This window comes from Haliotis rufescens, unplaced genomic scaffold (assembly GCF_023055435.1).
Source record: "Haliotis rufescens isolate VD_foot unplaced genomic scaffold, xgHalRufe1.0.p SCAF_7, whole genome shotgun sequence".
Lineage (NCBI taxonomy): Eukaryota > Metazoa > Mollusca > Gastropoda > Lepetellida > Haliotidae > Haliotis > Haliotis rufescens.
Genome location: NW_025964361.1, coordinates 33,900,312 through 34,044,490, shown reverse-complemented (window position 1 = coordinate 34,044,490; position 144,179 = coordinate 33,900,312). Strand labels below are relative to the sequence as shown.

General features: G+C 39.1%; 5 protein-coding genes and 1 long non-coding RNA gene across 7 annotated transcripts; 2 read left to right on the top strand and 4 right to left on the bottom strand.

Moving 5' to 3' along the window:
• Window positions 1-7,174: 7,174 nt before the first annotated feature.
• On the bottom strand, window positions 7,175-11,585 carry LOC125376079. The gene is made up of 3 exons (XR_007218987.1): window positions 11,492-11,585; window positions 10,588-10,731; window positions 7,175-7,247 (listed from the first exon to the last, which is right to left on the bottom strand). It is a non-coding gene; the product is annotated as an uncharacterized LOC125376079 (long non-coding RNA).
• A 35,641-nt stretch (window positions 11,586-47,226) lies between these two features.
• On the top strand, window positions 47,227-53,087 carry LOC124118276 (putative fungistatic metabolite). The gene is made up of 3 exons (XM_046480384.2): window positions 47,227-47,426; window positions 52,484-52,614; window positions 52,908-53,087. The coding sequence occupies exons 1-3, from the start codon at window positions 47,279-47,281 to the stop codon at window positions 53,013-53,015; spliced, it is 387 nt and encodes a 128-aa protein (XP_046336340.2). The 5' UTR covers window positions 47,227-47,278; the 3' UTR covers window positions 53,016-53,087.
• Window positions 53,088-53,200: 113 nt separating this feature from the next.
• LOC124118275 (WSC domain-containing protein 2-like) lies at window positions 53,201-75,264 on the bottom strand. 2 transcript variants are annotated; one of them, XM_046480382.2, is made up of 4 exons: window positions 75,059-75,264; window positions 71,055-71,185; window positions 70,661-70,757; window positions 53,201-53,452 (listed from the first exon to the last, which is right to left on the bottom strand). In XM_046480382.2, exons 1-4 carry the CDS (start codon window positions 75,204-75,206, stop codon window positions 53,346-53,348), a joined length of 483 nt encoding a protein of 160 aa, XP_046336338.1. In that variant the 5' UTR covers window positions 75,207-75,264; the 3' UTR covers window positions 53,201-53,345. The 2 variants fall into 2 exon arrangements, with proteins under 2 accessions (XP_046336338.1, XP_046336339.1); XM_046480383.2 differs by lacking the exon at window positions 53,201-53,452 and adding an exon at window positions 55,005-55,039 and having other exon boundaries at window positions 75,059-75,262.
• A 15,987-nt stretch (window positions 75,265-91,251) lies between these two features.
• Window positions 91,252-95,678, bottom strand: LOC124118280 (WSC domain-containing protein 2-like). The gene is made up of 3 exons (XM_046480388.2): window positions 95,501-95,678; window positions 91,778-91,908; window positions 91,252-91,431 (listed from the first exon to the last, which is right to left on the bottom strand). The coding sequence occupies exons 1-3, from the start codon at window positions 95,625-95,627 to the stop codon at window positions 91,285-91,287; spliced, it is 405 nt and encodes a 134-aa protein (XP_046336344.1). The 5' UTR covers window positions 95,628-95,678; the 3' UTR covers window positions 91,252-91,284.
• Window positions 95,679-112,847: 17,169 nt separating this feature from the next.
• On the top strand, window positions 112,848-119,153 carry LOC124118286. The gene is made up of 5 exons (XM_048387989.1): window positions 112,848-112,995; window positions 115,551-115,687; window positions 116,781-116,885; window positions 118,251-118,391; window positions 118,920-119,153. The coding sequence occupies exons 3-5, from the start codon at window positions 116,855-116,857 to the stop codon at window positions 119,138-119,140; spliced, it is 393 nt and encodes a 130-aa protein (XP_048243946.1). The 5' UTR covers window positions 112,848-112,995; window positions 115,551-115,687; window positions 116,781-116,854; the 3' UTR covers window positions 119,141-119,153.
• A 9,021-nt stretch (window positions 119,154-128,174) lies between these two features.
• Window positions 128,175-133,641, bottom strand: LOC124118285. Its single transcript, XM_048387410.1, has 6 exons — window positions 133,603-133,641; window positions 132,285-132,325; window positions 131,813-131,952; window positions 131,292-131,414; window positions 129,977-130,120; window positions 128,175-128,390 (listed from the first exon to the last, which is right to left on the bottom strand). The coding sequence occupies exons 2-6, from the start codon at window positions 132,285-132,287 to the stop codon at window positions 128,204-128,206; spliced, it is 597 nt and encodes a 198-aa protein (XP_048243367.1). The 5' UTR covers window positions 132,288-132,325; window positions 133,603-133,641; the 3' UTR covers window positions 128,175-128,203.
• Between the last annotated feature and the right edge of the window lie 10,538 nt (window positions 133,642-144,179).

The window sequence follows — 144,179 nt, the reverse complement described above, 5'->3', positions numbered from 1 at the left end:
GATATGTGTTGAGAGATATGTGTCGTGCATCATGTGATATGTCATACATGTGATATTTGTTATGTGGTATGTGCCGTGCGTCATGTGATATGTCATAAGTGTGATATGTGTTATGAGGTATGTGTCGTGCATCATGTGATATGTCATACATGTGATATTTGTTATGAGCTATGTGTCGTGCATCATGTGACATGTCATATATATGATATGTGTTATGAGGTATGTGCCATGTGTCATGTGATATGTCACAAATGTGATATGTGTTATGAGGTATGTGTCGTGCATCATGTGATATGTCATACATGTGATATGTGTTATGAGATATGTGTCGTGCATCGTGTGATATGTCATACATGTGATATGTGTTATGAGCTATGTTTCGTGCATCATGTGATATGTCATATATATGATATGTGTTATGAGGTATGTGCCATGTGTCATGTGATATGTCATACATGTGATATGTGTTGAGAGATATGTGTCGTGCATCATGTGATATGTCATACATGTGATATTTGTTATGTGGTATGTGCCGTGCGTCATGTGACATGTCATAAGTGTGATATGTGTTATGAGATATGTGTCGTGCATCGTGTGATATGTCATACATGTGATATGTGTTGAGAGATATGTGTCGTGCATCATGTGATATGTCATACATGTGATATTTGTTATGTGGTATGTGCCGTGCGTCATGTGATATGTCATAAGTGTGATATGTGTTATGAGGTATGTGTCGTGCATCATGTGATATGTCATACATGTGATATGTGTTATGAGCTATGTTTCGTGCATCATGTGATATGTCATATATATGATATGTGTTATGAGGTATGTGCCATGTGTCATGTGATATGTCATAAATGTGATATGTGTTATGAGGTATGTGTCGTGCATCATGTGATATGTGTCGTGCGTAGTGTGTCAGTTGATATGTTATATGTGATGTGTGATGTGATATGTGAGATATGTGTGATGTGTCATGTGATATGTGTGATATTCGGCATGTGGCAAGAGAGTAAAGTGACATGTTTTTTAAAGTATCATCTTAACATCTAATAAAAAAGTATACCAGATGAAATGCATTAAACCATTTAGCCGTTCCATACGGAACTATGAAATAGTATTTTGTATAAAATATAATCAAAGTAAAATTACGCTTAGGTAAAAATACATAAACAATGTTACTCAATAGGCTTACCCAGTATTCGCATGATAGAGTAACCCTGAAACATCGCTACAAACATTAAAGTTGCTATCCGTTTTATGTCCCCATGTTCCTACAACTTCTAAATGGCTAACAAAGACTACTTTACAATTAAAAAAGCATTAGACCGGTGTATACAAAGTAGTATCTTGATGTTTAAAAGAGGAATACTTGCTTGCCAGTCAACTCATCTTAGTCCATGTTATGCAACATCGAGTTATGTACGGGGTAGTGAGTGAAATGTGTCGACCATATCCGACACTACTCGCGAAAACACCAGAGATTATGTCATAGAGTTCACAGAGTAATAGTTCATTACTTCCTGTTCACGAGGTCACGGCAAGACCTTTTTGTCTCCAGCATTAAGACTTTAAATTACGTATAAATTACTCTGGCGTTAAAACTTTAAATTACGTACATACTTTGTTAATAAAGATTTTCAATAGGCGCTCATGACCATCTGTTTCGCTTTGTTATTTTGTCAGCGTTGTATGCTAATCGGTAAACACACGGAATTAACAGCTGTAAATTCGAAAACTATGCCATTTCATTTCAAAATAATGTTTAATGCAATTTAATTAGGTTTACACGTTTGAAGTAGTCGAACTTGAGAATGTAAAGCTTTGGAAGCACAAGAGTAAAGATGAATATCGTCAAAGATACATCTATGTGATATACTAGTCAGTATCAATGACTGTTGACAAACTGCAGCAATTACTTGTAAAAGAATTTACAGGGTTTTTGTCGCGAAATCGTAATATGACAGCTTCTTTTATCAGGAAACATTCAATATTTGTAGAGACATTGTATTTAGAAACTGCAGACATGTTACATTGCGGCGCATGCGCATGTTGTAAAGTTCATCTGGTGTTGCGCTTATGTCCGAACTCCCTACCCTTATTCTGGTAAAATGACACACCAAGCTATCACTAACAGGTGAGGTGACCCTTCGAACACAAGTATCCCACCCCTACCCTCATTGTTTTTACCAATCACCACATCTAACTAATCATAAATATCCAACGGTAGGTGTTGACAAGTGCGCAGGTTTTATCACACGGTTGTTTTACAACATGTATTTTTTTGTGAAATCACAGTGTCTATTATATTATATTTAATAAAAGCATAACTTACTTTTGATGATATTTGTATTTACACGGTTGTGTTTCTTCAAAACAAAGAAATTATTTTTGAGTGAAGGAACACGTGCACGCGCTGGTTCATGGGACAAATGTTTTCATGACGCTAAACATTGAATTATATTAGACATCGGTTGAGTTATATGTCTTGACTGCAAAAAATATCAGTCTTGTGCAAAGGAAAAGTGGTCACCACGTGGTTTTTCGACAACATATTGCTGCGCTTTTCATACCTTAGGATGTCTCCGTGGAAACAACACGATCATCTGTGTAAAACCGGCCACAATGCTTAGAGTTTCTGAACAACAGATTTTTTAAGAAGGAAAATTGGACGTGGTATAGATAAGGGTAGAAAAATCTTTACCTCGTTGTTTGTCCATTGAACTGTCTCCATGTGGGTCGGGCGAGGGTCGGGCTTGCAATTGCTGAGTGCTTGTTTTTTTCCAGTGTGTGGGAGGGGGTTTTGTTTGTAAAAAGTCATACAGGCAATATACACCAGACGCACATTTCTCAATCACCGACTTCCTGGAATGCTCTCTGTGAACACGTTTTGGTGGACGTCCATTTTGGGGGATCACGTCGACTATTCTTGTCTACTCTTCCTCTCTACTTTCCGTTTTCTTTATCATCAGTGTATGTTTCAAACAGTTCATTTTCAAAATAAATTCCATCACGTTGTCCAAGCCGTCTGTGTATTGCTTTGAAAATGTCAATGCGTGTATCCTCCACACTTTTGATATCGTAGGCCATCTTCCTTGCTGTGAGAACTGGTCAGTGCTTCAATGACCCTGCACGGGCTGCCCATTGTTTGTTGATTGCCTGGACGCTGGGTCAGTCAGCAGTGACAATACTTGTGTAAATTCGCCTTCACATTTGTTTTCATTTAGGACACTTGATTTTAAGCAAAACGCTAAATAATGTTCATGATTCACTCACATAAACCCATGCCGGGTTGCTTCAAGGTCACATTACATTTGCACAACATCATCTCATTATTAACGCGATTGTGACGGAGCATTCTTTTCAGCGACATGCTATTCAGGCGCATGCGCATCCTGCTATGATCTACACTAACACCCAATGTGAATACGTACCAATATACATGTTGCACTCAATGTGTTAAATCTGATTCATTTAGGCAATTTTTAAAATGTTTAAATATTTTAGTCATTTTACAAATTAAGTGACAAATCTGTTCATTGTCCATTGACACGCTGACTGATTTTACACATTGTCTGAAACATAATGTTCTGTGTTGACAACCGGGCTGTGCACATGTAGCACTTTATATAGCTACGATGTATACTGGCATCCTGGGTGTACATGTGCCACCGTATAAAGCTCCTTTGTATACTCATATCCTGGATGTACATGTAACACTTTACATAGCTATGATGTACACTGACCCCCAGGGTGTACATGTGTCACCATATATAGCTACGTTGTTTACTGACATCCTGGGTGTACATGTGTCACTATGTATAACTCTGTTGTATACTGACATCCTGGGTGTACATGTGTCACTATGTATAGCTACGTTGTATACTAACAACCTGGGTGTACATGTGTCACTATATATAGCTACATTGTATACTGACATCCTGGGTGTACATGTGTCACTATATATTACTCTGTTGTATACTGACATCCTGGGTGTAAATGTGTCACTATGTATAGCTACGTTGTATACTGATATCCTGGGTGTATATGTGTCACTATATATAGCTACGTTGTATACTGACATCCTGGGTGTATATGTGTCACTATATATAGCTACGTTGTATACTGACATCGTGGGTGTACATGTGTCACTATGTATAGCTACGTTCTCGACTGACATCCTGGGTGTACATGTGTCACTATGTATAGCTACGTTGTATACTGACATCCTGGGTGTATATGTGTCACTATATATAGCTACATTGTATACTGACATCCTGGGTGTACATGTGTCACTATATATAGCTACGTTGTATACTGACATCGTGGGTGTACATGTGTCACTATGTATAGCTACGTTCTCGACTCACATCTTGGGTGTACATGTGTCACTATGTATAGCTACGTTGTATACTGACATATTGTGTGTACAAGTGTCACGAAATATAGCTACGTTGTATACTGACATCCTGGGTGTACATGTGTCACTTTGTATAACTACGTTCTAAACTTACATCCTAGCTGTAAATGTTTCACTATATACCTACGCTGTACATCGACATCTTGTGTGTACATGTGTCACTTTATATAGATGCATTGTATACTGATATCCCGTGTGTACATGTACCACTATATATAGATACGTTGTATACTGACATCGTGTCATTATATATAGCTATGTTGTATACTTACATCCTGTGTGTACATGTGTCACTATATTTTCAGATTCTTTGTATACTGACATCCTGGGTGTACATGTCTCACTATATAGCTCCATTCTATAAAATGCTATTAAAATTATGTGTGTATAGTAAAATCCCCTGTGTATTTGTACCACTATATATAGCTATGTTATATACTGACATCTTGGGTACATGTGTCACTATGTATAACCACGTTGCAAACTGACAACATGTGTATACATATGTACATGTACTGACATCATGCGCGTACATGTGTCACTATATATAGCTACATTGTATACTGACATCCTGTGTATACATATATACATGTACTGACATCATGCGTGTACATGTGTCACTATATATAGGTACATGTACGTTGCATACTGACATCCTGTGTGTACATGTGTCAATTTTGATGGCTACGTTGCATACTGACACCTTGGGTGTACATGTGTCAGTATATATAACTACGTTGCATACTGACATCCTGGGAGTGCATGCGCCACTACATATAGCTACGCTGTATACGAACATCCTGTGTGTACATGTACGACTATATTGAGATCTGTTGCATCCTGACATTCTGGGTGTACATGTATCAATAAATATATGTACGTTGTATACTTACATCCTGTGTGTACATGTGTCACTATATATGGCTACATTGTATACTGACATCCTGTGTATACATGTGTCACTATATACAGCTTTGTTGTATACTGACATCATTGATGTACATGTGTCACTATATAAAGCTATGTTGTATACCGACATCCTTGGTGTAAACGTACCATAATATATAGGTGCACTGAATACTGACATACATGGGTTAGTATGTACCACTATATATAGCTACGTTGTATACTAACAACCTGGGTGTACATGTGTCACTACATATAGCTACATTGTATACTGACATCCTGGGTGTACATGTGTCACCATATATAGCTACGTTGTATACTAACAACCTGGGTGTGCATGTATCACTATGTATAGCTACGTTGTATACTGACATCCTGTGTGTACATGTGCCACTATATATAGCTACGTTGTATACTAATTACCTGGGTGTACATGTGCCACTTTATATAGCTACGGTGTATACTGACATCCTGGGTGAACATGTGTCACTATGTATAGCTACGTTGTATACTAATAACCTGCGTGAACATGTGTCACTATATATAGCTACGGTGTATACTGACATCCTGGGTGTACATGTGTCACTATGTATAGCTACGTTGTATACTAATAACTTGCGTGAACATGTGTCACTATATATAGCTACGGTGTATACTGACATCCTGGGTGTACATGTATCACTATGTATAGCTACGTTGTATACTTACATCTTCGATGTGCATGTATTACTATATATATCTACGTTGTATACTAACAACCTGGGTGTGCATGTTTCACTATGTATAGCTGCGTTGTATACTAACATCTTTGATGTGTATGTATCACTATATATAACTACGTTGTATCCCAACAACCTGGATGTACATGTGCCATTATATATAGCTACGTTGTATACTGACATCCTGCGTGTACATGTGTCACCATATATAGCTACGTTGTCTACTGACATCCTGGGTTTACATGTGTCACTATGCATATATATAGGTGCGTTGCATACTTACATATTTGATGTACATGTACCATTATATATAGCTACCTTCTATAGTAACATCCTGTGTGTACATGTGTCACTATGTATAGCTACGTTCTCGACTAACACCCTGTGTGTACATGTGTCTCTATATATCGCTACATTATATACTAACATCCTGTGTTTGCATGTGTCACTATTTATAGCTACGTTGTATACTAACAACCTGGGTGTGCATGTATCACTATACATAGCAACTTTGTATACTGACATCCTTGGTGTGCATATGTCACTATTTATAGCTACGTTGTATACTGACATTCTGTGTGTGCATGTATTACTATATATAACAACGTTGTATACTAACAACCTGGGTGTGCATATATCACAATGTATAGCTACATGTAGATCGCTGACTGTGCTGCCGATTAGATGCCTCGCAGGAGGTTCATATGAAAACGATGTAAAATGAATCTTTCTTTTCGGCTGTACAGCTAGTCGATTCAAACCAGTGTGTATTATGTATGCTGAAACACTTTAAAAACGTTTGTTCGATTTTGTACCATTTGGCAAAATAGCCACACAAATTAAATGAAGTTATTCTGCTTATTCAGGCATGTGATAATCAAACACAACACTGTCGTCGCACGGGTTGGAATCTCAGTCATGTGTTTGGAGATGGTCTTGAACAAACGAAAAAATCTTTTCTAATTTCGAATTAAAGCTGATTACACGTTTTTATTGTGTTTCAGTATACTTTATGAAATCTAGCCGAGGAAGTTGAGCTCCCGACATTCGCAGTCTTGTGGGAGCCACAACCAGCGCCAGTTTAGACCAAACTTGTAACACACCACGCCCACACCCACACCTACACCCACACCCGGATGTAGCGTGTTGGCACGCATCTTGTATTGGAACCCCAACACGGTTCGTTGCATTTGGACCTGAAGGTTAAATACGAAAAGTGTTAGGAAGTTTTGTAGTGTATTCGAGCGTAGGTCTTTACGCAGCAATAGTGCGTTTTGTTTTTATGAAAGCTTTTAACCTTTTATTTGTCTTCTCCTGATCATCAACTTTCAAAAGAAAACATCAAGGCATTTTGGGTATTTGTATTCTTATTTGTAATTTGATGCCAAGCAAATGGACGCGGCACATTCAACAGCATACAATCTGTATCACTGTTAACGACCTAACAGGACTAATTATATTCTAACCGAAATTAGCCCAAATTACTGATTTCATGTAAATAGAGCACGTTGTTATATATGTTCTAATAAAACAAATATTCAAGAAACAGTTGCTGTATGGCTGAAATAATGCCGATGCGACGTTAAATTTTAACTCGCTCACTTACTCAAGAAACATATTGTTTGAGTCAAAGTAAAAGCTAAACCAAGGTTCAGCTACAAATAGGCAAGTCCTGATTTTGATAACTACTTAAAGTATTGTGTGACTTCTCATGGTCACTGTTGCTTTATAAGCCTATAAATCTACATTTGCGACTTAAAAAATATTGATAATAATGTGACATAAAACAATAGAAATTAAATAGAAAAGTACGCAATATGTACATAGTTTCAGATTAAGTGGAAACTCTGCCCATTGTTTACTTGACGTGCTACTTAACAAACTTAAAAACAGTCACGAACGTACAACTGAGTGAGTGAGTGAGTTTAACGTCGCTTTGAACAGTATAGCGGTCATATCACGGCGTGTCAGCTTTGTATAGGAAAGAAAGCCCCAAGTGATCAAACCTTTACCACTTTGGTGAAACCCAGGAGCACGGGTATGGTGCTGACAAACCTAGAAACCTAATCGGGGTGAACCAGGATTCCGACCCACAATCACAGGTTTCTGGTGTGCCCAAGGGACGCAACTCTGCATAGCGACGAATGGGTCACCTGTGCCCCCGACCCGTCAAGATCGGGGGTAGAATATGTCTTCAGCAACCGGTGCTTGCCGTTAAAGGCGACTAGCGGGATCGGATGGTCAGGCTCGCTGACTTGGTTGATACATGTAATCGTATCCTCATGTATTGATCGATGCTCATGGTGTTGATCACTGGATTGTCTGGTCCAGACTCGATTATTTACAGACCGCCGTCATATAGCTGGAATATTGCTGAGCACGGCGTTAAACAACAAACAAACCTGTGCCCCTGCTGACAGTCAGCTGACAATCAAGCGGATCTGCATAATCCGTTCTTTGCTAGTGGGCCAATGAAAAGATTCAGCTCGCGAGTCTCGTCGACTTGTTCATTGACAACAAACACGTAGAGCATTCGCGAACTCCATGTTCACCGTGTCACAACTCCATCGTGATCCCCTGTTCAATTAATAAGGATTACTCCGTTGAACGCGGAACGCCTACTGTCCCCAAATGCTGTCTTTACATAGATTTTTCATAAGTTTGTTTGGCAGTAAGTCTGGTAAAATAATCAGCATACGCCGATAATAACATACTCAGCATCATTATTGAGGGGTCATCCAGATAATGAGAGATAAAAGTATTTTAATAACATCGTATTTTCAACTTCCAACAGTGCAGTTAACAATGTCATACCCTCATTGAATGCACGTGCATGGGCATACCCACTGGTTGCGTTCAGGCGAATGTTTTGGGTAGCTTTTCCACCAGCTTCAATCTTGCTCTTTGCATTGTTGGTAAGAGTATACGTAGTTGACCATTTCTCCAGTTTCATAAAAGCACCCAAGCGGTGTGACATACAGTGTATGTATAAACAACATGTTCTGCAACTGTTAATCACATTGTCAACATACTCAGGCCTGCTACTGCATGTTGGCAAATATTCATGTTTGACACCCGACACACCTCATCTTCCCGAGGAAAGAGAGTTAACTGACTTTAAAAGTCCAGTTTCCACCCTTGCCTAACTAGGCTGGAATTCCTGGCCTCGATCGTAGCGCCACCAGTGGCTATTACGAGTTATGTCCTTTCTATGCCTCTCCTATTGACCAATCAGATTCAACCTCTCGTATCACTTGCATTTGCTTCAAACAATACGGTGGCGCCCAGTCAAGACGATCTGATTGATATTCAAGATCTATATTGTGATAAAACGAGTCTTACATCGCGAAGTGCATCAAATCACGTGAGCACCTTGATTAAAAACATGAAAAGATTTAGAAAATATCTATTGACAACAAGTTATATTTTAGCGGTGCACATGCTTTGCAAATCCTGCAGTCGACCGAAATCTGCATGACACTTTACGAACCGGATTTCGGTTTCGATGCGCGATTTTGATTGGAGTATCCATAATACCAGCCTAGTTCGGCAAGAGTGGAAACTGGACTTTTATAGTCAGTTAACTCACTTGCCTCGGGAAGATGGACACACCTAGGTGACCCTTCAATAATGAAGCTGAGTATACTGATGTACAATGTAATTTTGTTCAGCAAATTTAACGAGGAATTCATGTCTGATAAGCGTCATACCAGGCCCCTTCTCGTATTATATTTAGAAAGTATCAATATTAACGCACAAAGCAACGATAAATACGTTGACTATTAGTTCGATATTCCGACGAACAAAGTTGATAAAATGGCCACACTACAGTCACGAGTCGCCACTCGCCTTGTCCCGGAAAGACGAGTGGTAACGAATGTGGCTAAATAGCCTATATGTTTTTTCTGTTTGTTTGTTAACGCCGCACTCAGCAATATTCCAGCAATATCTGTAAATATACAGCGGTCTGTAAATAATCGAGTCTGGGTCAGACAATTTAATGATTGACATCATGGGCATGAACGAAATTAAGATACGATAACATGCATCAACCAAGTCAGCGATTCTGACCACCTCATCCGCCTCTAACGAGAAGCAAAGTCGAGGATATTTTTTTAAAGAACCGTAAAATTAACTTCAATTTTTGGGTATTCGTTATAAGCGATTTCTGTCACAGTTTTCTGTTTGCTTTACAGCCGCTTTGAACAGTAACTGCATCACGCCGGGTCAGCTTGATATGGTAAAAAAGCCCGAAGTGATGCAGGTCTCAGAACGACCAAGTGATACACCCGGGCACAGATATGCTGGACACAGCAAACCTATAAATACAATCAGGGCCAATTTGATTTTTGAAACCACAATCATAGGTTTCAGGCACGTCTGGTGGGCGAATTGCGGCGTCTTATTCAACAGTGCTACCCATGGGACATCCATGACTGAAATTAAACACCTACGTCCACAATGACAGTGCTGTATTATGGCGAATGGCGAGTTTTCGGTAATTTTTCGAGACACGCGGCAGGTAAACATACTTACGGACACGTGACGTATCTGACCCACTGTCTGTAGGGGAAGATGACGTAACAACGCCGGTAGAAACGATACAGGTAGTGGACTCTGGGTGGACAGGGCTCACAGCTTCTCCCATAGATAGGCGCGATCCAAAGCGGCAGGGTATCCCTGCAAACCACAAAAGGCTTTCTACTGATATCAAATAGTCTCTTTTTCCATTTTCTGTTGATCGACACAGAATGGATGTCTCTCAAATGTCGATTTTTAAGTATCAAATCAATCTCTTTTTTTTAAATGTCAGAAAAATCTGGCCTTGACGAAGTATTATACTATTTGACATTTTATCGACGGGTGTTGATGTAAAGAACACGAGACGTATGGTGAAGAAATACGTTGTATGGGTTTGAATTCAAACCTCTCCCGCGTAATGGACACAGCAGAGATGCACATGGTTTAATATGTATTTTGAGGTTTCCTGGCAACTTCTACTTCTAATTCAAACGAAAATTGGTTGGGTTACCTTGCTGTTAACTTTGTGCAAACTGTAGAAAGTAGTCCCAAATTTAAGCTCCAGTTAATCAACCAATCACAACAGAATACTAGGCAGCTAATCTTAATTTAGAAATAATATTGAGGTATTAAAATATATCAAACCCTGTATATAATACAGGTCGCATAGTGATACCATGCATATCAAGCTCAATATATAGGTCTTTCTCTGGGACGAGCACAACAACATTATGACAAAAAACGCCTATATTTTTTTTGACGACAATTTCCTTAAAATCAAATGTTTATCAAGTTCTAGGTACGAGTTGACTAAGACTTAACCAGAAGCGACATTCCGAGGAGGAGTCACCAAATCCTGACGAGTATCGTATCGGATTGAAATATTTGCTTATTATTATAATAAATTTGAAGTTCGTACCGTGTGCTCCTGGCTACGGATCGATCGGAGAAGTCCGTGAGATTATCTGCTACAGGGCAGTTCTGCTCATCTGCAAATCCAGTTGAGATGGCTTGGTCGAGACTATTGAGAGTGCCTTCAGCAAGTGCACTGTAAATAAAGAATAGTTGATCATCTCTTGAGAAAACTATTACATTTATATCGCGACCACCACAAAGGTAAGATGTGGCTATGTATGGGTTTCAATGTCAGGTGTCGGATAGTGAACACATGAGGGAACACAGTTCTTTTCTGGCAGCACACGTATGTACGGGCGGGGATGGGGTATAACGATGTCTATAAGAATGGGGATAGGATGTGAATGTGGATGTGGATGTGGATGTGGATGTGGATCAGATGTGGCCATGGTTGTTGTTGTTGCTCTTGCTGTGGATGTGGGTGTGGATATAAATGTGGATAACGATGACTGTGAGGATGTGGATGTGAATGTGGACGAGATGTGGATGTGGGTGTAGATGTAGATGTGGAAGGGATGTGGATGTGGATTGGGATGGTGATAACGACGACCAAAAGAATGTAGATAGGATGTGGATTTGGAAGTTGATTTGGATGTAGATTTGGCTGTGGATGTAGATGTAGATGTGGAAGGGGATGTGGATGTGGATTGGGAATGATTAGATCTGATTGGTCAACCTGATCTTGATAGCATACAATGTATACCCCCTTGGAGTGAAATAAAAAGTCTCTGCGGTTGAATAAATCAGCTCATACCCCGCCACGAGCAAGTCAAACTGCACGTGGAATTCTGAGAAGCAGATTAAATCCTTTATACCCCGCTTCAAAGCAAAAAGTCTTACGCTTTTTTCCGAGTCAGTGAAGGTCACCTTTATTTTAATATATTTTAATTCATTGACAATGTCGTATTAAAACATATCGGTCAGATAAATTCGTTGTAGCACGATGATTCTGGATACATGAGGTTTTATGCGTCCCTCGTTGGGTTTTATACGACTCGCCTCCAGCTAATGGTATAAAACCTAACGCGAGACGCATACAACCCCATGCACCCCGATCTTGCTATAACTTAAAAATGTAAGTGCTCAATAAACAAAGTGCATCTGTATTCAGTAATGACAAGCAAGTAAAAACTAACATAATTTTGGATAGAAAGTTATTGCTTTTAGGATCGAATGCTGAAAAAAGATATGTAAAACTGTAAAACGATGTACAATTTGAACATAAAACGGCGAAATAGAAAGGTACGTGTATTAAGACTTAAATAAGTTCTTGCTAAAAAGTAATCAAAACATACTTCTTTCTCAAAATTAATAGCATAATAGTTTCATATTTCAAACCCTATATTGTCAACAATCTTATTTAAAATATGCATTATAAGTACAATAATACATTGACAAGGTTCAAAAATCGTTCATTCATTGAGGTTTTAAACAGTTAAGAACAAAGGATTTCGGTGTTCGCCTTCATAATTATTCTTGTGAGTATACCCACATTCCACTCCACTGTTCAGTCTGGTGAAGACACTGGTGATGACAATGGTACTATATAGTTTCCAAAAGGATGACCTTATGTTGAACTGTCATATTTTGATTTGCTGATCTATTTATTAAACTGATACGCATTTGTGACAGGTTTGTGTGAAATCAATCATGGAAAATAGGCCAAGATCGATAAGTCTCCGCAATACCCGCTCACGACATTATTCATAATATAAGGTAAATTTTAATTTAAAACGTTCTAAATGCAACGCAAAATATCAAGATAGATGTTAATGAACATTAACCATATCGTAGAGTGAAACCTGTTTAACTCCATCATCTCGAAAAATAGCGTTAAAGATAATCCTTAGTGACACTTAATATCTCTAGTACCTGAAACCCGTTTGTCACCTGTTCATATAACAACTTGAATTGTAAGCAAAGGGCTTAGGTTAGAACTCAAAAGCATCTTAACTGCTAATAAAAACTGTATATATTTATTCTGTTTTCCTTCTGCAAAAGGTTCTGTATAGAGAGGTCTAATTGATGCACAAAGATGCTATCACCATTTCTTTGGTTCGTCTCACATGTTGCAGCCTTATTGGCTTGCAAGGCCTTATTATGCATTTTAACAGAACTTCAGGGGTATTGTTTAAAGAACTCTTGCAGTAGGAAGGAAATCTCGCACCCGGAAGCGACATGAGCTAACCAGAAGTGGTAATACAAACTGTGCGTGAGCTAGATCCATGAGATCCATAAGATAGCGGAATATGGCAGTGAACGGTACCACTCTCGACCTTTTTTCCCAATACGTCACCATAGATAATGGCTTCACGGTACTGAAGCTCACCTGTTCATATAACAACTTCAATTGTAAGAAAAGGGCTTAGGTCAGAGATCAAAAGCATGTTAACTACTTATTATAGAAAAAATCAGCCAGATATCCACACAAGATCTTTCGCCGATTAACGGATCTTCAGGTGTAATGAAAACTTAAACTTACATTGTAGTCCTAGGCGACGCATAACAGTAGTATTTGTGGCGTCATACTGCCTATGATGTAATAGTGACAATAGAGGTTGCCAAATAATAATAAAGACAATAAAGAAGAGTTGCATTATATAATGCTTACAGTGCCAGACGCAAGATAGACATTTACAAAAAATGGCTAAGCAAGGACGAGCCAATACTCCCACGCAAATTTTAGATTAACAACATCCAAGAGGAACCGAGGGAAGAGACAGACATGCGTAAGGAGTTGGCCGTTAAGAGATTCCAAACTATTGGAGAAAGGACTGCCGAGATACGAATTAAAAATTTGAAACATGGACGACAGTATGGAATTTGCATTTCAGGAGGATACTTCACCTCAGGTTCAAGATTTTTTTTTCAAAATTATGGAAAGAAGATATTGATAAGGAAGAGTTGAAGTCCGTAGAAATATGGAGTAGGAAGGAGACATGGTTCCAGGCATATGCGGACAACTACTGCAGAGACAAGAAATGTATAAAGGAAAAAAGAAGCAGTAATACCCGCCCTAAATTTACAAAGAGCATAATCCAAACTGCAGCACACAACCCCGGCCGGAGTGTGTTTAAGTGTAACGTGCAGCAACCATTCCGCCAAGTTAGATCAGGACAAAATTACCAACAAAACACTCATGACGATCAAATGGATTTATACCCAAAGAGGCAACCACCTCGACGATACTCGGAGGATCGATACAAGGTATATTCACAAGAGGAAAGAGTAGGTTTCCATCCTCGAGGCGACGGACTCTAGGGACATGTGAACCACCGTGGCCAAGAACGTACATGGCAACAGAAAGAAATAGAAAACATCCTCAAATTATGAACACAAACTTAATTTTAAACTACTACCGCCATCAAAGAAAAGGATACAGGTAAAGACAGTATCACCAGATTCTGAGAAGCCTGAATTGATCCTAAAATAATAAATCTCTCAAACAGAAAATTAACAGATACAGAAATCAAATTATTAAAATGGGGCCTGAAATTCACGCCAACACTAAACCAGAACACCGAAGAGTTGAAAGTGGATATACATCATTTTTGCCTAGTACTACGTTTTACTTCTCCCTCTATTGCCACTATTACATCATAAGCATTATGACGCCACAAATACTACTGTTATGCGTCGCCTAGGACTACAATATAAGTTGAAGTTTTCATTACACCTGAAGATCCGTTGAACGGCGAAAGATCTCGTGCGGATAAAGGAGTTTTGACAAGCACGAATATCTGGATATTATGCTGAAATTGCTTTGTCCTCCTTTTCTTACTCTACTGCTTGAAATACTTCATACCCCATGGTGTGTCTGGAACAGTGCTAAAAGCGCTATGAATTAAAAACATAAACACCACTATATAACGTCAACGCCAGAGAATAATCAGCCTCGATTCACACCATTCTGACCAGCAAGAGTATTTTCACGTTTTCAATGCTCAACGATACACACCATTCAGACCAGTAAGAGTATTTTCAACGCATTTAAACTGGCTTTTGTATATTGAATTACAGATGAGGTGAAATGGGGTTAAATGTCACGTTCTAGATTATTGCACTTACACAGCGACGTACATGCACGTGTGTGTGTGTGTGTGTCTGTTTGTTAGCCCGGACTAATGTCGATTTTTTAATTTTTTTATAGCCTACTGAGATACCATGGCGCAGTTTAACATGCATACACCGCTCAGATACAGTATACTGACTCTGAGTCCACAAGTTTTAAGTTTTTAGCCCCTTTAATGTTGAGCGCTAGGCAGGGTAACAACAAGTACCATATTTTTCGAACCCCCGACTTTCCGCTCTCCGAGCAGACGCTCTATCCACAAGAGGCGGTCATATGAAATAACAGAGTGAATAAAATATTGTCCTTAAATATGATGCAACCAAGAATCCCGAATATATTTAGTCATTTCCACACACACATTTTCATTAATAAGTATATTATTTATTTTGATAACATAACAGTGGCTGCCGTTTTATATATATTTATAATATTAAACCTGCCACCGAACACAGACAGTACTTCCCAAAAGGATCGGATTTTTATCGGTTTGTTTGTTGTATGATGCCGCACTCAAGCAACATTCTAGCTACATGTATATGTCGGCTATTTGAAAATAATCGAATCTGAACGAGACAATCCAGTGATTAACGTCCTTAGCATCGATCTCCGCAATTGGGATACGATAAAATGCTGCAACCCAGTCAGGGATCCTGACCACCCGATCCCGTTGGACGCCTCTTACGACAAGCATGGGTTGCTGAGCCCAGTTCGAACCTGGATCTTCTCGGGACTATTTATTTAAACGGTATCAAACCACTTCGCCTAAGTTTTACCCATTTATCACATTAGGTTGTGTATGTATGAAAGAGCCCACTCATGAAGGACAATTAGCGATGTGGCAATACACCTTTTGAACATTGTTATAGTTTAACGATTGAATGGACATCAGATGTCGTGTGATTGGCTGACTAAAAAACATCCCGTAATTCCTATAGAATTGTTTTTTCTTGAAACTTATTTGGCTAAACATGAGCTTACACCGTTTTAACTGTTTTCAGGACATCGAGCCAATCCAGCGAGCATTTCGTTTGTTAAATTTAATTTAAACATAAACATCATTATATATATATATAGTATGCTATGCACTTTCTCTGGGTACAAAGTGTGAAGGCCATTTCTGGTGTCCCTCGCCGTGATATTGCTGGAATATTGCTAAAAGCGGCGTAAAACCATACTCACTAACTCACTCACTATGCACTTTCTCAGCATTCGCCTGATGAAGGAGCAAGAAGTAGCTCTGAAACGTCGTGTAAAGAATAAAAGAAGTTGCTGTCCATAAAAAAAGGATCATCTTTTCATGTTATCCCTATCAAAGACTTAATAATTGCGAGCGGTTTGTCGCAAGGAGCATTGAAGAACGAACCGTTGTGTATTTCACGATAAACGTTGTTCTATCATGACGTCATTTCTGGAGATTCGATTATGCGCTCGCTACGTTATTTTTTAGAGGTAGGTAGCCGAGTAAGTTGTTCCCCATAGATGTAGCTTGGATACCAGATAAACGCAGTTGCCGAACGATCGCATCCAAAAGTGAGAGAGATTTAACAATCGGTATTAGGAGAAAAGGTATAGATAATCGACGTGAGGATTGTGAGATTATCCGGGAAATACCAAACTTAAACCCCTTGTTCATAAAATGGTCTTATTCGATATTGCCTGATTGTATTCAGCCAGTCATCATTATTTAAAAATGGGTAAATATTTAAAAAGGTTGTGCATTTTTTAATTATCCTTAAATCGGTATTAGGAGAATTAGTACAGATAATCGACGTGAGGATGCGGGAAATGACACTTAACCCACCAGTTCGTAAAATAAACTTGTGCGACAATTCCTAGGTCTGATTCTATTCAGGGAGTCATCATTATCTAAATTTGGGTAAATGTTTTTAAAGCTTGAACATTTTATCAACATCCTGAAAGAGGCTGAACATAATGTTGATATCTTATGTAAGAAATAAACGACTCGTGGTCGTTGTTTCTCGTACAATAAAACACTCCGGGGAGAAGAAACTCGGGCTATGTTCCACGTGCTACAAGTTGGTGGTCTGAAGGATGAACCAGGTGCCAGCTGATCATGTCTTATTACAGCTCAGCTGGTACTATTGGACATTTACTAGTGGCAAATACACATCTACATTCTACAGTTCAAATAGAGGCTAATGCTGATTTTGCACCGCCCGTCACGAGTTCTGTTACAAATTAAGGCATATGGTGGAAATGTTTATACTCTATTATCAAACCAATCAGGTGGGTGTAACAGCATACTTCACACATTAACGCATACAAAGTTGAGTGTAAGTATGGTTTTACGCCGCATGTGGCAATATTCCAGCCATCAAATGATATTTGTCTGTATGTTTACATTATTTATTTCTACTTGTTGAAATTCTGCAATATCATTTCATACTCTCCAACAACAAACGGCATGAGCATACACCACTATTTAAATATATACTGATTGTTAAGTTTGTGTACAGGTCGCTCCGAAATTGATAACTACATGGTTTCAGTCAAATACATAATCGTCAAATGTAATACCTAAACATAAACGTTTACATTGTCCACCACATTGTACAGTAACACACCTATCTTAATAGCATGCCTACGTGGTCTGGAGCTTGTTGTTATTGTCTTTCTGTAGAAGTACATCAAGAAAGGGGGACCGCCTCCGTGGTCTAGTGGTAGAGCGTCCGCCCGGAGAGTGAAAGGTCCTGGGTTCGATCCCCGACCGCGTCATACCAAAAGACGTTAAAAGATGGTGCTTGTTGTTACCCTGTCTGGCGCTCGACATTAAGGAGTTAAAACAAGGACTAGTCGGCTCGGAGTCAGTATACTGTGTCTGAGTGGGATATTCATGTTAAACTGCGACATGGTATCTCAGTGACCTAGCACTATAAATCGGCATCAGTCCGGACTAGTACAAGCAGCCACACAAACACACACACGTACATGCACGTCGCTATATAAGTGCAATAATCTTGGACGCAACGTTAAACCCCATTTCACCTCACCTCACCTCACCTCACCATCAAGGAAGGGTAGTTGACAATTAGATTCTTCTTCAATGTTGAACTGCATGCGTTGGTTTTGTCAGTTGAGATGGCTGAGGTCATTGTTAGAATACAAGAACCAATGGGAACAGTGTACCATATTCCGTGTAATTATTGACATGCTTATATATTGGCAAAACGTCAAGGCCCCTCCATCCCGAATATGAGAGCTCAAAGCTCAGTTTCCAAAGTTGACTCGTGGTCAGTTTTTTATCAGTACAGTAGAACAAAATCAAAGCCCTTACAACCCAAGACGTCAAAATCAGAAAACCCCAAGAAGCGATCCTCATCAAAAGACTCCAATCATCAATGAACCATGATCAAGGCTATTACATACCTCGCGCTTACCATCAATTCATCAAAGACTCCAATCAGTCATAATATATATTTATATCCTCTGCATTCCAAAGCTCCATAAAAATCCGTACAAAGAGAGATATATTGCTGGGTCAAGCAAATGTACCGCCAAATTCACGTCTCAAAGACTAACATGATTAATCCTTAAGACAATCAAGAAAGGACTTTCCTTATATTCACATAAAGTTTTTGAGACAAGTGGAATTAATACCGATTGAATTCTCAAAACAAAGGATTTGCTTGACGTTTTGCAATCTCATAACAAAACTAAGTTCTATTCTCTTAAAACCTTTGATTTTTCAACTTTGTACACCACTATCCCACATGACAAACTTCAGGAAAAAACATTATTCTTTGCTCCATTGGGCTTTTGTCACAATACGCTGTAAACACATATACAGTGACGTATCTACATTCAGAGATTCAGGACAATTTGTGAAAAGTGAAAGCAAAATGTCATCTGATCATGAAGTTTACTGAGAAAACAACATGTGAAATGCTGGACTTCCTCATTGATAACATCTACGTAAAATGTGGGGGCAAGAAGCAGTGTTGCGACGTAAATTGTAATAAAAAGGTAAATTGTAATAATTGCAGCAAATTGTAATAATTTTGACGTAAATTGTAATAACAACGTAAATTGTAATAAAATTTGACGTAAATTGTTATACGCAAATTGTAATAAAAATTGACGTAAATTGTAATAATCTCAACTTTCGGTAAAATGTAATAACTTTTTACGTAAATTGTAATAACCTTATACGTTTAGTGTCAAAGGCGTTAAATGACTAGAACCTATCCTTGTCAGGGTTAGTCAGGGTTTATCTTACAATCGTCATTAAAGTATGGATGTGGGGAGGATTGAGGTCGTTATCGTACATTGTTGTATAATTATATGTATATATAAACGCATTGGAATTTCATTTCTATGGTTGTCCAGAAGAGAATTAATATTACAAGAATGAACATAGTTTTCTTATCTATTTGAGAAATACTGTGTGTTTTGTACTTAATTGTAATATATCCTATTGACGATTTTCATCATACTTGTTCATATTTAACCTAATGGAATCATATTTCAATTGGTAAAGTAGGTAGTAATATACACAATGGAATAATCATAACGTAACAAACTTACACAAATATATTGATGTGTAAATGTGGAAAGTCTGACTTTTACTGACTGAAGCAAATATATTTATTTTGCAACTGTATATTTGTACATATTTTATGCGGAGAGGGGTTTAATAAGTTGCAAGAACTTGTCCCCAATACAATTCTCATTTTGTTCTGTTAATCAAATATGTTTAAACTAAACTAAACTAGCAAATGGATGACATGTCATTCTGCAGTAGTCTCTGTGCAAGCTGATTTATACATGTTCATATATATAATATCAATTTATTATTATTCAAGTTTCAATTTTTTAACGTTGCTCGGAGGATTTAAAGCAAGTAATGACAATGTCCTGGGCGATGTACATGAAGGTATGTGAACCCGCAAGAACTACCTTTATCAATTATTTTACGTGCAGCTTGTGTCATGTCTGTATTGTTAGAATGATACTCTAGCAACTGTACACATCGAAATTTATGACTGAAAGACCCACCCTCGGGTTAAAAATAATGGATTACATTAGGTACGTCTATTCGACAAATAGGTTAATTGATTTATCATCCAATAGTAGCTTAGCTAGGAGTCCATTGCAATAACATTGAGTTACGAGTTACCGAAGAGAGCTCTGTGCAACCGGACCCTGAAATTATGTCGATTTGCATTGGAGGTTTACTTAGTTTGATAAGGAGCACATGGCCGTTTCCTTGAAACAAACGAGATAATTCAGTCGTATTTATACATTATATTTTGACGAAGAATTCAAATACAACAAATGAGTGACAGATCTCCTGTGCAATGTCAAAGGAAGAAAAACAGTCGTCAGCAAATGCAGCATAGATTTCCCATGCATGGGAAAGGAGATTACTTAAAACATAACATTATATGCAATGTTTTTTTATTAATATCAAAAGAGGGGCGTGGATATTCTTTACCTACATTGCATGTACTATTAGATATTGTGTATACTCGATCTCTGTGAACTTCTCACAGATAAAGAAATACTAAATTAATAAATGCAAACCATGTTAACTTATGCAATATTTGTAGCAGTGTATGATTAACATATGGATCATTAATTTAACATAAAAAATTTCCTTTCATAGGAAGAAGTATATTTAATGAAATAAATGAATAAATGTAACTGTCTTGATTACTTTCATATATCATGAAGAACTAACAACAACTTACTGACAACTTTTGCTGGGATAATAACTCCTTTCACCAACAACAAAAACAGAATCCATCATGATAACGGCACGAAATCATAATTCAAAGCTTACACAAATAATATCCGTTATCTTCGGGCATGTCTTGTTGAGTTTCAAAGAGCATCAGAATGTATAATAAATTTGTTTTATATCTGTTTTGATCAAAATTGAAAGGATGGAAAATCTATAATGAAAAGGGTTTGTCACTAACGTAAATATGCTCTTTGACCTTATACGAAGAGTATTCTAAGATCATTAAACTCGGCAATCGTTGGTGGGTTGCGCCAAGCAATCTTAATACCAAATTAAGTACCTCATGTATAATGCGGTACATGATTTTCGAAACAGATAATTACGTTTTTCATAAGTTATCACTAATTTGTGACATATATACGGACAAAAAATAGCTCAGAGGATAATTTTCTCTGGGGGTTTAATAGGATTAAAGTAATTTAATTCTAACAAACAACAAGCACTGTAATGAAATTACAACATACTTTGTTAAAATTCTGATAAAAAGACTAGTAAGTATCTAAGAAACCAAATCAAACTGTTGCTGCGATACTTTGGCCTCATCAGCATAGACACACAAACACAAATATACACAAACATACACAAACACACACACACATACACACACACGCACACGCACACGCACATACACACACATACATTCACACATACACACGCAAACACACACAGATACAGACACAAACACGTGTTGCACACACTACATACCCATACAAAAACACCTCCCCACAAACACTCTGTGTGTGTGTGTGTGTGTGTGTGTGTGTGTGTGTGTGTGTGTGTGTGTGTGTGTGTGTGTGTGTGTGTGTGTGTGAGAGTGTGAGTGTGTGAGAGTGTGTTTGTGTGAGTGTGTGTGTGTATGTAATGACAGCAAATGTGAGCTCTCTGTCATTGGTATCACATATATGACTGCATTTCTACATACTCTAGATGACAGTATCATGTACGTAGATGAAAGTATGTAAGTGGACAATAGTATCTAGATGGCACACTATCATCTTCGTAGAAGATACTATCATATACGTAGATGAAAGTATCTTCTACGTAGATGATAGTATTTTCTACGCAGATGGTAGTATCCTCTACGTAGATGATAGCATGCCACAAACATCACATCACTTCCAATAAATGTCTTTCACTATGTACCAGCCAAAACCACTGTACTCAAGGTACAACCAGGCATTGGTCCACTTCTGATGGCAAATAACTTTCTTCAGCTCTAATGCAAGTCCACTTCCTTTTCCATACGTCATTATTAGCCTTTGGACACTGATAACAGTCGGTAAATTTTCTAACGGACAATATATTCGGATTTGGTTATGGTTCTAAAGGAACTTGAAACTCTCATAACTCTCATGGAAATAAATGTTTTACTGTACTCCGAACAGTTGTATTTACAGTTGTATACACAATGTATTTATATATAAAAATATATGTTTTGGATGCTCACCTTGCATTTAAAGTGTGTTAGCAGTAGTTGAAAAGAGCGATTCAACATGAAACCAAATTTGAAATGGGGTAAAACAGTTGTTACATAGTGTATGAAATACAATCTGAAGACATATATTGCAGTCTCAAATTTAGAAGTTTTAACTCAATTTCAGAAAAAAAGTGATAAGGGTAGGCAATTAGAACTAGGTAAAAAAATATCGGAGCAAAATATAATTTGACCTTTTGGTAAGTCACCAGTCATTTCATTGGAATTTTAAGAGAGTATGTTATTACAGTGCTTGATGTTAGCCCAAATTACTTTAATTCTCTTAATCTTTCAGAGGAGGTTATGTTTTCAGGGGATTATTGTACGTATATATTTCGTATCAAGGTTTCTTGGCGCAATCCACCATCGATTGTCGAGTTTATTGATCTTGAAGTACGTTTTAAGGTCAAAGAGAAAATGTACTTTAGTGACAAACATATTTTCATTATAAATTTTCAATTCCTTTCTATTTGGATACAAGCAGATATATTTCAGCAATTGATTGCAAGAAATTTATGATAATTCGTATACTCTTTGAAACTGTAAAAGAGTTATACGAAGATACCGGATGTTATTTGTGTATGCATGGATCTGTCAACTCATTTGTTGTATTTGAATTCTTCGTCAAAGTAAAATGAATTGAATAAATATGATTAAATTCCCTCGTTTGTTTCAATAAAAGGATCATGTACTCCTTATCAACCCGTATAGCGTTTCCACTGCAAATCGACACACTGGTTGACCAGACTGTGTTTGTACCCTTCGTCATCACTCGTTCAGTCGTGTCGAACTGGTCGACGTACTGTTGACGCAAATCATGCCAAAAAACATCTTGAATAACCTTATAAGAGTATTGAACAATATGTCACAATTAAGTTATTTGTCGAATATACGGTTGTGCAACCCATCATTTTGAACCCGAGGATGGATCTTTCAGTCATTTAAATTTATCGATGTTGACACCACCCTTTACTGACGATTGTACGATAAAGCCTATACCAACCATCCCTAACTTAACAGTTTTGTACGTTTGTCATCATACGCAGTATTTCTTGAATTGTACATGTGAAACGCAAGTTCAACTGACAAAGAGTATTTCTAGTCAATTGGCGTCTTGGACACTACGGTAGTAAGGTTATTACAAATAACGTAAGAATTTATTACATTTTACCGCAAGTAGAGATTATTACAATTTACGTCAATTTTTGTTACAATTTGCGTATTACAATTTACGTCAAATATTATTACAATTTACGTTGTTATAACAATTTACGTCAAAATTATTACAGTTTGCTGCAAGTATTACAATTTACCTTTTTATTACAATTTACGTCGTAACAAGCAGTTATCCCCATTGGCACCAATTGTGCCCCTTCTTGCGGGTCTGTTTCTTTATGCATATGAATCGTGATTTCTGTTAGGACTTGCAAAGTCAAAACAAGGTAATTTGGCCAACAGGTTTAGGTATATCGATGATCTGATATCGTTCAATAACAATAAAACAGCCAATTCCCTTTCACTGATTTATCCACAGGAACTAGAAATATAGGAGACCAGTGAGACCGCCTCACTCAAAGGGTGACAAACCTCTCTCACCAAGATTGTATGACAGGAGGGATGACTTCAACTTTCCAATAGTCAACTTTCCCTTCATGTCGAGCAATATACCAGCAGTTCCAGAATATTTGTGTTAATATATAAATTCGCACTCTGTGAAATAATCTGAGTATTTTATTCTGTTTGTTTTATGTTATGAGGATCAGATTATCGATGTTATCATTCTCCGATAGCGTAGGTTGCTGTTCGTGCCTTGAAACAAAATATATGCGTTTTGTATACTTTGAATATCAGCGTTAACCAAATGAAGTTTCACAAACTCAAACCATTTAACACTGTTTGATATAGGGATCAGTTTCTTGGAGATATCAGCCAGTCGACAGGAACATGTAACATTACTACGCTCGTGCATTCAAAGTGATGAACAATAAATTACCGTCAACATAATTAGAATGTAGGCACGGTTTCGCCAAGTTTGGTCCAAAGAAATATAAATGCAACCAGGTGTCATTCTGAAGCGACGTACTAAATGCACACTACCCGGGGCCCGTTTAAATATTGTTGAAATGAACATCATTCGGATCTATCGGCACAATACATTCACACGTTAACATGTAAACATATACATCGCAAAAAAAATATACAATATTGAGATAAATTGAAGGTTCACATACTAATATACTCACAGGCGACGAAACTGACGATGTTTTGGTCGATGCAGGTACGTTACTTATTGGCATAACTGTGACTAATTCCCCCATACCGGGCCAATAAATATTTATTACCTTTCCCATTTATTTATCCGACTGGACAGAAGTAACTAAAGCGGACATAAAATATTCACAATTTCACGGTTTTCCAATTACAACACATCCGCAGAAACGGGACCGGTTTCCCCATTTCCTGTGATCTGTGATTTGCAGTTCTAAACATTTTAACGTGCAACCGTTCGATGACAGACCTAAGCTGTATCTAAGTAACAGGTTATGCAACTCTTCACGAAGGATCATCTCCATCACGTTATTTGTACAGAATGGTTAATTAAACAATGCTTCCTTATTAGTGTGTGTGTGTGTGTGTGTGAGAGAGAGAAAGAGAGAGAGCGAGAGAGAGAGAGAGGTTTTACGCCGCCTTTAGCAGTGTTCCAGCACTATCACGGCAGGGGACACCAGAAATAGCCTTCGTACACTGTACCCATGTCGGGAATCGATCCCGGGTCTTCGGCGTGACGAGCGAACGCTCTAAAAACTAGGCTACCCAACCGTCCGTTCTTATTAAAGAGGAGGAGTGTAATGTTGCAGAGGTGACTACGTCACACATAACGACACTGATGTCGTGTTGCTGTAGTGAATGCAGAAGTAACATTTGAACCGCAACCTTGTTGTGAGTTTGATTACATTCATGTGCCTTTGTTTATTACATGGTGGATGTGATGTGAGTGTTGTCACACCATTTACAATATGGTTATGTGAAATATCTATGACGTCAAATAATAGATTCTCAATTTCGTCAGTAAGTGGCAGCCATCTGACGTCAATTAATGGCTTCCCTATGATGATTCCCACGGACATGTGCACAATACCTAATAATTGTCAAAAAGTTCAATTCCGGATTGTGTGGTCAGGATTTATGGCTTTAAACACTGACCATGCTATCAAACACTAATACTGCATACCCCGATGGCTTAAGACGTTGGCCACGTTATCAACGAATGCATATTTAGAGGTTAAGCTCCTGATGTTGGTGTATCACTTGTTACGAGTGGAAGTGGAACGAAGGGATACACTCCAAATCCATTCGCACAATGAAAGGATCGCACAATAATTAAGACAGATATTTATTAACAATGCATGATAGATTACCAATACAGCTAAGTTTACTATGGGAGAATTAGGCTTGGGCTACCATGTACAATAATATCACCATCAAAGGGCTACAGCAAATTGTATACTTATATAGTCACCCTGATTTCCATGTTTGATTGTTCACTCCACTCCTTGTTCCACGAAAACACATATATCCATAGTTCCACATAAGCTCACAATGCAAGTTGTCCAAGGCACACATTTGCAAATATCAGCATGATTTCTACACTTAGTGGAATAAGGGTCTCTTAAATCCTCAGAGTGAGGAACAGCTAACTGCATTCCAGTCCCCCCAAAACTCCCGCTATCAGCAGGGGTCCTCTTGCCAGCTTCCCCGGTGTGTCACATCTGATTAATGACCACAAGCTATTCTGTAGCAGACGACATGTATGTGAGTCCAGAAAATAATTGTCTTCTTTTAAAATATTGATATTTGGTTATTTTAAACTACTTTCGAATCATTTAAATGTTCTGCAGATTAAAAACAAGGTATTGGTCAACTTGTAGACAACCCATTTAAATTTAAATTTATTGTGCATAACATAATGTCCTTATTAATGCTTTCAAAAGCAGGCAAGACATATTACAAAGTATAACTCTTTTGCCATGAAACATTTATCTAGTCAGTAGTGTACGAAAATATCAAAAGTACAGTAGACATTGATGAATAATTAAAACAAATGTTCATAATTAACAAATCAAGTGGGTTTTTTACATGAAGCAGAAACAGTATTCAACAGTCAACCTTCAGCAACAGGCACAGCGATTAGTCGTAGAAACACGAGCTTTCCCTCAACGTTATTTCTAACTTCCGATGAAAAGTGAGTGAGTGAGTTGGGTTTTACGCCGCTCTGTTTTTGAGACATCAAAGGGTTATTTTGTCATTAGTCGTCATCATTTAAGCTTGTTATCCTATATTTATATGCAAACATATTTTTTACCCTCAACTTCTTTTCTTGCCCCAGTATAAATTGGGCAGTACCGAAGTCATAGAAACTGCCGAATACAGTCACCCATCCACAAGCTCAACGCGAACAACGTTGCCGGATTTGTGACCTGTGCGCTGTACATAAAACCATGTGACACAAACGCCTTGTAAAATGTACGTCGGCTAATGTCACGACATGGTTTATTAGCCCTCTTAGACAAATATGTGTTTAATTGTCCCTCATAAAAGACTGATTATGTTTATTGTGGCGAGGAGATTAGCATTATTATATTGTGTAAACAATAAGTATTGATTAGGTGAATTGAAGGTCACTTTCTGTCATTAGTTCAACACGAACGAAGAGTTAGTGAGTGAGTAAGTGAGGTGGAGGTATTCTGCTTCGGAACTATTAAGGCCTGGAATCTCAAAAGGGACAGGTCAACTACTCTAGCCCGATAAACTGGGCAGTAGCAATAACATCAACAGTTGAGCACAGCTTGAATCGTAGGTTGCAGTTATACATGTACGTGTATGTTAATAATCATGCAGGACGTCCGCTTGAAACACTACCACTCCTCTCAGTATGATCTATTGATTAACTCTTAAACACCTTCACGCCACGGATACCAGGTTGAATCAGATGTCTGGATAAACAACACATGTAGTAATCACCTCAGAAAGTGGACAAGGACGATAAAACTATGTTCAATTACAATAACACGCGCTTCCTCGCCAAATGACACATGTAACAAACGCTTGGTGACAAACAAGTACAGATTTTATCAACGAATATTCAGCTGTTGTTAATGGGACAGACACAGTCAACAGACTTGCCTACTGCGCATGATGTAAATCTATTCCTACACGTCAAACATTTGCTTATTGATAAATGTTATGTATAGTATTTCGTCACATGCGATATTTCATTTTGTAATAACACTGGTTAATTTTGTTATGTTTCTCAAATATTTTCTTGGTCATGATAATAAATGTACAAAATGTAAAATAATGATTAAATGTTTGTATGATAATTAAACAACCGACATGCACATATCCTTCTAAGTGAATTTAACTTTGAATTTATACGTCGTACTTCTCAGTGTAGAAAGGACTTATCAGGGTTTCAGTGTGTCTATTTGTGATCAGATTTGTGCAGTTTGGTGAAGGTTTAAATTCAAATAACTTTGATTCCGCCCATTACACACACATTAACATCCCTTTTAATCTATTGTTTGTATATTGTACATTAGTGTGCGATATGACAACAATGATGATTTGTTAACACAAACTCTATTCTGTTCACCTAATACTACAACTTTATGCATATCCTCAATCTAATACCTATCATTTGATGGAGCTGATGCTACATTCTAAATTCCAGATTTAATGTAAATATAAATGTAAATGTAAAATGTATATGTGCCCTGAAAATTTAAATCTTTTGCATATAAATCGCGTCATGGTATAGTCAGCGATATTCATGTAACTAGCAAAGCTAAAACAAAACCATTTCAACTAAAACTGAACATGTGATCACATTGGGGTTCTGTTTCTATAGATCAGAAAAAATATATATGTCGTACGAAGATCAACGTTTATATGCAGCTAACACCCCTTTGTTTTGTTTTCCTATTTTGTGTGCGGGAAAAAAATCTTATAATATCATTGATATATTTATTATTACTCGCCAGTTAAATAAACATACATCCTTATTACACATAGTGAGCAATGTGAATGTATATACGTTTCTATATCTCTTTTCTTTCCTTTCTGTCATTTGATTTATTAACTGTAAATAATTAAGCATACATGTAAATCTATGGGAGAGGCCGGTCTAAGTTGTGATTACTTGTGCCCAATCCTTTTCATGAGAATAAAATATGTTTAAACTAAAAACACATTGTGTATAACCAAAGCGAGTATTTATGTACTGTGGGAACAAGTTTCACTAACAAATATTGTAATCTCCCAAAATCCCTTGGCTGATTCAACGACATTGCGTGTTGAGATATTAGATCAATGAGAGGAGCTTATGTCTGTTGATAGGCTGACGTCACATGGCAATATTTCACCGGTGGATTCACATATTACGTTATAAAGTATTCTGAATTGATTGTAAACTTTGTGGTGCGGTGCTCCGTTCCACAAGGCGACCGTACTGTCGTGCAACGAGAGTCGTAGGTGAAGTCAAGTTGAATTTGTTTTATAGACCGTATACATCCAAGCGCACAATGCTCGGTTCAACATTTCAGATGAAACAAGACTGGAGACTTGCTCCCCTACCAATCCCGACCCACCAGACCAACCCATCCCACGATTGCCTGATTTTAGTCATAATTACAAATATTTTCATATCATAATGCATTCTTTCTTTCATTCATAATGTGAGACACACACTTTGCCAATCGAAAAAGGACATTTCTACGACAGTCTTGCATTAACTGGAAATATTTGAAAACACTAGGGCATATACAGCCGTCTTAAATCCATATATTTTGGACACATTATTAAAACATGGTATTCGTACTCTATATTAATTTAACAAAATGAACATAAACACTGTTCTAGCCAATCTCCCCTTTTCAATCATGAACATATGTGAACTGAGCCTAACGTGTTAGAGATTCTCAGTATTTTACAACATCAATACTATTCAGATGCATTTCAAAACATAAGGAATCCGTCATTGATAGGTACAGTCTGGTTTCGCTAAGACTTGATAATTGGTTCTTCAACATATATATATAACTAGTATATATCATGAATTCGCTGCATAAATTCAGACACAAATCCAGTTTCATTTACAATAACTTGACCAAGCCAAACATATCCGACACAAATTAAACAGAACTAATATATCTATTTGGACCACACTTTAAGATTTTCATCCAATATTTAATACGAGCACACTTATCAATGCTTGTACTCCGAATTCACCATAAACATATGCCGATGTGTAGATAATGTATTTTATCTTTATCTTTTTTAAACCTTTTTAATAAATCTAAGTTGTACTTTTCAATTGCATCAGCCTTCCTAAATCCCCACACCTCACATCCATAACAATATGGGTTGAAATAATGATGATGATACATATTGAGCAATATCATGAAGAAACAAAGAGAATAATATCGTCGTCAAATTCTCATCCTGCCTTACTCCGATACCATAACTGAAATAATCCGAATGCGATTCATTCGCCATTTTAACACATGACTTAACTTCTAGGTACATATACTGCGTAATAATTTCAACATATTGGAACTTAACCCTGATGAGTCCAAACTGCAAATAACTCACGCTTTCAAAGCAAGAAGTCTCCAGACTGAACGAACCCTTTTGCATGATAAATGTAGATATGTTATCTGAAAAAAATGCACTTAAACTTGACTATTAAATTCTCCTATAATGGATGTGTATGAGATTTAACCAATTCAGTTGGATGTATGCAAATAGAAACTCGTGCCTAATGGATGGTTTACTATACAATCCCAGATGGCGTTTGAAGTGTTGAATGTATCTATTAGCTATGAACATTTGATGTACGATATCCTGCTTGCATGCAAATAAAAACGACAGAACCATTTCTATCTTCATAATAAATCTCTGCTAAAAGCAGAGTCCATTGTACGAATCCAACTATATCAGAACCATGTGTTTATCTATCGCTATCAATTACTGATGACACCAGGTGGCACCTCGTATCCTTCCCCACCGGTGGCACCTTCGAGGGCAACAATCACCTTTTCAAATTAGTTTCACACCCCGTCAGAGAGCATGTAGTATCAAATGCACTCACTCGGGAAACAAACAGATTGTCTCGTCACGTAAGCTATTGTTCAGAAATACAATCCCCAGTATGATATATTACAATGACGCATGTATCTTAAAGGGGAAGTGTACACGCAAAAATCACTTTCTTTCTTTTTCTAAACAAAACGCAATTTTAGAATTAGTTAATATCTGTGTTTAAAAATGTAAACTCATTTTTTTCACAGTGAAAGTAGGAAGCTCACAATAGTGTGAAAATGATATGCCGTTATGAGGCCTTCGTTTTTCGAGCTAAACAGGTCTGAGTTATCCCCCTTAGATTATGACGTAATTGGTGCCAATTCAACTGGATCCCTGTCTATTCTCAACGCAAAAGATATCAAGTACCAGTTTTCGGTAAAACAACATGGCCTACGATACACTCCGGCGCAGTGGTGACTCAGCATAACACTATGCTGGCTGGCATCTTAGACGCTAGAATCACACACCTGTACCTACACCACGTGAAGCGGCTCTAACAAAGCATGATGACGTCATAATGTTTATCAATTGGCACCAATGACGTCATATTGCAAGGGGCATAAGCCATGGTGTTTTTGTTATGAACATAGAACACTTGGTAAATGTGAAAAATATAAATCGTTTAAATGCAAAACATATGTTAATTAATTGTGATATTTTTATATTTTTGTCTATGACACTACTAGGTTAACACTTGTAATGTGGAAAAAGTACAAGAAAAATAGGTTCATTACCATGTGAACTTGCCCTTTAAGTGATATGCACAGAAGGCTCCATAACGGCGTCAACTGGGGGCAACGTCTGCAAGACGTCGCCCAGACGTAGGATAAACACCACACGTGCACACGTCGCATATCGACGTGAAGCTGGTTCTTTGGGCTACCCGGGGGTGTTATCAGAATTGGCTTGGCTGCCACTGGATCGAAGCCGTGGGGCACGCAAGTCGTCGATGACCAAATGTACGGCAGCTTTCACGCTTCACGCAACTCTCGTGTTTCGTCCATTGACGACAGAATATCGTGGTCACTATTGACGGAAAGCCCAGTGTCTCAGCTTTCAGGTCACATATTCGTGTGTCGTCACGTTTTTCTTCTCCGAAAACCGTCCCAAAACACGTTCCAAGCGTATGGCGGACACGAATGAAGCACGGAATTAATAACAAACATTTGTGCATCTTGTTTGCCCCAACCGATGTCACACAGAGAATGCACCACATACACGCATATCACATATCAAAATGTAGCCAAGTGCATCACCTACTGATTTCCTCCGGGTCAACGTACGACATCGTCCACGCCCATTTCGCTATTTGTTATAGATAGATAACAAATGAAAGCTATCTATCGAATAATTTAACAATGATAGAGAAAATTACAGCGAGAATTGCGTACATAGCTTCTGTCAGAGGATGCAATTACAAAAAGGTTTGGCTTTCGAAAGCAGCAGATAACGGACAATATGTTGATCTATAGCATGTCCGTATGTGAAAAACACAAGAGGAGAAACCTTTGTCTCAAACGTAGAAGTTCACCCTGGTGTGCGTCTTTCTAAGTACAGCTCGTATTCACCACAAATGTATCGGACACCACGCACGCCGACTCGTACGTACGCACTCACACACACCCATCAAAAGGTTTTCTAACGCACAATAGATATAAATAATGAGACCATTTAGCCGAGGGTATAGATGGATACCTTTGATGTTGGAGACAATGTTTTAATGGATCAAAGGGGAAGTGCTACAGTGATATCCGTGTTGACAAATGGATATTACAGGTTACAGGTTGATGGTACCGAATTTGAATTTGACTGTGATGAAGGCAGATTATCAAAACTTCCCTGTGGCCAAAGTTTCATCATCGAAACGCCATCGTCGAGCACGGCGAAGCAGACGACGAACACAAAGCCGAAAGATGCCCAAGGAAGATTTGTGGCTGTTGAGGACGGCATGATCGATGGTGTGATCCTAGACAATCAAAACAAAAACACAGCCAAGAAAACTGTGTACGATTTGAAACTGTTCGATAACTTTCTAAAAGTCCAAACTGAATTTCGCTAAATGCACGAAATCCCCCCAAACGAACTAGACACACTTCTCTGCAAGTTTTTCATTAGTGTTCGAAAAACAAATGGGGAAAATTATGAACCAAACAGTCGCACGGGGCAGAGCAGCATCGAGAGATCACTAAAACGAAGTGGGTATGGCTATTCACTCACGTCATCTTTAGAATTTTCACGATCACGGGAAGTATTAAAGGGGAGAAAAATTGAACTAAAGAAAGAAGGGCGTGGCAACTTACCAAGGAGAGCCGAACCGATTGGTGATGAAGAGATCGAGTCCCTGTGGCAGTCCGGATCCATTGGAATCATTAATCCAATGAGCATAACATACTGTCTATGGCTCTACAACACAATCAATTTCGGGTTAAGAGGTGTCAATGATCACTACAACATGTGTTGGGGGGACATCACACTGCATGTTGATGGAGACGATCACGAATATCTTGAACTGTCCATGAGACAAGAACAGAATAGGTCCGGGGAGAATCCTCGTGATTGTCGCGACGTTAGGCCCAAAATGTGGGCTAATGTTGCTGATCCCTGTCGGTGCCCTGCGCAGGTGTATAAGTTGTATGCCTCCACGCGTCCACTCGACTTCTGTCGAGATGACGATCCCTTTTACATCGGCACACACACTTTAGGTATGCCTAAACCTGGCGATCAGTGGTTTATCCGCTATCGTATTGGGAAAAACAAACTTTCCACTCTCATGAAAAACATGTGCGATGCCGCCAGTCTCCAAACATCGAAACGACTCACAAATCACTCTGCGCGCAAACACCTTGTGCAAAAGTTGAATGACAATAATGCTCCGCCAAATCAAATAATGCAGATAACTGGCCAAAAAAACATCCATTCTGTGAACAATTACTGCCATATTAATCCTGACCAGCACAAGCAAATATCCAACATCATTTCACGAAACACTCCATCCCACACTGTGACATCCCAGCTTGTTGATGAAACTCCCGTCATGCAGAGCGGCCCCTCGCGTAATGTCCAACACAGTCAGCGGTCGCAAATAATAAATGTTTCTGGTGGTGTCAACACTATGTTTGCTGGCAACATTACTGGTGGAAACAAAACGATTAATCTCGTTAAACATCCAAGCCCGGTCCCAGTCAAAAGACGCCGGATTGTCATCGAAAGTGATAGTGACACCGACTAATGCATCTAATCTGACCCCTCAGCCGCGAGACATTCTTCAAGTGAGAGAGCGGTTAGATTTGAAACTATATATAGTATAAGTGAAGTTACACCAGGGATATAATCAGATTAAACAGAATCGTTGTTGTTACCGTTATTAAAGTTTCAATTTTTCTGCAAAAGTCTGTTCAAGTATTTTGTTTAAAATAATCCGAGGAACTTTTTTTCTCAGCGAAGGAATATGTCATAAAGGAGTTAAGAGGTTGTTTATTCTGGTTTACACGGCTATGGAAAACATGTATCACTACGCACGATCTATACGTAAGATTTCGACAAGTTGCTGATGTTAATGTTAATGCAATTATTCCTTAAAAGGGAAGCAAAAATGTGAAAATGATAAATAGAATTCATCACTCGTGTTTTTTAATGTGGGAAATGTCAACCTCGTCCCGTTAATCGGTATTTGCCTCGCCAAAGGCTCGGCAAATACCGATAAACTAAGACTCGGTTGATATTTCCCATATTAAAAAACACTCGTGATGAATCCTCTATGTATACCTCGACTAATAGATGTGCCCCAAGGGCACATTATGCATTGACTGAACCGCATTTCTTTCAAAAGGGATTTCTAATGCACTACGTTTATATGTTTTCTAAGGAGATATGTTTGTTTGTTTGCTGCTTAACGTCACACTCAGCAATATTCCAGCTATATGACGGCGGTCTGTAAATAATCGAGTCTGGATCAGACAATCCAGTAATTGACATCTTGAGCATCGATCTACACAATTGGGATACGAAGACATGCATCAACCAAGTCAGCGAGACTGACCACCCGATCCTGTAAGTCGCCTCTTACGACAAGCATTATCACGGCGGGAGGACACCATTGTACCCATGTCTGGAATTGAACCTGGATCTTCGGCGTGACGAGCGAACGTTTTAACCACTAGGCTACCCGACTGCCCCTCACGGGTAAGGAGATATGTAGGAGCTATACCTGATATAACACAATTTATCTGAATGACGTAAAGTTGTGGAAAACGCCGTTTTGGCGTTTTAATCTGGTCTGGTACCAGACGCGACAGAATATTCACGTTTACATATTTAGAAAGAGCGTTTCATCAGAATTCCGACACGGCATAAAATGCATAGATGAGAAAGATGACAAAATACAATCCCGCATGAGTCCGCCGGTGGAAGAAATTGACAACCATCGCGACCTGCGTGGAAGAAAATAAGAAAGCGCCATATCCCATAAATCTATGCTATGGAAGTATAGCCGTATAGCATGTAACACGACCGATGCGGCTGCAAAGGGGCCGCGCTGAAATATTTGTATAAGTCAGATAGGTTTCATATGGTAGCAGATTGCAGCATTTTCACAGTCGATAGGCAGTTCAAACTCCATATGTTGTTAGCTTACACTTTAAAGTTATATAGCGCTTATCGTAGCTGCTAAAGGTCCTCTACAACCGCTCCGCCTGAATATTTGTTGCCCTGCTCTGAAAAGATGGACAACAGAGTAGCAACAACGACAACAACGAAATTTCTTCTTTTCGTAAATACACTCTTCAAAAAAGGAAATGCACAGGTAGTATGTAGTTCATGAACGTTCAAAACGCAGCCTTTGTCGATTTGCATTGTTTTCACACTTGTTCAAAAATGTCATGGAGGAAAACAGTAAAGCAAAATGTACATGCATTTTACGGCATTCGTAACTCGTGGTTGTGTCTATAAAAAGGCAAGCATAAGCCAATACTTTGACATTCAATTGTCAACATTTTTCAAGTTCGAAAATGCCGAGACTCAGCGCTGCCGATCGGAACATCGCCAAAGGAAGTATCCGAAGAGGGGAATCGCAGTCTTCTGTTGTACGACATTTCAACGTCCACCACAGCACTATTTGCTGCCTTTATGACCGATACATACAGTTCAATTCCACTGCAGACCGTCCGAGAACCGGCCGACCAAGAGTTATCACCCGTGCACAGGATCGCTACGTTCGACTGTTCCACCTACGTCATCGCAATGCCACAGCTACGGAGACTGCAGGACACATCCCTGGCTTGAGGAGGATATCAGACAAGACTGTCGGACTTCGCGAGGCTGGAATCCGACCCAGAGGACCTGTTTTGCAACAAATCAATCGACAGCGACGCTTGCCATACTTTACAGCCTTAGAATTTCAGAAACTGGAGACGAGTGTGGTTTAGCGATGAATCACGATTTCTTCACCGGCGAGATGGAAGACAACGTGTTTATCGTCATCGAAAAGAGCGTTTTGCCCCACATTGTGTACATGTATTCATCAAATTCGGTGGCGGTAGTGTCATGATGTGTGTGTGTGGTGGGGGCATAGCCTACACCACGAGATCTGACTTGGTTTAGGTTCAGGGAAATTTGACAGCAAATCGCTACATGAATCAAACTCTTCAACCTCACATTCTTCCAATCATTGAGGGGGTGGCCCAGTCGTCTAAGGCGCCGCTATTCGCTGTGCAGAGTTGCGTCCCTTGGGCACGCAAGAAACCTATGATTGTGGGATCGAATCCTGGTTCGCCCCGATTATGTTTCTAGGTTTGTCAGCACCATAACCGTGCTCGTGGGTTTCACCGAAGTGGTAAACGTCTAATGTCTGCATCACTTCGGGCTTTCCTCCCACATTAAGCTGACACGCCGGCGTTAAACCCAACTCACTCACTCAAATCATTGACCGCCAGTGGGAGCTGTTTCCACACGACAACGCTCCACCGAACACAGCTCGTGTCACGGTAGATTGTCTCCTACTGCCAACATCAACGTCTTGCCCACGCCGTCGAGATTTCCAGATCTCAACCCAATCGACCACATCTGGGATGAACTCGATCGATGTGTACGTCAACGTCAGAACACACCACAGACACTCCCACAACTGGCCAACGCGTTACAAGCAAAATGGCGCAGAATTCCGCAGGACAGAATTCGTACATTTATCCAGTCAGTGCCGAGGAGATGCAGAGCCGTGATTGCTGATAGGGGCGGTCATACGAGATACTTAGTTCAGCGCAACCTTGTGGCCTTATGTGATATCACAATGAACAGTTTTTAATGCCCTTTATCGACGACAACATGTGATTATCGAGCTCCAAAATTTCATATTTGTATCTATGATATTCAATTAAATATATCGACTTTATTAGGTACAATAAATTTACTAAAAATCTACCTGTGCGTTTCTTTTTTTTGAAGAGTGTATATAAAACGATAAAACCCTGTCAATAATATAAGAAATGAATAATATTATAAAGAAAAGACACAGTCCATTGTACGATTCCGAGCATATGTTTAAGAATCAGTATGAAATGTTGCTGATACGATGGTGTTTTTGTGTTCTGCCAATGACAACATCATGCACTGGCCCGTGTTTTGGCATACGCTTCGACAGCATCAACTGAGTTTAAAGTTGTAATCACAATCCCAGGTTGTTCACGTTATTGTGAGCCATGTTTAAATAACTGACGAAGGTTGGCAGTCACAAGCAGTGGAATTTACATTATGAGTTGCTAAGTCCGATAACTGAACAACATGGATGAAATGGTGTTCGTGTAGGAAATTGAACATTTTGGCGGTTCCTGAAATGTGAAATATTGTGGGACATTTAGGGGAAACATACTTTTGTCTAAGAACGTTATCCATCAGCAAAATGTACGTGAGTAATTTGATTTCTTTCAACGAGTAGAGTTATTCTTTCTTTGTGCAGACCAAATGGTTCATGAGCAGGAACAGCAAATCTTCCATATCAGTGGTATCATTGGGTCTTCGTCCTTTCTTAGGACCATGGCTGCTGCAGCGTCTTTGGGATACCAGAGACAGACTCAAGACAATGGCGTTGGCAGTTCGTTTATGAGCACATGCGCTTCTTGAAAATGATGAAATTTTAGAAACATGTTTAAAGTACTGAGGACAAGACTTCACTTATTGTTTGCACAAGTGTATATCAATAACAACCGACAAAAGCCAAAGGCATCAAACACGTCCCATTTTAATTCTGGAAACCCAAAAGTCCAGAAACTCTACGCTCTTTGCCCAGTCTCGGTTAAAGGTATTTACAAAATTAAACATGCCGTTTTCATGGGAAAATACCAAGGAAGAAAAAATGAAAAAAAAATTGTTTAAAAACTCAATATTTAGACTATGTCGCCCATGGGCCTGCCCATGGGCGAAGTGTGGCCCATGGGCCTGCCCATGGGCGAAGTCTGGCCCATGGGTAGGCCCATGGGCAGGCCCATGGGCGAGAATATGTTCCTTTACTTAAAACTCATGTTTTTGTTTCGCAAATACATTTAATGTATTCATTGAAGTATCATGACACAAAATTTAACTCATTTTAACTTAATTCAACTATTTTATAGCGATATTGAAATATTTCGCCCATTGGCGAGAAAAAGGTTTGGCCCATGGGCGAGAATATGTTCCTTTACTTAAAACTCATGATTTTGTTTCGCAAATACATTAAATGTATTTATTGAAGTATCATGACACAAAATTTAACTCATTTTAACTTAATTCAACTATTTTATAGCGATATTGAAATATTTCGCCCATGGGCGAGAAAAAGGTTTGGCCCATGGGTAGGCCCATGGGCAGGCCCATGGGCGAGAATATGTTCCTTTACTTAAAACTCATGTTTTTGTTTCGCAAATACATTTAATGTATTCATTCAAGTACCATGACACCAAATTTAACTCATTTTAACTTAATTCAACGATTTTATAGCGATATTGAAATATTTCGCCCATGGGCGAGAAAAGGTTTGGCCCATGGGCAGGCCCATGGGCGAGAACATGTTCCTTTACTTAAAACTCATGTTTTTGTTTCGCAAATACATTTAATGTATTCATTGAAGTATCATGACACAAAATTTAACTCATTTTAACTTAATTCAACTATTTTATAGCGATATTGAAATATTTCGCCCATGGGCGAGAAAAAGGTTTGGCCCATGGGTAGGCCCATGGGTAGGCCCATGGGCAGGCCCATGGGCGAGAATATGTTCCTTTACTTAAAACTCATGTTTTTGTTTCGCAAATACATTTAATGTATTCATTCAAGTACCATGACACCAAATTTAACTCATTTTAACTTAATTCAACGATTTTATAGCGATATTGAAATATTTCGCCCATGGGCGAGAAAAGGTTTGGCCCATGGGCAGGCCCATGGGCGAGAACATGTTCCTTTACTTAAAACTCATGTTTTTGTTTCGCAAATACATTAAATGTATTTATTCAAGTATCATGACACAATATTTAACTAATTTTTACTTAATTCAACTATTTTACGGCGTTATTAAAATATTTCGCCCATGTTTTCGTCAGTCCCTTTCAAGCATCAACTAACTGTTTGCAAAGTATATTGTATCATGTGAAATATACTTTATATTATATCATTACATTACTATTTAAAAAGGGCATTTGGTTGGATGTTTCCTTTAGTTCTACAAATTTCACCTGTTTTACATATTGTAGCAATCTTTAATGAACCCGGCCTTACCTCTCAAAACGTTTTGACAGTTTATCATACGAATTCATGTGCGAGTGCTCCAATTCATTGGAGTTGTTTTCCACAACATTAAATTTTAGTTAGTTTATATTTCATTTCCCGTTTTATGTCCCGTTGATACATCACACTGGGCAATTACGTGACACTAGGTATGCAATATACAGGTACGCGTGCGCGTATTTTAATGAAAAAAACTATTCGTCTTTTATTGCATAACGTTTGGCTGAATATCTTACATTCTAACGAAATCTCGAAATAATTATTTAATTACATGCGGTTTCGAACTGACCAGTGGGAATTATGTTTTAATGCGATTGAGGAAAACGTGAGTGAATATTGTGACACTAAAGCAACTTTTAACTGCATTGTCACTTTTGGTATGAAAATGGTAACAGTTCAGAAAAAACAACAGCCTTCTTATGATAATTCTCATTAGTACGTTGTATCTAATAACAGTGTCGGCCTTATTTACAGGTGATTCTACAATACCTGCTCTCGGTCAATTACGATCTACCACACCACGCGTGAATAAACAGTTCTGCAGGTGTTGCTGTGGGCAAATACCTAGCCTGAAAATGTTTATTTTTTTTAGGATACATGTTTTACAAATGTTCGTTGATATGTGGATATATTAAGCACAAAGACAAAAAAATGGTTATGAAAGATGAATTAGTGCCTTGATATATTCATCGAGATGTGTATCATCGTTTAATGGGGTCATTCAATAAACGTATGTTTGGAGGAGATATCAAAGGAGCCACCCAATATGCACAGTGTCGTCCGGTGAACTACCAACCCACCCTGTCCATTAGAGTTATGTAATCGGTACACAAATATATTTGATGCGGTGTCAGTGCGGAAGGAGTTTGAATTACGTCCGCCACTTGCCACAGAAATCCTCAAAGTATAGAAACAATAAACAAGGTCAATCCGTACTAATTACCTAGTGACGCACGTAACAACGACTGTCAATAGGGAAAATGGTGAAAACAAATTGAAATAGATTTTAATAAAACATTATTGTACTAAATAACTCGCAAAAGCGGTGCCTAAAATTGTTTGACCGTGTTATGTGTGTTGTAAACTGACGAATAGCAAGTAATTGTCATGCTGTACGCATGGTTCCATATGCAAATTCAGTTATACAACCGGTATGAAACTGAGAACTGAGATACCAAGTACAACCTGCATTCACACACGGTAGCAATATACTTGTGTGTATGCCCTCTCCTCTACAAAATCTATCACTAAAGTATCTGCATTGTAATAAATATAGTAATGATAAAACTTGGTAATTTGGTAGGTCTCCTACAGATATGATTTTCATTTTTTTTACACCTTTGATTGATACGGATTACGTACCTGTAGTCTAGTCACTGTCTCTAATGTATCTGCTTGTTAGAAATTTCAAATGTCTTGTTGTAGCACTGTTCCTAAAATACGGCAGTTTCTTTTATCGGGTATAAATAGTTGATTCGTCTTGTCACGCAGTCATTTTTACTTGATCGAATGATTTCCACACAAAAATTACGGCAGAGAGTTTTGTATTTTATTATATTTTTAGAAGATTTTAGAAGATGCTTACATCACTGTATCTCAGAACGTAAAACTGATAACATTCAAACATGTAATTAGTACACAGTTAATTGTTACATATAATTTCCTGCATATTCCTTTTTGAACAAAAAGCCTACATGTATACTGATATCGGTGTCCACTGTTAAAAGGGTATTAGTGCAGTCAGCCATGGTAAATAGAGAGACAATAATAAGGTGATTAATTATAGTCTGTTGCAGAATATGCGGTATAAGTGTAGTCATTGATACATATACACATTACACATATACAGATGAAATACACGATATGATGCAGTGCAAGAACAAATTAAGATACGGTTTCTATTAAAAATGATTATACGATTTTGGATTTAATTAGCATGTTTAAATTTTCAGGCCAACACGGCTGAGATACAGCATCGGCATACTCAACTGGAGTTGTGTTCTGCCGGTCGTAAGTTCATTGTTTGACTGAGCACACTCGTGTCGGGGTTGCGCTATTTTCTTCTCTTTGTTGGCAGCCTGCCACCGGTCTGAATTTTGAGAAAGGTCTCAGCATGGGACTGTTAATTACTTCTTAATGATGTCTATAAGCTTACAAACTTGTAGATGTTGGGTGCGGTTAGGACCAAACTTTTTCAGCTCAGAGTGTTAGTGGTCCTGGAACCCATAGTGTCAAACAGGTTCTGCACAAAACGTCCATCAGATTCTACTGTTCAGCAACATTGTCACTGAATTTCAGAACTCTGGCATGATATAATAATCAAGGATTTCGAAGGTGAACGAGGGGAAAGGCAGACGCACGTGGATTTACCCTCAGGTTATTATTGTCTGGAGTTCACATTTTGGGGCATTTCATATACTAATTGAACAGAGTTCACCTGCACATGTCCACTTTAGTGATACAGACTGTAACCAAAAATGCAATGAGCCGTAGCTCTTAATCCCTTATAACAACGGTAACAACAACCAGGGTGAGGACACAGTAAGGTTAAACCGTGTCCAACAGACAAACTGAGGTGGCTATCTCCCATCAAGGCAGCTCTGTTTTTAAGCGCATAGTTATGTTTTTACATATTGAAATAAAAGGAATTTAAAAAATCATATTTAACAAACCTACACATTACCAAATACAAAACTTTATAACCCTTTCTAGACTTCGTTCCAATTAACCTGGATCATTCAACTCGCTCGCGAAGGTCGTATGCGACTTTAAAGTGAATACGTCTACAGTGTACAAGTAACTTTTAACTGTATCATATATACTCACGACAAGAAATTATTTTCGTTCCTAATTCGAATGAGCACATTCTGAGGCTAAATCTGCAAAAGGACAGATAAAATATTTCTTTGTACAATGCAAACGATCGGACGTAGCGGCTGATAATAGAGACAATGATTTAATAATCTGCAATATATCAAGTGTTCTCGTTCAATCTATTGTACATATTGAAGTGATTGTAAAGTTTCAAGGAGTACTAAAATGTTGTGGTATTATGAATGTATTTAGAATATGAATAGCGAAAAACAGTCACCATATCGGATGTACATGTATAACTTGTCTTCCAACACCACGCTTGTGCCGAGGCCCATGGTCATAAAACTAATCGGTCCCATAAAAGGAGCAAATAGTTTCGCAGATACTTCTTGCTATGGTTCACTCCCAATTGTCAGACGACCTAATCATCAGTCAGACCAGTCAAGTGTGACCAGCGTACCTGTCTGGTTTTGGCTCCTAATTACTGAACTGCCCAATACTGTCATACTGTGGGTAGAGTAAGCGGCCTCGTTGAGTGATACAGACTAACCAGATTATGATTGTGTTTGTAAGTTGCGTTTAATCTGTGTCGGGTTGCAGTTGTTTTATTAGTCAAGACTAGGGGTAGTTTTTTCAATGAAACCTTTTAGCCGTTGAGTTTGTTTTGCATTCATTTCATTAAATACATTGTTAGGTAGAATAATAACACGTTATATGGATTAAACATCTCCCTAATCTGAGTATAATCTCACATGTACTCTAAGTACCGTACTATATTACTTTGCGGAGACACTGAGTATAATTTTTAGGTGGCATTGTATGCTGTCTGATGACTTTATACAAATCCCTGCATTCAATAGACCCGTGAAGATCTTCAACAAACCATTCTTGGCGTAAAAGGGCGACAGCGCTTGTCGTAAGAAGCGACTACCGGGATCGGGTGGTCAGGCTCGCTGACTTGGTTGATGCATGTCATCGTATCCCAATTGCGTGGATCGATGCACATGATGTCAATCACTGGATTGTCTGGTCCAGACTCGATTATTTACAGACCGCCGTCATACAGCTGAAATATTGCTAAGTGTGGCGTTATACAACTAACAAACAAACAAAACACAAAAAGAGAAAGTGTATGAGTACTAAAACTTGCACTAGATATGCGTACGCTACGTACACACATGAGTCCCATTCGACAGTCTACAACACACGAATAACTGTCAAACAAGTTTGGGTACCCCTTCTGTTCAGGCAAGTTATTTAGTTCGATTAATTTTGTATTAAAATCCTTTTCAATTTGTTTTCATCCTTTGTCCCTATTCCATGCATGTTTATGTTGCTACATCTTATTGCTCATGTTTCCAAGTATTGTAAAACACTTTAATGTTTCTCCTTCTTAATCTAACGTTATAACATTTCCGGTCATTGCCATCATCTAATACACAAGAGATGATACCAAGACATATTTTGTTCGGTTTTATGGTCTATGCGGTCTTACAATTGATTTTATTAGTCTTTAAATCTTATGTCTAGTAAATATTTTCACAAACAGGGCTGTTAACTGATATACGGAATGTGACATCCAGTTGAGGACTGAATACGACGTACGTTAGTCTGGTAACGACATTTCTACAATAATTTGTTGAATAAACCGTTAATACGCCAGTTGTGACAGGGATGATGGTATGGTAGATGTAGCAGACATATTGACAGCCGTTGTTACGAGAGTCACTAGGTTATTAGTACGGCATTGGCCTTGTTGATTGGTACTATACTTTCTGTGGCCACTGGCGGACGTAATTCAAACTCCTTCCACACTGACATCGCACCAACTATATTTGTGTACCGATTACATAACTCTTACTGACAGGGTAGGGTGGTAGTTCACGCGAAACGGACGACACTGTGTATATTGAGCGGCTCCTTTGATATCGCCTCACAACATACTTTTAATGAAAGACCAATTAAACGATGATACACATCAGGATCGCGGAGAAAATACAAGCATCGTTCGCGTTGAATATATATATCAAGGCACAAATTCATCTTTCATAAACTTTTTGTGTCTTGGTGCTTAATATATCCACATATCAACGAAAATATGTAATACATGTATCCACAAAAATATACATGTACAGGCTAGGTATTTGCCCACAGCAACACCTGCATAACTGTTTATTCACGCGTGGTGTGGCAGATTGTAATTGACTGACAACAAGTATTGTAGAATCACCTGTAAATAAGGCCGACACTGTAATTAGACACAACGTACTAATGAGAATATGAGAATTATCATAAGAAGGCTGTTACGTTTTTCTTAACTATTACCATTTTCATACCAAAAGTGACAATGCAGTTAAAAGTTGCTTTAGTGTCACAATATTCACTCACGTTTTCCTCAATCGCATTGAAACATAATTCCTACTGGTCAGTTCGACACTGCTTGTAATTAAATAATTATTTCGAGATTTCGTTAGAATGTAAGATATTCAGCCAAACGTTATGCAATAAAAGACGAATAGTTTTTTTCATTAAAATACGCGCACGCGTACCTGTATATTGCATACCTAGTGTCACGTAATTGCCCAATGTGATGTATCAACGGGACATAAAAAACGGGAAATGAAATATAAACTAACTAAAATTTAATGTTGTGGAAAATAACTCCAATGAATTGGAGTACACGCACATGAATTCGTATGATAAACTGTCAAAACGTTTTGAGAGGTAAGGCCGGGTTCATTAAAGATCGCTATAAAAACATGAGTTTTGAGTAAAGGAACATGTTCTCGCCCATGGGCCTGCCCATGGGCCAAACCTTTTTCTCGCCCATGGGCGAAATATTTCAATATCGCTATAAAATCGTTGAATTAAGTTAAAATGAGTTAAATTTTGTGTCATGATACTTCAATAAATACATTTAATGTATTTGCGAAACAAAATCATGAGTTTTAAGTAAAGGAACATATTCTCGCCCATGGGCCAAACCTTTTTCTCCCCCATGGGCGAAATATTTCAATATCGCTATAAAATAGTTGAATTAAGTTAAAATGAGTTAAATTTTGTGTCATGATACTTCAATAAATACATTAAATGTATTTGCGAAACAAAATCATGAGTTTTAAGTAAAGGAACATATTCTCGCCCATGGGCCAAACCTTTTTCTCGCCCATGGGCGAAATATTTCAATATCACTATAAAATCGTTGAATTAAGTTAAAATGAGTTAAATTTTGTGTCATGATACTTCAATAAATACATTAAATGTATTTGCGAAACAAAATCATGAGTTTTAAGTAAAGGAACATATTCTCGCCCATGGGCCTGCCCATGGGCCTACCCATGGGCCAAACCTTTTTCTCGCCCATGGGCGAAATATTTCAATATCGCTATAAAATCGTTGAATTAAGTTAAAATGAGTTAAATTTTGTGTCATGATACTTCAATAAATACATTTAATGTATTTGCGAAACAAAATCATGAGTTTTAAGTAAAGGAACATATTCTCGCCCATGGGCCAAACCTTTTTCTCGCCAATGGGCGAAATATTTCAATATCGCTATAAAATCGTTGAATTAAGTTAAAATGAGTTAAATTTTGTGTCATGATACTTCAATAAATACATTAAATGTATTTGCGAAACAAAAACATGAGTTTTAAGTAAAGGAACATATTCTCGCCCATGGGCCTGCCCATGGGCCTGCCCATGGGCCTACCCATGGGCCAGACTTCGCCCATGGGCAGGCCCATGGGCCACACTTCGCCCATGGGCAGGCCCATGGGCGACATAATCTAAATATTGAGTTTTTAAACAATTTTATTTTCATTTATTCTTCCTTGGTATGTTCCCATGAAAACGGCATGTTTAATTTTGTAAATACCTTTAACCGAGACTGGGGAAAGAGCGTAGAGTTTCTGGACTTTTGGGTTTCCAGAATTAAAATGGGACGTGTTATCACATCTCATTGCCGTGTCTTATGGTTTCAATAAAAGGCGGCATGTGTCATACTTATATGTATAATAGTTTCTTTCTCCTTTGTATACTGATATGTTCAAAGTTGGGTTTTTTCGGGTTTTAATGTCGCTTAATTCAAAAGTCAGCAATAATCCAGCTATATCACGGTGTAAGGAATCCTGTAAGGAATCGTTTCTGGTCCAGACAAACTAGATTGGGAACGGGAGTACGATGAAACACTTCGTCAACCGTGTCATCGAGTCTGTCACTTATATATTTCTGTCGCTTATGACAAGCAGATATTTCTAACAGTCTCACAAGAAAAGACGGACTTGTGACACTCCGTGTTTTTGTCACTTTCTGTCTTACTGTTATGTGCATAGTTTACTTCTACCACGAACCAGTGGAACATAGTGGATTCATCCTCAGTAAGTTCCTGCAGAAATCACCGACTATATGTTGATGTGATTTATCTTGACGTACAAAAGTCGCTATCAATTGGTGATGATACAAGGTGTTCGCAAGAAGATGAGCGTGCCATACAATGGTGTCAAACGTGCGTAATATAGTTCAAATCAACCATCGGCCTTTCAGCAAGTACATACAATATTACGTTGTATTATTGATATCATTTGACATGCCACATGTTTACAAAATCGATGGGAATGACACTTCACCATATAGAATAGGCGACTACTCTCAGTGGTAAAACATCACGTGGACCAATCAGAAGGCCGTTATTTGGAGGTATCTATATAAGTTGCCATCGATACTGAAACAGCGTCAGTTGCAAGTACACTCTGGGTCTCGCATCACAGTGACAATGAACGTCTTGGTTTCAACTGCTGTAGTTTGCCTGATTGTCAGTGCAGTGCACGTCACTGCAAACCTTGGCGGCAGCAGCTTACTTGGTTACATAAAGATTTACAGTCCTGGTAAATCTAATAACAGCACAGGTACTGGATTCCCAAGTAAGTCCTTACAATATTCGAGTTTGGGGCTAACCATACCAGTTTTAGTTTTTTGTTTTAGTGATACTACCAGTTGCTTCATTATAATATATACATATACGGCTCTTTCGGTTTCAAATTCAATTTCAGAAACGCGCGGTGCCTCTTGCAAAAACGTTTCTCAGACACCGCATTTGCACATATGGCATATCGAAGTGAAGCTGAGTCTTTGAGCCACCCGGAAGTATTATCAGAACTGACTTGACTGTCGCTGAATCAACCTGTTCAAGCTTCACATCGCTCTCGCTTTTCGCACATTGACGATAGAGCGATAGTTAAGTCCAATGTTCCAGCGTTCATGTCATATGTGACATGTGTGCGTGTGTCGTCACGTTTTCCTGTACCGAGAGAAGCCAGAAGCGCGTGACGGACACGGACGGAGCACGGATTCCATAACCAATAGATCAACTCCGTGGTCTGGTGGATAGAGCGTCTGCCCGGCGACCGTACCAAAAACATGGTACTTGTTGTTTTCCCGCCTGGCGCCCGGCATTAAGGGGATAAAACTAGGACTGGTCGGCCCGGAGTCTGAGTGGGGTATCCATGTTAAACTAGCCGGTGTCTCACTAGATGTCTCACTAGGTAGGCTAGCACTATAAAGCCGTCGCTAGTCCGAACTAGCACAAGCGGCTACACACTCGCACGCACGCACGCACACATGCATGCAGATCGCTATATAAGTGCAGTAATCTTGAAAGCGACGTTAAACCCAATTTCACCACCTCACCATAACTAATAAGGTTTCAAACGTGCATCTCCCAACTTGCCAACTTGTATGAGGCGTAGAGATATCACAATACAGCCAAGGACGAGGCCTATTTGGGAATCATTCGAGACCAACTCGTCCCATTCCTGGGCAAGCCGAATGTAGACTAGTGTCCCTCTCGAAGGTTTCCATATTGGCGTATGAACATGAGAACTACTTCAAACAAGAACGAAAACTCTTATTCTACCCGCGACTTCGAGGACAGTTGATATAGACGTTTCTCGCTTACTCCTGTTGTGAAAGTGTTGAACCTCTCTTTTATAAATACTAGTATATTCTTTTGTACAAATGTATATTTAGCAAGCCATTGAACTCATTCATTCTCAGCTGTTCATCTTTTATTTGCAAAGTATTAATGCTTATATAAGATATTAAAATTTCTTAAATACGAAAATCACCTTCGTCTTGTAAGTTATTTTACTGACAAGATGAAGGTGATTTTCGTATTTAAGAAATTTCAACAAAGAGATTCTCAGACTTATTTAGTTAAACGTGGCAAATTTGACATTGTCTTTTCAATGCTTGAAACGACATTTTTAAATAACTCATTTATGTCATGACTGAATCTGGCCTTTTTGGACAGCGTTAACAAATACAATACACATGTTATATGGATGAATTACAAATAAATTATGAAGGAGTGCCATATCTACCATGTCTTAAAGATGTATAGAAGTGTTTACAAACACATACCAGCAACATAGTGAGACCATGTTAATATTTAAATCCCTTGGGGATCCCCAAGTACCGCTATGCCTGTCGTAAGAGGCGGCTCGGTGAATGGGGTGGTCAGACTCGGTAACTTGGTTGACTGGTGCCAACGTATCTCGACCGCGTGGATCGTTGCTTCAAATATCAATTACTGGCCTCGATTATATACGAGCAGCCGTCATATAGGTGGAATATTGCTTACTGTGGCGTTTAACAACAAACAAGCTTTAATATTCAAGTCTCTTATAAATTTAAGTGTTAAACAGGAAGAATTACAATTATGTAAGACATGTACATATTCAACATGAACGTATTCTTCTTGATACGCTGTGAAGTGGTAGATAACTTGAATGATGTTCATTGACAATGTTTGTACAACATATAAGCTAAATAAGATCTTTATATATTTATTTTAAATGAATAAATGTTTCAATATCATGTGCATGTGTCAACTGTTTTTGGTTATTACGAGAGAAACATTTCTCAAAGAAACATGACAATATGTGTCGTTCCACTCGTTCCAGATTTCGGTGGTATGTGATTATCATTAAAGAGTAGCATACATGGACTGATTTACCCGAATATGTTCTTGCAACAACATGAGAGCAATGTATTAGAAACAGTATATACAGTAAACTACGTTTATAACGAACACGCTTATAAGAAACTGAAACTTATTTTTTAGCCCCGACCATTTGTTGTATAAATGCTATATATATGCTTATAACGAACTACGGTTATTACGAACTAAACTTAGAGGTCCTTTCGGGTTCGGTACAACCGTAGTTTAGTGTATACGGAAGCACATTTACTAAGAAAATATTGTTTGCAAATACAATGTGCCAAATATTATTCAATCATCTGTACTATTGGCCATGAGACCAATAGTACAGATGACTGAATAATATTTGGCACATTGTGAAAGAGCGCTTCAATTTATATTGGCTTGGGACCGACTGTCAGCAAGGTCATAGTCACAAGACATATGTCTGTATTTTTAAATCATTTGAACAACATCTTTTGTTAAAGCTCTTCTTATTTTACAGTTGTAATCAATGATAGATATTTTTCAGGTTGTTGTAAGGATTTGTGGATGCAATTTATATCTAGTATTGGTGAATTATATATACAATCTGATACCTAAACAAATCTCTGGACCGAATATTTCCAGCATGTGTTTGATTTAACTGATATACCTGTGGTTGGGGACAACCTGGATGAGGCAGACAATTTTACGAACAGCCATGATATTAATGAGTGCAGTTACTGTAATGATGATGTTATGGATAAAATGCTAAATGCTGATATAACTGAAGAAGAAGCTATAAATAACTTGAAACTGGGTAAATCGGCACCTGAAATGGTGAAATGTTGCAGCACTTCAATCACACTATACCTAACTATAGTTTTTAATAGGAATATGCATAGCGGTGTATTCCCTAACGAGTGGACAAAGGGTATAGTAGTTCCTCTGCATAAGAAAGATAACAAAAAAGATGTCAATAATTTTAGAGGAATAACGCTGATGGATGAATTTGGAAATATGATGACAAAAGCTTTAAATGAAAGACTCAAGACTTTTGCGGAGGTTGATGACACAATTCCTGAAGCTCAGGCCGGATTTTGAAGCGGATGCATTTTTATTGGTGGTTTTGAAGGATCTATATGCTCAGATTCAGTGTGCTGTCAGCACATAAAAAAAACTCTCTTTCAGATTATTTCGAATCACTGAGCGGCGTTCGACAAGGGTGTGTGTTGAGTCCGTTTCTGTTCACGATGTTTATCCTTGAATTACAGTTTATGATAGAAAGTAGTGATTTGCGAGCGATTTTTATTGGAGAGGAGTTCATAGACATAGACTTTTACTATATGTAGATGATTTGTTTATATTCGATGATACAGTTATAGTTCTGCAAAGAAAAAAATATGTTTTGTCCTTTTTTTGTAAAATGTGGGGACTTGAAATTAACATGTCTAAAACCGAACTTTTGGTTTCAGAAGAGGTGACACTTTAAGGTATGATGAACGATGGGTTTTCAATTATCAACGTATCAGTGTTAGTACGTACTATAGTTATCTAGGTGTTCTGTTTTCAAATAGAATGTCTAAATGCATTGATACCCTCACGATTTTTTTTATATTGTTTGATATTACGACAAAGCCCATTCTTCTTTATGGTGCGGAGATCTGGGGCTGCAAAGCTGGTCAATTTGTCAATTTTTTTATACTAATCTTTGTAAATTTGTTTTAAGAATAAATAATAAATATGTATCAAGCACAGCAATATTGGCTGAGTGTGGAAGATAGGGTTTGCCTGTGGATTATTATATGAAGTGTGTTAAATACTGGTGTAAACTTATAAGAATAAATGATGAAAGATATCCCCGACAGTGTTATTTGTTAATGAAGAAGCTGGATGAATGTGGTAGAATTACTTGGGCAACTCATGTTAAATATTTACACGACATTTATGGATTTGGTTACATGTATGTGTGGCACGAGCAGAATATTGGTGATGTTAATTGTTTCTTGCAGCTGTTAAGAGTCTTGTAAAGTAAGGTATTATTCACACCTTAGGATATGATTGGATATGGAATATTATGTTACAGCTTTCAGAAATAGAGACCTTAGACGTATACTGTGCCTGTTGAGATCACCTATACGGAGTAATCTGGGCAGAAGAGAGGATATTGTTTATTCACAACGCTTTTGTCACCTATTTAACAATGGTTATATTGTGGACGAAGTCCATTTTGTGTTTGTCTGCCCGTTTTACGCATCATTGAGACAACAGGTGAGGTGAGGTGAAATGGGGTTTAACGTCGCGTCCAAGATTATTGCACTTATATAGCGACGTGCATGTACGTGTGTGTATCTGCTTGTACTAGTCCGGACTGATGCCGATTTATAGTGCTAGGTCACTGAGATACCATGCCGCAGTTTAATATGAATATACCACTCAGACACAGTATACTGACTCCGAGCCGACCAGTCCTTGTTTTAGCCCCTTAATGCGGAGCGCCAGACAGGGTAACAACAAGTACCATCTTTAAACGTCTTTCGGTATGACACGGTCGGGGATCGAACCCCGGACCTTCCTCTCTCCGGGTGGACGCTCTACCACTAGACCACGGAGGCGGTACTAAGACAACATAATATTCCTGTAACATTTTATAACAATCCATGTATGAATACCTTTGGCAATCTCTTCAATGACCAAATTGGCTGTATACTCAAAAATATAGATAAGTATGTGAAGGAAGCTCTATGATTACGTACAAAGACCTAATATTATACACTAAGTATTGTTTTCAATGTAAATTGCCTCAGTTGTGTCTTACTATATGTAACTGAAATGTTCATGGGTCTATGGCCTCCCATACATGAATAAACATATGTAAGAACTAAAGACATTTCTTGTTCTTTCCATAAATGTATAAAACATCAACTAACAACTCAACAAATAATACAAATACAGTTACATCAATCACTAGAAATACTTGTATAAACGAGTAAGTGTATTTTACTGATGATGTTTTAGAATACATGGGATGTTACCTTGATGACGCCAAGAGGATGATCGGTGCTACTTGGGTTACGCGGAACGACATGACCCATGGGTGGTGTTTAAATTATTGCAGGAAGGGTCGTCACAAGTATGCAGCGTTGCAGGTCAGCTTTATAATTAAGCATATCCGAATGTCATAAAGTTTAAACGTAAAAATGCATCTGGCTAACTGCTGACATTGAATTTGATATTTCATGAGTCTTGTGAAGGGGCGATTTTCATATTTTAAAATGTTCTCTGGTTATGAGATGCAAAGTCATAGTTTTTCTGTTTCAGTTCTACAGCTATTGCTTCTGTTGAGACTCTGATGTATTCTGGGACTTACACTAGTTTTAGCCCTTGACGAAGTAGAGTTGTCTTGTAGTGTATTGTAAAGTGATTATTTTCTCTGTTTCAGTATTTCAGCTATTGCTTCTGTGGAGACTCCATCAACATAGAAAGATATCCAAAGAAACCGGAAAGTGACTGCAATCAACCATGCAGGGGAAACAGAAGTGAGATTTGAGGCGGTTCATGGAGAAATTCCCTTTACATGATGTTCTAAAAATAAAACATTTATTAAACATTGAACTTTTCACAATCATGTCAATTTTTTCTTTTAATGTTTGTCTCTTTAAATCGAACATACAATAATGAATAATTTATATATGTAAACATAGTATGCACCTAGAAAGGTGGCATGCAAAGATGTAAGCAGAACCATCATCACTATTTCCTGAATGGCCAAACACAACTGATCAACGTACCACTTTATACACATTTGGATATAGTGCATACATGATCCCTCCAACTTCAATAACTATTTGGAATTCAGCAAATCAGTCGAGCTCAGACTTCAGTAATATCTATGTAGCATGATTGCGTCAGCCTCACACAGACAGCAGATGCTACTGTGTTCGTCAATGGCCAATATGTTGAATCCAGATGGTATGAGAGTAAATCCTGAAACAATCAGTTTTACAATATAACAGACATAAAACAATATATTCACATCACTTCATAAATATACTAATATAGTAGGTAGTATTTGTTGTAAATGCACAGGCTATGGTTGTCAGTGTTTAATACTTTCAAGTTACTTATACACATACTTATTATGATCAAGCAAATACACATTCATTTTCATGTATATGTCAAAAGTAGCTCTTCCTCGATATATAACCAAATGCTTACACCAGATATACAATATACACAGTTAATAAATTTCATATTAACGATACATATAAACGATACACAATCAACATGTAAACCTACCAGGTGTGTGGGCCTTGGTTGATACCACACCTGCGGACGATGTCGGGTATCCGTTGTGGCAATGATCACTGATGCCGGTTTTAGAGTGCTAACCTACTGATATACCATGCGACAGTTTAACGTGTGAAGGTTCAGGGAATATGTCAAAACAAACTTGATGTTTAATCATTGAATATGTATGTTAGACCTGAAAATTAAGGGCTCATGATATTAATCCCTGGATTGTCTGGTCCAGACTCGATTATTTACAGACCGCCGTCATATGGCTGGAATATACCTGACAACAAAAAAACAAAAAAACGATCATGTATATTCCCTGCGTGAATCAGACATTACATATAATCCCTGACAATTTCAGGGATGATACATATTACCTGATTTGACATAACCTGTAAGATATACACTTGCACAAGAACAAGAAATGACTTCGTAACATAACTATGAAAATGCCCGTGATCCCGATTGGAATGTTCAGTACAAGTCTACTGTAAAAACAACGATACTTTTATGAGGTAAAATCAAGCCTGCGTTGATCTCTGTTCAATAAAAGCAACAAGAACCTTTCCATAAATATAAGAAATTTCTGTCAAAAACAGAGGCGATTGTAAGATTCCGACTGTATCACGAGCAAGTGTTTATGAATAACTTTCAAATAGTGATGCTACCAGGTGTTCGCGAAAAGATGAGCGTATCTTGCCCCACCGGTGGCACCCATCACAAACACATTCAAAGTCAAGTCAATTGTCCACCTGAAAAAGACACGGGAACATATGGTACGAGTCAAAATAGGGAATTGCTTCAGACATAGTTTTTTTCATTGATATTTTGAAATGTCCTCCACCATAAACCTTTTAAAAGCTTTACTGAGAAATAGATCAGCATTACGTAGGGCGTAATTGGTACCCATGGGAATGCCTACTTATTGCCTATATGTTTTACCCCCAAAGTTTACATAGATATTATCAATGAGGAAGTCAGGTATTTAACATGCTTATTTGTTTGTCGTGTTTTGGGTCTCTTTGAGGCACTGTGTTGCGTTGACACTAGACGAAGACTGATGAGAAATTGGAGGCTGGTGGTGCACTCGGGTTGAATGTCTCAAGGATTACATTCAAGTGGCCAAGTGAAACTTACCTTCGTTTTTGCCAAGTGGTAAAAGGCGCAACAGGTCTCTGTTAAAAGTTGCGTCCCTTACACGTGCCAGGAACTGCTGGTCAGTGTTTTGAATCAAAGGTTTGCTGTGATCTTGGTCTGTTTATACCATACCAGATGCAACTGAAAAGTAGCAACATATTTGTTGAACACATAAAAATGCACCGTGAAATATCTTAATCTGAGTATTTTATTCTGCTTGTTCTTTGTCATAGGGATCATTCCGCAGATATTTGTTCGTGCCCTGAAACACAAGATATGCATTATATCTATTTGGAATGTTTATGTAGTCGTAAACGAAACTAAGTTTCACATACTCAATTCATTGAACACAGTATGATAAAGGGATCATTTTCTAAGAACAGTCAGCCAATCGGCAGCAACCTGTCGCATTTATATGCTCGTATTTGTCTACGTAATTGAGATAGATAACCAATTTCAGACAAGTTTGGTCCATATTTTACAAGTATCAGACATTCTACTATGTCACGTCATTAACATCCATTGTCATCATCCCCTAAAAACCGAGTGGAGTGCTATAGTTATCTTTACCCTTTTAAATAGTGTTAAAATTAACATGATTTGATATATGGGATGTCAAAGTTTCACACGATACATTTTAAAAACGATACAATACGAAAAATAAATACATGTTAACATAAAAACATTGAAGGTTCAAATACTCACATACTCACAGACGACGAAACTGCCGATGTATTAGTCAGTGCAACTACGATAATTATTGGCATTATCATGACTTGTGCCCCAACTCCTGGCCAGTAAACATTTATTTCCTTTCCAATTTATTTATCCGACTGGCAGAAGTAACTAAAACGGACATAAAATATTCACAATGCTCCCGTAAAACAGAACCAGTTTCCCCATTGCCTGTGATCTGTGGTTGTCGTTCTCAACTCTTTAATGTGCGACTGTTCATGACAGACCTAAGCTGTATTTAACTTAGAGGCTATGCAACTCTTCATGAAGGAAGTTAATGTTAGTTGAAGTTAATTGTACAACATGGTTTATTAAAGACTGGTTCCTTATTACTGTGAGTGTGGTTTTACGCCGCCTTTTGCAATATTCCAGCATATCACGGCGGGGGACACCAAAAATAGGCTTCACGCAGTGTACCAATGTGGAGAATCAAACCCGGGTCCTCGGCGTGACGAGCAAACGCTTTAACCACAAAGTTACCCAAACGCCGCTCCTCATTAGAGAGTAGGAGTATAATGTCGCAGAGGTGCGAGTGGGTGAATGGAGATGTACGCCCCATGAATATTACAGTGTCCGATGTGTCCAACAATACACACCGTCAGTGCACAATCACAAACAATCCAACCTATCATTATTCTGCTTTTGCGACAAGCATCGGTTCCACTTTGGATAGCCAGATGAAATGGTGAATATTAACCTGGCCGTGTGCAATACACACAGCCACAGTTGAGCACAGCCTAAAACCCAGAACATACTTACTATTCATAAACTAAAGTAAATATCAATAATCATATACGTGGTCCGATTTAAACGTTACCAAGTTGTACATGATTCATCGCTTGACTCTCTTATGTACCTTTACACCATGTCAGGAAAAACAACACATGTTGTTACCACCTCAGCAAAAGGTGATGACGATAATTCTGGTTTCCTTTACAATGACACGCACTTACATACCAAATGATACATGTATATGTAGCAATCGCGTTGTAGAAGTCAGGTCGTTTATCAACGAATATGCAGCTGTTGTTGGCAGGACAGACACAAACTTACTGACCTTGCAGCTACCAGTCATACGATGTGAATGTATTATACATTTCATGATATGAGTATTCAACAATTTAAGATTTTCGATATTATTCAGTGTCATATGCAATATTTCACTTTATAATGACCCTTATTATTTTTGAAATGTTACTGAATGAATTTGCATGATTATATATACTCACACGCAAAAGAAACGCAAGTGGTTTTAACCAAATAGGTAACAAACACGGAACTATAAATTGATACGAGTTTTAGAATGTAGTGAAGCCTGATGGTGTTATCAATATTTTTGGTTGCATTTTGGAAGCCCCGAGTAAAAACACAACATAAACAACAAATTCCCAAAACGCACAATCTCAATGAATATGTGGGCATCATGCACCCATTTCTCGCGAAATCGAAAATGCACGAACTGTAGTGGGTATATAACTGTGGCCGATTCTTGGACCTACCACTCCTTGGTCAACAATGCCACGCCTAACTCAAATTCAGAGAAACCATGGCCAGGCTATCGGACGTTTGGAAGCTGGAGAGTCTGTCCAAGATGTTGACCGTCATTTCAACGTTAACATAACTACAATTTACCGTCTCCTGCATCGATATAATACCACACAGACCACAGATGACCTTCCTCGGAGCGGTCGTCCTAGGGTCACCACACCTCGACAAGATCGGCTGATTACCCGTCAACACCAGCGACATCCGTTCCTAACTGCAAATGAAAGTGCTCGACAGACCATAGGAACACATAATCGACACATTAGCCGGGACACTGTGATCCGACGTCTCCGTTCCAACAACCTCAGATGTCGCCGACCAGCACGCCGTCCTGTTCTCCAACCACGGCATCGACAAGCACGACTTCAGTGGGCACAGGGTCATCACAATTGGCGTCATCGTGAGTGGAGGCGTGTCATCTTCTCTGATGAAAATCCCTTTGGTGTCTCCCATGCAGACGGAAGAGTCAGAATTTGGCGGCGTCGATGTGATCGTTTCGCTGACAGACCTAGCGTCATGATATGGGCAGGGATTGGACTTAATGCGAGACTTGGACCCATGTGGTTTCTGAATGTTGGTCAAGGTCGGGGACACGGCGTCACTGCTCAGCGGTATATCGACCAACTAATCAGACCCCACGTTGTTCCAATTTTTGCGGAAACATCAACAACACATTTTCCAGCAGGACAACGCTCGTCCCCATGTTGCCAGAGCTACCATGGCCTCTCTGCAACAACACAACATCCGTGTTCTACCGTGGCCAGCATTGAGCCCTGATTTGAACCCCATCGAACACTTGTGGGATGAGGTTCAAAGGCATCTGCACAAATTGCGCCCAGTCCCTACAACTGCCGATGAACTACGCACAGCTGCTCTGGATGTGTGCAGGAGGATCCCTAGGGCCTTCAAAAATCGTCGGATCCACTCAATGTCCAGGAGATGTGTGGCAGTGATCAATGCTGATGGTGGTCACTCCAGATATTGACTGACATTTTGGGTATTGACCCGAAACTGTGTAAGCCCTAACATTTGAAAAAAAAACAATTATGCCATCTGCCTTTTAATCCATTAAACTGTCAATTTTTTGTCAATCTTGCCCTATTAGTATTTCTTGTCTTTACTGTTGGAAATAAATAACATGTATACTGCATACTCGACTTGCGATTCTTTTGCGTGTGAGTATATATACAAAAGTACTTAATTAATACTTAAATGTTTGTATGACTGGTGAATGTTTAAAGTTCAAATACCCTGGATCGCGCCCATGACGCCTACACTAACACACCTATCTTTATTGACATATTGCTTGTATTTGTATATTAGTGTTACATTAAAACAAGGATGACTTGATAAGACAAACTCATCTGTTCACCTGATACAACAATTGTATGCCTATCATCATGCTTTCAAGTATCATTTGTTGGAGCTGGTGCTACATTCTAAATTCCAGATGTAATAACATGAAAACTATCCATTCATGTAAATATATAAGTGCCCTGTGAATCAACTCTTTTGCATATGAATTGTTTTATATTATAGTCAACAGTATTCATGGGACTAGTCAAGCCGAAAGATAGGCATTTTGAACTAAAACATAACAGGGGACAACATTTATTTTCCATTTCCATAACAAATCAGAATAACATTTGCTGTATGTCTTACGCTGATCTAGTGTGTTTGATATACAACTGGATTATTTTCCTGCGTGTTCAAAGTATATATTTGGTGGATAAACCTTGGCACATTATCACTGATACTCGTATTATTATAACGTCCTCCTTGGCAGTTGTAAGCAAGGGTTCATTAGACATATTGATATCATGTTCAATCATAACTGTAGTTGAAATGGGAGTTCCTAATTGTAGTAACCTAAGGCTTCCAAATACAGCAAGACGTTTTCAAACTGGCATTTACATGATTTGTTTCAAAATAATAGAAAACGCATGTATGTCTGACAATTAAATTCCTTTCTGATGAAGGCGTATGTAATTTAACCAATTCAATCGGATGTGTGCAAATTGAAAGTAGTAATTACTGGAAGGTTTACAGTTCCACCCGAGATGGCAGCCATTTCTAGAATATTTCAGTCGTTGACACTTCATGTAAGATTCCATAAATGATGACCAATTGACCAATAATGGCATCCAAGAATTGTTTACCTAATTAATACTGATCAAAAGATAGTATTCATAGGTTCGATATCGAATATGACCTGACTGTTATGAAGAACTATTGGGAAAAAAACAGATAAGTATAAAAAAATGTGCAATTTGTACAGGCAAGTTAGTTAAGCAAATCAGCGTATGTCATGACATAGTAACCGATGTCACTGGTCACACGAGTCGACGCAATGTATACCAACCAGCTGAACCGGATATGTGCCATTGTGGTCAGTGTCTTACACCATCTGTGTAATACCATTGGTTGATATCATGGTGAACGTCTTGCGCCATCGGGGTCATAGGTCCTGACCACCCAATTATAAATTTAATAAACAAAGGCAAAATGAATGTAATCAACATTTACAACGAGGTTTAGGTTTAAATGTCACTGCTGCCATCACTACAGCAGTTGGACGTCACAGTGTTGTTATGTGTGACGTAGTCATGTTGTGTATACAAACAAGTGCACGTGACACCTCTGCCACATTATCCTCCTCCTCTCTAATAAGGGGTGGCGTTGGGATAGCTTTGTGGTTAAAGCGTTTGCTCGTCATGCCGAAGACCCGGGTTCGATTCTCCACATTGCTGCAATGTGTGAAGCCTATTTTTGGTGTCCCCCGCCGTGATATTGCTGGAATATTGCTAAAGGCGGCGTAAAACCACTCTCACGGTAATAAGGAACCAGTCTTTAATAAACCATGTTGTAAAATTTACTTGAACTAACATTAACTTCCTTCATGAAGAGTTGCATAGCCTCTTAGTTAAATACAGCTTAGGTCTGTCACGAACAGTCGCACATTAAAGAGTTGAGAACGACAACCACAGATCACAGGCAATGGGGAAACTGGTTCTGTTTTACGGGAGCATTGTGAATATTTTATGTCCGTTTTAGTTACTTCTGCCAGTCGGATAAATATATGGGAAAGGAAATAAATGTTTACTGGCCAAGAGTTGGGGCACAAGTCATGATAATGCCAATAATTATCGTAGTTGCACTGACCAATCCATTGGCAGTTTCATCGTCCGTGGGTATGTAAGTATTTGAACCTTTACTTTTTCTTAATTATTAATTTTATTTCACTATATATGTTTTTATGTTAACATGTGTATTTATTATTCTTATTGTATCGTATTTAATATGTATCGTGTGAAACTTTGACATCCCTTATATCAAAATCATGTTAATTTTAACACTATTTAAATGGGTAAAGATAACTATAGCACGCCACTCGGTCTTTAGGGGATGGTGACAATTGATGTTAATGACGTGACATTGTAGAATGTCTGATACTTGTAGATATGGACCAAACTTGTCTGAAATTGGTTATCTACCTCAATTACGTAGACGAATACGTGCATAATGCAACAGGTTGCTATTGATTGGCTGACTGCTCTTAGAAAATGATCCCTATATCATACTGTGTTCAATGGCTTTAGTATGTGAAAATTAGTTTGGTTTACGCCTACATAAACATTCCAAATAGATATAATGTATATCTTGTGTTTCAGGGCACGAACAAATATCTACGGAATTATAACACGACCACTCGGTAATCATCTTATCCCTATGACAAAGAACAAGCAGAATAAAATACTCAGATTCAAATATGTCACGGTGCATTTTTTATGTATTCAACAAATACAATGCTACTTATCAGTTGCATCTAGTATGGTATAAACAGACTAAGATCACAGCGAACCCTTGATTCAAAACACTGACCAGCAGTTCCTGGCACGTGTAAGGGGCGCAACTTTTAACAGGCCCTTCACCACTTCGCCTGTTGCTCGAAAACGCAAAAAACATAGGTAAGTTTCACTTGGCCTTTTGAATGTTATCCTCAAGACATTCAGCCCGAGTGCATCACCATCCTCCAATTCGTCTAGTCTCAACGCAACACAGTGACTCAAAGGGACCCAATACACGACAAACAAATAAATACCGGACTTCCTCATTGATAACATCTATGTAAACTTTTGGGGTAAAACATATAGGCAATAAGTAGGCATTCACATGGGTACCAATTGCGCCCCACGTAATGCTGATCTGTTTCTCAGTAAAGCTTTCAAAAGTTTTATGGTAGAGGACATTTCAAAATATCAGTGACAAAAACTATGTCTGAAGCAATTCCCTATTTTGACTTGTACCATATGTTCCCGTGTCTTTTTCAGGTTGACAATTGACTTGACTATGAATGTGTTTGTGATGGGTGCCACCGGTGGGGCAAAATACGCTCATCTTTTCGCGAACACCTCGTATCATCACTATTTGATAGTGATTCATAAATACGGGCTCGTGAATCGTACACTCGGCTCTGTTTTTGACAGAAATCTCATATATATATATATATATATATATATATATATATATATATATATATATATATATATATATATATATATATATATATGGAAAGGTTTTTGTCGCATTTAGTGAACAGAGATCAAAGCAGGCATGACTTTACCTCATAAAAGTATCGTTGTTTTTACAGTAGACCTGTACTGAACATTCCAGTCGGGATGGCGGGCATTTTTATTGTTATATTACGAAGTAATTTCTTGTTCTTTTACAAGTGTATGTGTTACAGGGAATAGGTCAAATCAGGGGATATGTGTAATCCCTGAATTATCTAATGTCTGATTCACGCAGGTAATATACAAAATCCCTTAAATTTGCAGGTAGTATACATATTCCCTGATTAAACAACAAGTTTGTTTTGACATATTCCCTGAACCTAAATACGTTAAACTACCGCATGGTATCTCAGTAGGTTAACACTCTAAAACCGACATCAGTGATCATGGCCATAACGGATACCCGACATCGTCCGCAGGTGTGGTTTCAACTAAGGTCCACATGCCTGGTAGGTTAACATGTCGTTTGTGTATCGTTTCTGTGTATCGTTAATATGAAATAACACGTCCCATTTTAATTCTGGAAACCCAAAAGTCCAGAAACTCTACGCTCTTTGCCCAGTCTCGGTTAAAGGTATTTACAAAATTAAACATGCCGTTTTCATGGGAACATACCAAGGAAGAAAAAATGAAAAAAAAATTGTTTAAAAACTCAATATTTAGACTATGTCGCCCATGGGCCTGCCCATGGGCGAAGTGTGGCCCATGGGCCTGCCCATGGGCGAAGTCTGGCCCATGGGTAGGCCCATGGGCGAGAATATGTTCCTCTACTTAAAACTCATGTTTTTGTTTCGCAAATACATTTAATGTATTCATTCAAGTATCATGACACAAAATTTAACTCATTTTAACTTAATTCAACGATTTTATAGCGATATTGAAATATTTCGCCCATGGGCGAGAAAAAGGTTTGGCCCATGGGCAGGCCCATGGGCAGGCCCATGGGCGAGAACATGTTTCTTTACTCAAAACTCATGTTTTTGTTTCGCAAATACATTAAATGTATTTATTGAAGTATCATGACACAAAATGTAACTAATTTTTACTTAATTCAACTATTTTACGGCGTTATTAAAATATTTCGCCCATGTTTTCGTCAGTCCCTTTCAAGCATCAACTAAATGTTTGCAAAGTATATTGTATCATGTGAAATATACTTTATATTATATCATTACATTACTATTTAAAAAGGGCTTTTGGTTGGATGTTTCCTTTAGTTCTACAAATTTCAGCTGTTTTACATATTGTAGCGATCTTTAATGAACCCGGCCTTACCTCTCAAAACGTTTTGACAGTTTATCATACGAATTCATGTGCGTGTACTCAAATAAATTGGAGTTATTTTCCACAACATTAAATTTTAGTTAGTTTCTATTTCATTTCCCATTTTATGTACAGGTACGCGTGCGCGTATTTTAATGAAAAAACCTATTCGTCTTTTATTGCATAACGTTTGGCTGAATATCTTACATTCTAACGAAATCTCGAAATAATTATTTAATTACAAGCAGTGTCGAACTGACCAGTAGGAATTATGTTTCAATGCGATTGAGGAAAACGTGAGTGAATATTGTGACACTAAAGCAACTTTTAACTGCATTGTCACTTTTGGTATGAAAATGGTAATAGTTAAGAAAAACGTAACAGGCTTCTTATGATAATTCTCATATTCTCATTAGTACGTTGTGTCTAATTACAGTGTCGGCCTTATTTACAGGTGATTCTACAGTACTTGTTGTCGGTCAATTACAATCTGCCACACCACGCGTGAATAAACAGTTATGCAGGTGTTGCTGTGGGCAAATACCTAGCCTGTACATGTATATTTTTGTGGATACATGTATTACATATTTTCGTTGATATGTGGATATATTAAGCACCAAGACACAAAAAGTTTATGAAAGATGAATTTGTGCCTTGATATATATATTCAACGCGAACGAAGCTTGTATTTTCTCCGCGATCCTGATGTGTATCATCTTTTAATTGGTCATTCATTAAAAGTATGTTGTGAGGCGATATCAAAAAAGCCGCTCAATATACACAGTGTCGTCCGTTTCGCGTGAACTACCACCCTACCCTGTCAGTAAGAGTTATGTAATCGGTACACAAATATATTTAGTGCGATGTCAGTGTGGAAGGAGTTTGAATTACGTCCGCCAGTGGCCACAGAAAGTATAGTACCTATCAACAAGGCCAATGCCGTACTAATAACCTAGTGACTCGCGTAACAACGGCTGTCAATATGTCTGCTACATCTACCATACCATCATCCCTGTCCCAACTGGCGTATTAACGGCTTATTCAAAATATTAATTGTAGAAATGTCGTTACCAGACTAACGTACGTCGTATTCAGTCCTCAACTGGATGTTACATTCCTTATATCAGTTAACAGACCTGTTTGTGAAAATATTTACTAGACATAAGATTTAAAGACTAATAAAATCAATTGTAAGACCGCATAGACCATAAAACCGAATAAAATATGTCTTGGTATCATCTCTTGTGTATTAGATGATGGCAATGACCGGAAATGTTATAACGTTAGATTAAGAAGGAGAAACATTAAAGTGTTTTACAATACTTGGAAACATGAGCAATAAGATGTAGCAACATAAACATGCAGGAATAGGGGAAAAGGATGAAAACAAATTGAAAAGGATTTTAATACAAAATTATCGAACTAAATAACTTGCTTGAACAGAAGGGGTACCCAAACTTGTTTGACAGTTATTCGTGTGTTGTAGACTGTCGAATGGGACTCATGTGTGTACGTAGGGTACGCATATCTATTGCAAGTTTTAGTACTCATACACTTTCTCTTTTTGTGTTTTGTTTGTTTGTTAGTTGTATAACGCCACACTTAGCAATATTTCAGCTGTATGACGGCGGTCTGTAAATAATCGAGTCTGGACCAGACAATCCAGTGATTGACATCATGTGCATCGATCCACGCAATTGGGATACGATGACATGCATCAACCAAGTCAGCGAGCCTGACCACCCGATCCCGGTAGTCGCTTCTTTCGACAAGCGCTGTCGCCCTTTTACGCCAAGAATGGTTTGTTGAAGATCTTCACGGGTCTATTGAATGCAGGGATTTGTGTAAAGTCATTCAGACAGCATACAATGCCAACTAAAAAATTATACTCTCTCCGCAAAGTAATATAGTACGGTACTTAGAGTACATGTGAGATTATACTCAGATTAGGGAGATGTTTAATCCATATAACGTGTTATTATTCTACCTAACAATGTATTTAATGAAATGAATGCAAAACAAACTCAAAAGGTTTCATTGAAAAAACTACCCCTAGTCTTGACTTATAAAACAACTGCAACCCGACACAGATTAAACGCAACTTTCAAACACAATCATAATCTGGTTAGTCTGTATCACTCAACGAGGCCGCTTACTCTGCCCACAGTATGACAGTATTGGGCAGTTCAGTAATTAGGAGCCAAAACCAGGCAGGTACGCTGGTCACACTTGACTGGTCTGACTGATGATTAGGTCGTCTGACAATTGGGAGTGAACCATAGCAAGAAGTATCTGCGAAACTATTTGCTCCTTTTATGGGACCGATTAGTTTTATTACCATGGGCCTCGGCACAAGCGTGGTGTTGGAAGACAAGTTATACATGTACATCCGATATGGTGACTGTTTTTCGCTATTCATTTTCTAAATGCATTCATAATACCACAACATTTTAGTACTCCTTGAAACTTTACAATCACTTCAATATGTACAATAGATTGAACGAGAACACTTGATATATTGCAGATTATTAAATCATTGTCTCTATTATCAGCCGCTACGTTTGTATCGTTTGCATTGTACAAAGAAATATTTTATCTGTCCTTTTGCAGATTTAGCCTCAGAATGTGCTCATTCGAATTAGGAACGAAAATAATTGCTTATCATGAGTATATATGATACAGTTAAAAGTTACTTGTACACTGTAGACGTATTCACTTAAAAGTCGCATACGACCTTCGCGAGCGAGTTGAATGATCCAGGTTAATTGGAACGAAGTCTAGAAAGGGTTATAAAGTTTTGTATTTGGTAATGTGTAGGTTTGTTAAATATATTTTTTTAAATTCCGTTTATTTCAATATGTAAAAACATAACTATATATGCGCTTAAAAACAGAGCTGACTTGATGGGAGATAGCCACCTCAGATTGTCTGTTGGACACGGTTTAACCTTACTGTGTCCTCACCCTGGTTGTTGTTACCGTTGTTATAAGGGATTAAGAGCTACGGCTCATTGCATTTTCGGTTACAGTCTGTATCACTAAAGTGGACATGTGCAGGTGAACTCTGTTCAATTAGTATATGAAATTCCCCAAAATGTGAACTCCAGACAATAATAACCCGAGGGTAAATCCACGTGCGTCTGCCTTTCCCCTCGTTCATCTTCGAAATCCTTGATTATTATATCATGCCAGAGTTCTGAAATTCAGTGACAATGTTGCTGAACAGTAGAATCTGATGGACGTTTTGTGCAGAACCTGTTTGACACTATGGGTTCCAGGACCACTAACACTCTGAGCTGAAAAAGTTTGGTCCTAACCGCACCCAACATCTACAAGTTTGTAAGCTTGTGGACATCATTAAGTAATTAACAGTCCCATGCTGAGACCTTTCTCAAAATTCAGACCGGTGGCAGGCTGCCACAAAAGAGAAGAAAATATCGCAACCCCGACACGAGTGTGCTCAGTCAAACAATGAACTTACGACCGGCAGAAAACAACTCCAGTTGAGTATGCCGATGCTGTATCTAAGCCGTGTTGGCCTGAAAATTTAAACATGCTAATTAAATCCCAAATCGTATAAATATTTTTAATAGAAACCGTATCTTAATTTGTTCTTGCACTGCATCATATCGTGTATTTCATCTGTATATGTGTAATGTGTATATGTATCCATGACTACACTTATACCGCATATTCTGCAACAGACTATAATTAATCACCTTATTATTGTCTCTCCATTTACCATGGCTGACTGCACTAATACCCTTTTAACAGTGGACATCGATATCAGTATACATGTAGGATTTTTGTTCAAAAAGGAATATGCAGGAAATTATATGTAACAATTAACTGTGTACTAATTACATGTTTGAATGTTATCAGTTTTACGTTCTGAGATACAGTGATGTAAGCATCTTCTAAAATCTTCTAAAAATATAATAAAATACAAAACTCTCTGCCGTAATTTTTTGTGGAAATCATTCGATCAAGTAAAAATGACTGCGTGACAAGACGAATCAACTATTTATACCCGATAAAAGAAACTGCCGTATTTTAGGAACAGTGCTATAACAAGACATTTGAAATTTCTAACAAGCAGATACATTAGATACAATGACTAGACTACAGGTACGTAATCCGTATCAATCAAAGGTGTAAAAAAACTGAAAATCATATCTGTCGAAGACCTACCAAATTACCAAGTTTTATCATTACTATATTTATTACAATGCAAATACTTTAGTGATACATTTTTTAGAGGAGAGGGCATACACACAAGTATATTGCTTCCGTGTGTGAATGCAGGATGTACTTGGTATCTAAGTTCTCAGTTTCATACCGGTTGTATAACTGAATTTGTACATGGAACCATGCGTACAGCATGACAATTACTTGCTATTCGTCAGTTTACAACACACATAACTAGGTCAAACAATTTTAGTCACCGCTTTTGCGAGTTATTTAGTACAATAATGTTTTATTAAAATCTATTCAATTTGTTTTCACCATTTTCCCTATTGACAGTCGTTGTTACGTGCGTCACTAGGTAATTAGTACGGATTGACCTTGTTTATTGTTTCTATACTATTTGTAAAACATGTATCCTAAAAAAAATAGACATTTTCAGGCTAGGTATTTGCCCACAGCAACACCTGCATAACTGTTTATTCACGCGTGGTGTGGTAGATCGTAATTGACCGAGAGCAGGTATTGTAGAATCACCTGTAAATAAGGCCGACACTGTAATTAGATACAACGTACTAATGAGAATTATCATAAGAAGGCTGTTGTTTTTTCTGAACTGTTACCATTTTCATACCAAAAGTGACAATGCAGTTAAAAGTTGCTTTAGTGTCACAATATTAACTCACGTTTTCCTCAATCGCATTGAAACATAATTCCTACTGGTCAGTTCGAAACCGCATGTAATTAAATAATTATTTCGAGATTTCGTTAGAATGTAAGATATTCAGCCAAACGTTATGCAATAAAAGACGAATAGTTTTTTTCATTAAAATACGCGCACGCGTACCTGTATATTGCATACCTAGTGTCACGTAATTGCCCAGTGTGATGTATCAACGGGACATAAAATGGGAAATGAAATAGAAACTAACTAAAATTTAATGTTGTGGAAAATAACTCCAATGAATTTGAGTACACGCACATGAATTCGTATGATAAACTGTCAAAACGTTTTGAGAGGTAAGGCCGGGTTCATTAAAGATCTCTACAATATGTAAAACAGCTGAAATTTGTAGAACTAAAGGAAACATCCAACCAAAAGCCCTTTTTAAATAGTAATGTAATGATATAATATAAAGTATATTTCACATGATACAATATACTTTGCAAACATTTAGTTGATGCTTGAAAGGGACTGACGAAAACATGGGCGAAATATTTTAATAACGCCGTAAAATAGTTGAATTAAGTAAAAATTAGTTACATTTTGTGTCATGATACTTCAATAAATACATTTAATGTATTTGCGAAACAAAAACATGAGTTTTGAGTAAAGAAACATGTTCTCGCCCATGGGCCTGCCCATGGGCCAAACCTTTTTCTCGCCCATGGGCGAAATATTTCAATATCGCTATAAAATCGTTGAATTAAGTTAAAATGAGTTAAATTTTGTGTCATGATACTTCAATAAATACATTTAATGTATTTGCGAAACAAAATCATGAGTTTTAAGTAAAGGAACATATTCTCGCCCATGGGCCTGCCCATGGGCCTACCCAAGGGCCAAACCTTTTTCTCGCCCATGGGCGAAATATTTCAATATCGCTATAAAATCGTTGAATTAAGTTAAAATGAGTTAAATTTTGTGTCATGATACTTCAATAAATACATTTAATGTATTTGCGAAACAAAATCATGAGTTTTAAGTAAAGGAACATATTCTCGCCCATGGGCCAAACCTTTTTCTCGCCCATGGGCGAAATATTTCAATATCGCTATAAAATCGTTGAATTAAGTTAAAATGAGTTAAATTTTGTGTCATGATACTTGAATGAATACATTAAATGTATTTGCGAAACAAAAACATGAGTTTTAAGTAGAGGAACATATTCTCGCCCATGGGCCAAACCTTTTTCTCGCCCATGGGCGAAATATTTCAATATCGCTATAAAATCGTTGAATTAAGTTAAAATGAGTTAAATTTTGTGTCATGATACTTGAATGAATACATTAAATGTATTTGCGAAACAAAAACATGAGTTTTAAGTAGAGGAACATATTCTCGCCCATGGGCCAAACCTTTTTCTCGCCCATGGGCGAAATATTTCAATATCGCTATAAAATCGTTGAATTAAGTTAAAATGAGTTAAATTTTGTGTCATGATACTTGAATGAATACATTAAATGTATTTGCGAAACAAAAACATGAGTTTTAAGTAGAGGAACATATTCTCGCCCATGGGCCTGCCCATGGGCCTACCCATGGGCCAGACTTCGCCCATGGGCAGGCCCATGGGCGACATAGTCTAAATATTGAGTTTTTAAACAATTTTTTTTCATTTTTTCTTCCTTGGTATGTTCCCATGAAAACGGCATGTTTAATTTAGTAAATACCTTTAACCGAGACTGGGCAAAGAGCGTAGAGTTTCTGGACTTTTGGGTTTCCAGAATTAAAATGGGACGTCTTAAATGCATTAACTGTGCATATTGTATATCTAGTGAAGGCATTTGGTTATATATCGAGGTAGAACTACTCTTGACATATATATGTATATGATGGTGTATTTACTTGCACATAAACAGTATGTGTTAACTTGAAAGTATTAAACACTGACAACCATAGCCAGTGCATTTACAACAAATACTACCTTCTGTGTTAGTATGTTTATGAAGTGATGTGTATAGAATGTGTTTGTAATATATTGTTTTACATAGAACTTTTTTAGGGTTAATTTCATGCCATCTGCAATAAACATATTGGCCATTGACGAACACAGTAGTTGGTTGGTTTGTTTATTTGTTGTTTAACGCCACACTCAGCAATATTCCATCTATGTGACGGCGGTCTGTAAATAACCGAGTCTGGACCAGACAATCAAGTGATTGATATCATGAGCATCGATTCATGCAATTGGGATCGAAGACATGCATCAACCAAGGCAGCGAGCCTGACCACCCGATCCCGTTAGTCGCCTCTTACGACAAACATAGTCGACGTTTACGGCAAGCCTGGGTTGCTGAGGACCTATTCTACCCCGGATCTTCAAGGGTCGACGAACACAGTAGCATCTGTTATCTGTTATTACTGAAGTCTGAGCTCGACTGATTAGCTGAGTTCCAAAAAATTCTTGAATCTGGAGAGATCATGTTTGCACTATATCCAAACGTGTATAAAGTGGTACGTTAGTCAGTTGTTTGGCCGTTCAGGAGATAGTGATGATGGTGCTGTTTACATCTTTGCACCTTTCCAGATGCATACTATGTTCAAATTATTCATTATTGTATGTTCGATTTAAAGAGACAAATATTAAAAGAAAGATTTGACAGAAACAAAACTCCAAAACAAATATTTAAAAAATATTTGACAGAATTGTAAAATGCTCAATGTTTGATCGGCTGATGATTTTATTGTTAGAACAACATGTAAAGGGAATTTCTCCATCCCCCGCCACAAATCTCACTTGTGTTTCCCCTGCAACGTTGATTGCAGTCACTTTCCGGTTTCTTTGGATATCTGACTATGTTGATGGAATCTCCACATAAGCAATTGGCGTAGTGCTAAAAAAGAGAAAATGATCACTTTACATTACACACTACAAGAGAACTCTACTTGGCCAAGGGGTAAAACAAGTGTAGTTCCCGGAATACATCAAAGTCTAAGCGGAAGCAATAGCTGTAGAACTGAAACCAAAATAACCTATGACTTTGCATCTCATAACCAAAGAACATTTTAAAATATGAAAATCTCCCCATCACAAGGCTCATCAAATATCAAATTCATTGTCAGCAGTTAACCAGATGCATTTTTACGTTTAAACTTTATGACATTTGGATATGCTTAATTACAAAGCTTACCTGCAACGCTGCATACTTGTGACGACTCCTCCTGCAATGATTTAAACACCACCCACGTGTCATGTCGTTCCGTTCAACCCAAATAGCAGCGATCATCCTCTTGGCGTCATCCAAGTAACATCCCATGTATTCTAAAACATCATCAGTAAAATACACGCACTCGTTTATTCAAGGTGATTTTAGTGATTTATGCAACTGTATTAGTATTATTTGTTGAGTTGTTAGTTGATGTTTTATACATTTAATGAAAGAACAAGAGATTTGTTTAGTTCTTATATTTGTTTATGTATGGAAGGCCATAGGCTCATTTACATTTCAGTAATATATACATGTAGTTACACAATTGGGGCAATTTACATTGAAAAGAATACTTAGTGTATAATATTAGGTGTTTGTACGTAATAATAAAGCTTCCTTCATATTCTTAGCTACATTTCTGAGTATACAGCCATTTTGGCTATTGAAGAGATTGCTAAAGTTATTAAACATTGATTGTTACAGGAATATACTGTTGTCTTAATGATGCGTAAAACGGGCAGACAAAACAAAATCGACTTCGTCCTCAATACAACAATTGTAACATAGCCGACAAAAGAGTTGTGAATAAACAATATCCTCTCTTCTGCCCAGATTACCCCCATATAGGTAATCTCAACAGGCACAGTATACGTCTATGGTCTCTGAAAGCTGTAACATAATATTCCATATCCAATAACATCTTAAGGTGTGAATAAAACCTTAAATTACAGGACTCTGAACAGCTGCAAGAAACAATTAACATCAGCAATATTCAGCCCGTGCCACACCAAATCCATAAATGTCGACTAAATATTTAACATAAGTTGCCCAAGTAATTCTACCACATTCATCCAGCTTCTTCATTTATAAATTACACGGTCGGGGATATCCTTCATCATTCATCCTAATAAGTTAAAGCCAGTATTTAACACACTTCATATAATAATCCACAGGCAAACCATATCTTCCACACTCAGGCAATATTGCTGTGCTTTATACATATCTACCAACTCCTAAGACAATCTATTTGAAAACAGAACACCCAGATAACTAAGAGTGCTACCTCTTCTGAAAATCAATAGTTCGGTTTTAGACATGTTAATTTCAAGTCCCCAACATTTTACCAAAAATTGGACAAAATGTCAATTATTCTCTGCAGACCTATAACTGTGTCATCGAGTATACACCAATATCTGCATATTGTAAAAGTAATATGTCCATGAACTCCTTTCCAATAAAAATCCCTCGCAAATCACTACTTTCTGTCATAAACTGTAATTCAAGGATAAACGGACTCAACACACACCCCTGTCGAACGCCGCTCGGTGATTCGAAATAATCTGAAAGAGAGTTATTTGATGTCCTGACAGCACACTGAATCTTAGAGTATAGATCCTTCAAAACCACCAATAAACGACCGTGTATTCCATTTTTTCATTATTGAATACCACAAGAGTTTTCGGTTAATAAAATCGAACGCTTTTCGGAAATCATCAAACAAACAATAAAATCTTCCCCGACGTTTAGAGAGATATTTTTGTCCTAAACACTTTAATGTTACTCTGTTATCAATTGTACTGTATCTGCTTCGAAATCCGACTTGAGCTTCAGGAATTGTGTCATAAACTTCCGCAAAAGTCTTGAGTCTTTCATTTAAAGCTGTAGTCATCAAGTTTCCAAATACATCCATCAGCGTTATTCCTCTATAATTATTGACATCATTTATATTATCTTTCTTATGCAGAGGAACTACTATACACTTTGCCCAGTCGTAAGGGAATACGCCGCTATACATAATCCTATTAAAAACTATAGTTAGGTATGGTATGATTGAAATGCTGCAACATTTCAACATTTCAGGATGAATTCCATCCGGTCCTACTAATTTACCCAGTTTCAAGTTATGTATAGCTGATGATACTTCTTCTTCAGTTATATCAGCATTTAGGAGATTATTTATAACATCATCATTACAGTAATTGCACTCATTAATATCATGGCTGTTCATAAAATTTCTGTCTCATCCAGATTGTCCCCAACCACAGGTATATCAGTTAAATCAAACACATGCTGGAAATATTCGGTCCAGAGATTTGTTTAAGCAAGATTGGTCAGATTGTATATCTAATTCACCCCAGACAAGATATATATTGCCTTCACAAATCCTTTCTACAACGTGAAAAATATCTATCATTGATAATAACTGTAAATTTAATAAGAGCTTTAACAAAAGATAGATGTTGTTCAAATGATTTTATAATACATGAAAATGGTGACTATGACTTTGCTGACAGTCTATGCAATTTCTGTAAAGAAGACTTAGATGATGAATACCGTGCACTGTTTTTATGCCCAGCTTCTACTAACTTAAGGTTAAGGTATTTGCCCTCATATTGTTATGAATATCCTACCATGTACAAGTGTGTATCGTTACTCATAACAAATGATGGCAGCATTTAATTTCAGCGAGCTCTTTATCTTGAAAAAAGGTTTAAACTTAGAAGTTCCTAAGCCAATATAAATTCAAGCGCTCTGTCACAATGTACCAAATATTATTCGCCATCTGTACTTCTGGCCTAATGGCCAGACTACACCAAATAAATTCTGTTATTATTTTGTCAGTATCGTCTTTCCTCCTGTACATTAACATTTCCATTACATTTAATTTTTGTCATAATGTAATCAATATATATACTATATTTGCAAACAATATTTTTTTATTAAATGTGTTTCCTTATTTCTTTTGCTATCAATATGTGTCGTGTAGGCTATACGAACATAAAGTCTTTAAGCCGTATACAGTAAACTACGGTTTTACAGCACTCGAAGGGACCATTAAGTTTAGTTCGTAATAAGCATACATGTATATATAGCATTTATACAACAAATGGTCGGGACTAAAAAATATGTTCGGTCAGTTCGTTATAAGCGTGTTCGTTATAAACGTAGTTTACTGTATATACTGTTTCTAATACATTGCTCTCATGTTGTTGCAAGAACATATTTGGGTAAATCCGTCCATGTATATATATATATATATATATATATATATATATATATATATATATATATATATATATATATATGATATTTAACTTTGCTTTATTAGTTTATAAACGGGGAATTCCTAATCAAACGTAGTGTAGTGGTAATATATTTTAAACGGATTTAATTGGTATAATTGATATATATTTGGTTGATTATTAAAATATTTGTAAAAGAAATGAAAGCTAACGTAAAAAATAATCTCTATCAAAAGTGTTTGGCTTGTGTTGGGTCCACTTTAAACACACATATGTATCATCAAATGTGTTTACATCTATATATTAGTATTATATCTACCTGTATACCACTTTATAATGTCACAGTATATCGAATTTTAAGAAAACTGGTCAGTTCAAGTGAAGCACTTTTACTGTATTTTCCTAACAATATATCTCTCACACGTGTTCGGTCAGACATGGCCCAAGCTGTCAAAATCAACTTAAACCTCACAGATGTATCTTCAAATGTGTTTACACCTATAGCCTAGTATCATATCTACCTATATACCACTTTATCGTGTCTCAGATAGCGGTATTTAAAGAACATGAGGTGTTCAAAGTGAAGCCCTTTTCCCTCTACATTCTCAACATAGTCTCTATCAGAAGTGATTGGGATCCGACTTGGCCTGGGCTGTCAAAATCAACGCAGATGTATCATCAAATGTGTTTACATCTATAGATTATAGTCCTTTCTGATAATACTTCCGGGTGACTCAAAGACTCGGCTCCACTTCGATATGCGATATGTGCAAATGCGGTGTCAGAGAAACGTTTTTGCAAGAGGAACCCTGCGTTTCTGCGTTTGAAAAAGAAAGAGCCACGTGGTTGAATGTTATATGTATACATTGTAACGAAGCAACTGCTAGTATTACTAAAACAAGAAACTAATACTGGTATGGTTAGCTAAAACCTCGCGTGCAAAGGAATGATGTAAGGACTTACTTGGGAATCCAGTTCCTGTGCTGTTATTAGATTCACCAGAGCTGTAAACCTTTATGTAACCAAGAAAGCTGCTGCCGCCAAGGTTCGCAGTGACGTGCACTGCACTGACAATCAGGCAAACTACAGCAGTTGAAACCAAGGCGTCCATTGTCACTGTGATGCGAGACCCAGAGTGTACTTGCAACTGACGCTGATTCAGTATCGATGGCAACTTATATAGATACCTCCAAATAACGGCCTTCTGATTGGTCCACGTGATGTTTTACCACTGAAAGTAGTCGCCTATTCTATATGGTGAAGTGTCATTCGCATCGATTTGTAAACAGGTGGAATTTTATGTGCTGTGCCGATTATTGATTTGAAAAGTAGGAGATAAATAATATACTCAACAACAAAAGTTCCTGTGACACCAATATTTTAGTGTATTTTTCAAACAAGTAAAGTTTGGTTTTCAATATTGTAGTACATGTATGGAATCAAGTCACAAAAACGCAACTGCTACAGAAGAGCATTCATTCCATGCAAAAGTTGACTTTTATGCAAACCCCATGCATTTCACTACCCAAGAATAGGTATAAAAACATGTGCGTTAACTGGATTCCATATACATTGTTTAACATCGTGCTGACAACAACCACTCAGAAAAACAACAAAATTACGCAATTTTTCAACATAACGAAATGCCACGCCAGTCCGAAAATGAGCGTCTGCGAGCCATTGGTATGCTTGAAGCAGGTTCAAGTCAACGTGATGTTGCAAGACAATTTAACGTCCACAGAAACACCATTTGGTGTTTATGGCAACGTTGGCAACAGACGAATGCAGTCAGAGTGGAGGGCCCCGCGTAACCAATAATCGACAAGACAACTGGATTCAAACAACACATCTACGAAATCGATTCCAGCCAGCAACAGTGACTGCAAGAAACATCCCTGGCCTTCGACGAATATCTTCACAAACCGTACGTCGTCCCCTCAGATGTGCAGGGATTGTCGCCAGAAGACCCGCCAGACGTCCCATTGTGACAGGAAACCCCCGTCAAGCACGTCTACAGTGGTGCAGACAGCGTCTACGCTGGACGGCCATGCAGTGGGGACAAGTTCGAATTCTATTCAGTGACGAGTCTCGTTTTCACCTCAGCCACAGCGATGGACGGATTCGAGTGTACCGACGTCGAGATGAACGTTACGTCAATCATTGTGTCATGGAAGAAGATCGGTTCGGGGCGGCAGCGTTATGGTATGGGGTGGGATTTCAGCAAGACAGGGGACCCGTTGGATAGTGGTAGAGGGAAATCTTAATGGACAGCGCTACCGCGACGAGATCATCAGTCCTGTTGTTCTACCGTTTTTGCGTCGTCATATTGCTCAAATTGTTCAGGATTCTCTTCAACAAAACAACGTGAATGTCATCTCCCTGGCCGGCTCGCTCCCCTGATCTCTCACCAATCGAGCACATGTGGGATGAGATGGATCGGCGCCTTCGACGTCAACCACGTGTTCCACAGACTGAATCCGATTCCAGGCTCTACGAAATCGAGCTGAAATGGCAAATCAAATTGCTAAACCGGCTGCTGCCAGTGAGTGAGTGAGTTTGGTTTTACGACGCCTTTAGCAATATTCCAGCAATATCCCGGCGGGGAACACCAGAAATGGGCTTCACACATTTTGCCCATGTGGGGAATCGAACCCGGGTCTTCAGCTTGACGGGCAAACGCTTTAACCACTTGGCAACCCCACCGCCCAGTTACGGGCCAGACGATTAGAAGTCGTTTACATGCAGCTAATCTCCACGTTTTGTGCTACTCCTTACACATCGTCATATTGCCAACAAATGTTAATGGTGCACACAGCATCGAAACTGGTGTAATCGTCGCTGGTCACGTGCCATGTTTTCAGACGAGTCCCGATTCAGTTTCCACTTCCTTGATAGGCATGTCTGGCGATGTCGAAATAAAAATCAAGCCAATGTGAACCCCAGATCTTATGACAGACTTGGTTGGGAATCGATTATGGTGTGGGGTGGCATTACAGGCCGCCGTGATACAGCTGGTTTGTTGCTGACGTTGCAGTTAACCCGTGGTCAAAGAGAAAAAAAACCCACTAGGAACCTGTCACTATACAATGGAGAAAGAAACTATCATACCTATAAGAATTCCACATGGCGTCATTTCGTGATGCCATAAGTCATGGCAATGAGATGTGATTATTTAAAATGTTTTTAAGATTGAACCCTTACGGAGTTGAGAGGTGAATAGATGAAAAAATACAGCTTAAATACTGCCCTCCTTCGAATACCCTCCTGATAAAAAATGCAATGATGTAAGTCCTCCAACCAACGACCTGCCATCGTCAATGGGTAAGGTCTGTTTCTGGTATTCCAAAGACGCCACGACATCCATGGTCACAACACAGACGAAGGCCCTATGGTACCACTGATTTGGAAGATTTGCTGCTTACATCAGTAGGGACTGTGCGAGTGAGTAATGTTGTCATTGACAAAAGACAAGAATACCTGGTATCATCACTATTTAGTACTGCTTATGCCTATCATGGAGACGGAATCGTACAATGGCCTTTTTAGCAGGGATTTTATCTATAAAAGAAAGGGTTTTGTCATTTAATACCTACGAAAAGAAAAAAATTGGTTGTTGTTGGACTCAAAGCAGGACAACTAATATTCAGGCGGGATCGTCATCGAGGACCGACAGTAAGAGCTTAACAAAACTATAAGTGTAGGCTAACAACATCTAGAATTTGAACTGCCTATTGACTGTAAAAAGGCTGCGATCTGCTACAATATAAAACAATCTGTGCATATTACCTAGGATACATGCGTCATTGTAATATATCATACTGGGCATTGTATTTCTGAATAATAGCTTACGTGAAGAGAACATCTGTTTACCGAGTGAGTGCATTTGACACTACATGCTCTCTGACGGGGTGTGAAACTAATTTGAAAAGGAGAGTTATTACAAATGAAATATTGTATGTGACGGAATAATAAACATAACATTAATCAATAATCATATGTATGACGTGTATGGATAGATTCACATCGTGCACAGTAGGCAAGTCTGTTGACTGTGTCTGCTCCATCAACAACAGCTGAATATTCGTTGATAAAATCATACTTATTTTGAACAAACCGTTTGCGTTTGCTTGTGTTTGTGATGGGTGCTACCTTTTCGCGAACACCTGGTATCATTACTATTTGATAGTGATTCATAAACACATGCTTATGATATAGTCGGAATTGTACAATCGACTCTGCTTTATGCAGAAATTATATTGGATTTGGAACGGGTTTTGTCGCTTTATTTACTAGGGCTGGTCAAAAGGTTCTTAGCCCTACTAACTTTCAACTATGCGCCATAAGAAAGTGAACTTGTAAATGAAGTACATTGTTTGAGTAGTTCATTGCAAGTGTATTTGATCTGTTGAGACCAGTTGAACGTGATATGGGTCCAAATGGACACAGACATGGAAAAGAACGAGTACCTAGCAGTCATAGGTTTTTTTACTTTAGAGAAAAGTACTCCCAAACAAATTTATGACCGCATGTCACAAATGTATTGGAAGATGTGCCCTTGCGATTCCACTGTTAAACGTAAGGCAGCTATGTTTAAGGCTGTGAGAACAAGCCTTGATGGTGACCCAAGGTCTGGACGTCCCTTAACTTCTATCAATGATGCTTGTTTGTTTGTTTGTTGTTTAACGCCGCAATATTCCAGCTATTCAATCAAGGAAAAAGAAAAACCTATACTGGTAGATATGAGGAAGATACAGGATTAAGCCAAGAATCCATTGAAGCAATTAATCATAAACATTTACATATGAACAAGATATCTGCTCTTTGGGTGCCAAAGTTTCTAAATTCTGACCTTAAGGACAAAAGGAATGACATTGCCAGAGAAAATATATAGCAAATTGAGGAGGAATTCGTCAAATTCAAAAAGGAAGTAGTAACTGGTGATGAAACATGTCCCCACTATGACCCCGAGTCAAAACGTCAATCCATGGAATGGCACCATTTCACTTCTCCGACACTAAAGAAATTCAAGTCTTTAAGATCAGTGAAGGAAGTTATGGCCACTGTATTCTGGGATGCAAAGGGTGTGATCTTTGTTGATTACTTAGAAAGTCAAAAGACGATTACCGGTGCCTACTATGTTGATATTCTTCATCGCCTGAGAGATTCTATCAAAGAAAAGAGGCGAGGAATGCTGACTGCTGGAGTTCTACCCCTTTCCTTCATGACAATGCCTCTTTTCACACCTCTCGACTTGCAAAGGCCGCTGTGCGACAATGTGGGTTTGAAGAGCTTCTTCACCATTAGTACTCGCCATACCTCGTACCAAGTAATTTCCACCTGTTTCCTAAACTGAAAGAACACCTTCGTGGAAAGCGCTATGAGCACAACGATGACCACAATGTTGCCGTGAATGGGTTTTCAGGGTGGCTTCAGAAAACCTCTTCCTGACTGGAATTGAGAGCTTTACTATCGGTATGAGCTGCAAAGCAGGGAGATAATGTTGAAAAATAAAATTGAAAACACTTTCACAATTGTTGGTTTTGCTTGTAAGGCTTAGAACCTTTCGACCAGCCCTCGTGCATGTGACATCTGTTGAAGACACATAGTTGTATCGTCATCGCCATTTGCTGAGGTGATTACTGCATGTTTTGTCTGCGTGGCGTGAAGGTAATTAAGAGTAAATCAATAGATCATACTGAGAGGAGTGGTCGTATTTTAAGCGGACGTCCTGCATGGTTATAAACATACGTGTATAATTGCATCCTACGCTTCAAGCTGTGCTCAACTGTGGCCAGTTTAAATGACTATCGAAGTTGATCTGTCCCCTTGGGGATTCCAGGCAAGAATAGTTCCAACCCAACCACCCAACCACCTACCAATTAACTTACTCAAGTCCCAAACTCACTCACTCAACAACATTCTTCTCGTGGAGCAAGTGTCTGGATGACCGTGCTCGGCAGCTTCTAGAACTTCGGTCCTGCCCCACATTGAAGCACATGTTACATGTAGCATCTCCTTAGATATGTAACATTGTTCGAAATATGCCTCTTTTCACCCAGTTAAGTGGTACCCGCGAGGATGAGCTGGTAATGTGATTTAAACACATATAGGCCGTTTTAGTTACTTTTGTCTACTAGGATAAATAAATGGGAAAGGTAAAATATGTTTACTGGCCCGGAGCGGGTGTATACGTCATTGTTATACCAATAGTTATCGTAGTTGAATCGACCAATATATCTGCAGATTCGTCGCCTGCTTCTCGACTATGTGAGCCTTCAATTCATCTGAATTATTAAGTTTATTTTACTACATATGTTTATATGTTAACCTGTGTTGATTATGTCTTATCGTGTCGTATTTAACAAGCGTCATCAGGAGATGACATATCCCTCTGATCTGGTGCAATTCGGAAATGGAGTTTGGCTACTTATGTCCCGCGATTGGCTCATTGCCATTTAGTTCAGTGAAGACAAATAAAATGTTGTTCAGTATTTTGTAACATCCCAAATCATCAAAAAGCACAGTTCACAAGACTGATCTGTACAGCAGGTTTCATCCAGAAATATTCAACGGTTTTGGGAGTTCTGCTCCGGAAACGATTACTACCCTCATTTTCAGTATAAGTCCAACTTCTTGTCATGAAAACATAAACAAAGTATTTAAAATTTTAAAATCCCAAATCATCACAAGGCACAGGTTCACCACTAGACGTATCTGTATAGCAAGTTTCCATGTACAACTGGTTAGGAGTTCTTCTCCGGAAACAAAACGTACGGACGGATGGACATACTGATCGCTATATACCCCCATTTTGAAAAAAAAAGTATGGTGTGAAGCTTCGACACCAGGTATCTTGCTCTTTTTACGTCCAATCATGTTTGTCATCAATATTTCAAAGGGTATATAACGCCATAGTTTTTTTCTAGATTCCTGTAGGGGCGGTCGGGTAGCCTAGTGGTTAAAGCGTTCGCTCATCACGCCGAAGACCCGGGTTCGATTCCCGACATGGGTACATTGTGTGAAGCCCATTTCTGGTGTCCCCCGCCGTGATATTGCTGGAATATTGCTAAAAGCGGCGTAAAACCATACTCACTCACTCACTCACTCTAGATTCCTGTAAATATGGACAAAACCTGAAAAAAATGTGCCTACTACCTCGTACGTAGGTAGGTACGTAGAAGGTAATTTCTTGTTCATCAATTTGAATGCACGAGCATATTATATTACAGGTTCCGATCGATTGGCTGAATGCCAACGAGTAATGCCTATATCATACAGTGTTCAATGGTTTTGGTATGTAAAATTAATTTGGTTTACACCAACATTCTTAGTACAAACATGTATATCTCTTGTGTCAAGGCACGAAACAACAACCAGTGCCATCTGGGAATGGTAACAAGATTACTGGGTAATCTGATCCTATGACAAAGAACAAGCAGAATAAAATACCCAGATTCAAATACTCCTATTTATAAGTGAAACAAATATTTTGCTACTTATCAGCTGCTACCCGTGAAGATCCGGGGTAAAATAGGTCTTCAGCAATCCATGCTTGCTGTAAAAGCCGACAATGTTTGTTGTAAGAGGCGACTAACAGGATAGGGTGGTCAGGCTCGCTGACTTGGTTGATACATGTCATCGTGTCCCAATTTCGTAGATTGATGCTCTTGACATCAGTCACTGGATTCTCTGGTTCAGACTCGATTATTTACAGACCACCGTCATATAGCTGGAATATTGCTGAGCGCGGCGTTAAACAACAAACAAACAAACAGACCAATATGGCAGGGAACATTGTATTCGAAACATAGTAGAAGATCTTGGCACGTGTAAATGGCGCAAGTCTACACACAGAGAAACCTGTTCTTGCATCAATGATGCACAGCTTTATATTATTTTTAAATTATCGTAGGAGAAATAAAGACATGTAGTCATATTCAAACTTAATATTTAGTAATCACTTTCTTCCTGTCTTCAGTGGCATATTGACCAGTCAGCGGCTTACATCAAGATCAGATCTTACACATATCTCATATACCCCATGTCGGTTTCAGACAAGAAGGGATCAGGCGCAGCACCACATGCTTTTCTGAAGAGCCAATTAAAACCAGATCAGGTGGGCAGGCTTTGTGACTTTGCTGATTGCATGTTCGTGGATCGATGCTGGTGCTTTCGGTCACTGGTTTGCCAGTACAAGACTCGACTGTTTTCAGGCCCGTGGTGACGTGGTTATCAGTGACTTTGCTGATTGCATGTTCGTGGATCGATGCTGGTGCTTTCGGTCACTGGTTTGCCAGTACAAGACTCGACTGTTTTCAGGCCCGTGGTGACGTGGTTATCAGTGACTTTGCTGATTGCATGTTCGTGGATCGATGCTGGTGCTTTCGGTCACTGGTTTGCCAGTACAAGACTCGACTGTTTTCAAGCCCGTGGTGACGTGGTTATCAGTGACTTTGCTGATTGCATGTTCGTGGATCGATGCTGGTGCTTTCGGTCACTGGTTTGCCAGTACAAGACTCGACTGTTTTCAGGCCCGTGGTGACGTGGTTATCAGTGACTTTGCTGATTGCATGTTCGTGGATCGATGCTGGTGCTTTCGGTCACTGGTTTGCCAGTACAAGACTCGACTGTTTTCAGGCCCGTGGTGACGTGGTTATCAGTGACTTTGCTGATTGCATGTTCGTGGATCGATGCTGGTGCTTTCGGTCACTGGTTTGCCAGTACAAGGCTCGACTGTTTTCAGGCCCGTAATGGACTTAGATTCATAGACTCCGTACAGTTCCCTGGACAATTTAGCTAATGCGAACAATCCCGATGACGAGAAAAGGTGTATATCCTTACGAATATATGGATGATTGGTCTAGATTCGACGAAACTAAATTACCACCTCTTGAATCATTCTATAGTAACTTAACAGAATCTAAAATAACTGATGCCGATTATGAACACCCTCTGACGGTGTGGGATAAATTAGGTTGTAAGAATTTAGGCGATCATTACGATCTGTACTTAAAAACAGATGTACTGTTACTCGCCGATATATTCGAGATATTTAGAAAGACATGTTTAAAACAATACGGCTTGGACCCGGCATGGTACTATTCCAGTCCCGGACTATCGTGGGATGCATTGTTGAAGAAGACCGGCGTAGAACTAAAACTACTCACAGATTACGATATGCACTTGTTTATTGAGAAAGGATTAAGAGGTGGTATATCGATGGTAGTGAAAAGGTATTCTAAGGCTAATAATAAAGTAGTGGAAGGATATGATCAGAGTAAACCCAACACACATCTATTATATCTCGACGCTAACAATTTGTACGGATGGGCTATGAGTCAACCTTTACCCACGAGTGGTTTTGAGTGGGTCGATGATATCGAAGTGGATGATATCCCCTCAGATTCCAATAATGGGTACATACTAGAAGTTGACTTGGAATATCCAAATTCATTACATAAAGATCATAACAGTTATCCGCTAGCTCCCGAAAGATTAATGGTGAATAAAGATTGGATGTCGGAATATCAACACTCCTTGATGGGTAATACTAGGTTAGCTAACGTAGAAAAACTCGTACCAAATTTGATGGATAAGACAAAATATATAGTTCACTACAGAAATCTCAAGTGATATCTATCGTTAGGTATGAAACTAAAGAAAATACACAGGGTTCTAAAGTTTGATCAAAGCCCTTGGATGGAGCCCTATATAAGGCTGAACACAGATTTAAGAAAGATGGCTACCAGCGATTTTGAAAAGAATCTACATAAGCTCATGAATAACTCAGTAAAACTATGGAGAGTCTAAGGAAGCGTGTTGATGTTAGATTAGTCAGATCTAATGAGGAAGAAAGACTCAGGAAACTTATAGCCAGTCCGGCTTTTAATAGAAGCAAGATATTTGATAACGACTTAGCCGCGTTGCATATGCAGAAGAGTAATATAAAATTCAACAGACCGGTGTACGTCGGTATGAGTATTCTTGACTTGTCAAAACACTTAATGTATGACTTTTATTACAACGAACGTAGGAAGCAATATGGCGATAGATGCGAGGTGTTATATACCGACACAGATTCTTTGTTGATGGAAATACAAACCGAGGATGTGTATAAAGATATCGCAGAAAAAATAGATATGTACGACACGAGCGATTACACAAAATATATTCCACTGCACAGCAAAGTAAATAAAAAGGTGTTAGGTAAGATGAAGGATGAATGTGCTGGGACCCCAATTGCGGAGTATGTCGGATTAAGACCTAAGATGTATTCTATAAAGAAGTCCGATAATGGAGAGATAAGAAAAGCTAAGGGTGTTGAGAAGTATGTGGTAAAAAAGCATATCAAACACGAACAGTATAAAGAAGCATTATTCAACGGTAGAACATTCAAACACGAGATGAACTCTTTAAGAAGTTGCAATCCTAGGATATATGGATTAAGAATGAACAAGACATCATTATCCCCCTTAGATACAAAGAGATGGATTGAAAAGGATGGTGTAACTACCTATGCTAATGGTTACTTAGGGCAGTAATACTGTATCGTTGGGAACTATGAGCAACTCTTCTCGTACAAATGCCCTACCCGGTCCATCTTTAAGATAATAAAGAATAGGCTCTCCTTCTTTCATAACCAACCGACTAATGTTATATATCTTGAGGGACCAAATCGGATCGGTTGCGCAACGTAGGTCTCCTTCGAGTTCACAGGGCTGGTATAAATATCTTACGCTTACTCTATCCAGAAGTTTTTGTTATTTGCCTCTCCTCGGTGATGAAGATTCGGAAGTCACGGATTTCATTTTAATCGCATCGGATGGTTTCTTCCCGATTAATATCGTTACTTCATTATTCAGCGCTAATACAACAGCTGATAATCGTGTCACCCATTCAGTTGATCTCAATCGTTCCGATTTCATTTCGATCCCATACTGATAGCCAAACAAACGTTCCAATAATGTCCGGTTAAATCTTTCGACGATAGCTTGACTACGGTGGGCCTCTTTTTCACCACGCCTGATTTCGACATCGTGCTTTGTTAACAGTTTAGTTACCGATCCCATAAACTCGCGACCAGGATCTTCTTGAAATAGCTTAGGCCATTTTAGTGGTCCGCTTTTATATATGCGACTCAGTGCATTAGCTACTTCTGTTGAATCTTTCGAGGTTAATGGCTCAGCCTCTTTGTATCGACTAGCCACATCCACTACGGTTAAAGCGTATTTATACGTTTTGCGTCTTACATTATCATGGGGAAGAAACAAGAGGTCAGCCTGATGAACTTCATTCGTTGTAGAAATATCAAACTTCTTCCTCGGTATATAACGCGGTGCTGGTAAATATATTTGCCCCATCGCTTGTTTCTTTAACCAAACCTTGGCCACATCTTTAGATACCTTAGCCGCGTGGCTAATATTTGTATTGCTCTTATACCTTTCCAATATCCTCGTGGGCTATAGTAAATTTTATTCATTATTAATTAATATTGATAGTTCTTTTAATACGAATCATGACGATCCTTGAATTACATCATCATTTTGACATAAATAATTCCATCTGTAGTCGTGGTATAGGTATATGAATCTGGCTCTAGTGGAAGTGAGCCAGAACCCCCATCATCTATACTACTTTTACAGCAATGTAGCATCGGTCTGTAAACAATCGACGCTGGACTAGACAATCCAGTTATGGATATGAGCATCACGTTGCTGGGATGCAATGGCATGCATGAACCAAGTCAGGTCAGTTGTTTAGCGATAGTGAGGACTAAGGTCTGATTTTAATGAGATTGGTCTGGTCCAGATTCGATTATTTCATGACCGCCGTCATATAGCAGGGATATTGCAGAGTGCGGCGTTAAACAACAAACAAAACAGAACATTACATCAGTTTGGAATCAGACAATCCAGTTATTGATATCACGAGCACCTAGCATCCGATGATATGCCTCAACCAAGTTAACGAGCCTGGCCACCCGACCCCCTTAGTCGCCTCTTACGACAAGCATAGTCGCCTTGTAATGTTCTGGCTTTCAGCTAATCGGAAAGTGCCTAAATAAAAAGTTCTGGTATAATATTACGTTTTCATATACTTAGGTAGTTTAAGGTCATATTTCATTTAAAAACTGATTTTTTACATGTCTTTTCTGGAGACATTTCCGGATAGATATAAGGGTGACCTTGGATCATGACGTAAGTAACCATGAATCTCTCCACTCCAATTCTGTACAAATATACTGAAGCACAAAAGTTCTGTGACATTGAATAAGATTTCATGCAAACTTTTGTTTTTTACCAAATCTGAAACAATTTCGGTTTGCAACAGATAAAAGACTCGTGTAAGTTTTCAAATGGTTTAATTTGCCATACAGACTTCAGAAAATGCTTGATTTCATAAAAACCATGAACATGCCAAAATGTCAATTTACAAATCAAAGCGTGTGTGTCCACTAGGCCTGGGACGAGTTCCAAATTTACTACCCAGGTACCCGATCCCCTATGACCTGACCCTACCCGGGTACCCACTGCAAGTCTCAAGAGAAGGGAACAAAATGTTTGATTGGTAATTGTTTAAGCGCAGTCCTGGCTAAAACAATTTAGATACATGTATCAAACAATCAGATCATGCGTTCACTGAAGTTGACTGAAGCTTTATCTTTACTCAAGCATTTACAAGTTAAAAGGAATGTGTGCATCGTCAGAAAGAAATGCGAACATCAGCGACTTGTAGTGTAACCACTGAGCTAAAGTCATTAAACAATATATCACGTGACTAACCACGAGTCCGGGTAGTCCTGTGGGTACCCGGGTCCTACTCAGGACCCACCCGACCCGAGTAACCGAGTTACCCGTCCCAGCCCTAGTGTCCACCTCTGGTTGCGATGCAAGCAACACATCTTCGTCTCATGGAATGTTTCAGGCAAAGTCCTGTGGGATATCTGTCCGTATCTGCTGGAGCATGTTTCGAGGTTCCTGGAGTGTGTGTGGAACACGTGGTTGACGTCGAAGGCGCCGATCCATCTCATCCCACATGTGCTCGATTGGTGAGAGATCAGGGGAGCGAGCCGGCCAGGGGATGACATTCACGTTGTTTTGTTGAAGAGCAATATTTGGCCGGGCGTTGTCATGTTGAAAGGTAATGCCTGGGCCATGACGACTCAAAAACGGTAGACAGGGCCTATGATCTCGTCTCGGTAACGCTGTCCATTGAGATTTCCCTCTACCACTATCCAACGGGTCCTCTGTGTTGCTTTAATCCCACCCCATACCATAACGCTGCCGCCCCCGAACCGATCTTCTTCCATGACACAATGATTGACGTAACGTTCACCTCGACGTCGGTACTCTCGAATCCGTCCATCGCTGTGGCTGAGGTGAAAACGAGACTCGTCAGTGAATAGAACTTGTCCCCACTGCATGGCCGTCCAGCGTAGACGCCGTCTGCACCACTGTGGACGTGCTTGACGGTGGTTTCCTGTCAAAATGGGACGACTGGCGACAATCCCTGCACATCTGAAGCGACGACGTACGGTTTGTGAAGATATTCGTCGAAGGCCAGGGATGCTGCTTGCAGTCACTGTTGCTGGCTGGAATCGATTTCGTAGGTAGGTTGTTCGAATCCAGTTGTCTTGTCGATTATTGGTTACGCTTGGCCTGCCACTCCGAGGATGGTCTCTGGCTGCATTCGTCTGTTGCCAAGGTTGCCATAAACACCAAATGGTGTTTCCTTGGACGTTAAATTATCTTGCAACATCACGTTGACTCGATCCTGCTTCAAGCATACCAATAGCTCGCAGACGCTCATTTTCGGACAGGCGTGGCATTTCGTAATGTTGAATAATTTTGTTTTTTTTCTGAGTGGTTGTTGTCAGCACGATGCTAAACAATGCATATGGAATCCCGTTGACGCATATGTTTTTATACCCATTCTTGGGTAGTGAAATGCATGGGGTTTGCATAAAAGTTAACTTTTGCATGGTGTGCATGCTTTTCTGTTGCAGTTGCGTTTTTGTGACTTGGTTCCATACATATACTACAATATTGAAAACCCAACTTTACTTGTTTGAAAAATACACAAATATTGGTGTCACATGAACTTTTGTTGTTGAGTATATTTCTGCAGTTTCTTCGCCTGCTCTTCGACTATGTGATTATGTGAACCTTCAATTCATCTAAATTATTAATCTTGATGTAATATATATATAATATTGATGATTAATAATAATGTAATATGATGTGTGTGTGTGTGTGTGTGTGTGTGTGTGTGTGTGTGTGTGTGTGTGTGTGTGTGTGTGTGTGTGTGTTAACGTGTGTTAACGTGTGTTAACGTATGTATATTATTCCGTATTGTGTCGTATTTAAAAACGTATCGTGTGAAGCTTCGACACCAGGTATCATTTTCTTTTCACGTCCAGTAGATCATAATCATGTTAATCTATATCTAATCCATCAGGTGGTCGTCTGAATGCTCCTAGACAGTAGTCCCTATATCATTCAGTGTTGAATGGTTGGATTATGTGAACAGGAATTTTATTTTACGCCGACGTTACTATGCAAGCTATATCTCGGTGTGCTGTGAATAATTGAGGTTTTGTTAGGCAGACCAGTGTTTCAAGGCGCGAACAACATCATACGCCATCTTGGATGACAACACGATCACTCACTTAGTGAACAGCGAATTTACTTTCCTGCCTGGTAGACTGCACGAAGATGCGGAAAATTAGTAACTGACGCTTATTTAATTAGAATAATTCACTATTTGAACACTGTAAAAACTGTGTAGAAAATGTAAACACATTCAAGACATGTTTGGAAATGAGTTTCAGTACTAAACGGTATGCACATTTGGTGTTTCATCTAAACACATGAAACGAGCTATCGCCTCATAGCCTAAACACCATCTGAACACAACATCCCCCATAATCCAAACATGTTTAGAATTTAAACACCTTTAAACGTGTTTATATTTTTAACGTGTTTAATAAAGTGCATAACATCAGGCTCTTAGTCAAATATTGATGAGATGTATAATATATATATATTGAAATTAGATGTGCAAATAAGATTCACAGGCATTTGCACAGCACACATTCCGCCGGGACTTACACGAACTTGGTACAGTATTAACATACAAATGTACAGATATACCAAACATTGTTGTTGTATGCCTTATAGTATTTCTCTCATACAGGAAGCTGACAACGAAAGTATATCTGATTACTACTTAACCTTTTTTAGTTAGTGACGATAGGCCACCTTCTAGAAAAATACTAACTCATCAGTACAGTTTACTAACATGTAACTTCCTAAGTGGACAGTGAGTGAGTGAGTATGGTTTTACGCCGCTTTAAGCAATATTCCAGCAATATCACGGCGGGGGACACCAGAAATGGGCTTCACATATTCTACCCATGTCGGGAATCGAACCCGGGTCTTCGGCGTGACGAGCGAACGCTTTAACCACTAGGCTACCCGACCGCCCCTCTAAGTGGACAGTAAAATTCACCAAGTTAGTAAACTTTACAAATTATTTCTGTCAGTGTGATCCCTATTAGTATAACATCCAGAATAAAATTTACGGTACCAGTTTCAAACTGGCGATTTCCATTCCAGACAATGCTTTTTAAAGTATTTTGAATGAGTCATACAGTCCGTAACAGTAGTTTTGTGTTGAGCTTCAGAGATTGCATGATTGGAAAACATATTCCGCTTACAATGTGACATACGATTATGAATATTTCATTTTTCATATTTCATTACGTGTTGTGCATCGTTACCTATCGTATAGTTGTCCGATTTTCGATCACGAATGTTGACACTATTTAATTTCGTTAATCCGACATACTCGTTAATTCGACATAATCATATGCAACCAACCACGTCGGATTAACGGGACTTGACTTAATTTAGATGCCGATATTTCTATTTATGTGTTCAACTAATATTTTTCTACTTATACAATATTGCAACAGGTATAAACAGACCAATATCAGAGCGAACCTTAGATTCAAAACACTTACCAGTAGATCCTGGCACGTGTAAGGGGCGCAACTCTTCACAGATATATGGTAAGACTTTGACCACTTGACCAGTCGCTCGAACACAGAGGCACATTTCACCGGACTACGCAAATGATATCCTCAAGACATTCAGTCCAAGTGGATCACTACCTTCGGTTACCGTCTGGGCCACCAGCTCAGTTCCTCAAAGAGGGGACACGGGTGGCCCAGTCGTTTAAGGCGCCGCGATTCGCAGTACTGAGTTGCGTCCCTTGGGCACGTCAGACACTTGTGGGCTTGAATCCCGGTTCGCCCCGATTATGTTTCTAGGTTTGTTAGCACCATACCCGTGCTCGTGGGTTTCACCGAAGTGGTAAACGTCTGAGACCTGCATCCCTTCGGGATTTCCTCACACATTAAGCTGTCTCTCAGTTAACTGACTGTAAAAGACCAGCTTCCATCCTTGCCGGACAAGGCAGCAATAATTATTGAGTTATATCTTGGCTGGACTAACGAGTCTATGCATAGTCCAATCAAAATTGCATCTCGAAATCGACATCCGGTTCGTAAACAACATGGATCTCAAGGTACACATTTCGGTCGACTGCAGAATTTGCAAAGATGTGTAGCGTCAATTGGGCGTCGACAGGGCGTCGACAGATATTTTCTCACGTGATTTGATACACTTCGCGAAGTAATACCCATTTTGATACAATATATACCTTGATTATCGATCAGACTCGGCGCCGCCATTTTGTTTGAAATAAATGATATGAGATGTGGAATCTGGTTGGTCAATAGGAGGGACATAGAAGGGACATAACTAATAATAGCCACTGGTGGCGCTATGATCCACCCTGGAAATTCCAGCCTAGTTCGGCAAGGGTGGAAACTGGACTTTTAGAGTCAGTTAACTTCCTTGCCTCGGGAAGCTGGAAGCTGGAGGGATATGCACGTTCTATATCGAAACGTGTATAAATTAGAACTTTAGTCAGTTGTTTTCCCCATTCAAGAAATAGTGATGATGGTGCCACCTTTCCAGATGCATACTAGGTTTACAGATATAAATTAATTATTATTGTTTGTTCGATTTAAAGAGACAAGACTCCAAATCAAATATTATGTATATTTGACATAGAATTGTAAAAAGCTCAATGTTTGATCGGCTGATGATTTTATTAGGTAGTTAGAACAACCTGTAAAGGGAATTTCTCCAATCCCCGCCACAGATCTCACTTGTGTTTCCCTTGCAAGGTTGATTGCAGTCACTTTCCGGTTTCTTTGGATATCTGACTATGTTGACGGAATCTCCACAGAGGCAATGTGTGTAACCCTAAAATAGAGGAAATTATCACTTTACTTTACATTAGAAGAGAACACTTTGAAATATGTAAATCTACTAGATCAAGGGCTAAAACTATATAGTATCGGACACACCCAACCAACCCCCCCCAAAAAAAAAAAATTTTTTTTATTTTTTTTAAATATGTAAATAAATTTAAAAAAATAAAAAATACATAAATAATGTATTAAATAAACAAAACACACACACACTCGCTCACAAAGACACACACACACACACACACACACACACACACACACACACACACACACACACACACACACACACACACACACACACACACACATCCCACATAATGGTCTTAATAAAAGCTTACCTGCAATCCTGCATACTTGTGACGACCTCTGGAGCACAGCTTGAAACACATCCCATGGGTCATTGCTTCCTCTTCAAGCCAACCAGCACCGATCATCCTGCTGCTGTCATCAAGGTAACATCCCATGTATTCTAAAACATCATGAGCAAAGTACACGAACCCGATTCTACGAGGGTATTTTGGTGATTTACATGTATGTCCTTTTATTTGTATTATTTGTTATGTTGTCATAAAGAGTTCATGTCAGTACCGTCTTCCTCTTTCCTCCAGCAAAATATCATTCCAATTACATGTATTTTCTTTAATAATGTAATAGGTTTATCTGCAAACTTTGCAAAATTTGTTTATTAAATGTGATTCCTTCTTTCTTTTGCTACCAAGGTGTGTCGAGTAGATGACACAAAATATATAGACTTATTAACCGTGTATAAACTATTTCCAATACACTGCTTTAATATTGTTGCAACAATATAATCGGGTAAATCTACTTGTCAGTGATAATCATGTACTGTCTAATTCTAGAATAAACGCTCAACGATAGACACATATCGTCATGTGTCTTATGGCCACAAACAGTTGAAACATGCAAATGATATTGAAATATGTATACATTTGTAATTAATACAAATTATTTTGTATAGCTTTTATGTTCAAATAAACCTTTGTTCAAATGAAAGTCAATAAACATCATTCAAGTAACCCAACACTTCACAATTTATCAAGAAGAATGCGTTTATGTGGAAGATGTAATCAGGGGATAAACATACTATGTTTTCAATGTACATATGTACAGATTGATACACCCATATCAACACGGCCCCTTTGGATCGGGTTAGTCCCGTTATTCCCGAAACCCGTTCTGTCAACACGGGGTTATAGTCTTATCCTTAAAAGGGCCTTATCCTTAAACCGATTCCAACACGGCCCCTTTGGATTAGCAGCAGGACACGCACTTGTTATACATCATTGAACAGCTGGCCCCTAAAGTCCCGCGGGTACCTTTTCCGTTTGCTTCTATCTAAGGTTGTGCAATTAAAAGAGCAGGTGGCTTGAGATATAATCCTTGTAAATGCCATTATGAAACAAGTTTTAACGTGACGCGTCAGTTAGAGGAATCATTACTTTACTGAGATGAGGTTTGCGGGTCTCATTCCAGAAGCTGGTACGTCCGTATCCATAATCAAAGTCAAGATTTCATTGTCTCATTAGGAAGCTCCTTAAACGCCGTTATTGGACAGTAAACAATATTAAAATGGTTAGTTAGCGGATAGGGTCTGAAGATGATACACACGATGTTTACGCTACGTCTGAGAGGCGTTTTGCAGGCGGCACTCCGTTTGTGACCTGCGTATGAATCCCTGCATGTGAATTGGAACAGAACGAGCAGCAGTTTGCTTATGTCAGTTCTTCTATGGCAAAAATATATCCGAACACTTTGGTGTCAGCAGTTCTAATAAGTTAATCGGCATGAGTTAAGTCCAATGTTTTGGGTGTTGTCGATCTGAATTCATGAAACACAGTATGACGAGTACACTTTACTCGCATATATATGTCAGGCATTGAACTTCGTAGACCAACATCAAACTGGCAAGCCTAAAGGAAATCGAGGAATGCTTGCAAGATTTTCGTCTACATCTCAGGTCATTATGATATAACACAACACACAGGTCACAAGTCAGGTGGGGAGAGCAACGTTCTGCATTACTTAGATTGTCAGAAGGGCTGTATTCCTTGTAGCAAACCCGGGTACTCTCCCAATGTCAGTCAACAGATTGGGAGGTACCAAACCTAAGGCACCGAGAACAATGGGGAGTCGGACAACTTGGTACTTGGGATGCAAGCGTGACATTTTGAAAGCGAGGTCTGCATATTTGCCATGTTTTTCCTGAATTTTGCCAATCACATTGTTGTCAAAAGGGACGGTAATTTCAGTGATATGAATGATTTCATTGGATTTATCAAAAAGGACAAGATTAGGTTTGTTGGCCTAGATACGTCTAAGGCTGTATTACGGGCCTATTCCAAAGAATTTTGTATTTCTCATTTTCCATGACGCCCTCTTCATATTCTGGGTCGTACCAAGGATGGACCTTTGCGTCCAAACCACAAACATGGCAAAGACGGTAATAAAATGATCGAGCCACTCCATAATGTCGCTTAAGATACTGTGTTTGTGCCAAAGCTGGGCATCCACTGACAATGTGTTGGACTGACTCATTAAATTCATTACATAATCTACATTTCATATTTACATTTTGATGGAAAATCACACATTGACGGTTTCAAGTTGGAAGTGACTGGTCCTGAGCAGCAAACAGAAAACTTTCCGTTTCACTTTTTCATCCAAGCAACGGACTCTGCAGGGTTGCTTATCTTCTCAACACATTGCACATAAACTCGATGCAGTGGTCGTTCAGATAGCCTCTTCCCGAAAAGCTGAGTCTGGGCCGATTGGCTATGGCACTTTGCTTGGTTGACACTCATTTTTTTCTGTTGTCATTACTATTACTTTTTATTATTAGTAGTAGTAGTAGTAGAAGTAGTAGGAGTAGTAGTAGTAGTAGTAGTAGTAGTAGTAGTAGTATGATGTACAGAGCCGGCTAGCCTACCTACTGATACACCATGCTGCAGTCAGTTAAACATGGATACCTCACTCAGACTCCGGGCCATCATCCTTAGGCAAGAGGGTTAACTGACTATAAAAGTCCAGTTTCCAACCTTGCCAAACTAGGCTGGTATTATGGAGTTAAATTGTGGCTGGACTAACGAGTCTATGCATAGTCCAATCAAAATCGCGCAACGAAATCGAAATCCGGTTCGTAAACTGCCGTGCAGATTTCGGTCGATTGCAAGATTTGCAAAGCATGTGCACCGCCAACTCGTTGTCAACAGATATTTTCGAAATCTTTTCACGTTTGTAATCAAGGTGCTCACGTGATTTGATGCACTTGGCGGTGTTAGACCCGTTTTTATCACAATATAGATCTTGATTATCGATCAGATCGTCTTGACTGGGCGCCTCCATTTTGTTTGAAGCAAATGCAAGTGATACGAGAGGTAGAATCTGATTGGTCCACAGGAGAGGCTTAGAAGGGACATAACTGGTAATAGCCACTGGTGGTGGTATGATTAAGTCCAGTAATTCCAGCCTAGTTCGGCAAGGGTGGAAACTGGACTTTTAAAGTCAGTTAACTCTCTTGCCTCGGGAAGATGACTCCGGGCCGAACAGTCCTAGTTTTATACCCTAAATGCCGTGCGCCAGGCAGGAAAACAACAAGTACCTTGTCTTTTGATACGGTCTCCGGGCAAAAGCCCTTTCTATTAGACCACGGAGATGGCCTATTGGTTATGGAATCAGTGCTCCGTCCGTGATTATATGACATGAACGCTGTGGCACTGGACATTACCATCCCTCTATCGTCAATGTGCGAAACGCGAGAGCGATGTGAAGCGTGAACATAGCGACAGCCAAGTCAGTTCTGATAATACTTCCGGGTGGCTTAAAGACTCAGCTTCACTTCGATATGCAATATGTGCAAATGCGGTGACTGAGCAAGAGGAACTCCGCGTTTCTGAGTTTGAATTTGAAAAAGAGATAGCCACGTGGTTGAATGTTGTATGTATACATTGTAATGAAGCAACTAATAGTATAACTAAAACAAGAAACTAATACCGGTATCGTTTGCCAAAAGCTCGCGTGCAAGGAATGATATAAGGACTTACTTGGGAATCCAGTACCAGGACTGTACACCTTTATGTAACCAAGTAAGCTGCTGCCGCCAAGGTCCGCAGTGACGTGCACTGCACTGACAATCAGGCAAACTACAGCAGTTGAAACCAAGTCGTTCATTGTCACCGTGATGCGAGACCCAGAGTGTACTTGCAACTGACGCTGATTCAGTATCGATGGCAACTTATACAGATACCTCCAAATAACGGCCTTCTGATTGGTCCACGTGGGGTTTTACCACTGAGAGTAGTCGCCTATTCTATATGGTGAAGTGTCATTCCCATCGATTCTGTAAACATGTGGTATGTCAAATGATATCAATAAAAAACAACGTAATATCTTATGTGCTAGCCTGAATTGCCGATTATTGATTTGAAAAGTAGGAGATAAATAATATAAATGTTAATGCTAAGTATTAGAACAAAGATAAGTGTTGATGACAGACATCCAAGTTCAAGTTCATTTATTCTCAAAAAACACGTTTGATGGTACAAGAGCATATACAGTATACAAAGACAAATGAAAATACACAATGATGAAATGCAGAATAAATAAATACAAGATATTATACAAGATGGCTGGAGTTAAGATTCTACTGTTCTTGTAAGAGATAATACCTTCGAGAGGTATTTTGACAGATTAATAATTTCTTTAGCGCCTTTGGTTGTAAATAATTTAACAAAGTTTGGTATACTTGGATATTTTGTTATGAGAGATGGTAAGTACATTTTTCTTGCTTCACAGAGAGTTTTACAGTAAAATATGTAACGAAATTCATCAGCAATAGAAAAAGATTTACAAAGATTGCAAGTTCTCTCACATCGTGGTAGGTTCTCCCAGCGGCCAGTTTCTATCGGTAGATTATGATTAGATATAATAAATCTTAGTAATGGAATATAGAATCGCTTTGGAAAAGATAGATATGCGTCAAATATTGGATACATTTTGAGATATTGATAATAAAGTCCTTTTGAGCTCGAGGCAACATCATTTCTCCACTTATGGATAAATTGATCTTTGAGAATTTGTTCCACCTATGCAAGAATGTTTATATCTGTAAAACGTAACACCAAAACACATCCGATAGTTTGCACGTGTCTCACGGAGTAGCGCCACAGACAGAAGGGTATTATTTCTGATTTTGACAATTTCAAGGCAGGTCTATTAATCTCTGTCGACATTATACTGTGATTTGCAGACTATGGAACAGGTACCAACAACCCCTAAATCTTGACGGCCGACCCCATTCAGGGCGTCCCAGAACAACAAGAGTACAGGATCAATGTATCCGATACCAAGCTCTACGAAATCGAGCTGAAACGGCGAATCAAATTGCTCAACAGGCTGCTGGAGTACGAGTTACGGGTCAGTGAGTGAGTGAGTTTGGTTTTACGACGCTTTTAGCAATATTCAAATAGTCAAGCAATATCCCGGCGGGGAACACCAGAAATGGGCTTCACACATTTTACCCATGTGGGGAATCGAACCCGTGTCTTCAGCGTGACGAGCGAACGCTTGGCTACCGCACCGCCCAGTTACGGGTCAGACGATTAGAAGTCGTCTACATGCAGCTAATCACCACTTTTTGTGCTACTCCTTACACATCGTCATATTGCCAACAAATGTTAATGGTGCACACAGCATCGAAACTGGTGTAATCGTCACTGGTCACGTGCCATGTTTTCAGACGAGTCCCGATTCAGTTTCCACTTCCTTGATAGGCATGTCTGGCGATGTCGAAATAAAAGCCAGTGTCAACCCGAGACCTTATGACAGACTTGGTTGGGGATCGATTATGGTGTGGGGTGGCATTACAGGCCGCCGTGATACAGCTGGTTTGTTGCTGACGTTGCAGTTAAACGACATTAACCCGTGGTCAAATAGAAAAAAAGCCAACTAGGAACCTGTCACTATACAATGGAGAAAGTAGCTATCATACCTATAAGAATCCCACATGGCGTCATTTCGTAAAACCATAAGTCATGGCAATGAGATGTAATTGTTTAAAATATGGTTTTAAGATTGAACCGTTACGGAGTTGAGAGGTGAATACATAAAAAAATACAGCTGAAATACTGCCCTCCTTCAAATACCCTCCTGATAAAAAATGCAATGATGTAAGTCCTCCAACCAACGACCTGCCATCGTCAGTGGGTAAGGTCTGTTTCTGGTATTCCAAAGACGCCACGACATCCATGGTCCAACACAGACGAAGGCCCTATGGTACCACTGATTTGGAAGATTTGTTGCTTACATCAGTAGGGACTGTGCGAGTGAGTAATGTTGTCATTGACAAAAGACAAGAATACCTGGTATCATCACTATTTAGTACTGCTTATGTCTGTCATAGAGACGGAATCGTACAATGGACTTTTTAGCAGAGATTTCATATATAAAAGAAAGGGTTTTGTCATTTAATACCTACGAAAAGAAAAAAAAATCGCTGCCGTGTTGTTTTGTTGTTGTTGGACTCCAAGCAGGACAACTAATATTCAGGCGGGATCGTCATCGAGGACCGACAGTAAGAGCTTAACAAAACTATAAGTGTAAGCTAACAACATCTAGAATTTGAACTGCCTATTGACTGTAAAAAGGCTGCGATCTGCTACAATATGAAACAATCTGCGCATATTACCTAGGATACATGCGTCATTGTAATATATCATACTGGGCATTTAGTTTCTGAATAATAGCTTACGTGAAGAGAACATCTGTTTGTTTACCGAGTGAGTGCATTTGACACTACATGCTCTCTGACGGGGTTTGAAACTAATTTTAAAAAGGTGACTGTTGCCCTCGAAGGTGCCACCGGTGGGGAACGATACGAGGTGTCACCTGGTGTCATCAGTAATTGATAGTGGTAGATAAACACATGGGTCTGATATAGTTGGATTCGTACAACGGACTCGGCTTTTAGCAGAGATTTATTATGATGATAATAATGGTCGTTTTTATTTGCATGCAAGCAGGATATCGTGCATCAAATATTTTAAATAAATGATAGCTAATAGATACAGTCAACACTTCAAACGCCATCTGTGATTGAACAGTAAACCTTCCATTAGGCTCTACTTTCAATTTGCATACATCCAATTGAATTGGTTAAATCTCATACACATCCATTATAGGGGAAATCAATAGTCAAGTAGTCAAGCTTTTTCTATCAGATAGCATTTTACATATATCATGTAAACGAGTTCTTTGAATTTGCAAACTTCTTGCTTTGAAAGCTGAGTTTTCTGCAACTGGAACTGCCATTATAATTGAACATATTAATATGTCTTATGAAGCCCTGCTTGCAATTGCCAAGGAGGAAAATATTATAATATCACTTATAATGTGCCAAACTGTTGTTCCACCAAAAAAAGTAGAACAATGAAACAAAGGAAATTATGCCGGCTGAATATAAACGTAGATCTACGTACGACATGTAGAAATGTCAGTCTCATCTGCAATGCAAAGAGAAACATAATGTCATCACCTGTTTTTTGTTTTTGGTGCAAAATGTCTTTGGTTTTCGACTTACTGGTCACACGAGTGTCGCTGACTATAACATTACGCGATTTATATGCACATGATTATCATTCTCTGAGCACATTTATATTTACATTGCAGGATTGTATCCTTGTTATTACATTTGAAATTAGAATGTAGTTTCAGTTTGTGTTATCAAATCATCAATGTTGTTTTTTCGAACTCTAATATAGACTTAACAAACAATATATCAATAAAGACAGGACTGTTAATGTGTCAGGGGCGGGATCCAGGGTATTGGAAGTTAAACCTTCACCACTTCGCACAAACCGGATCACAAATAGACATATTGAAGCCAAAATATATCCTTTCTACACTTAAAAAAACACAATGTATTCACGGTCGCATAGTTGAATATACTTACGGGTGGTGCAGGTCTGTCGTTTAATTAACATAAAACATTTAATTAAGTTTATATTTTTGTAATTTTTTTTCCATTGAAATCATAAAACATTAATTAAGAAACATAACACAACTAGTCAGAGTTATTACAAATGTAATATTGCATGTGACGGAATAATATACATAACATTAATCAATAATCATATGTATGACGTGTATGAATAGATTCACATCGTGCACAGTAGGCAAGTCTGTTGACTGTGTCTGCTCCATCAACAACAGCTGAATATTCGTTGATAAAATCATACTTGTTTTGAACAAACCGTTTGCGTTTGCTTGTGTTTGTGATGGGTGCTACCTTTTCGCGAACACCTGGTATCATTACTATTTGATAGTGATTCATAAACACATGCTCATGATATAGTCAGAATTGTTCAATCGACTCTGCTTTATGCAGCGATTTCTACTGGATATGGAAAGGGTTTTGTCGCTTTATTTACTAGGGCTGGTCAAAAGGTTCTAAGCCCAACTAACTTTCAACTTTGGGCCATAAGAAAGTGAACTAGTCAATGAAATACATTGTTTGAGTAGTTCATTGCAAGTGTATTTGATCTGTTGAGACCATTTGAACCTGATAAGGATCCAAATGGACACAGACATGGAAAAGAACGAGTACCTAGCAGTCGTAGGTTTTTTTACTTTAGAGAAAAGTACTCCCAAACAAATTTATGACCGCATGTCACAAATGTATGGGGAAAAGTGCCCTTGCGATTCCACTGTTAAACGTTAGGCAGCTATGTTTAAGGCTGTGAGAACAAGCCTTGATAGTGACCCAAGGTCTGGACGTCCCTTAACTTCTATCAATAATGCTTGTTTGTTTGTTGTTTAACGCCGCAATATTCCAGCTATTCAATCAAGGAAAAAGAAAAACCTATACTGTCAGATATGAGGAAGATACAGGTCTAAGCCAAGAATCCATTGAAACAATTAATCATAAACATTTACAGATGAACAAGATATCTGCTCTTTGGGTGCCAAAGTTTCTAAATTCTGACCTTATGGACAAAAGAAATGACATTGCCAGAGAAAATATATAGCAAATTGAGGAGGAATTCGTCAAATTCAAAAATAAATTAGTAACGGGTGATGAAACATGTGTCTCCCACTATGACCCCGAGTCAAAACGTCAGTCCATGGAATGGCACCATTCCACTTCTCCGGCACTAAAGAAATTCAAGTCTTCAAGATCAGTGAAGGAACTTATGGCCACTGTATTCTGGGATGCACAGGGTCTGATCCTTGTTGATTACTAGTATTTAGAAAGTCAAAAGACCATTACCGGTGCCTACTATGCTGATTTGCTTCATCGCCTGAGAGATTCTATCAAAGAAAAGAGACTAGGAATGCTGGCTGCTGGAGTTCTACTACTTCATGACAATGCCTCTTTTCACACCGCTCGACTTGCAAAGGCTGCTGTGCGACAATGTGGGTTCGAAGAGCTCCCTCACCATCAGTGCTCGCCATACCTGGCACCAAGTATTTCCATCTGTTTCCTAAACTGAAAGAACACCTTCGTTGAAAGCGCTATGAACACAACGATTACCTCAAAGTTGCCGTGAATGGGTTTTTCAGGGTGGCTTCAGAATACATCCTCCTGACTGGAATTGAAAAGCTTCACAATCGGTATGACATGCAAAGCAGGGAGATATTGTTGAAAAATAAAATTGAAAACACTTTCACAATTGTTGGTTTTGCTTGTAAGGCTTAGAACTTTTCGACCAGCCCTCGTGCATGTGACATCTGTTGAAGACACATAGTTGTATCGTCATCGCCATATGCTGAGGTGATTACTGCATGTTTCGTCTATCCTGACATCTGATTCAACCTGGTTTCCGTGGCGTGAAGGTAATTAAGAGTCAATCAATAGATCATGTTGAGAGCAGTGGTCGTATTTTAAGCGGACGTCCTGCATGGTTATAAACATACGTGTATAATTGGATCCTGCGCTTTAAGCTGTGCTCAACTGTAAATATTATTGCCAATGGCCAGTTTATCGGACTATCGAAGTTGATCTGTCCCCTTGGGGATTCCAGGCAAGAATAGTTCCAGCCCAACCACCCACCCACCTACCAATTAACTTACTCAAGTCCCAAACTCACTCACTCAACAACATTCTTCTCGTGGAGCAAGTGTCTGGATGACCGTGCTCGGCAGCTTCTAGAACTTCGGTCCTGCCCTACATTGAAGTACGTGTTACATGTAGTATCTCCTTAGATATGTAACATTGTTCGAAATATGCCGCTTTTCACCCAGTTAAGTGGTACCCGCGATGATGAGCTGGTAATGTGAATTTAAGTTCCAGTGCCTCATATAGTAACAAGGGCTATTTACCATTATATGAGGGTACATGGAAAGACAAATCGAGAAGAAACTGATTCATTGACCGCGATAATAATGTAGTGCTTAGAGCATACTTCGGAGAGAGGAAATGGCGCATATATGTTAGCTTAAACTGAAACTATTACAGTGCCATAGCCAGCCCCCTGGATTTCTTATAGGAAACATTTTTCCTTGTGAAAGTTAACTAAAAATGAATAATCTTATGTATTAACTGAGGTACACGTGACACCTCTGCCACAGTATACTCCTCCTCTCTAATGAGGACGGGCGGTTGGTTTAAAGCGTGCACTCGTCACGCCGAAGACCCGGGTTCGATTCCCCACGTTGGTACAATTTGTGAAGCCTACCTCTAGTGTCCTCCGCCGTGAGATTGATGGAATATTGCTAAAGGCGGCGTAAAACCACACTCACTCACTCTAATAAGGAACCAGTATTCAATAAACCCTTCAATACATATAGCGTGTTGGATATGGTACTTTGGGAAGAGTTGTAGAACCTGTTGGGTACATACAGCTTAGGTCTGTCACGAACAGTGGCGCATTAGAGAGTTTAAAACTACAACCACAGATCACAGGCAATGGGGAAAGTGGTTCTGTTTTACGGATGTATTGTTGTGAATATTTTATGTCTGTTTTAGTTACTTCTGCCAGTCGGATGAATAAATGGGGAAGGTAATACATGTTTACTGGCCAGGAGTTGGGGCACAAGTCATGGTATATTATACCACTATACCAATATATCTGCAGATTCGTCGCCTGCTTCTCGACTATGTGAGCCTTCAATTCATCTAAATCATTAAGTTTATTTTACTACATATGTTTATATGTTGACGTGAGCGGATTATGTCTTATCGTGTCGTATTTAACAAGAGTCGTATTTAACATCAGGAGATGTCATAACCCCCCGATCTGGTGCAGTTCAGAAATGGAGTATGGCTACTTATGTCCCACGTTTGGCTCATTGCCACTGGACACCTTTAGTTCAATGAAGAAAAATATAATGTTGTTCAGTATTTTTTAATATACAAAGCATCAAAATGTACTAAATAGCAGGTTTCATCAAGAAATATTCAACGGTTTTGGAGTTCTACCCTCATTTTCTGGATAAGTTCACTTTCTTGTCATGAAAACATAAAAAAAAAGTATTTTAAATTTTAAAACCCCAAACCATCACAAGGCACGGGTTCACCACAAGACCTTTCTGTATAGCAAGTTTCAATATTTAAACGAACGGATTGCTGGACATACTGATCGCTACATGTAAATGACGTACTCCACAAAGCTGGGTGAAACACAATATTTTATGATGGCTTCTTAACAGAAGACATTGCACAAGGAGATAATTTCGCTTCTGTTATTAAAATGAAGCGTAAATAAAATAATTTACCAACGTGATGCACAAAGACATGCGTGACCCAGCCGAGTCAATCCGGGGAAAGCTTTGAAGGTTACTGAAAGATATACGAATACCACATAACACCAGATTGCAGTCGAGCGACACCGCCATGGGTCGATACAGCTAGCGAAACATATGTTTGATCCTGTTATCGTCTAATGATAATCCAGTTGGTGTGTAACAGTACTTTTTATATTAATTTGAAAATCAGATCGATAATGAAGAAGGATTTTAAACCATGATTCCTTTGGGTATCATAACATTGCATCAAGACCACACGGAGATGCCGTGGTACTGCAGGGTTTAAGTGGGTGAATATGGTTTTACGCCGCTTTTAGCAATATTCCAGCAATATCACGGCGGGGGACAATGGGCTTCACACATTATACCCATGTCGGGAATGGATCAGGGTCTTCGGCGTGATGAGCGAACGCTTTAACCACTAGGCTACCCGACCGCCCCGGCAGGGTTTCAGACGGGCAGGGATTTAACGTAGCGTTCAATATTATTACACTTGTGTAGCTACGTGCGTGCACGTGTGTGATGCCAGTCACTGGATTGTATGGTCCAGACTCGATTATTTACAGACCGCGGTCATATAGCCGGAGTATTGTTGAGTGCGGCGTTAAACAACAGACTAACAACATACGACTTTTCATGTCTTTCGGTATGGCAAGGCTAAGGGGCGGGTTTAAGGTAGCATGTATTGTTTCTCCAAGCATTGAATAAACTGCATGGACACGTATAGGTTGGCCAGGTGTCGTTGAAATGACCTGTGTGCGGCATGGCGCGGACTCTAACTGACCATATCAACGATTACACACCATGGTCAGAGTGGACTAACCTAACTAAAGCATGGTCAACATTCAAAGAAGCCCAGCACCTAAAATGTTTAAAGAACAATGTTTTGAAAACCTTATTTCGGAGGGTATTCAGGTACGTTATGCTCAGTTGTGAGAAAACTGTGTGAGTCGGCCCTGCGTGATGTTCGTGAAATGTGTGCTACCTGAGGCTTTCGTACGTGCAGTTGTGAAATGCGAGGACATTTATTAATCAATATAGACATTCTGTCAGGGTTATACTCCTACATCGTTACTGTCCTGGGTCTGTCAGGGCTATACATTTACATCGAATATATATAGACCTGGTTCTGTTGGGACTATAAACCTCCATCGATATATAGACCGGGTTCTGTCGGGACTATAAACTTCCATCGGATATAGAGACCTGGTTCTGTCGGGACTATAAACCTCCATCGATATATAGACCGGGTTCTGTCGGGACTATAAACTTACATCGGATATATAGACCTGGTTATGTCGGCACTGGAAACTTACATCGGATATAGAGACCTGGTTCTGTCAGGGCTATAAATGTACATCGGATATATGAGGTATAAATCTGAGAAAGCACTCACGACTTGAAGAAATTGAACAGTTACCATGGTTATTGATGTGTATTCTATTGTACACGTTAAAATAGGCCCATGGCCTTCTCAATATTCAGAAATAATATAATTGACAAGAGACTTCCATCAGATATAGAGACCTGGTTCTGTCGGAACTATAGACTTCCATCGATATATAGACCGGGTTCTGTCGGTACTATAAACTTACATCGGATATATAGACCTGGTTATGTCGGCACTGGAAACTTACATCGGATATAGAGACCTGGTTCTGTCAGGGCTATAAATGTACATCGGATATATGAGGTATAAATCTGAGAAAGCACTCACGACTTGAAGAAATTGAACAGTTACCATGGTTATTGATGTGTATTCTATTGTACACGTTAAAATAGGCCCATGGCCTTCTCAATATTCAGAAATAATATAATTGACAAGAGACTTCCATCAGATATAGAGACCTGGTTCTGTCGGAACTATAGACTTCCATCGATATATAGACCGGGTTCTGTCGGTACTATAAACTTACATCGGATATATAGACCTGCTTCTGTCGGCCCTGGAAACTTACATCGGATATAGGGACCTGGTTCTGTCAGGACTATAGACTTCCATCGGATATATAGACCTGGTTCTGTCGGGACTATAGACTTCCATCGGATATATAGACCTGGTTCTGTCGGGACTATTGACTTTCATCGGATATATAGACCTGGTTCTGTCATGACTATAGACTTCCATCGGATATATAGACCTGGTTCTGTCGGGACTATAGACTTCCATCGGATATATAGACCTGTTTCTGTCGGGACTATATGCTTCCATCGGATATATAGACCTGGTTCTGTCGGGACTGTAGACCTCCATCGGATATATAGACCTGTTTCTGTCGGGACTATAGACTTCCATCAGATATATAGACCTGGTTCTGTCGGGACTATAGACTTCCATCGGATATATCGACCTGGTTCTGTCGGGACTATAGACTTCCATCGGATATATAGACCTGTTTCTGTCGGGACTATAGACTTCTATCAGATATATAGACCTGGTTCTGTCGGCACTATAGACTTCCATCGCATATATCGACCTGGTACTATCTGGACTATAGACTTCCATCAGATATATAGACCTGGTTCTGTCGGGACTATACACTTCCATCGGATATATCAACCTGATTCTGTCGGGACTTTAGACTTCCATCGGCCGGATATATAGACCTGGTTCTGTCGGGACTATAGACTTCCATCGACCGGATATATAGGCCTGTTTCTGTCGGGACTATAGACTTCCATCGGCCGGATATATATAGATCTGGTTCTGTCGGGACTATAGACTTACATCGGATATATCGACTTGGTTCTTTCTGGACTATAGACTTCCATCAGATATATAGACCTGGTTCTGTCGGGACTAGAAACTTACATCGGATATAGAGACCTGGTTCTGTCGGCACTAGAAACTTACATCCCATATAAAGACCTGGTGCTGTCGGCACTAGAAACTTACATCGGATATATAGACCTGGTTCTGTCGGGACTATACACTTCCATCAGATATATCGACCTGATTCTGTCGGGACTTTAGACTTCCATCGGCCGGATATATAGACCTGGTTCTGTCGGGACTATAGACTTCCATCAGATATATAGACCTGGTTCTGTCGGGACTATAGACTTCCATCGGATATAGACCTGGTTCTGTCGGGACTATAGACTTCCATCGGATATAGAGACCTGGTTCTGTTGGGCCTAGAAACTTCCATCGGATATAGAGACCTGGTTCTGTCGGCACTAGAAACTTCCATCGGATATAGAGACCTGGTTCTGTTGGGACTAGAAACTTCCATCGGATATAGAGACCTGGTTCTGTCGGCACTAGAAACTTCCATCGGATATAGAGACCTGGTTCTGTCGGCACTAGAAACTTCCATCGGATATAGAGACCTGGTTCTGTAGGCACTAGAAACTTCCATCGGATATAGAGACCTGGTTCTGTTGGGACTAGAAACTTCCATCGGATATAGAGACCTGGTTTTGTCGGCACTAGAAACTTACATCGGATATATAGACCTGGTTATGTCGGCACTGGAAACTTACATCGGATATAGAGACCTGGTTCTGTCAGGGCTATAAATGTACATCGGATATATGAGGTATAAATCTGAGAAAGCACTCACGACTTGAAGAAATTGAACAGTTACCATGGTTATTGATGTGTATTCTATTGTACACGTTAAAATAGGCCCATGGCCTTCTCAATATTCAGAAATAATATAATTGACAAGAGACTTCCATCAGATATAGAGACCTGGTTCTGTCGGAACTATAGACTTCCATCGATATATAGACCGGGTTCTGTCGGTACTATAAACTTACATCGGATATATAGACCTGCTTCTGTCGGCCCTGGAAACTTACATCGGATATAGGGACCTGGTTCTGTCAGGACTATAGACTTCCATCGGATATATAGACCTGGTTCTGTCGGGACTATAGACTTCCATCGGATATATAGACCTGGTTCTGTCGGGACTATTGACTTTCATCGGATATATAGACCTGGTTCTGTCAGGACTATAGACTTCCATCGGATATATAGACCTGGTTCTGTCGGGACTATAGACTTCCATCGGATATATAGACCTGTTTCTGTCGGGACTATATGCTTCCATCGGATATATAGACCTGGTTCTGTCGGGACTGTAGACCTCCATCGGATATATAGACCTGTTTCTGTCGGGACTATAGACTTCCATCAGATATATAGACCTGGTTCTGTCGGGACTATAGACTTCCATCAGATATATAGACCTGGTTCTGTCGCGACTATAGACTTCAATCAGATATAAAGACCTGGTTCTGTCGGGACTATAGACTTCCATCAGATATATAGACCTGGTTCTGTCGGGACTATAGACTTCCATCGGATATATCGACCTGGTTCTGTCGGGACTATAGACTTCCATCGGCCGGATATGTAGGTCTGGTTCTGTCGGGACTATAGACTTCCATCGGATATATAGACCTGGTTCTGTCGGGACTATAGACTTCCATCGGATATTGAGAGCTGGTTCTGTCGGGACTATAAACTTCCATCGGATATTGAGAGCTGGTTCTGTCGGGACTATAGACTTCCATCAGATATATAGACCTGGTTCTGTCGGGACTATAGACTTCCATCGGATATATCGACCTGGTTCTGTCGGGACCATAGACTTCCATCAGATATATAGACTTGGTTCTGTCGCGACTATAGACTTCAATCAGATATATAGACCTGGTTCTGTCAGGACTATAGACTTCCATCAGATATATAGACCTGGTTCTGTCGGGACTATAGACTTCCATCGGATATATCGACCTGGTTCTGTCGGGACTATAGACTTCCATCGGCCGGATATGTAGGTCTGGTTCTGTCGGGACTATAGACTTCCATCGGACAAATATACCTGGTTCTGCCGGGACTATAGATTTCTATCGGATATATAGACCTGGTTCTGTCGGGACTGTAGACTTTCATCGGATATATCGACCTGGTTCTGTCGGAACTATAGACTTCCATCGGCCGGATATGTCGACCTGGTTCTGTCGGGACTATAGACTTCCATCGGACAAATAGATCTGGTTCTGCTGGGACTATAGACTTCCATCGGACAAATAGACCTGGTTCTGTCAGGACTATAGACTTCCATCGGATATATAGACCTGGTTCTATCGGACTATAGACTTCCATCGGACAAATAGACCTGGTTCTCTCAGGGCTATAAATGTACATCGGATATAGAGACCTGGTTCTGTCGGCACTAGAAACTTCCATCGGATATAGAGACCTGGTTCTGTCGGCACTAGAAACTTCCATCGGATATAGAGACCTGGTTCTGTCGGCACTAGAAACTTCCATCGGATATAGAGACCTGGTTTTGTCGGCACTAGAAACTTACATCCCATATAAAGACCTGGTGCTGTCGGCACTAGAAACTTACATCAGATATATCGACCTGATTCTGTCGGGACTTTAGACTTCCATCGGCCGGATATATAGACCTGGTTTTGTCGGGACTATAGACTTCCATCGACCGGATATATAGACCTGTTTCTGTCGGGACTATAGACTTCCATCGGCCGGATATATAGACCTGTTTCTGTCGGGACTATAGACTTCCATCGGCAGGATATATAGACATGGTTCTGTCGGGACTATAGACTTCCATCGGCCGGATATATAGACCTGGTTCTGTCGGGACTATAGACTTCCATCGACCGGATATATAGACCTGTTTCTGTCGGGACTATAGACTTCTATCGGCCGGATATATAGACCTGTTTCTGTCGGGACTATAGACTTCCATCGACCGGATATATAGACCTGGTTCTGTCGGGACTATAGACTTCCATCGGCCGGATATATAGACCTGGTTCTGTCGGGACTAGATCTATATACTTCCATCGGCCGGATATATAGACCTGTTACTGTCGGGACTTTAAACTTCCATCGGACATATACACCTGGTTCTGTCGGGAATATAAGCGTACTTCTCAATTATCATTATGGTCCATTTTGCGACTTTTCTACAACTTACGATTCAAAATGGATGCAGAAAAGCTTTGTGAAATCTTTCAGAAACAGTTGAGAATCATCCATTATTTTGCTAGGAGTGAAAGGGGAGAGGAGAATTGCTTCTTTTCGTCAGCACATGCATTTTACACGTAAATAATACAGATATGTCCTGTCTTAAACCTGGCGCATTATATATTTTACACCAAGGTGCCTAAAAGGAGAGGAACAACAATGCTTTTGGAATGTATGTGTGTGTGTGTTCGAACAGTTCGGGACATTATTCTAACAAAACAAAACCAACATTTGAGGTAATCTACTCTTAAAGTCAATTCTATAACATGACAGCTCTCATCGTCCGTGAAAGTGATCAGCATCTCCATCGTAGTATAACAATACTACTAATACAACAGTGAAAAATACCCAGTCGTATTGACATACTCGAAAGCTCCAGCTGTTTAGAACATTCAGAAATGAGTATCTCCCGGATGTCAACATTTTCACGATTAAGTTATTAAGTTATCATGTCTCAAAATTGAAAAATAATCGTTTTAATCATACATTTTCAAATGATTCTGATTCTGAACACACACACACACACACACACACACACACACACACACACACACACCAACTCGTTTCCCATCCGTGACATCTCAAGAACCACCCCTTTTATTAAAACATATGCTTCAGGGAGGGGCTGTTAAACACTGTAAACAAGGTAATAAAAAAAGATTACGTTGGACGCATGAACAAACTCAATATTTGCGAGCATTTATTAGACAAGCTGCTGGCCATAAGGCTGCCTACATATAATTAAATGTTTCTCGAAAAGTCATGTTTAATCTGACGAGGTTAGGGTGATATTTACATTTGGTATATTGAGATAAATTTTTAAATACCTATAGGAATATCAGACTCAGCAAGGAGAACGAAATGACACCATAAATGATGACAAATACCTACAGCAATATATACACGAGAGACTCTGAAAGGAGACGGAAATGACACTACAAGTGATGGCAAATATCTACAGGAATATATACATGAGCAGCAGAATCAGCTGGGAGACGGATATGACACATAATGATTGCAAATATCTACAGGGATATACACACGAGCATCAGGCTCAGCTAGTAGACGGCTAGACCCAGCTAGTCGTAGTTGTATCTCTGCCATTTGTACAGTCGTAAGTCGCATCTCTGCAATTGGTACAGTCATAGTCGTATCACTGCTATGGTTACAATCGTAGTTGTATCTCTGCCATGGGTGCAGTCGTAGTCGTATCTCTGCCATGGATGTAGTCGAAGTTGTTTCTCTGCCATGGGCGCAGTCGTAGTTGTAGATCTGCCATGGATGTAGTCGTAGTCGTATCTCTGCCGTGGATGTAGTCGTAGTGGTGTCTCTGTCATGGGTGTTGTCGTAGTCGTATCAAGGCCGTGGATGTAGTCGTAGTCGTATCTCTGCCGTGGATGTAGTCGTAGTCGTATCTCTGCCATGGATGTAGTCGTAATTGTATATCTGCCACGGATGTAGTCGTACTAGTATCTCTGCCGTGGATGTAGTCGTAGTTGTGTCTCTATCATGGTTGTAGTCGTAGTCGTATCACGGCCGTGGATGTAGTCGTAGTAGTATCTCTGTCCTGGAAGTAGTCGTAGTCGCATCTCTGCCATGGGTACAGTCTAAGTCGTATCTCTGCTATGGTTACAATTTGTAGTTGTACCTCTGCCATGGATGCAGTCGTAGTTGAAACTCTGCCATGGGTGCAGTCGTAGTCGTATCTCTGCCATGGGTGCAGTCGTAGTTGTAACTCTGCCATGGATGCAGTCGTAGTTGTTTCTCTGCCATGGGTGCAGTCGTAGTTGTACCTCTGCCATGGATGCAGTCGTAGTTGTAACTCTGCCATGGATGCAGTCGTAGTTGTAACTCTGCCATGGATGCAGTCGTAGTTGTAACTCTGCCATGGGTGCAGTCGTAGTTGTAACTCTGCCATGGGTGCAGTCGTAGTTGTATCTCTGCCATGGGTGCAGTCGTAGTTGTATCTCTGCCTTGGGTGCAGTCGTAGTTGTAACTTTGCCATGGATGCAGTCGTAGTCGTATCTCTGCCATGGATGCAGTCGTAGTTGTAACTCTGCCATGGGTGCAGTCGTAGTCGTATCTCTGCCATGGGTGCAGTCGTAGTTGTAACTCTGCCATGGATGCAGTCGTAGTTGTAACTCTGCCATGGGTGCAGTCGTAGTTGTATCTCTGCCATGGGTGCAGTCGTAGTCGTATCTCTGCCATGGGTGCAGTCGTAAGCGTATCTCTGCCATGGGTGCAGTCGTAAGCGTATCTCTGCCATTGGTGCAGTCGTATTCATATCTCCGAAATGGGTACAGTCGTAGTGGTAACTCTGCCATGGGTACAGTCGTAGTCGTATCTCTGCCATGGATGCAGTCGTAGTCGTATCTCTGCCATGGGTACAGCCGTAGTCGTATCTCTGCTATGGGTACAGTCGTAGTCGTATCTCTGCCATGGATGCAGTCGTAGTCGTAACTCTGCCATGGATGTAGTCGAAGTTGTTTCTCTGTCATGGGTGCAGTCGTAGTCTTACCTCTGCCATTAGTGAAGTCGTAGTTGTTTCTCTGCCATGGGTGCAATCGTATTCATATCTCCGAAATGGGTACAGTCGTAGTTGTATCTCTACCGTGGATGTAGTCGTAGTCGTATCTCTGCCATGGGTGTAGTCGTTATTGTATATCTGCCATGGATGTAGTCGTAGTCGTATCTCTGCCGTGGATGTAGTCGTAGTTGTGTCTCTGCCCTGAAAGTAGTCGTAGTCGTATCTCTTCCATGGTTACAGTCGTAGTCGTATCTCTTCCATGGTTACTGTCGTAGTCGTATCTCTGCCATGTGAACAGTATTAGTCGTATCTCTGCCTTGGGTATACGTACAGTCGTAGTTGTATCCCAAGTTTACTAAGATTCACGTTCTGGGGGTACCTAAACTAAGAACGACAAAATCCTTTCCATATTCATGAGAAAGACCTGCCAAAATCAGAGTCGATTCTATGTCATGCAACAAATAAAGATTTAAATATTCTTGTACACAATGCTTGATTAACCCCTGTAGGACCTCAATTTCATGATGGACGGACACAGGCCTGCATTCAGGGCGCGAGGTGCTGGAAATACCGTGACAGAATCGTTGCGCATCATTATCAGAGGGCACAACAACATTTGCTTCAAAGGATTGTGCATCTGAATGCACGTATGCCCTCTCGGCGATAACCATGTGAAAGTATGCTTTGAGTCTTGAAATAGCGCCAGTACAGTTCATTTTGATGTACAATATCGCTAACTTGAAATATATATAACTTCAAACATATGATAAAACCAACTGAGAGGTATAGTTTCGTTTGCTCCTCGGTTTAGTTTTTGACAGAAATCTTCTTTCACTGACAGGATAATCTACATCAACGTTAAAAATGTGTCAATAAAACAACACTTATAAAACACTTTTGAACATCAGTTTTAAGTATGAGCATCCGTTGTAGCAGTGATACGTTTACAACGAGTTTCCACTGGAGTAATATAACTAGAGGACACCGTTCATAAAGCGACGGGAAACATACACGAATTTGTCATTTGTTGTCAATACCAGGTCAGTATCGTTTCTCACCAGTGGTTAAATGGAACAGGACATATGTGCTTTATTGCGGAAACGCTAGGAGGAAATGGTTCCTGACTGGTTCGATTTTGATTTTGTCCTTGAAGTTAGCGCTATATATAGAGACGCTCTTCCCCTTTCGATTTATCCGGAGGAATCCTGTATTCTTCGCTGACATTTCCAAAGACGTTCATCATGAAAGTGGTGAGTAGTATTTGTTTCTTTGAAATTTCGTTTTCATTTTGAAACCTTTTACGTAGGTTAGCTTGATGAATGACTAATACTTTTATGACGATAAACGAGAGTTCTCGAGATGTCTTTATCCCTCGGAAAATAATTAATTTAAAAAAATGTTATCGAATTGTTGATATCAATATATATTCTCACGCATGATCAATGCATGTTTTTTCATTTGCGGAAGCAAAAAGAAATTCCGAGCTGATGCTCGTGTATAATTCCTGCAGGTATTTGCCATCATCTGTGGTGTCATTTCCGTCTCCTAGCTCAGTCTGATATTCGTGTATGTATCTGCCATCATTTATAGCTCAGTCTGATACTCGTGTCCATATTCCTGTATGTATTTGCCTTCATTATAGTGTCATTTCCGTCTGCTATCAGAGTCTGATGCTCGTGTAGATATTCCTACCGGTATTTGCCATAATTTGTAGTGTTATTTCCGTCTCCTAGTTGAGTGTGATGCTTGTGTATATGTTCCTATAGGTATTAACCATAATTTGTAGAGTTATTTCCGTCTCCTAATTGAGTGTGATACTTGTGTATTTGTTCCTTCCGACATTTACCATAATTTGTAGTGTTATTTCCGTCTCCTAGTTGAGTGTGATACTTGTGTATATGTTCCTACTGGTATTTAGTATACTTTGTAGTGTTATTTCCGTCTCCTAGCTCAGTCTGATACTCGTGTCCATATTCCTGTATGTATTTGCCTTCATTATAGTGTCATTTCCGTCTCCTATCAGAGTCTGATGCTCGTGTAGATATTCCTACCGGTATTTGCCATAATTTGTAGTGTTATTTCCGTCTCCTAGTTGAGTGTGATGCTTGTGTATATGTTCCTACCGGTATTTCCCATAATTTGTAGTGTTATTTCCGTCTCCTAGTTGAGTGTGATACTTGTGTATATGTTCCTAAAGGTATTAACCATAATTTGTAGTGTCATTTACGTCTCCTAGTTGAGTGTGATACTTGTGTATATGTTCCTACCGGTATTTGCCATAATTTGTAGTGTCATTTACGTCTCTTAATTGAGTGTGATACTTGTGTATATGTTCCTATAGGTATTTCCCATAATTTGTAGTGTTATTTCCGTCTCCTAGTTGAGTGTGATACTTGTGTATATGTTCCTAAAGGTATTAACCATAATTTGTAGTGTCATTTACGTCTCCTAGTTGAGTGTGATACTTGTGTATATGTTCCTACCGGTATTTGCCATAATTTGTAGTGTCATTTACGTCTCCTAATTGAGTGTGATACTTGTGTATTTGTTCCTTCCGGTATTTGCCATAATTTGTAGTGTCATTTACGTCTCCTAATTGAGTGTGATACTTGTGTATATGTTCCTACCGGTATTTCCCATAATTTGTAGTGTTATTTCCGTCTCCTAATTGAGTGTGATACTTGTGTATATGTTCCTACTGGTATTAAGTATAATTTGTAGTGTTATTTACGTCTCCTAATTGAGTGTGATACTTGTGTATTTGTTCCTTCCGGTATTTGCCATAATTTGTAGTGTCATTTACGTCTCCTAGTTGAGTGTGATACTTGTGTATATGTTCCTACCGGTATTTGCCATAATTTGAAGTGTCATTTACGTCTCCTAATTGAGTGTGATACTTGTGTATATGTTCCTACTGGTATTTAGTATAATTTGTAGTGTTATTTCCGTCTCCTAATTGAGTGTGATACTTGTGTATATGTTCCTACTGGTATTTAGTATAATTTGTAGTGTTATTTACGTCTCCTAATTGAGTGTGATACTTGTGTATATGTTCCTACTGGTATTTAGTATAATTTGTAGTGTTATTTCCGTCTCCTAGCTCAGTCTGATACTCGTGTCCATATTCCTGTATGCATTTGCCTTCATTATAGTGTCATTTCCGTCTGCTATCAGAGTCTGATGCTCGTGTAGATATTCCTACCGGTATTTGCCATAATTTGTAGTGTTATTTCCGTCTCCTAGTTGAGTGTGATGCTTGTGTATATGTTCCTATAGGTATTAACCATAATTTGTAGTGTTATTTCCGTCTCCTAATTGAGTGTGATACTTGTGTATTTGTTCCTTCCGGTATTTGCCATTATTTTTAGTGTTATTTCCGTCTGCTATCAGAGTCTGATGCTCGTGTAGATATTCCTACCGGTATTTCCATAATTTGTAGTGTTATTTCCGTCTCCTAGTTGAGTGTGATACTTGTGTATATGTTCCTTCCGGTATTTCCCATAATTTGTAGTGTTATTTCCGTCTCGGCTCTGTTTGATATTCGTGTTGGTGTTTTTCAACCATTTGTAGTGTCATTTCGGTCTTCCAGTTGAGTCTGATGCTCCTGTATATATTGCTGTAGGTATTTGCTATCATTTATGATGTCTTTTCCGTCTCCTCTCTGAATCCGATGCTCGTGTTTATTTCTTCAAGTATTGGCCATCATTTATAGTGTCACTTTAGCCACCATCAACTAAAACTCTTTTGCTTTATTGTATATATTCCTGTAGTCATTTGTATTGTCTTGTCTTGTCTGTGCCTCCAGCTGAGTCTAGTGGTCGTGGCGTTGCTGGGCGTGGTCCTGGTGCAGTCGGATTGTCCCCCGAGCTGGAAGGAGAGTGATAGCCAACTTGGAGGTGACAGTGATGCCCTCAGTAAGGCGTACGCCAGCATCGACCAAGAGTGAGTTGTTGCCTGTTTACTGAAATCTAGCAAATCTACCTTTTGAACAGTTGTTATGTGTTTATGATCAGGTTCTGTGATATTCTCGGTGCTTGGGCGGGATGTGGTTAAAGGTCGATTCCCATTATTGTAAAACCTGTGAAACACGTTCTTTGTGTCCCCTGATGTGATTTGCAAAGTGGACACAAGTTATGGATAACAACTTCTTAAATTACCTTTTAAGGCGACGTTTCGGTAAAGATCCTTATACCGTTGTCAAGTAGGACTGAAACCATTAGAATTGGGTCGATGTCCCCAAGTTTCATCATAAGCTCAGTAGCATTGATATATGCTGAGTCAACTACAAAAAGACATGTTTGGGCCGAAACTTTAAAACTGCGCTCCACTGTGTTACAAGACGAAGATATTTCTTAAACGTTTATCTTTACTTATATGCAGCAGAATCTCTGCATTTGTTCACAGGAGACGTTATTCAAAATTAAAATACCGTTTACCGTAAAATACCGTAAAATTAATAGGTTGACCCATATGATGAAATACATTAAATACATGCTATTACAGTAAACTACGGTTATAACGAACTCAAATTACTAATTATAGTTCGTAATAACCGTAGTTCGATATAAGCATATATACATCATAACTACAGCAAATAGTCGAGACCAAAAAAGTAAGTTCGTTATATCCGTCAGTTCGTTATAAGCGTGTTCGTTATAACCGTAGTTTACTGTACTATCAACAGTGTTATTGCTGAACCCACTTGTTCTGAACCACATGTTGTCCGATGCACTTCCCCATTTTGACTCGTACCATATGCTCCCGTGTTGTTTTTCAGGTGAACAATTGACTTACCTTTGCATGTATTTGTAACGGGTGCCACCGGTAAGGCAGGATACCTGGTTTCATCACTATTTGATAGTTACTCTTAAGCGCCTGCTCATGAAATAGTCGGAATCGTACAATCGACTCTGCTTTAGCAGATATTTCTTATGAACACGGAAAGGGGTGTGTCGCGTTTATTCAGCAACAGCAGTTGTGACTATTTGCGTTTGGTGACCATTTTGATTTACCATGTGGGTATTTGATATTTCAGTCTAGACGAGTCTTCTCTTAGAGTTGTCCGCAAGGTTGAAAGCAGCAGTAAATGCCCCGACGAGTCAGATACTGATGTGTAGCTTCCAGCCGCCCTCACGGCCAGGTAGGTTTTGTTTGTTTATTTGTTTGTTGCTTAACGCCGCATTCAGCAATATTTCAGCTATATGACGGAGATCTGTAAATAATCGAGACTGGACCAGACAATCCAGTGATAGACATCATGATCAAGATAATAAATGTGAATACTTGCAAACGTTGCACTGCTTATGTGTTCCATGGTAATTTGGACATTGACCTACTGTGTTTTCAACTTGAAGGTCTCCGGTCTTCGAATTGGAGGTTCCTCTCCACTGTAGGGAGCACGAGTGGCCCAGTCGTCTAAGGCGCCGCGATTCGCTGTGCAGAGTTGCGTCCCTTGGGCACGCCAGAAACCTATGATTGTGGGTTCGAATCCCGGTTCGCCCTAATTATCTTTCTAGGTTTGTCAGCACCATACCCGTACTCGTGGGTTAGAACGAAGTGGTAAACGTCTAAGACTTGCATCACTTCTGGCTTTCCTCCCACGTTAAGCTGACACGCCGTGATATTACTAGAATAATGTTAAAAGCGGCGTTAAACTCAACTCACTCACTATTGTAGTGGGACATTTCTTAAAACCCTTCATTCGTTAATCCGGAAATGTATTTATCTGCACGGACTGAACACATTCTTAGCACATTTATTGTCAACATGATGTGCAATGCCACCCCACACTATGACCTTGGCATGGCATGAAGATGAGGGATTGTCACAATATGTTGTCTCATAAACATACGTATCCGTATTTCAATCTGTGGAATGTCACGACATGTTGTCTCATGAACATATGTATCCGTAAAGTGATATTTTCATTGCAGTGAACATAACACTTGATATTTCACTGCAGTGAACATAACACCTGATATTTCACTGCAGTGAACATAACACGTTGACGGAACTATGTTGGCCTACACGAGACAGCTCGTACACAAACTGTTGATTTACGTCAGTTCAACGTTGACAAGTCATATAATGACAGATGATCATTTATGTAGTTAATACCGATTCTTACCGTTTGTTTTTTTGTTGAAAATGATTTGTATTAAACTGTGAATTTCTCTTCTGATTTGTCAGTCGATACTTTACGTTTCGCAAGGCGCCATTTTGTTACTTGAATTGCGTGTATTCTTTCGCTTCGAACAACCGTCTCATTGATTTGAAATTTATTTTTTGATGAAGTTGATTTTGTATATAATCATATCCAAATTTATACTAAAGAATTTTAGTGACATCAAATATTTTTGGTTACTTTTGTTTATATTTTTTAAGGTTTAGCAAAGACGGAACTACATTTTTAGTCGTACTTACAGGGGGTGGAAAACCGTCCGTGTGTGTTATGTAGGGAGAATTTACGCTTGAAGGTTTTACATTTGTAATGAAATATTTCCAGGAGTAAGAGAGCTGCAGTACCCGCTGTCCCTAAAAGCTGTGAGCCGTGCCCCTCTAAACAGGTGTTCCTCAGACGCTTCTATAAAGTCTGTTGGGTGCTGTTCTGGAACATCCAGCAGGTGCGCTACGTCACGTGCCCCGGGTAAGTCTGGACAGCTGAAGCGTGGGTGCGGTAGCCAAGTGGTTAACGTTTAGCCTCAGATAGACCTTTATTCGATTGTCGCAAACGGGACAACGGGAGAAGCACAGTCTTGATGTAACTGGAATGTTTAAACACCTAACGTCTTCAAACCTGTACACTGTATTCAATATTTCAACGGGTGCCATTTAAATTATGAGTTTCTGAGGAGAGGAGTTATACTTTATAAGCACTGAAACTGTACGGTAAAGTGAAACAGTTGTTACAGTAGTCATAGAGCTGTCATCGCTGCAAAAAACATGTGATGAATTCCCAACGTAAATGTTCTTGGAGAATCTGTGAAATGCTACGTTGGCGCCTGCACAGTTATTACTCATAGCTATCGTAGTCCACAGCCCAGTGAACATGGTCAGTCGGTCCCAACGTAATAGTAAGCTTCTTCAGTTAATGAGGGCTTCTGGTGATTCCGATTTCGGTTAAACAATGGGATGCATGAAAACATCAAAGGTAAAACAAGTGCCTTCCTTTCAGAAACCCGTACAGCCAGCAGTGCACGTGCCAGACTTACCGCTGCAACCGCACCCACTACGTCAGGGTGTGGTTCCTATCGTGGTGTGCCGGTGGCGACACCCTCCCCAGCGGTTACACAGGAGGCCTCAACTACAACTACCTGTGGTTGCCCCAGGAGTGCACCTGTCGACGTTGTTGAGATGTTTGACGTCCCTCAACATGATATTCTCGTGATGACATGAATACTATATTGACTCTGGCACAACCCTTTATATATTTGTGAATTAACTGTGCCTAAACCTAAAATGGGGAACGTAGGTACATGTATTTATTCTGAAATTATGCCGAATGTTTTAATATTTTGGTTAGATTGTAAATTTTATTTGTGGTATTTAGTATCGCGAGAGTATTGTGTTGATGCACTGTGATCATTCTACACAACCCAGTTTTTTATCAATAAACGTTTGATAAATATCCGTTTCTTGTCTGTTAAAACCGTGAGACCGATTTATGTTGATAACCGATTAAATGGTCTGGTCAGTCAATCTTTGTTCATGACACTGGGGACGCCATATCTCTATTGTATAAAAACGAATTATATGTTGGTGATGGCGTCACTCTCTCAATCACCCGTGGCTTATAGTGACCGACATTGTTCAGAACGGTGTTTTATTTAATAAACCGCGACAAACCCGTTGTTGGAATTACTATCAAATAGTGATGACACCATGTGTTCGCGAAAAGGTTAGCTAATCCTGCCCAACCGGTCTCACCCGCCATAAGCACATGCAAAGGCAAGTCAATTGTTGACGACACGTCAAAAACACGGGAACATTTAGTGCAAATCAAAATAGGGAATCTCGACGGCGTTGACCGTTGCTCATAATATCAATCATTGGATTGTCTGGTCCAGTCTCGATCATTTACTTGTCGCCGTGATAGGGCAGGAATACTACTGACAGCAGCGTAAACAACAAACAAACAAAGTACAGAGTGTTTTCATTTGTCAAGAATACAGGTAGACAAAATATCAAGACAGCATCGAAATCCTAGGATTGAATACACATGGGTAGATTTATTATAATTACACTGAGGTAAAAAGAATTGAATATGGGGATCAAGAAAAAAGTATTTATTGAGAAATGGGTTTCTGATATCAACATACAGTTGACAAAACAAGTAAAAAGCGATACTTAAGAGGTACTCTAGACTACCAGTTGTCAGACTTTCATTTTTGTGGAAGATTCGGTGGCTGAGCGGGTTAGATCTCTGGATTAGGTGCCGCACTCTAGCAATGTGGTTTCGAATCCCGGATGCCACTCAACCCACCAATAATACAAGAATCTGTACTTTACTAAGCAAGTGTTATCCCAAATATAACATTTGTTACATTTGACCATTTTATAAATGGCATTGTGTGTTCAGATACTTCAGAGGTTAGAATAAGGCAGTTTTCATACCACACCCCATATCAACCCGAGGGCCGAAGGCATAAAATATACCCATTTCCAAGTGAAATGCAAAACATTTTCACCTTGTTTGGAATTCATTGTCACGGGAAAGCTAGCTGAGCAGACGAGCAAGGGACGTAACTCTACTTTATTATCACACTGGCGATGTCGACATTACATTTAAAATGCATTGACATGCCATATCAGCCGTGCATAGGGTGTAATACGAATCTGGTATTACACCCTCTGTGATATGACCGTCTCCATGTGCGTTATCGCACATGCAAAATACCTCATATCATTGATCGGTATATGATGATCTTTTGTATCACCGAAACTGCAAAAAGTTCCGTCTTAAAGTTTACACTTGTCTCCAATGAGGCGATCGTGTGAGCTGCATCTAGACCAAGCGAGGTGTTATTCAATCCTAACACTAACAAATATTGATCGGAAATAGTAAATAAACTTGATACACTTGATAACAAAGCAAAGAGCTGTGAGTGATGGGATTAACGCCGCATTAAACAGTACGTCAGTTATATCACGGCGTGTCTGCTTGGCGTGGGAGGGAACCCCGAACTGATGCACCTCTTTAACGTTTATCATTCTGATGAAGCCCTCGAGCACAGGAATGACAAACCTGGAAACATGATCAGGGCGAACCGGGATTCAAACCCACGATAATAGATTTATGGCACACAACTTTGAAAACCGAATTGCGGCACCTTGTACCACGAGGCCCAAAATACGTACCCGCATCTCTGAAACCACTGTCTGACATGTGATGTTCAGTTACGTTTCCACTGTCAATCACCCAGAAACATCACAGTGTGTCATTATAACATTGAAAGTGTCTATACAGTATTCCAGTCATATCACGGCGTGTCTGCTTAAAGTTGGAGGAATCCCAACGTGTTGCAGGTTTTAAACGTGTTAAAGGTGCGGCAATGCGCTTTGCAAGGTTGCGTGCCATGACTTCAAGATCGTGGGTTTGAATCCCGGTTCGCCCTGATTGTACTGGTAAAACTGACACAGCACATTATGCCACATATAAGGCCAGTATGTCAACTGAGGAGGAAACCTGCCAAAAACATGCATATCTATACCATACAGTACTATCAACATTTGACTTCACACTAAAACCTGAAGACATGTCCAATCCTCTTTTGTTCTTGATTCCAAAACTCCACAAAAACCGTGCAAAGTGAGACATATTGCTGGGTCCCGCCAGTGTACCACCAAATTCATTGTCTCAAACATTAACCATAATTCTCAATACTACCAAGGACTTTCATCATGTTCACAGAAAGTATGTGAGACAGTTGGAATAAATACCATGTTAATTCTCAAAAACTGTTAAAAGTTGCTTGACTTTGTTACAATCTTAGAAAAAGAACCAAATTAAATTCTATCAAAACATTTTATTTTTCAACATTGTACTCCACTATCCCACATTACAAAATTAGGGAAAACTTCATTCCTTGATCCATGGGCTTTTGTTACAAAACGTGGAGACCATATATATAGTTGCATATCTATCTTTAGTGGTTCAGGACAATAATTCAATAATAAAAGCAAATGCCATCTAAAGTTTAATGAGAAAACAATATGTGAAATGCTGCACCTAACGGGCGATCTTTTTGTTCCAAAGGGCAATAACTCTCCTTTTGAAATGACATTAGCGACGGCCCAACCTGTCGCTTCCGGTCTAGTTTTCGGATCTATACCATTGTCTTACATTTTCAGTCAGTATACATATTACTGAAATGATTCCTTTATTTAATCTCAGTTTAATTTGGATCTATTTTGATCTTACGAAGATCTAAGTAACTTATGTAAGTAATGTATGCTGCTTGTACTAGTCCGGACTGATGCCGATTTATAGTGCTAGCTCACTGAGATACCATGCCGCAGTTTAACATGAATACCCCACTCAGACACAGTATACTGACTCCGAGCCGACCAGTCCTTGTTTTAGCCCCTTAATGCCGAGCGCCAGACAGGGTAACAACAAGTACCATCTTTTAACGTCTTTTGGTATGGAGCGGTCGGGGAACGAACCCCGGACCTTCCGCTCTCCGGGCGGACGCTCTACCACTAGACCACGGAGGCGGTCCCTTGCCGCTGTACTGAAATGCATGCATGTGATGTCGTCTGCTTGGCGATACTACAACATAGATATGGAAACGTGTACAATGAAAATCTACCTCCTTTTTAAAAGAGTGATATTCCAACATCAAGGGCAACACTTTCAGTACCGATTGCAAAACGTTAACAAAGCGACCTTGAATGAACGATCAACTGATCTTACCGCCTCGCTCCGAACGGCTATCTAGTGGTCAACTATACAATATAATCAGTCGTGGTTATCCCTGGTGTATCATTGAATCACGGAACATATATTTCCGGACATGACAATAGATAAATCATTGTTTAGGCGAAAAGATGTACTATCTACACACCAGCGTGACCGTTGCCGTTAGAGCTGAAGGTTATACTGGTTAACTGTCTATAGGCGTCATAGTAACATGTTGTGCTCGTATCGCGCACACCACATGCGCCGTCAGTTAAAGGTTGGACCGTCCGGGTCAGCTCACTTCGCGGGTTAGTGAAGGGAAGATAAAATGAAAAAGATGGCCCATTGATAACATCTGTGTACCACTTGGGGGTAACACATTTAGGCCAGAAGTCGGCATCCCCAACGGCAGCAATTGTTCTGATGCATAAGAATCGGAATTTCACAGGTATATCGATGATTTGATATCGGTTAATACCCGTCAACTAGCCAATTCCCTTCCAATGATTTACCCACCTGACCGAGAAATAGAAGTAAAGGAGACCAGTGAGGCCGCCTCATCTGTTTCATATTTAGATGAATAAAAGATTCAGAGTGACAAAACACTTTCCACGGGACTGTATGACAAGAGGGATAACCTTAACCTTCTAAAAGTCAACTTTCCCTTTATTTCGAGCAATATTCCTGCAGCTCCAGCCTTTGGTGTTTTCTTTTCACAACGTTTGAGGTACAATCCAGCATGCTCTTTCAACCAAGATTTTAAAAGGCATCATACGAATCTTGCTCTACAGTTGTTTGATCAAGGTTACAACACTCAAGGCCTCAGTAAACTTTCAAAACGTTTTATGATAGACATATGAAGGACACTTCCAATTTTGACGCATCTGTGACTAAAATGATGTCCGATCGAATTCCCTATCTTGACTTATACCCTAAGTTCCCGTGTTCTTTTTAGGTGAACAATTGACTTTACATGTGCTTGTGGTGAGTGCCACCTTTTGGGCAAGATACCCTCACCTTTTCACAGACACCTGGTACCATCACTATTTGAACAAGATGTTTTAACACATGCTCATTTTATAGTCGGAATCGTACAATCAGATATTTCTGTTTGTTTCAAAAACAGTTTGTAAACATCCCTGTTCCTAACATCTTGACGTTGGAACAGTGAGAATAAATATTTCATTTCAATACAAGCATAGGAAACAAACATAACAAATAACTAATCATTGGAATGAGTTTTGTGTCATTTTTCTGTAACAAATAGATAGTTTATGTCATTTTTATTAGCAGGTAATTATGAAATATCATTTGTTCCATGAACCGCCTGGTTCGATGAATCAGCCAAACATGGCTTCTGCCCGAGAACACATTTCAGTCACTCGTACAGTCAGACCCCTTTATCTCGAAATTCATTATCTGGAATATTCCAATATCCATTTCGTCTTACAATATAAATACCTATTATTTTGATTTGACCAATTTTCTCGAATTGGAGATAAAAAATGCTTACTATCTCGAACCTTGGTCTCCAACTTGGACCTTATTATAGAATTATGTACCTTTATCTCGAAGCTTGAATTTGCCACGGCTTTCAGAAGCTCAAATGAGCAATTGTCCTAGATACAGGCAGTGGAATCCGGATGAAGTCAAAAACAGAGATCCCTTGCAGCATTGTCTGATTTAGTTTCATCTAAGCGCGGGCATTAAGTGCAAACAAGCATCTGTCCCTGGCGTTTCTCGTTGAAATATAATTATTTCAATTTAAATACTGAGACCACGGTTCCAGCTGTTGTACCTACACGTACATTTGTTACAATTGTTATTGATTATTACATGCGAAGTACATTTCAATTAGCCACTGTATACACCTGTCGTATTCATTATTGATTGTGTTTTGCAGTGGATCTATATTGCTCAGGCTGTTTCTCAGGTGAAAAAATGCCATTTTTCATTTACTCAGAATTTAATACAGAAATATACAAGTACATGAAACTGATTTGTGAACAAACAAGTAATTATTTCTATAAGCACATCTTCCTTTAATACAACTCATACTTTAACATACGCGAATGTTTTACAACCGAATAGTTGATGTTGTACGCCCCTTTAAGTCAGACACCAGTTATCGTTGAATTTTCGAATTTAGCCAAGGTAAATGTATCTATTATAGTCGGAATCGTATAATCGACTCTGCTTTTGGCAGAGATTCATTATGAACATGGAAATGGTTTTGTCGCGTCCATTTATTTAATCACAAATCTGTTACTCTTCTTTATGAATGTGACAAGCTACCTAACAATCTAAGTGGATCTCCACATGGACGAGACGGATCAGTGGAGATGTTCAATGCGTGAAATCTAATGAAGTGAAAAAGTAGATTCTTACTTTTGGTAAATACACGTAACAATACATCATACACAAAAATATACTGAGCAAAGTTTCCCCAATTTCAAGGAAAGAGAATAATCCTTGGTGAATCATTGACAGACATTGTTACTTACTACAAACAAAACTCGAATGTATGTAAATGTTTAATATGTGTTTGCCATTGCGTTCAAGTCAATGCGGTCATTATGTAAGGCAAACACACCAACTATAAGTGAGGTGCTCCACCAGAACAGAACTTCAGTTTTATGAAAATTTGAGTTAAGAAATCTACGTCCTGTTTTATCAAATAGAGGGCACAAAAACAAATAGTAATAATCGTCACCGATGTCTTTTGAAACCACATAACGTGTATATTATTATATTGTGTTGGATACATTGCCATCAACCTACTTAAATCGACATATATCATCTAAATGTAAAACAATTACGCCAATGGCATTCTTTCAAATTTGATAAATAACCTTCAAAATTAAGACTATGTTTATACTGTTATATGGGACACATTCAGAGGACCTTTTCTGTGTATGTCGGTTAATTGTGGTGTTTTCGATATCAGTGAAACTTGTGTCCTAATATCCTAAACATTGATATTTCTACCTATAAGAGTGAGTGAGTGAGTATGGTTTTAAGCCGCTTTTAGCAATATTCCAGCAATATCACGGCGGGGGACACCAGAAATGGGCTTCACACATTGTACCCATGTCGGGAATCGAACCCGGGTCTTCGGCGTGACGAGCGAACGCTTTAACCACAAGGCTACCCGACCGCCCCTCTCCCTATAAGACGGATTCAATAAAACATGAGGTACAGTGTTATAATCATTTAGGACTCATTCAAAGACATGACTTAATAACATGACAAAAATGCTGCACCCGTGAGTAAGTGTGGTAAGAAAGGTCCTCGAAGTAACCAGCAGAACAAAAGATGAATATGCAGGCCTCAATTTTGGGGGAAATATCACAGGTCTACCATAAAATGGTTTGAAAGCTTTACTGAGGCCTTCAATGTTGTGACCTCAACCAAGAAACTTTAGAGCAAATGACTTGGTGGAAAGGCCATGCTCGATTGCACAGCAAAAGTATATGTAGACGAGACACCAAAGGCTAGACCTGTAGGAATATTGCTCGACATGAAGGGAAAGTTGACTATTGGAAAGTTGAGGTAATCCCTCTTGTCACACAGTCTTGTGGACAGTGGTTTGTCACTCTTAATATTTATGTATAGATTAAAAAGTGATGCAGTCTCGCTGGCCTTCTTTATTCCGAGTTCAGGTGGGTAAATCAGTGGAAATAAATTGGCTGTTTGATGGTTATTGAACGATATCAAATCATCGATTTACCTGAAGCTTCAGTTGTTTGGCCAAATTACCCTTGTTTCACTTAATCATCATTTTTGAATAAACGACGATAGTTATTGTCAACAATACAAAAGTTTCCTGTGATTATATGGCCTCCATGTTGGTGGCAGTATGATGTGTTTTGGCAGCCACAAATGGAAATTACATCATCAGCTGTCATTATCAGGTTCTGCAACACGTTCCATAATTGAACAACCTAAATGAAATGGTTTGTTTGTATAGGAAAATGAAATTGTGGGTGATTATTAAATTTTGAAAATAATGTGGGACATTCTGTGAAACTGATTCTCGTCTGAGAATGTTGCTTAAATCTAAGGCATAAAATTTGCAAATTTCAAATTGAAGAATATGCAGTTTTTTTCTGATTTAGTGGAGTCTGTTTCTAGTTTGGCAAAACGTCTCAAAAGGATATCAAGGACTCTCCAGTCGAAACTGAGGGCTCTTGTTCTACGTTGATCCACCAATCAGCAAAAGTTGCTTGAGTTGTTCAATTTTGTAGTGATACAGAGTATCATCGTGTACTTTTTTTGTGCACTAATGGCGCCTGGCGATGAGGCAACAAATCTTGTAAATGAATGATATTGTTTGGCCTTCGCCCTTTCTTGTGACCATTGCTACGTCGACGTCTTTGGGATACCGGAAGCAGACTCAACGACCTTGGCAGTTAATTCGTTAGATAGACTGCAAACGTCTTTTACTTTGTCATTAGATCCAGAAAGTATTGATATACATAACAATTAATGTCTCTGGAAATTATGTAAGGTCGACTGCATTTAAGGCTATTATATGGATTGTATCTTTTCACTTTCATGCAAGACATGCAACACATACTTAACTGAATTACACTTGCAATCAATAGAAACCATTGATCCAAATACACATTCCCCTGCATGGTGTAGACGGCGTGAATACACAATGCCTTTTAGAAACTGGTCAAATGTAACAACTTGTTAACTGGGATTACACTTTCTTAGTAAAGTACAAATTCTTGTACTTTTTTGGTTGAGTTACATTTGACCACTTTCTCAAAGGCATTGTGTATGCATAGTGTTATATGGCAGTGAAGTAACATATCATATATTTTTAAACAATAATTAGCTGTCAGGAAATTATTACTATCTTATAAGCAATGGTGTGGAAGTTACTATATTTTTATGCTTTTGGAGTCAAGTGTAATCTGGAATATTCTAGAACAGCTATAGACTAATTCAGCGTGGTGTGGACTTTCTAGAAGGTATTTCGATTATGTAAGTGTGCTAGTGCATGACTCTCTCATCTCACATGTCATCAAGACCAGCGGTTTTGTGAAGATAATATTTTCTCCCCGGATATCCAGCCTTGGCTTATTTTGGAACCTTGACCATTGTTGTTGTAAGGTGAATATTATTATCACCGAAATTATTGCCATTACCACTGCTATTATTTTATATACTGCCATTGCAATGTTGTTCACTTGTTGTTTCAATGTTTTCCACCATGGGAGTTAAGGTTTCACTTATCAGAGGGGTAGACAAAGTTCGTGATCTAGATAACAAGTTGTCGGATTTCCATTTTTGTGGAAGTCTCGGTGGTTGAGTGGATTAGATCGCTGACTTAGTGTGCTGGCGATTAGATGCCTACAGGAGGTTCATTTGAAAACAATGCAAAATGATTCTTTCTCAAGATTTTATTTCGGTTGTACATCCAGTTGATTAAACCCAGCGTGTTTTATGTATGCTGAAACACTTTGAAAAACGTATAATCGATTTTTTGTAACTTTCGGGAAAATTGCCAATAAGTTTTTATTGTGTTTCAGTATACTTCATGAAATCTAGCCGTGGAATGTGAGCTCTCGACATTCGCAGTCTTGCGGGAGCCACAACCAGCGCCAGTTTAGGCCAAACTTGTAACCCCAGGGGAGTTCGGTGCCAAGACACCACGCCCACACCCACACCCGGATGTAGCGTGTTGGCACGCATCTTGTATTGGAACACCAACACGGTTCGTTGCACTTGGTCCTGAAGGGTAAATAAGACAAATGTTAGGATATTTTGTAGTGTTTTTAGGCGGGGGTCATAACGCGGCAATAGTGCGTTTTTGTTATTATTAAAGTGGATTTAACCTTTTATTTGTCTACACCAGATCATAAATTTTAAAAGGAAAACATCAAGGAATTCAATATAAACATAAACGGTGCCGATGCTAAGCTGGACGCGGCAAATTCAACAGCATATAGTTCACGAACTATCAAGATAACTGAAATTAGCCCCTATTAGTGGTTCCATGTAAATAGAGCACGTTATCATTAAATGTTCTAAACAAATCTTTCTTTCAAGAAACAGCCGCTGTATGGCTGAAATAATGCCGATGCGACGTTACATTTTAACTCCTTAACTCACTTAAAAAAACACTTCCTTCGAGTCAAACTAAAAGCTAAACAATGTTCAGCTACAAATAGGCAAGTCCTGATTTTGATAACAACGTAAAGTATTGTGTGACTACTCAAGGTCACTGTGACTTTATAAGCCCATAAATCTACATTTGCGACCCAGTTGACTATTGTGTGAGTGAGTGAGTGAGTATACCGGTCATATCACGGCGTGTCAGCCTTGTATACGAAAGAAAGCTCCAAGTGATCAGACGTTTACCACTTTAACCCTAAACCGACAAGCACAGTAATGGTGCCGACAAACCTAGAAACATAATCGGGGGGAATCAGGATTCCGACCCACAATTATAGGTTTCTGTTGTGCCCAAGGGACGCAACTCTGCGCATCGAACTGCGCTGCCTTAAACGACTGGGCCAACCGTGTGCCCAGCTGACAATTGAACCCTGCGATTGTGCATAATCCGTGCAATCGATAACAACAACAGGGCTTTGCTCGTGGGCCAATGAACACGTTGACGTGTGCATTAACAACATACACGCAGGGCATTCGTGAACTCCGTGTCACAACTCCATCGTGATTCACTGTTCAATTCATAAGGATTCTTCCGTTGAACGCGGAACGCCTACTGTCCCCAAATGCTGTCTTTACATAGATTTTTAATAAGTTTGTTTGGCAGTAAGTCTGGTTTATTAATCAGACAATATAGTGATTGACATCATGAGCATCGATCCATTCAATTAGGATACTATGACATGCATCAAGCCAGCGATTCTGACCACCCGATCCAGTTAGCCACCTTTTACGACAAGCATTGTCGAGAATATTTGTTTAAAAAGCCGCCAAATTTACGTCCTTTTATTGGTATTCGTTATGAGCGATTTCTGTTATAGGTCCTGGTAACATTGAATAAGTTTGCTTTACAGCCGCTTTTAACAGTAACTATATTACAGATTGAATGAGTTTGCTTTACAGCCGCTTTTAACAGTAACTATATATTAGATTGAATGAGTTTGCTTACAGCCGCTTTTACCTTAATCACAGGTTTGAGGCACGTCTGGTGGGGGGGCGAATTGCGGCATCTTATTCAACAGTGTCACCCATGAAACATCCATGAATGAAATTAACCACCTACGTCCACAATGACAGTGCTGTATGATGGCGAATGGCGAGTTTTCGGTAATTTTTTTAGACACGCGGCAGGTAAACATACTTACGGACACGTGACGTATCTGATCCACTGTCTGTAGGGGAAGATGACGTAACAACGCCGGTAGAAACGATGCAGGTAGCGGACTTTGGGTGGACATGGCTCACAGCTTCTCCCATAGATAGGCCTGACCTGGATCGGCAGGGTAGCCCTGCAAACCACAAAAGGCTTCCTACTGATTTAAAATGGTCTCTTTTTATGTTGATCGACACAGAAAGGATGTCTCTCAAATGTCGATTTTTAAGTATAAAAAATCATTTTTTTAAATGTCAGAAAAATCTAGTCTTGACGAAGTATTATACTTTATGACATTTTATCGACGGGTGCTGATTTATTTGATGTAAAGAACACGAGACAATCTTTTTGCCGTATGGTGAAGAAATACGTTGAACGGGTTCGAACTCAAACCTCTCCTACGTAACGGACACAGCAGAGGTGTTCATGGTTTAATATGTATTTGAGGTTTCCTTGGCATCTGCTACTTCTAATTCAAACGAAAATTGGTTGAGTTACCTTGTTGTTAGCTTTTAGCAAACTGTAGAAAGTAGTCCCAAATTTTAGCTCCAGCTAATCAACCAATCACAACAGAATACTAGGCAGCTAATCTTAATTTAGAAATAATATTGAGGTATTAAAATATATTAAACCCTGTATATAATACAGGTCGCACAGTGAGACCATGCATATCAAGCTCAATATATAGGTCTTTCTCTGGGACGATCACAACTACATTATCACAAAAACGCCCATCTTAATTTTTGCCGGCAATCTCCTTAAAATCAGACGTTTAAATCCGATGCGATACTTCTCGGCATCAAGATCTGAGGACACCTCCATTAAAGTTCTCGTGAGTTGAACTTTCTAATCAGCCCACAGCGTCGAGGTTGCGTATTAAATTCTCGGTACGAGTGAGCAAGCATTTAAACAATCATACCTGATTTCTGTACCTAGAAAATGAATATTATTCGAATGCAAAAACACAAAGCGGTGCTATTGTATGGTTGTGGATATGTCCTCTCGTTTCTAAGCGCCATGGCTTCAACATTCAAACGGTGTACATCGATGGTATAGTTGTGTTCTGTGTGGGTTTTCTTTTGCTAAGAACGAGATTTTCGATCTGGTGGCAAAGAAACAAAGCCGAGTCGTTTTAAGCTGATATCTGGGGAGCTCAACAAGTCATGCAATCTTCACTTCGACTGGGCGATCAAAGTTGGCTCAGAGTTAACCAGACGCGACATTAGCGGAGTCACCAAATCTTTGCGCCGAGTATCGTATCGGAATGAAATATTTGCTCATTATTATAATAAATTTGAAGTTTGTACCGTGTGTTCCTGGCTCGATCGGAGAAGTCCGTGAGATTATCTGCTATAGGGCAGTTCTGCTCATCTTCAAATCCGGTTGAGATGGCTTGGTCGACCTGATTGAGAGTGCTTTCAGCTTGCACACTGTAAAGAAAGAATAGTTCATCATCTCTTGAGAAAACTATTACATTTATATCGCGACCACCACAAAGGTAAGAAGTGGCTATGTATGGGTTTAAATGTCGGGTTTGGCTGTGGATATAGATGTAGATGTGGAAGGGGATGTGGATTGGGAAGGGGATGTATTTGTGACTGTGGGTATTGATGCGGATGTGGATGGGGACGTAGATGTGGAAGGGGATAACGATGACTGTAAGGATATTGATGTGGATGAATTAAATGTTTTTCCTGACACTGGAAATTAAACACAGAGTCTAAAAAACACCCCAATGCAGTACATTAAAGCCTTGTTTGTCATAACCCCGCATAACCCAGTGCAATTAACAGGACTTCGCTGTTGAGCACATACAAACAAATATTACCTGATTGCTGAATAACCTCTTTGAACTTCGTCCGAGTCAGATTCGAAGTCCTGACAGTTGGAGTCGGGAGGGGGACAATCTTGTCCCCAGACACACAAGCTCATCAAGAGGAGGCAGGCGCATGCTGCCGGAATTACGGTCTGGAATGAAAATTTACAAACAGTATGACAGTCATGTGACAGCGTTACTCTAACTCTCTGACAAGACCATTTACGAAGTGTGTTGACAGCTGGTGTAGGGAGGGGGACACTATTGCCCCCAGACACGCAAGCTCTTCAAAAGGAGACAGGAATTACGTTCCAGAAGGAACATTCCCAAACAATTATACAGTCATGTGAAACTTCTTCACAGTTATTACTCCCTGACAATGTCCGATCATTTTTTTTAATTCCTCCACTTACGTCGACATATAATATATGTAAGACGACGACGTGTGAAGTACGAATAACATAACAGTAGAGAAATACTGTACCATGGTCAGGCTTGATTCCTTCACTTTTCTTTTCTTGTAAGCTGAAACAAGCACAGACTATATCCATAAATGAAAAGTAGGAAAACATCACAGATTAATCTCAGGATAGCAGTCACATAGTATTTAACTGTCTATAAATATGTTTATCATACCTACATGCCAGAATGATGAGATCTGATTGGTCAACCTGATCTTGATAACATACTGTGTATCACGCCTTTGAGGGAAATAAAAAGTCTCAGTGGGTGAATAAATCAGCTCATGCCCCGCCACGAGCAAGTCAGGATCTTAGAGGCAGAATAAATCCCTTATACCCCGCTTCAAAGCAAAAAGCCTCACGCTTTTTTCCCAGTCAGTTGAAGTCACGTGACATAGCGCAAGTTAACCTCAGCTCAATCGAACAGCTGTTTTGTTTTGTTTATCAATTTTGAATTTATTTTCATTCATTGACAATGTCATACTGAAACATGTCAGTAAGACAAATTCGTTGTAGAAGGATGACACGGGGTACATGGGGTTTCATCCGTCCCTCGTTAGGTTTTATACGACTCGCATCCACCTCGTGGTATAAAAACCTAACGCGGAACGCATACAACCCTATATGCACACACACACACACACACACACACACACACACACACACACACACACACACACACACACACACACACCGCCCCCCACCCCCCACCCCCGTGATCCTGCTATAACTTATAATGTAAGTGGTCAATAAACAAAATGCATCTGTAATCAGTAATGAGTGAGTGGGTGAGTATGGTTTTACGCCGGTTTTAGCAATATTCCAGCAATATCACGGCGGGGGACACCAGAAATGGGCTTCACACATTGTACCCATGTCGGTAATCGAACCCGGGTCTTCGGCGTGACAAACGAACGCTTAAACCACCAGGCTACCCGACCGCCCCGTATACAGGAATGTCAAGCAAGTAGAAACAAATGTAATTTTAGATTGAAAGTTTTGTTTTTGAGGAGTAAATGTTGAAAATAGGTCTGTAAAACTGTTGCGATGTACAATTTGAACATAAAACGGCGAAGTAGAAAGGTATGCGTATTAAAACTTAAATAAGTTCTTGTTTCTGAAAAGTAATCAAAACATATATCTTTCTCAAAATTAATAGCATAATGGTCTCATATTTCAAACGCTATATTGCCAACAATCTTATCTAAAATATGCATAATAAGTACAATAATACATTGAAAAGGTTCTAAAATCATTCATACATTGAGATTTTAAACAAAGTAAAAACTTTAAGGTATTTGTCGGTGTCCGCCTTCATAATTATCTTGTGAGTATACCCACCTTCCACTCCTCTGTTCAGTCGAGATTTAGATGGCTGATGATGAGAATGTTAATATATAGTTTCCAGGAGGAGGAACCTTTGTCGAACTGTCATAGTTTGATTGGCTGATCGATTAATTAAACTGATACGCACTTGTGACAGGTTTGTGTGAAATCAGTCATGAAAAATCGGCCAAAGTCGATAAGTCCCCGCAGTATCCTTTCACGAAATCAAACCTAATATAAAGTAAATTTTATAACGTTCTAAATGCAATGCAAAATATCAAGATAGATGTTAACATGAATCATATTATAGAGTGAAACCTGTTTAACTACACCATCTCGAAAAATGGCGTTAAAGATATGTGGTGTTTTCGATATTTGATATTTGATACTTCCTGATATTTATTGATATTTCTCTCGAAAAGAATAACATATACAAATACATGAAGTACTGAGTCTTAAACATTTGGGACTAATTGTTAGACATGACTAAATAACACAACAAATGTTCTATCCGTGAATAACAGAGGTGAGCAGCAAAAGTTGCTTCAATCGTTTAATTCGTTTCAGTGACGCAGAGAATCATCGTGTACTTTCTTTGTGCACTAATGACTCCTGACGGCGAGGCAACAAATCTTGTAAATGAATGGTATTGTTTGGCCTTCGCCCCTTCTTGCTACCATTGCTACGTATACGTCGACGTCTTTGGGAAGATACCATGTTCTCCATGGATATCAAGCCTTGGTCTACTTTGGAACCTTGACCGCTGCTATGTGAATATTATTATCACTGCCTTTATTCCTATTACGAATATTATATTCTATACTGCCATTGTAACTGGGTTAACTTGTTGTTTCAAGTTGTTTCACCATGGGATCCGTGCCAGGTTACACTTATCAGAGGGGTAGACAAAGAACGTGTTCTAGATTACCAGTTGTCGGACTGGCTGAGTGGGTTACACTACTGCCTAGAAGTTCATTCCCCTTACACGCATGGGCAACGCGTTACGCAACCCGTGTGCAACCCGTTGGTTACTCGTGTGAAACCCGTCCGCCACGCGTGTGATACCCGTGTGCAACGCGTGTCACACTCATTAGAGGGGGAACAAACTTTTGACCAAAGGAGGATCCATGTCTAGCTGAACCTGGAGGTGGTAACAAGGAGATAACTTTTTGATTTCCTGACGAAAAATGTTTAAACACATTTTATTATATGTACTTGCTGATGTCTCATTTTTAGATGTGATTTTGTTGGAAAATATGAGTACTGTTGTGGCTTCTGCATGGTGTTTTGCGATGGTGTTAAGAGAATACATGATGCTGTTAAATGGTATTGCTTTTCAAATGTTTTTTTGTGATTTGACATTAAACGTCTCTAGTACGACTTTCAGTGATCATGTTTATGAGGTTTGGTGGAGCATTGTTGTTATTGGACCCTAATTACTTTATGATGGTTGGGTCTCTTCGTCTCAGCTCCATAGTCGTGACGCTGGAAAAGGGCAGCATTTAATTAATGAGAGTAGATTATATCATGGAGGATACACTTGAGGGAGAGGGTTCTACTAATTACCGTACCACAGGAATTGGCCTGTAGACGTGAGCGCGGGGTTGTGTGTAAGATGGCCGTCGCATAATGTCCGCCAGGAGTGGTAAACATTGAGCTAAAGCAGTGTTGTTTTTCACGGGCCTGTTGAATAAATACCCAGCGCTGCTGTCCATATATCTTCTACTTGATCCTGGATACATTATTTTGGCATTTACAATATATATTTTTCAACGTACATAAATGGTTTAATAGTCTTATATTTTAGAGTATTTGTCAATTGTGTTGAGCTTACAAGCAATAATTGTAATTCGTGGTGACATCTAAATATAAAACGTCTAATTTAAAACATGAAGTAAGTACGATAGTAAATAATGATATTCAAATCGCATTAAAATACAATGATAACAAGATTCATATGTAACCCTAAAGCCTGTGTTCCACATTCATAGCCAGGAGGACAGCTGCTGACTAAACAAAGGGAAGAAGCTTGCCTTTACATATATTTAGAGACATCATCTGAATATGACTATATATGTAAATCTTACGATACTGTACCTATCTTCACGAATTATTAAAAAATGGGCATAAAGTTCACGGATTTGATTCGATACATGCCGACTGACACTCTTGATGGGTCAGTGATTAAGACAACAGATCAATACACACGCTTCCTATTCAGTATGTACGGATGATTACATGGCTGTGTGTATGCATGGTATGTATGGCTGCATGTATGATTAAATGTATGTAAATTATGTATGTTTATTTATGTGTGTGTTGTTGTTGTTGCATTAAGTGTTTAAGAGGTCGCCTTCTGCCTAGGAAATTTCGGCTGACCTGTCCCTCTTTGGGATTCCTGCGTGTGAATAGGGTACACATATCTATGGTGAGTTTGGTGTTATAATTTCTGTTTTTGTATTGATATGATTTCCATTTTCTTATATCGATATGATTTCATTTTCATCCTTGGCTGCTCTGTTTATATACGTTCGAGTAGCTGTCCATCTCTCAGAAATAGAGTTAGTTTGGCCTTCGCTATTGCATCTCTTGGCTTTAGGAGATCTATGACAGATAGCGGATCTAACTGCAATTCTTGTTTTAACCTAGCCCGGGCTGGGGCATGGTCTTGACATTCTAGTAACACGTGATCAATGGTTTCAGCCTGATTGCAAGATGAACAAACCTTGTCATAGTGCTTTTTGTGACCGAGTCTAAGGCGTGAGATAACAATTTCAATTTGAGTATGAGTTTGGCTTTTGTTGGACCTTGGGTTGATTTTTGTATAGCCATCTGCCGATCTTACTTGCGTCCCATTGGGCTTGCCATCTTTCTGCTATGGAGGCTTTGATTTTGCTTTTTATCATTTGTTTACTAAAGGGAATAGGCTGTATATCCGCTTTGTCTAGAGCTAGCTTCGCCAGTGGGTCTGCTTTTTCATTTCCATGAATATCTATGTGAGAGGGGATCCAACACAGCTCCACCTGTTGCCCTTGGTCCGATAGTTTTGTATATTCGTATAGAATATTGTTGACTGTGTTTGGCCTGGAGTTTGAGTTTCTGCCACTGATGGCCTGAAGTGCACTTAGCGAGTCTGATAGGGCGACTGCCTTTGCTTCCGGAAGTTCCGGTATGAGTTTGAGTGCATGATGAATTGCCTCTAATTCAGCCGTGAATACTGACTGACCATCAGGCAAGCGAACTGAATGTGCTTGGGGTTTAGAGCTGTGGATATGGATCCCGTAACCAGCACTGTTGTTGATAGGATTCTTGGATCCATCAGTGTATATATGGGCCCAGATGTCCCAGGTAGTTTGAATTTTAGTGATAGCTACTGATCGTAGTAGGGTTGGGTTTTCTTTTTTAGTGACTTCTGATGTTAAAGCCCGGTCAACTTTGGGAGTTATTATGTGTGTGCGTGCGTGTGTGTAAATGTATGTAAGCCTACATTACAAAATAAATGCTTCGGTCGTTTGAAGCCAGAAGACAAAGGTATTCCCGGGAAAGAAGCCTACTCTCGCAGTTGGTCACGAGAGCTGAAACTTCTCTCGCGGAATTTCTTTGAATAAGGCGAATGGAGCAGAGTAAGCTAAGGGATTATCGGCTGTTGTGTGAAAACAATGCTTCAGAAAGATCGACGTCCTGTCCCTATGAACAAACCTACAGATTACGGATTGAACGTCAAAAGTGTCTGTCAGGTTTCTTAATGCTTAATTACGTTTGCTGGAGAATATATTTCTTGTACAAGCGCTATAAAACATGTTAACATAAAAATATATGAATGTTGAAGCTAGGCTTCACTTCAGTTTTCCTTTATTTAGCAGGCCCCTCATACTGAAAAACAGCCTAACTGTTTATATTACTATATCCTGCTATGCTTTACATCTAACAAAGCTATACATTACCAATATATTAGGCCTTTATTTTATCTATATTTCAAACTTTCTCCCTCTGTTACAAAATCCATATGTTCTAGTATTATATTTGATATATCCGTATTTACATATATACATCATTTATAATTTATAGTCAATAATGTAATGTAATGTAGTGTAATGTAGCATGACCCACTATTTACTGGAGGATATTGGAAATGAATATACTGTAGACTGCCATGTTGTCTGACTACAGATAGGATTTGTTATCTTAACAATCACTGGGGGTTTCACATTAGAGGTGATTTTTACAATTGCCCAAATGATCCTGCTCAGTATTGGTGCTTAGTGATGTCAAATGGAACATTTTATTATTAGAGGAAATTGGTGGTGAAAACTTAATACCATCTATACAGGATATCTTCAGGATTTTTAGCCCTTTCTTTCTCTGTGTGTAATTCTGATGGAAAGGAGTCACTCAACCAGTTCATGCATTCCATGGTAAAAAAAAGATCAGACTTGGTTAGAATCCGTGTTTATCTGCGACAACTTCCCACTGGTGACATTGTAGTGAACTTGGGAAGTGGTGATGATTTTTTATATTCATATTATTATAATCTGTCAAACTGTACATAAATGTGTGTGTGTTAAATCATAAAATTCAAAGGGACTGTTCCCTACACTCATCAATATCATAATAATAATAATAATATAATTTATTACAGTGTCATGTGTTACAAAGCAATACAACATTTAGCACATACTTAAAATACAAACACCAGGCCTCAGAGGGCCGAAATGACACCTTAAGATATTACAAATATTAAAATACAATAAGATATAAAAAGTAATCATGCACATTCTTAATATCTACAAATACACATATTCACTAACACAATCACATAATGCATGCATGCATACACATATACATACATACGCACGCACGCACACAATCAATCATTCTAATATTCTCCCGCACATACTAAACAGACACCCAAACACATTCAGATATCCCCCACCCCCTCACTCGAGACATACACGCACGCACACACACACACACTCAACCTCACTCACAAATACACCCATACCCAAATTCCTGCATCTACACACACTCCATATCCTTTCTTCTGACCGTACCAACATTCATATCCCCTCCCCACACACACCCATGACCCATAACCTCACACACTCAATTACACTTGTCATATAAAATTCATATTGAATAGTTATTGTAAACCTTGCAGCCTTTTGTGATACATTTTCTGAATACATCTCGCCAATTCCATCTGGATACATCCAGTGTTCATCAACCACTTATATTTATCTAACGTGGACAGTTCACAGAAACTACTGAACTGATTATTGCATGTATCAAATAAACATATCCTTAAAACATTGTAGAATTTGCACACCACAACAAAGTGTACTTCATCTTCGATTAACTGTTCCTGACATAGTTGACAAAGTCTATTTACCAAAGGAGTCACAGGCTTGGTATACCTGCCACTTTCTATAGGAAGGTTTCCACAACGTAATGAGGCTAATATACTTCTTTATTGTCTGGGTAGAGACATTTTCACATAGTGAGAAGTTTGGATAGTTTCTTTATATTTCCTATATGTTCGTAATTTATTTCCATTGCAATCACCTTTGTCATTAAATATATCCGAGAACCACTTTTGTATGTCTCTTGTATCTAACACTTCAAGGCATGTTTTGAGAAATGAGGCACGTTTAGCCTTGACAAAAAAATCTAAACGTCAATATTTCCATGAATATCATTTTTTTTTCTCACAAATTCACACACCCTATAATCCCAGGAGGATTTTCTTTTAAATGACCATTTATGGACTATGGCACACACAGATGTTTCACGGGAGGTGATGATTTTATGGAAACTTCGAAGAACTTCAATTTTAATTTTAGTAACTTGGCTTCTCCACCCCATCTCTCCTCTGACGGCAACGTTAGAGGCATTCTTTCTCACTCCCAAGAAGAATCTGGAGGCTTTATTCTGAATATAACTTATTTCTTTGTACATATTTATATCTACAAAAATGTATATGCGTCAGTGTGGTTCATCAACACATGTACAATGCTTATTCACGCTTGGTGTGCCAGACTGAAATTGAACAGTATGATAGCGTCAGCAGTTATAATAGAGGTCATAAGACGTGGCATATGAAGATCATACATAAATATGTTTAAGTTACATAGGCAGCAGGCTAGATTATTTACAGCAATACAGTTCAAATATTGTGTTCAATAAAAGAAACGTTGATTTTTAACACACTTATTTTTGTACGATTAAACAAACTGTGGACTTTGAAGACATTTTCGCTTATTGTAATAAGATCAAGGTAAAAAATCATATCTTTCTCTGAAATATGTTTAAGTTACATAGGCAGCAGGCTAGATCATTTACAGCAATACAGTTCAAATATTGTGTTCAATAAAAGAAAACGTTGATTTTTAACACACTTATTTTTTTGTACGATTAAACAAACTGTGGACTTTGAAGACATTTTCGCTTATTGTAATAAGATCAAGGTAAAAAATCATATCTTTCTCTGAAATATGTTTAAGTTACATAGGCAGCAGGCTAGATTATTTACAGCAATACAGTTCAAATATTGTGTTCAATAAAAGAAAACGTTGATTTTTAACACACTTATTTTTGTACGATTAAACAAACTGTGGACTTTGAAGACATTTTCGCTTATTGTAATAAAATCAAGGTAAAAAATCATATCTTTCTCTGAAATCCACGGGCATAGTTGCTGTCAAACATAAGAACGTAATCAGGGCGGCCAGCTTTGACTTGTCATGTGCCTTAAAGTGAGTTTAAACATGTCAAAAGCGATTGACCCTACAAAATAGGGTCATTTACTGTCAATCGTCTTAACAGGACGATAACGTTTGTTATATATCGACTACTTGTCTCTATGTCTTAAGTTGTTAATCGGTAACTGCGGTCCAAATTTATCAACTTATTCATCTATTGTTGCAAACTTGACTGATTTGTTTACACAATAAAAATTCTAATTGATCATGCACTACTGAGGCAGTCAAGCACCTGTATAAGAAATATAAAAGCAGCCATGTTACATGTAGTCCCAAAGGCTGGCAATTATTTCGCCGCAATATAACTGAAAAAATGCTGATATGACGTGACATATAAACTTACCCACAGACAATACATTTTTTCAAGAGAGTGTAGCACAATTTTATCAAAGTTTTATTGACAATTTGAAAAACTATAATAATATGAATATTAAAATTCATCATGACTTTTCAAGTTTACAAAAATGTCACCAGTTGGAAGATGTCACAGATAAACAAAGATTCTAACTAAGTTTGATCGTCACAGGTTTATCCCCAATTTGCCAGCAAATACAGGGGATTAACAGTTACTGAGAGTGAGCATGGTTTTACGCCGCCTTTAGCAGTTACTGTGTTTATACAAGCACAGAAGTCATGCCTCAACTGAGGATTTTACAAGTATCTTTCACAACCTTTGAAAGCTAACATATAATAAACTCAGTTCACTGAAACTTAAATAATTGAGGCACTTGCAGTGACCAGTTCACAAGTAATCAGTGAGATAGTATATAAGTACTGGGAACGCCAAACAACTTCATTGTAAATAGACAAATGCACCTGTGAATGGTCAAGGTTTTAAATACCGAGTGAAATAAAGACGAGGTGCCGGCCTACACTGGAAATGCTGTATGCTGCATGTGCAACCTCCATCAACACCTCCAGTGATCTTTTCGCGATTCCGAGCATTGCGCATAACCATTGTCATGACCTGGTTGAGTGACTTCCTTCCATCAACGTGAAAGGATTACCCACAGAGAAAGAAAGGATTAAAATCCTAAAGATATCCTATCTAAATGGTATAAGTACTCACAACCAATTTCCTCTAATAGTAAACTGTCACCTTTGGTATCCCCAACAATACTCACCATGGTGGTCATTGGGCAAATGTAAAAATCACAAACCCTAACGAGATTCTGTCTGCATGGTCACACCCGGTGATTGTGAAGATCTAAAATTCTATCAACAGTTTGTTTGTTTGTTGTTTAACGCCGCACTCAGCAATATTCCAGTTATATGAAGGCGGTAAATAATCGAGTCTGGACCAGACAATCCGGTGATTGACATCATGTGCACCGATCCACGCAATTGGGATACGATGACATGCGTCAAGCAAGTCAGCGAGCCTGACAACACGATCCCGTTAGTCGCCTCTTACGACATGCATGGGTTGCAGAAGACCTATTCTACCCCGGATCTTCACGGGTCGGATCCTATTCAAGCACTATCCACACATAACATCCATTGTGACAATGGTATAGTTTCATCATACATCATTATCATGTTTTGTGCATGCAGGTCATTGGTTCAATGAATAGAATAACAGATAATCAAGTATTAGCTTCGACGTCGTTTTAAAAAGGTGTCCTCTCAACGTTGCATAAACAGTTGTTGATCAAATTCTGATTTGAGTCCATGGGTGGCCCAGTCGTCTAAGGCGCAGCAATTGGCTGTGCAGAGTTAGGTCCATTGAAAACATATGATTGTGAGATCGAATCCCGGTTCGCCCCGATTACCTTTCTAGGTTTGTCAGCACCACACCCGTGCTTGTGGGTTTCACCAAGGTGATAAACGTTTGAAACCTGCATCACTATGGGCTTTCCTCCCACGTCTAGCTAGCACGCCGTGATATAACTGGAATACTGTTCAAAACGGCGTTAAACCCAACCCACTGACTCACACAAATCCTGACTTTAAATGTGAGGTGTCCTGTGTCAGGATTACATATATGGTTCAATGTTCAGTGTTTCATGATATATGACTGATATCATGAGCATTGATCCACGCAATTGGGATACGATGTCAGCGAGCCTGACCATCCGATCCCGTTAGTTGCCTCTTACGACAAGCATAGTCGTCTTTAACGGCAAGCATGGGCTGCTGAAGATCTATTCTACCCTGGTCTTCACTGGTCACGAACCGACCTGATGACATATTGCTTTGTACATTATTACACAAGTATCCTGGGCAGGTTTCCCCACGTACATCAATACATTGATTAGACCATATTGATATCCTATTTGATGCTAATGTACCAGTAAGTTGGTCAAGCCTTGCTTTTAGGAGACTTACATGTTTTCTATTTTAACATAAATTACCAATGTTGTTGATTGGATAATATAAACCCATTGTTGGATGCATCGTTAATGATTTGGGGATTATGTGACAACTTAAAAATGCAGTAATTGGTGCTCGTATGCAACAATTCGTTATTCAACGTTTGGCATGTCCACATCAGATGTCGATTCTCCAAATTTAATTGCTCGATATTTTTATAACAGTTCATTAATTATCAATCAATGTTATAATACCACTGGATAGTTGATGAACGTGTTATACATGTCACAAACGGGATCAAAGGCATTGCTCCATTCCACATGTGTCTTGTAATATACAGCAAACGCCAACACCATTCCCTGATAAATTAAATTAATGTGCGTGAGTGTTACACACAGTGTAACCTAAAATTAGAACTTGGAAATAAAAGGGACATTCGTGTCCATTCTACGAGTGCGACCATATCAAGTGTTCATGAATAACTGTGAAAAGTAGTGATGACATCAGATGTTTGCGAAAAGGTGCGATTGTTTTGCCCCACCCATTGCGAACACGTGTAAAGGCAAGTCAACGTCTCACATGAAAATGAATGCATGGATGTGAGAATGTTAGTAATTGTAAATAAGTCAATAAAAGTTCAAGCAGTGATTATGTCAGTTCACACATGGGCCTTGTTTTCGGTAGCTATTGAGACCACTACGTGACTCTTAAACTGATCCGAATCTTCCCGGCATGGATTGAAGAAGGCTTTGGGTCCTAGCTAGCCCAAATGTTCTGTGGAGTTAATGTCTGGCGATTTGGACAGCCACGTGAAAGTGGTAATGTAATGTATTCATAGGCAAGAGTGGAACGTGCAGTCCGGCATTATCTCCTCTGAACATTCCTCTCTTATGGTCAACAATAAGAACCATGTGTAAAACTTGATCCCTGTGACGAAAAGCTATTATAATTGTCCCGTTTACACAAGATAGGATATCCACAATTATTCTTTTGTACGTGAAGTGATGTGTGGTATATTATGTTGAATTTTGTTTAACGACACAGTCAGCAAAAACTGACAAATTGCAAGCTAGCGACGGAAATTATATTTTATATTACTGTGTAGCAAGCAAAGGCATAGGCAGATCCAGGGTTTCTGGTGTCATCACCCATCAATTACCTGTAGACGCATGTTTCCCGAACTGATCAACAAGCAGCACATCGTTAAACTACATTGATTGATTGATTATTCTGCAATTTTAACATTTTACGTCCGGAATAATGCTGAGCTCTCTCATTCACCCGAGTGACTCAGAATTGGTGATATGTAGTCGCAGGAACTGGCTACTTTTTATGTTTCACTTTTTGTTTCCTTATATTTCTTACTTCGTCTTTTTTCAAACGATGTTTTTGTAACGTAAAATAGTTGAATAAAACTGTGGCTGTTGATGCGTCTTCAGAGCGTAAGTCACTTCGCTAAAATATTCTGATCTGTCCATGTTGTGGTGTTTGCTCATTTAGAACGCTGAGTTTTACTGTACG

Bases quoted from the DNA above. Each gene is read 5' to 3' on its own strand.
- LOC124118285 (XM_048387410.1), bottom strand. The intron at 130,121-131,291 runs GTACAAACTTCA...TGTGGTTTGCAG, and splicing joins GATCGAGCCAGGAACACACG to GGCTACCCTGCCGATCCAGG. The intron at 128,391-129,976 runs GTAAGTATGTTT...TTTACCCTTCAG, and splicing joins ATCAGATACGTCACGTGTCC to GACCAAGTGCAACGAACCGT.
- LOC124118275 (XM_046480382.2), bottom strand. From the start codon at position 75,206: ATGGACGCCTTGGTTTCAACTGCTGTAGTTTGCCTGATTGTCAGTGCA. The intron at 70,758-71,054 runs GTAAGCTTTGTA...TCTCTTTTTTAG, and splicing joins ACAAGTATGCAGCGTTGCAG to CACTACGCCAATTGCTTATG. The intron at 53,453-70,660 runs GTGAGATTTGTG...TGATTGTTTCAG, and splicing joins ACGTTGCAGGGGAAACACAA to GATTTACTCTCATACCATCT.
- LOC124118280 (XM_046480388.2), bottom strand. From the start codon at position 95,627: ATGAACGACTTGGTTTCAACTGCTGTAGTTTGCCTGATTGTCAGTGCA. The intron at 91,909-95,500 runs GTAAGTCCTTAT...ATGATGTTTTAG, and splicing joins TCCTGGTACTGGATTCCCAA to AATACATGGGATGTTACCTT. The intron at 91,432-91,777 runs GTAAGCTTTTAT...CCTCTATTTTAG, and splicing joins ACAAGTATGCAGGATTGCAG to GGTTACACACATTGCCTCTG.
- LOC124118286 (XM_048387989.1), top strand. From the start codon at position 116,855: ATGTGTAGCTTCCAGCCGCCCTCACGGCCAG. The intron at 116,886-118,250 runs GTAGGTTTTGTT...AAATATTTCCAG, and splicing joins CCAGCCGCCCTCACGGCCAG to GAGTAAGAGAGCTGCAGTAC. The intron at 118,392-118,919 runs GTAAGTCTGGAC...CCTTCCTTTCAG, and splicing joins CGCTACGTCACGTGCCCCGG to AAACCCGTACAGCCAGCAGT.
- LOC124118276 (XM_046480384.2), top strand. From the start codon at position 47,279: ATGAACGTCTTGGTTTCAACTGCTGTAGTTTGCCTGATTGTCAGTGCA. The intron at 47,427-52,483 runs GTAAGTCCTTAC...ATGATGTTTTAG, and splicing joins CACAGGTACTGGATTCCCAA to AATACATGGGATGTTACCTT. The intron at 52,615-52,907 runs GTCAGCTTTATA...TCTCTGTTTCAG, and splicing joins ACAAGTATGCAGCGTTGCAG to TATTTCAGCTATTGCTTCTG.